Source organism: Chelon labrosus (assembly GCF_963514085.1).
Source record: "Chelon labrosus genome assembly, chromosome: 11".
In the NCBI taxonomy this organism is placed as follows: Eukaryota; Metazoa; Chordata; class Actinopteri; order Mugiliformes; family Mugilidae; genus Chelon; species Chelon labrosus.
In genome coordinates, this window is record NC_140344.1 from 10,585,494 (window position 1) to 10,729,672 (window position 144,179).

The window sequence follows — 144,179 nt, forward strand, 5'->3', positions numbered from 1 at the left end:
ATAAACTATAACGATCTATGAGTTGAATCTGTTCCCTACTCTTTTGCTGTTGTGCTTTCTTAATGCAATAGACACACGAACATTTCTCAAATGTCTGAAGATCACTTTTATCAGAGTCACACATAGACTTCTTCAACACGTGTATAAATCCGAGCCTATTGCAACAGTAGCTGTCAAACTATGAGAGTGGAGAGGTTTAGTCAATGAGGCAGAAATACTGTGTGTGATGTTATTCGTGTTGTGGAAAGCACGTCTCATCGGAATCACCTGGAGTTATGTCAGGACAGAGCGACGGATTCACACCACAAATTTTGCGAAGTGATTGATGTGCAACCCTAAACCTGGGATTGCTTAATAGCGCTTGTAAAGCTATATTCTCTCCATAAAGCGATGACAACAACAGAGTTCCTCGGGGATAAAGAAGACAAATTGAGGTGTTGCTGACAGATGCCAAAGTTAGCTAATGCAAGGAGAGATACCCAGCGGGGCTTTTATGGGTCATATATTTTAAGTGTGATGGAAGGAGCAGGTTAGCAAGTATGGTTGGAACCAATCTGGAGGCTGCTTGGTATGCAGGGAATAATGTCTGTGGGTAACAGAGCAGTGGCTCCTTGTGATGTTTGAAGTGGTGTCTTTGTGTCTAATGTCCTTAGAAGGACCAAGGTCAGTCACTACACTTCTCCTTCTGCAACATATTAAGGAGGCACAATAGTTTGTTAGATTACAAAGACTCAAACACACAAAAAAACCTGAAGAATATACTTTTTAAAAGAGCATAAAATAAGGATTTGAATCCCCCGTCTAATTTTTCATATTGTTAACATGACTTCTTTCCTGACTTTATCCAAAAACGCAATTCCAACTTTTTTGGAATATTCATTCCTATTCCACTATCAGGAGAAATAATCATTACCTAACACCTCCTGTTAGTCCTACATGGGTTATAATTTCAGTTAAAGGAGGTTTATGTTCAGGGAAATAATTTATTTAAATCAAGATTGTTTTGGATTTGTGATTTAGTTCTTTAGAAAAGCGTTTCAGTACAAGCAAATCACACAGAATGATAACTCGGTTAACTCGGATTTATTGTTTTGCCAAATTTCCACTTGTGATTTCCCACAAATTAAGAATTTACCTGTCGTGGTACCTGTCGTGGCACGACGTGATTTAGGAGACCCAGAGTGTAACCCAGACTGTTACCTCTGTATTCTTTTGTAAATGACTCACAGGCAACGGAAGATGGCTAGACGAGCGTCTGGCTGCTAGGCAGGCGACATAAATCAAACTAGAAAATGCAGCAGCATTTGGATGCCCTGCAGAAATAAAAGCATTTATAGAGTGCAATATTAGCAAATCAAAAATAAATTACAGAGCAGGGTCAGCAAAAACCCTCAATAACTGTTCTCAAAATGGAAAACCGTAAGATCTGGCTCCCTTCAAATAAATAAATAAATAACCTGGTCCCCCATTCTCATTTCTGCATTTAGGATGTTCTGTTTCAATTAATAGTGTTTGTATATTGTAGAAATTGAGTTCATTTCAAATGAAGTTGTACTTTAAGTCCAAATCAGCAGCAAGGTGAGCTAGTATTCATCTTTTTATTAAGTTGCATTTATCCAGTCTGTGCATCTGCAGGCTACAACCCAGAGACTGCTTTGTTGTCTCCACCTGCATATGGAAAAAATGGCCAGTTCCTGCCAGGCCTTGATTACATGCTACATTTTGCTGCAACATTTCTAATTAGAGAACACACACATGCAGAGGATGTGGAACAAGTTGGATCCTGGTTGGTTTGGTGTCGGGAGTATTTCACAGCCACACATTCGTTTACTTACAATACATTAGTTTACAGGATCATCTTTTCCTTGCTGCAGTAAAAATCCTTGCGCCCCCTTTCTGACCCTGCAGGGAGGCTACAAGGCTGCACCAACATGCATTTTTCCATTGTCCCATGTGTTATTACATCCATGATGTAATGGGTGCTGCACCCACCCCGAGGCTACAGTGAGGCTTCTGCTGTTGGAATAATTTGCAATCTCCTGTTTTGTTTGTTTTACCTCACATCGGATGGAATTCCCCTCTTATCTAAATCCAATAATTACTTAAACCTGGATGTCAAAACACTTTCCATTATTATCAGAGCTCCCCATTCCCCTGTTTCCTTTGATGCCAGTTGTTACCGTGCAGGAACACAGTCCTTGGGCCTTTTTTTAGCTCAACTGAGTTGTCAGGATCCATAAGCAGAAGAGTTAAGTCTGTGCCAGGGGACAAAACGACTGTGTCTGATCTCAGGATGTACTGCTGACTTGTCAGGATTAAGACAACACAATAAAGTGTAACTTTCATTCATAACCTGTCTCAAGATGTCGGGCCTGCTCACTGAAACCAGATCCCAGTTTTGTGCTGCATTTGGCTTTTTCGCACAAGTAAAATGCGTTTTTACTGCTAAGCACTTTGAGTAAATATAAATTGGAAAAAGGATACAGAGGATGGAATAAACAAGTGAAAGCCACTTTATATGTCCCCAATGTTTGTTTTGTTTAAATTTTCTTTGTAAAGCAAAGACTGTAATGTAGAGTAATATGTCACTGTATAACTGTCATTGTAGATGCTGGAAACGGGAATGAGACTTTGTACTTGTGCCCTCGTGTCCCGTAAATGTAGTCTCAGATGCACAGGGATTAAGTAGTATCGTTTACAAATGGGACACATAAACACTAAGGAATGCATTTTTTCCGCTTAATTTGGCGGCCTGTCTTGCACTTGCAGCTTAATCCCTCTTAGTCACCAGCGTCAAGATGCTTTGTTGAAGTTTTGGGTGTGTTTTAGGTTTCTGTTTTTGGACTGTTCCTTCACTGCACTTCTGAGCATGCACTTCTGAACCTGTGCATTCTTCTGTCCCCTCAGTAACCTTGTTGATGGAGGGGGGGTATGAGTGTTTTGGGGTAATTAAAAGTGGGTTTAGGTGTGGCTAAAAGCCCCAGTGAAAACTCAAAGAAAGGGTCAAAGGGCATCAGTGGGCCGCTCCAAGAAGCTTTGCAGATTCCACAGGTTCTGCTGAGAGGAGCATTTCGGTGTGTGAAATGGTTGTTCAATTTGTAAGAGGCCGGGAATTGTTGGTTTTGGTTTGAGTCTTATCTGAGTAACTGGAGATGCTGATGAGCTATTAACAGCAATTTGCCTCTTTTGTCAAACACAAAATGACGAGGAGACAGCGGGGCAAGAAAAACAGTCCCACAGTCCAAGAAGTCAACATTTATGTTATCTTATCTAATCAATGTGAAGGCAAAACTTCAATGAAGTCAATTTTTTTCACTGAAAAAGGTAGGAAGTCTTCACTAAGGCATTTCAAGTAATAGTTTTTCCTTCTTTTTTTGCATGTTTGATCTGAGACTAATATATTTACTTCGTCAATCAGATGTCTCACTACATTACTTTTTCTCAGCTCTAAAGATGGACCAGATGGGAATGAAACAAAGAAGAGAAAAGGAAGGGGGATACAGAAAAAAGCCAAACAAGAAACTCATTACCTCCTTCAGGGCTTTCCCTGCATGTCTCCAGCCTTTTGTGCCGTAAATAGCTTCACTAAAGTCATTACTTTCCTAATTGGACCAGTTGAACATGTTTCCCAAAGTCTTAAATAGTTTATGATTCAGAGACACAAACACTGCTTCCCCCTGGCCTCGGGCCGACAGCGCTGCGTGCCATGTGGGGAAGCGGGATGACACCTGTGTCACATTTCTCATTATCTCTTTCTCCAGCGGCGTGTCTGCTCTGCTCTGATGGCCAAATTGTGGTGAGCTATATTGTCTCATAGGGGGCCAATTTCAGATGAAAGCCTGATGGCCTGCCAGGTCCTTTTCCAACTTCTCCAAAGACGCCACGAGGTTTAGCAAGGAGACGGGGCTGATAATTGGAAGGTGCACCAGTAGGACACCATGTTCACTCACAATCTCCTAAAAGAGAGTTCATTCCTCCTCACTGATTCCTACAGCATTCCTGTGAATTGAAATTACATTTGAATGAACAGGCTGATCTGCAAACAGCTGGAGCTTTCCATGCTTCAATGGCCCCATGCATGATATTGCTGTACATTGTAATGCAGTGTTTTGGACCGGTTGAACAGAGTTTGAGGCGATCCAGTATGAGGTCTCTGCTGGGGTTCCATTCTTTTGATTTACTGGGGAAAAGAAGATGTTAGCAGAATGAAAAACATTCACTCACATAAATGGAGTTCAACCCCCTCACTTGTCTTGACAAAGATGAATGGTTGGCTTTAGAAGACTTTTAATCAAGGCCTGAGAATACAGAATGTAGCGCAGTGTGTGCCAGCAGACCACTTTTGAATATCAACACCAGGTTTGGATCTTTTAGTTAATTGCACTGCATCCCTTCATATTTTTTTTTTTTTTATGTTCCTTGAAGTTTTGCCCTTCACAGCAACTTTTCTGACGTCACCCTGATGCAGCAAAACAAGCTCAGATTTCATTCTGTCATCGCAGCTAAAATCACAAAGACACCACATCACATGTACCACATCCAACAGACTGTGATACCTCCTTTGAGCTGCTGAATGTCTTAAGCTCATTTTTACCACAATGAGGGGAGTTTTCTTGAGCTTTAGTCCTCAGGTGGAATCCCTCTGCTAGACTTGGTTTTGTCACCTGCACAAGGACAAGAAAGCGGCAGGGGACACGTGGAAAGTGTGATGAGTTTGTGGCTGTGGCATGACCCTTTTTATGCCTCTCTCTTTTTCTTTGGCAGGACCAGGAGCCCCTGCGTGGGGGCCACCCCCTCTGACATCAGCGAGGCCCCGCAGCCCTGGGAAGTTGAGCATGTGAGCTTCCCCAGGTCATTAGGGAGAGGCTTGAAAAGACTGTCACCAGGAAGGAGATAAGCCGCGAGGGGCGCAGTAATAAGGCCCTGAATAATAGCCCCTCTGTAGAGAGCCACTGAGGACACAGACCCAGGGATTAAAGGGAGACTGAAAAGGAGAAAGTCAATGGACCTCCACAAAAATATGAACCGGAGCGCTGGTGAATAGTGGGGGGAGTTATCAGCATTCTGGGGGCTCCTTCTCTGGGCCTCATCAAGCTCAAGGAGAAGGGAGGTGTTCTGTGTTGGGAGTCTCTTCTGGGATGAGCCTGTCAATTTGAAAATAAGGTATTTCTGCTGCGTTGGCATGCAGCGTTGAAGACGCCACACAGAACCTAATTCACACGCACTTGCTGACCCTGTGGTTCAGTGAAGTCACGCTCAAATCTCTGACTTGCTGTGCAGCATATTTGCTCCTGTAATTTGCATGTATTGTATTACTACTGTGGAAGAACATTAACGCTCGGTCTGAATTCTGCATGGTACAGACTGTCTGCCTGTTTGTACATCTACTGTACTGCTGGCCTCTGACTATTTGTTGTTGTTTAATCTAACTGCTCTCTTGTCTTGATAAAATCTCTGTCACACTTGCTTTTCGCAGCCTGCTCATGTCCTATGAACGGAGAATCTTTTCTTTCTGCGACAGGACATTTGAAAAATCTGTTCAATTTAACAGTAACAGTCCAGGGAGCAGTCACTGTACCTGCATGTTTATAGTCAAAATATATGCTATTGTCTTGTCATGAAAATATCTAAAAGGAAATAAAAGTTTATAAGAATGTAAAAAGGGATAGCTCTATGGCTGTGAGTATCTGGCTGTATGTTAAGAACAAGGCCACTGATAAGACTTTGAAGAGCGGTTTTGAAATTCATTGTGGTAACTTCGACTGTCAGGATCTTGAAAAGTGGGTTGACTGAAAGGTGGGCAAAGAGGTTGAGCTGAGGCGGCTGGGTGACACCTCGACAGACAGCTAGCGCCCCGTGAGAGCACCCACCTGTCAATCAGAGTTGCCATGCTCTTAATTATTTGAGCCTCAAAATAACTCATAGTCACAGTTAAAGAATGGAGTAAATTAGCTAAAGAGACAAAAAGTCTTTCTTTCTTTGTTTTTTTCATACCAGGCTGTAAAAAAAAGTCTTTGTTTCTGCTATAAAATGGAACATTTTAACATGGAGGTCTACGGGACTTCGCTCTATGAATCAAGCCTCAATTTGAGGAGCTGGAAATTTTGGCACTTCTCTGTTGGCTTTATTTTCAGCACCATAGGCTGACACTTTGTCCAAACTCGGGTTTTTGGCCCTCAGTCAAAAGTTTCAAAGCTTTTCTTCTATCGCTCCCAAGACTTTCCATGACGTGACAGTTGTTGTTGCAGGTAGAGGTCAATATAAATTTTCTACCATATGTCCTTTTTAAGATGAAGACTTGACACGCCGTTTGGACCTCTGCACTCTTAGCTGCATGAACAGTAACACAAACCTAACGTGTAATTGGGCTTCATGCCAGGTGTTGAAGGCAGGGAAACCTTACAAAGCTCACTAATCTGCCAAAGGAAACTCAATTTTTTAGGACACCCAATAAAATTTACCAGCAACTGTTGGGGGTCTGTTAGAGAGTTGCTCTCGGAGATTCTGGCGCACTTAATGAATTGCCACGTAATTAGGTCATACCCTTCAATGCACATAATCTGAATTAATTTCCGATCTCACCGCGGTGCTGTGCAGCTTCCCATAATGTGAGCCACGTTGTCAGGCGCAGGGAGCACTAACATGAAGCAGACACGCGAGGTTGAACTCAGGTGTGCTCAGTTGCAGGTTTGCTGGGGCCGTGAGGGCTCTGTTAAACCTCTCCTTCAACCTCACAGCACACGGACAATGAAACAAATACATCCTATTTTAATTGACTAATACCCAAGCAGCAGACCGTTTTGCCCAAGAAAATCCACCCTTTATAATTTCTGCAGTCCCACATTCTATCAACATGTACAAACACAGACGTAGCTTGAAGCCCACAAATTCCCCTGAATTTCAGCACTCACATTCTATGATTACCTAGATCTTAGCTGCACAAGTGAAAGCTGGCCCACAAACAAAGTCTGTCCCTTTCACCCCAACACTTCAGTCCAAGAAGTCTGTTAGCAGAGCCCCTCAAAACTCAACCTCTCTCCTCACCCCACTGTCACCTCCCACACAGCTGCTTGCTGCCACATTGTCCCCCCATCATTGTCAATGTCACTGTCATCACCATGCACAACATGCGCCCACCCCACTGCTAACCTTTCCTCTCACCAGGCCCGGCCCCTGGGGTTTTGGCTGTTGATTGTTCTGGGACACGACTGTGGAGCCGAGTGTTGAATCAAAGCCCTGCTCTCCCGCAGCAGGAGAACCCCTCGACTCTGACTTGCTCTGGTCTCATTCTGCAGCCCACAGCAACCAGACTTCATTCCCCTGACCACTGCTTTAAGGAACACCGCCACTCCCCCAACTCCTCAGCTACAATCCCTGGCTAGGAGCAAGCCCAGAGAGATGGGCAGGTCTGTGAATAGACGCAGAGACTGAATGGGCAGTCAGACAAGGCTAATGGGTGGTCCCTTTACCTCGAGATTGGACTGCATGGAAGCAGCCCAGCTAAAAGAACTCTCATGCAATGTCACCTCGAACAATAATCTGCAAAATCGCTCCAGAGTTTGGACTTCCTGGAAAGACATTTACTTTGCCCCGTTTCTTTTTGTCAAAGGGATTTTCAAAGGCAGCTCCTGCTGACCAGGGAAGCAGTCTTGAACTCAACCCTGTCAGCTTTGGTCTCTTTCACCCTTCCTCTCTTTCGTTCTTTGTTTGCTCAAGAGGTGTCTAGGATAAAGGTGTCTTTAACTCACAGAGGTATTTGCAGGAGAATATGTCCATCTAGTTAGCCGAAGCCAAGTAAATATACCTTCCCCATCGCTGTGTTTTCAGTGTTTCTTTAAAATGTCAGCCTTTTTAAACCTATTTGAGAACATATGGTATCCTAAGCCCAGTGGGACAAGTCCATGTGAAGTATTGTATGAGCTTTGGTGCAGGTGAGCATGCTTTCGAAGGTCTGTGTTTTGTGCAAACAGAGGCTGTCAAAAAGCACAGGGCCTCTGAAGGAACCACACCAGACACATCTATGTCTGTCAGGTGCCTTTGATCAGAGTTTCTCTCAGATCTTCAGCAGCTTCCCTGCCATTTAGACCTGTTTACACAACGCCAGACTCTAGCAAGCAGAGGGGCAATACCTGGAACACCCATTTAAAGAGCCACAGAAAGTGTATAGTGGGGAACATAAAGGATGAGTCTGACCGGAGTTGTTGTTAGTTTGTTGATCAGTTCGAGTTCATCATTAACTCAGCAGTTGTTTTTATGATTGCTGTCATGTTCATCTTCTTCTTCTTCTCCTTCACCGACTGTTCCTCTTCCTTTTAGTTCTGTTTGACTTATTTTTTATTTTCTGTTTCTACATAACGCTCTTGTTAGCTTCGGGACCACTGAATGCTTTAGCGTCCAATGAAAGACGCCATGCCACCAACACAATGTCAAGGAACCATACAGTCCAGATCTCCATTTTGGTCTTGCTTTTTTACATTTTAAACCACAGCTGGAAAACATAGGCACCATGATGGAAGGTGCAATCCATGGACCCTATCGTGCTTAATATAGATTCAACAGTGTCCCAACGCTAAAGTGGACTGTACTGAAATGCATAAAACAAAATTGAGAGGAGATCAGAACCAGAGGGACGTTGTGATGACCATGTGCTGAGCTCTTACAGCAGCTCACAGCCCCTCTGATGGGTGTAGGGGGGCTAAATGAAGACCACCTGGACTGGGACTAATCCCCCAAACACTATACTCCTCCCAAGGACTGCTTCATGGACTCCTGCCACAGGATTTACACAGCTTTGGATTTAAAACAGGCCTATGACTTTTTTTTTTTGTTGTTGCTTGGTGTGTGGAAGGAGGTGGTGGAGAGGAAGGAAGTGCAGAACCTTTACTTGTGTGTTTCTAATGACACAAATCTGGCAAAGGTCATGGCTCATGCATACTGCAGAACAATGTGTTCTATGCTGCTATGAGAGATTTGCGGTCATAAAATGTTTTCATTTGGAAGTGTTCAATTTCCAGTATCTGTTTTGGATTAAGTAGTTCTGATCTGGAAATTTGGTCAATAAAATGGACAAACTGTTCTCATTAACCAACCTGCATCTACATTCTCTTGCACATTTGCGTAAGAATCGAGTTCATATCTGTTTGTTTTTTGCCAAATCTTTATTTTTAATCAAATCACGGGGCTTTCGACACAACTGTAACTATAAATGAATGCTCACAACGTTGTATATTTAGTCAAGATTAGATTCGCAGACTCCGAACCTTTTGAAGTTGTGTATACGATGGTGGCCTTAAACGATAACCTTTGACTTTACTGCACGCACAAAGACACGCACGCATACACAGGCAAACAAGCAAACGGGAATACAGATAACATGATTAAATAAGCTAAGGAGACTGGTTGTCTACACATGTCCAAAGATAAGGTCAAACCAGACGACTGATTTCCAGGTTGTGTCTCCTATTTTCTTTTGGCAACAGGTTGTTAAGTGTTGACGAGAGCAACTGACATGTTGTGGCACAGGTACCACCAAATGAAAAACCCTTGAGGGCGAAAAATGTCTAAAAATAACACCATCTGGCAGTGTTCCCTTAAACTCACAATCTTTTTCCATTTCAGTATCAAAAGATCTGCAGTGTGATCTATTGAAGCTCATCTGATTATCATGATTGCCCCGTGAGTGAATGGAAAAATGTTAACATGTTTACTTCAGCCATTGCTATCAGACATAGGCATTCATTCAGAGAATAAAACACCGTCCTACCTGGTCAAACATCCTATTCCATGTCTCATATGTACACTCAGACCACAGGACAAAGACTACCTAACAATTCTCAAAGTTAATAAGCACTACACAGGTGGAGAAGCCTTATCTTTGAAGGCTCTGTGGAATACTTCACCAGCGAGGCAAACATATTTATTTTTATTTTCACTTACATACAACTGCATAACTCAATCTTAATTGTAAAACCTGTTCATCCCTGGGATTGCTTTTCTTTTTGTATTTATATGACTAGCTGCTTCAGTTTCAGGCTCCTGGGAACTTGCACGTGTCTGTAGCAGCGGTCATAAGCTGATATTTGGGCATGATTTTCAGTGTGAATGAAGATTTAGCTACTGTATGTAGTATATCCGATGCATGGCTTTTCTTGTAAGTTTAAGTTTAAATTTCTACACAAACTCTTGTTCACTCACTTAGGACTTATATCTTATTCACACACTTACGTGTGACCTCAGAGACACCCACTCAAAATCTTGATCCGCTTTCAGTCAGTGTAGGCTAGTTCCTGTTATGTTTCACTACCTTACTCACTCACACTGTACTCAGAGAGAAGCAGCGGAAACCTGGACAAAGTGCCTACCAGCATGGGGTGTGAAATTTCAAGCTTTCTTATCATAAAGGGATTTTGAGGACACTAATTTTAGACATCCCAATATCTCTGGGGCCAGGTTATCTGTGGCTGGAAGGTCCCCGAGCCCCACACAGAGCTGCCATCTTTCCCACTGGGAGAAGCAGGTCTTCATCAAGGGACACCTTGGCACACTGAAAGCCTCCTTTGACAGAACTAACTCAAGCAGACATTGAACAGAGTGTGTGTTTGTGTGTGTGTGTATATATCTTTGCCAAGATCAGATACCCACAACAAAGCTAGGAGATATATCTAGTACTTAACAGTATGCTTCTAAACTTTGACATGGTAATGTGAGATTATTTTATGGAGATCACACATGTACAAATGTGGTCAGCTTGTTGAAAAACAAATGAAAGGTTCTGTCACTGTTGCACAGAGCCTTGCCATGGTTTCCTTTTGTTTCCAGTCTTTATGCTAAGCTAAACTAACTGGCTGGTGGCTTTAGTTCCCTGTTCAATCAATCTTTTCACCCAACTGCTGCTTTGAGGACTCAGGTTACAGAAACAATATGTGGCTCTCTCTAAAATAAAATAACAAATAAATGGTCTTAACCAAGACAGAAGTGTGCGTGTGTGTGTGTGCGTGCGTGCAACACATTTGCACTACAAAGCTCTAATCCTTCCACAAGGGAATGAAATGAGGCGAAGAGCGGAGTGATTCTTTGTGCAAGTGTGGAATACCAGTGAGCTCAGTGGGTGTGTAAAAGGATGAGCCCTACTTTAGACAGACCGGCACTGTCAAAGCTCACAAACGATCTGCCATGCCTCATGTGCAACCGGTGGCCTCCTTTAATCTTCAGTATCAACAATATAATTACTTTCTTTTTTTCCATTTTTTTTATTTATTTTTTTCATTTCTCATGTTGGCGAGAGATGTAATTTCTTGTAATTTCCACTCATGTTATTATTTTTTTCATCTTAGAAAAGTTGCTGAAGATTAATTAAGTTAATGTGCTTTCTGGAACGCCCTGCTTTGCGCACATTCTGGGTGCTATGCTTTTAGACAGGAAGTTAAGTCACTGTTAAATAATTTCACACACCTGAAACATTTTCACACCTCCTACACTAGCGTGTAGGCGTATCTTTACATAGCTGATGCCGGATGCCTGATTTTGACAAACCATGAGATGATTACTTAAAGTATATGCAATCTTGTTATAATAATCCATAGAATGGGGGACATAGCAATAGAATATAACCAGAGAAAAATAATCAGTGAAGCAGACATAAGACATAAGGAATTTATTAACAACAAAAAAGTAAAATAAAAACCCTCCAAATACAAGGTAAGCAAATACACAGCTGCCAAAATGGGCTCTAACTGCTGCTTCTTTCCCAGTATCAGTACTACTTTTCTCCTGATTAGCCAGTGGGATCAGGTTTAGTCAATCACCTGCAGCACAGTGGGGTAGGTGTGTTCACAGGAGAAAAAAAACAAACATACAAGACACAAGAAATGTGCCGATCACACGTTATGTAACATTTTCCAACTTAATCATAAATATCATATTTACGTGCTTATTCTTCACTTAATACATGTCTTACTTCAATAAAAAAGAACAAAAACGGCATGTGTTTAGTACTAAGCTGAATGTGTGGAGGCTGAACCCAGCTAAAAAAAATGAATGCAATGCATGGAATTGAACTCTAATAAAAATATCCTGCTGCAAACACCTCAGTGAGATGCATAGTCACATTTGACTTTGACAGTGGCTTTTAGAGGCTATAGATAAATGATGATGAAAGCAAAGCACGTGAGCTTACAAAGAACAAAAAAGCCTGTCAAGGAAGTCTCATTTCCTGTTTTATGGTCAATGTTTGCGCTAAACATGAATAGGTCAAAATAACGGATGTCTTCTTTTTTCACCTGCATGGTGACCTGACAGGACTGAGGAGCACCTTTAGTGACAGACTGCTTCACCCTCGATGAGTGAAGGAAAGATACAGAAGGTCTTTCCTTCCTGCTGCTGTCAGGCTCCACAACGAACACTCTTAATATGTGCAATATTACTACACCACAAGTGTAAAACCTTCTCGCATATGTGCAATAGTATTACACCATAAGGTGTAAAAACTCCAAACAACAGCTTGACACCAGTCTATGCATTATTTTACAATTCAACCCGTGCAACAATTCAATCTGTGCAATATTTCTATCCGATTCTATTTCATTGTATATCTTTTATAGCTACTCTTTTTGCTCTTGTTATTTTTTATTCTGCATTTTCTGTAAGCTGTTGTAAACTGCAATTTCCCCATTAATAAAGGTTTTTCTTATTCTTGTTATTTTTTAACCTAAAACCTCTTCTGCTTAAACAAAACCAGGCAGAATTTCTTATAATGTACACCAATCAGGCATAATACTATGACCACCTTCCTAATATTGTGTAGTATTGTCAAAACAAAACAGTTGTGACTCATCAGAGAATGGACATGGGTTTTCTGAGGGTGTCCTGTGGTGTCTGGCAACAGAATGTTGTCAGTGGGGGCCTAAAGGTCCTATGGGTTGAGGGGAGGGTCCTCTTTGGATCATCCCACAGATACTTGATCATTTTGGGATCTGGTGAATTAGGAAGCCATCTTGTGCTGTTTTTCAAGTTTTTTGAGTTGTTCCTAAACCGTTTTTGTGTGTGTGTCTGTGTCAGGCTGCATCCTGCTGGGGATGGCTATGGTGTCATTGCTATGGGGTGGGGGTGCCTGGTCTGGTCTAGGTGGGTGGTATGTGTCTATGTAACATCCACACTAATGCCAGGTCCAAAAGTTTCCCAGCAGAACATTGAATTGTCACAAGATGGTCAATGTTATTTACTTCTCCTGTCAGTGGTTTTAATGTTGTGGCTGATCGTGTATATCACTGAATAACGCGTTTGAACGAAAGCAATATACAATTTATTTGTATTTTAGCAAACATGAACAAAATAATAAAAGTGTAACCTGTGTTTTTTCATCTGTACTGAGGAGATATAAAACTGTACTCCAGCTCAACATCTGGCCCGTTCAGGGAAGCATATGTGTCTGTCTCGATACTCATCTTCTTCTGCTTGCCTCTGTAAATACAGAATTGAGAATCAATTTATTTTGTAAAAGAATAAGAAGGATAACATTCTTCAGATTACCAACTTGCTCAGATAATTCAATATATTGATGTTTCCATCTTTAGACTTTGTCGTACTTTCATTTTCTTACTTTTTGCAAATGCAAATGATCAGGCAGGGGAGGAGGACAAGGTTCAGACTGAAACTCAGAGCCGCTATCCAGGGAAGGGCTGCATTAAAACTTTGCCTCCAGTCTGAAGAATCTATGGAAATTAAAATTTTGAAACTTTTGATTCATTTGGGGATTTTGGGGACAGACATTGAGCTTCTGTAACCAAATACGTTACTCACAGTTCTGGCTTGAGTTCTGAAGAGGAATTTCAGTCTCAGCCCCGCCCAGTTCATTGTTGCTGACACATTTGACAGTAGTGTTGTGATAGTCAGCAGCAGGCACGGTGATGGTGCTGCTCACTGTCTGGATGCTGCTAGAGCTGGTGACTGAGTAATCTGTGAGAGGAGCCAGAGGCCAGGTGATCGGTGAAAGAGGATTCCCTCGACTGATGCACACACAGACCAGCAGCTTCCTTTTAAGAAAGCACTGGGAACCATGTAGGATTTTAGGAGGAACTAAAAGGAAGGTAAATGAAAGAAACAAGAAATTAATTCTATGCAGTTATTCAGCATATGACTAATCCATGACATAAAATATAATACAGTAGATAGTTATATACATAGAAACACTGCTGTTACTCACATTTCACCGTCATGGTGACAGTTGTCTCAACAGCGTCATAATCATATTCCACTACACATGTGATGTTGGTGTTGTGATGATCTGCAGTAGGAGAGACTTGTAATCCGTTTCCATGACTCAATCCGGAACCATAATCACTTCTCCCAGACTGATGATCGTTTCTATAAACGTTTTCATGAAGCACTTCAGATCGTCCATCAGTCTGCGTCCATTTCCAGTAGACACGTGTTATCTGAGAGCAGAATTCAGGAGGACGACATCCTAATCTGACGACATTTCCCTCCACCATGTGGGGGACAGAAACAACGGGTTTTTGGGTTGATGCTGGGAATGAAGAGGAAAAATAATATTATTGTCTGTTGTATCCTTTGGTACAAATCAGCTGTACTCATTCTCCATCACTTCTGAACAGGAGGATGCCATTGAGTTTTGAGGAACAATCAATACAATAAAATAAATACTAGATGGCCAGATTTAATACTCACCAGAAACTGAGATGTGAAGCGTCTGGGGGAAAACATATGTCTGATTACATCCCCATTCCAATTTGAAGCCATACTCATGCTCTCCACGTAGTAGACCTTGTATCGAGAAAAGGTCTTCTGAGTCAGACTCCACCTTGCTGACAAGTTTCTTATTTACAGTATTAAACCATATTTTTGTGTAGGGGGCTGTAACTTTGCTTGTTGGAAAAGTCAGTTCATAAGGGATCCTTATACAGTCCCCAGACTCCGCAGTAACGTGTTCAGTCACGTTTAGTGAAAAGTCCTTATCGTCAAGAGTTTCTGCCAAAACAAAGCTACGTTATTACAATTTCCAAAAATGTATTCAATGCAGATTATATGAACTGTAATTATAGGAATGCTCAAACCTTTGTCACACTGAGGCTGGCAGCGGCTGACCATCAAATGAAGGCAAAGAATCACTAAGTAGATTAAAGCCATCTTTCTTTGGACTAAGTAGAAATATAAGAAGCATACATACAATTAAATTCAATTAACAAGCATTTCATGTCAGAATATCTTCTTCTACAAGTTCAAGTTCCAAATTTATAATTTAACAGTGAACGTCTGGGAACTCACCCACCCGTCTTCTGTCCCTGCTGTATTTTCCTTTAATGTCAGGGTCATCAGTGTTCAGGTTTGGTGAACGTCTTATCAGCAAGGGATCATTTTTAGCTTACAGCGTCAAGCTGAACATACAGTTACAGGAATATTTTAAACCTGCACTACGCGGGGGTTGAGACTATTTGAGAATGAGGAAGTGGTCACTCGCATGAAACCCAGAAAAAAAGGAGGGTTTTGTAATGCTGAGACACTCCAAAAGGCTGATGTTTAAATGCTCAACTTTGCAGAAGATATAAACTTGTTTACAGTCTGGCAATAAAAGTGGCATATTCATTCATGACAGCTGTACAAGTGGCAACTTTTTTTAATATACTAACTCACCTGTTTAAATTGTATTCAAACCCAAGAAAAAGGAAGGGTGTGGCTGCTTTGAGTGACAGGTGGGTGCAGTCAAAGGTTGACAGCTGTATTCTTATGTGTCACCCGCTCACCTTAGCTCCCCTCTTGCTATACACCTCTTTGACCATTTTGGGATTAACCAGGAGTCAGGCAGGAGTTAGGCACTGCCAAGATGAGAATGACCACAGCCGGACACCACACGAGCCATTCTCAAACCGTAGGAACCTTTAGTTTCTATAACTCCTGGATAAACATTATCTATTTTCTGTGTGTCTGTAGAGCATGAACTAAGAAATATCGTAGTTTTTAGACCAAGCTTCATGGTACTTTCCAAGTATGTGCAACCTTCAGTGACGTAATGGTAACATGGTCGGCCCAGACATGAGTGGCTGATATTTGTTCCTAAAACAAGAGAGCAGATGACAACATTTAATTTCTCTGCAGCTCTGCTACTGCGTCCCTTCCAACTCCGAAAACCCTCCTGTGGTGTGTTGGTTGCATATCTACGTTATTTGCACGACTGCAGTGTGTAAGAATGTGCTCATGCTGCATATCTCTGGAAAGCTATATTCGCATCGTTCAAATGACCATAAACCACTACAAGATACAACCGTGACTATACTCGATGACTCTCAAACCAACAACAAACAAAGTTGATGGAACCCTCATATGAAGCCTTATAGCACTACACCGCTCAGTAAGAAAACAGTCTTGTTATTTGTCAAAGGTCTGGTCTATCCAGTAAAGCATTAAGTCCAAAACAGATTATTACACAAACAAACATATTACACAAGTAAATATAAACAGACTGCTGTTGCATTATTTTAAATTAGCCAGTATACTGTATGTGCCCACATTTCCAAGTATTCTGCTTTATAACTTGAATTAGCATGTAAATATTAACCATATTTCTGAAGCACAAGGGTGTCCGCCTTTTTGATTGACACCTCTCTTGACTCCATGTCCTTTCCGGAGCCAATCCTTCTTTTGTGTTAAAGATGGACAGTTGAAAGCAGCCTGCATGACGACTGGTGCATTATTAACAGCAGATGAAAGTTTAGCAGAGTGTCACTTTTCATTAGAGCTGAAAATTATAATTGAAGCACCAAAAATTCAAGTGAAATAAAACCCTTTGGTTTCAAACTTGTTCAAACTCTTTCTGTTAAATCTTTCATAATTCGATGACAGGGATACAGACTGAGTCCAAAAGCATCAGCTCAAATGTCATTTTTATTTCAGTAAGTTTAAGCATTTACACAAAAAATAGTATTGAAAACAATACATGATCCCAGCACTAAAATCATCATCATTTGAATAAGCAATGAGTCTCAATGGACCAAAGGAGAACTCAAGGTCATTTATTCTGTGAAGAAATAACACTGTACAGTTCCCCAACATCAGCCATATTCAGGGTAGCATAGGTGTTATTTTCTTCACAAGGTTTCTCCTGTTGACTCTTTCTCCTACAAGTTTGAAAGAAAAAAAAATAATCATTTTCAAAATCAGTTCATTAAACAATTACTTCTATTTTTTATATTTGTTGTAACATTCTTACCCTTTGTAAATGTAGATGATAAAGGCAGCAAGAAGGACCAGGTTCAGGCTTAAAGATAAACCGACAATTATCCAAGGAGACTTGGATTTCATCTCATCAGCGCTAACTGCTGCAAAACATGATGAACTGTTAAAACTCTTGCAGAGGAGAATCTCATAATTACATCTGAACTGTTTGCTAAACTGATATTACAAACTACTCACAGTTTTGCCCTGAGTTCTCTGTGTAGTTCTGAAGAGGAATTTCAATCTCAGCCCCGCCCAGTTCATTGCTGCTGATACATTTGACAGTGGTGTTGTGATAGTCAGCAGCAGGCATGGTGACGGTGCTGTTCACTGTCTGGATGCTGCTAGAGCTGGTGACTGAGTAATCTGTGAGATCAACCATAGGCCAGGTGATCGGTGAAAGAGGATTCCCTCGACTGATGCACACACAGACCAGCAGCTTCCCTTTAATAACGCACTGGGAACCATGTAGGATTTTAGGAGGAACTAAAAGGAAGGTAAATGAAAGAAACAAGAAATGAATACTATGCAGTTATTCAGCATATGACTAATCCATGACATGAAATATAATATAGTAGATAGTTATACACATAGAAACACTGCTGCTACTCACATTTCACCGTCATGGTGACAGTTGTCTCAACAGTGTCATAATCATATTCCACTACACATGTGATGGTGGTGTTGTGATGATCTGCGGTAGGAGAGACTTTTATAATGTTTCCACGGCTCAATATGTAACGATCAAATCTCCTTGAGTTATAATCATCAGAGAAATGGTCAAATGAGTAATCATGAAGCTCTTCAGATCGTCCATCAGGCTGAGTCCATATCCAGTAGACACGTGTCATCTCAGAGCAGAAACGAGGAGGAAAACATCTTAACCTGACATAGTTTCCCTCCACCATGGGAGGAACAAAAACATCAGGTTTTAGGGTTGATGCTGAGAATGAAGAGGAAAAATAATATTATTGTCTGTTGTATCCTTTGGTACAAATCAGCTGTACTGATTCTCCATCACTTATGAACAGGATGATGCCATTGAGCTTTGAGGCACAATCAATTTCAATGGCAGACAATAAAATAAATACGAGATGGCCAGATTTAATACTCACCAGAAACTGAGATGTGAACCGTCTGGGGGAAAACATATGTCTGATTACATCCCCATTCCAGTCTGAAGCCATACTCATGCTCTCCACGTGGTAGTCCTTGCATCGAGAAAAGGTCTTCTGAGTCAGACTCCACCTTGGTGACAAGTTTCTCATTTACAGTATTTGAATTATCTCGCTTAAACCATATTTTTGTGTAGGGGGCTGTAACTTTGCTTGTTGGAAAAGTCAGTTTATAAGGGATCCTTATACAGTCCCCACACTCCGCAGTAACGTGTTCAGTCACATTTAGTGAAAAGTCCTCATCGTCAAGAGTTTCTGCCAAAACAAAGCTACGTTATTACAATTTCCATAACTGTATTCAATGTAGATTGTATGAACTGTAATTGTATGAATGCTCAAACCTTTGTCACACTGAGGCTGGCAGCGGCTGACCATCAAATGAAGGCAAAGAATCACTAAGTAGATTAAAGTCATCTTTCTTTGGACTAAGTAAAAATATAAGAAGCATACATACAATTAAATTCAATTAACAAGCATTTCATGTCAGAATATCTTCTTCTACAAGTTCAGGTTCCAAATTTGTAATTTAACAGTGAACATCTGTGAACTCACCCACCCGTCTTCTGTCCCTGCTGTTTTTTCCTTTTATGTCAGGGTCATCAGTGTTCAGGTTTGACAGCGAACGTCTTATCAGCAAGGGATCATTTCAGCTTACAGCGTCAATCTGAACGTACAATTACAGAAATATTTAAAACCGGAACTAACCGGGGGTTGAGACTATTTGAGAATGAGGAAGTGGTCACTTGCATGAAACCCAGAAAAAAGGAGGGTTTTGTAATGCTGAGACACTCCAAAAGGCTGAAGTTTAAATGCTCAACTTTACAGAAGATATAAATTTGTTTACAGTCTGGTAATAAAAGTGGTGTATTCATTCATGACAGCTTTTTTTTAATATACTAACTCACCTGTTTAAATTGTATTCAGACCCAAGAAAAAGGAAGGGTGTGGCTGCTTTGAGTGACAGGTGGGTGCAGTCAAAGATTGATAACTGTATTCTTATGTGTCACCCACTGACCTTAGCTCCTCTCTTGTTATTCACCTCTTTGACCATTTTTGGATTAACCAGGCCAAGATGAGAATGACCACAGTCGCACACCACATTAGCCATTCTCAAACTTTATGAACCTTTAGTTTCTATAACTCCTGGATAAAAAATATCCATTTTCTATGTGTCTGTAGAGCATGAACTAAGAAATACTGTAGTTTTTAGACCAAGCTTCATGGTACTTTCCAAATATGTGCAACCTTCAGTGACATAATGGTAACATGGTCGGCCCAGACATGAGTGCCTGATATTTGTTCCTAAAACAAGAGAGCAGATGACAACATCTAATTTCTCTGCAGCTCTGCTACTGCGTCCCTTCCAACTCCGAAAACCCTCCTGTGGTGTGTTGGTTGCATATCTACGTTATATGCACGACTGCAGTGTGTAAGAATGTGCTCATGCTGCATATCTCTGGAAAGCTAAGATTCTCATTGTTCAAATGACCATAAACCACTACAAGATACAACCGTGACTATACTCGATGCCTCTCTCAAACCAACAACAAACAAAGTTGATGGAACCCTCATATGAAGCCTTATAGCACTACACCGCTCAGTAAGAAAACAGTCTTGTTATTTGTCAAAGGTCTGGTCTATCCAGTAAAGCATTATGTCCAAAACATATTATTACACAAACAAACATATTACACAAGTAAATATAAACAGACTGCTGCTGCATTATTTTAAATTAGCCAGTATACTGTATGTGCATTTCCAAGTATTCTGCTTTATAACTTGAATTAGCATGTAAATATTAACCATATCTCTGAAGCACAAGGGTGTCCGCCTTTTTGATTGACACCGCTCTTGACTCTATGACCTTCCTCGCTAATGAAATTGAAAACTGCTGAAAGTTTAGCAGAGTGTCACAGAGCTGAAAATTATAATTGAAGCACCAAAAATTCAAGTAGAAATAAAACCCTTCGGTTTCAAACTTGTTCAAACTCTTTCTATTAAATCTTTGATAACTCGATGACTGTCGCAATTACAGGGATTCAGACCATCCAAAATTCATTTTTATTTCAGTAAGTTTAAGCATTTACACAAAAAATAGTATTGAAAACAATACATGATCCCAGCAGTGAAATCATCATCATTTGAATAAGCAATGAGTCTCAATGGACCAAAGGAGAACTCAAGGTCATTTATTCTGTGAAGAAATAACACTGTACAGTTCCCCAACATCGGCCATATTCAGGGTATTATAGGTGTTATTTTCTTCACAAGGTTTCTCCTGTTGACTCTTTCTCCTACAAGTTTGAAAGAAAAAAATAAATAATCATTTTCAAAATCAATTCATTAAGCAGTTACTTCTATTTTTTATATTCGCTGTAACATTCTTACCCTTTGTAAATGTAGATGATAAAGGCAGCAAGAAGGATCAGGTTCAGGCTTAAAGATACACCAACAATTATCCAAGGACCGACGGCAGCAGACTTGGATTTCATCTCATCAGCGCTAACTGCTGCATAACATGATGAACTGTTAAATCTCTTGCAGAGGAGAATCTCAAAATTACATCTGAACCGTTTGCTACACTGATATTACAAACTACTCACAGTTTTGCCCTGAGTTCTCTGTGTAGTTCTGAAGAGGAATTTCAATCTCAGCCCCGCCCAGTTCATTGCTGCTGACACATTTGACAGTGGTGTTGTGATAGTCAGCAGCAGGCATGGTGACGGTGCTGTTCACTGTCTGGATGCTGCTAGAGCTGGTGACTGAGTAATCTGTGAGATCAACCATAGGCCAGGTGATCGGTGAAAGAGGATTCCCCCGACTGATGCACACACAGACTAGCAGCTTCCCTTTAACAATGCACTGGGAACCATGTAGGATTTTAGGCGGAACTAAAAGCGAGGAAGAAAGAAGACCTTAAAACTATCCAGTGATTCAGCACATGCACAGTTGGTGAAATGCAAACATATTGTACGTAGTTCATTAGTTGTATTTCAACATTGCTGCTACTCACATTTCACAGTCATGCTGACAGTTGTCTCAGTAACGCCGTAAATATGTTCTACCACACATGTGATGTTGGTGTTGTGATGATCAGCAGTAGGATAGATGAATATTGTGTTGCTAACACGATGGGAGGAATCTGGGGAATCGTATCGACCATAAAGCTCTTTAGATTGCCCATCAGTCTTTGTCCATCTCCAGTGGATATGTGGTGTGGGAAAGCACCATGGAGGGGTAAGACAAGTCAATTTGTCAACTTTTCCCACCTTCATGGGATTAAGCTGCACAAAAGGTTTTTTGGTCGATGCTGAAAATGAAGAGAACCGAGATTATCTTCCGTCGTATCCTTTGGTATTTCTTTGCAACAAATGACAAACAGTTTTTCACTGGAACTTCTAAACATTTGCTTTTTTACTCTGTCTTTGAGGGTACACGTGAGCTTAGTGGCAACTAGTGTTGCCATCTGGTTTGTTATATTAATATTAGATCACCAGGAAATATATTACTCACCAGAAACTGTGATGTGAACCTTCCTGGGGAAAATATATGTCTTATTATTCCCCCATTCCAATTTGAAGCCATATTCATACTCTCCAGGTGGTAGACCATCTATAAAGAGAGCGTTGTCTAACTCAGGCGACGCCACACTGATAACTGTTTCACTAATAGTTTTGGATGGATCTCCCTTAAACCAGTACTTTTTGTAGGGGATTGTAACCTTGCTCGCTGGAAAGGTCAGAACATACGGGATGGTCAAGCACTCCCCATACTCCGCTGTAATGTGTTCAGTCATGTTTATTGAAAACTCAGAGTCATCAAGAGTTCCTGTCAAAGAAAAAGAAATTTAGCAAACGTCCGAAGTTATATCAGGTTATTCTTTTATGAGTTATTGCATTTATACATCTATAATAAAACATCTAACCTGCAGCATAGCGGCGCTGGCAGCTGCTGGCCTTAAAAAAGAACCAGAAAATCACTGAGTGGAACAAAATCATCCTCCCTTTATTTCTGAAGAACTGTGGCAAAATGATTTAAAACAAATTACAAGTAAGTAAAAGGTAGAAATGTAGCATTAACATAGCATATCTCATTTGATATACTTTACAAAGTTAAATTTTAGATATACATACAGTAGATCCAACAATACATACTGCACATATAAGAAAACATAAGTGTATATATTTGTCACTCACCTCTCGGCCCTGTGTCATTGCTCTTTGATACTGTATCTGTGAAACTGAGCATTATTGGGAGAGATCCTTTTTAGGAAACACGGCTGCAACTTGTGCTTTTCTAAAAAGAGGAAGATGAGCAAGGTTGGTAAGGTTTCAACAGGAATGCTTGTGTATAACGCTAGTTTATTCCCCTTTTGCAAGCCAGACGAAGATTTACACAATAAAAAACACAGGATTTACATTATATGCCAGCCCAATTCAGAACTTAATATGAATGTAGAGTCGCACCATACAGCAGTTTCCTGTTTTTACCCCAAGCGAGTCTTTTTGGCAATAAATGAAAAAAACAAAACCTGTTACACAAACCCATCCAGGAAGTCGTCTTTGGAAACTTCCAAATGTCAACACTTCCTAACTAAATAAATAAATAAATGACAACTCATATCACAGGCTGACCACAACTACTGGACATAAAATTCCACAAAAAAACTAATGACCATCGTCCCACTTTAAACCTTGTTGTCAGCAGTGTCTATAATGTCAGTGTCTCTGGCGAAACTACCCCACGTGCTGCATAGATGGTAAGAGTGTAGAATTGCTGTGTAGTTGGTTGCACCTACAGTCAATCCACAAAAAACGTTGATCTCTAATGAGCCTTTGTCCACTGAAGTTGGAAGTCCAGTGTCTGTTGGCAGCTGTGTGCCACACAAAACAGTGTGTGAAACAAGTAATGCATGGTACAAGGACAGTGGTAGTGAGACTGTGGCACATCTACTTTGCTGTCATAGCAGTTGCATAAAAAATCTTAGACTCCTGTATATAAATAATCTGCTGTAGTGTGGCCCAGGTCCTTTGCAGGCTATAAACGCTTACTGACTGGGGCTTAGACTGCCTGGATTAAAATAAAGGCTATACGTTAGGTTAGTTGTCAGAGCGCACTTCCATTGCTAACTAGCCTAGCGGGTTCTTGCGCTAGGTAGATGCTAGGAGACTGATGGGACATGACTGGAAATGGATCAAATAAAGCTTATTTCTTACAATATATTTCCTTAACATAATGTTTTTTGTTAGTTGATTAACTAATTTAAGTCTGGTGGTTTTATTTTGTACTGCTATTTTACAATTAAGTTTGTTTTCCCCCAAAGCAGGGCGCTGACGTGTTGTCAGACAAAGTTCCCAGATGTCCCTTAGGTATAGCTTTAAACGTTCCATGTTAAGTTGTTGTGTAGTCATGTGAGTCCTGCATGAGCCTCTCATGTTCAGAAAAAAATCTTTGAGAAAAAAACACCAGATTCTGAGGCAAAGCCGACTTCACACAACGGAAAAGAGATAGAATTAAATCTGTACAGAAGTGATTTCTGAGCTACCAGAGTGAGGTGTTCAGTTGCTCGAATGGTGTGCGTGTAGTGGCGCAGCATTACGATCATGTTACCCAGAAAGCACTCGAAGATTTTCTCTCTGGGCAAGCTCAGCTTTTGGGCATCCATAATGGAAGCAGAGAATCCTCACGCCAGGCTCTCATTGGGTGGTGTTGTCTATTTTCACTCCATGTGTCCTCACTGTTATTTTGGTTGTGGGTCACAAATAGACAGCAGTTGTCCTGCCCGAGGCTCTTGGGGATTTATTACTTTATCCCTTAATTTCTCCTCTTGTAACACGTGGAAGCTACAGGGCAATTATTAAACCGAACTAAACTCAGTAACGACGTGTCTGATACTCACACAGAAAAATGCATAGCTTGGTTACACTCAAAAAAAGTGGACATTCATTAAAACCTAATGTGTTTCTGAGATGCTGGTGTGAAAACTGACCCTGGCCATAGCTGACACCAAACCTCATGTGCTAATGAGGCAGGAAATATAATGATGTGTGCAAGTGTGCATAGGTTTTTTTTTCTTTCGTGTATATAAGCAGAATGGATGTAATCTCGAGGCATGAAGCCATTAAGGAGAAAGCAGATGGAGTAAAGCAATTTCCTCCAAGCTCCGGGATATCTGAACATCACCTGTTAACCCTGACCTCTGCCAACTGCTGGAAATTAGAGGTTGTTTGCGTGAAGCAGAGAAGTAGCGTGTTCATGTATGTATGCTTGAGAGGTGAAAAATAAGGATAAGAGAAAGCAAAGGCAAGGGAGGCGAGCATTTTGTTATGTGGTGATCAGCACCAGTTTTGTCTTTTTGTGTCAAGCACAGAACGAGTGCAATGAACTGATTTATGTTGAAATCAGAGGGAAACAGTTTGTTGAAACACGCTGTGTCTCAGCATCACCAGCAGAGCTATGTGCTGTAACTGCTATGTCTAAATGCTGGATGGTGGACAAATATTCAGCTGCTCATGAAAAAATAGGACTTACAACTGTGTGTTTTGTTCATTCCGGCACAGATTAATCAAATGCTTTAATTATCAGACTGTCTGTCAGAACTTCTAGACTTTGTGCTTGTGCTTTTAGCTTGTGCTGACCCTGAGAAAATAAACAAATCTGACTACACCTCAAATGTTCCTCAGTAAATGTGTCAGTGTGATAAGCAGTAAGAGGTGTGATGAATAAACTACAGACATCTGAGAACTGGACAATCCCTGCACTGCTTTTCTGCCAGTCAGTTCACCTGACTACTGATGCCCACTTACCTCACTAACTACCCTGTATATACTCTGATCAGTCACAACATTAAAACACACAAAAAACCGTTTAGGAACAACTCAAACAACATGATAACAGCACAAGGTGTTGACCTGGCCTCCAAATTCACTAGATCCCAAACTGATCAAGTATCTGAGGGATGATCCACAGAGGACCCTCCCCTCAACCCACAGGAGCCAAAGGCCCCCCACTAACAACATTATGTTACCAGACACCACAGGACACCCTCAGAAGGACCGTGTCCGTTATCTGACGAGTCACAACTGATTTAGAGGCACAAGGGTGACCTACACAGTATTAGGAAGGTGGTCATAATGTTATGCCTGAATGGTGTATACCAGCAGTTCAAATCCATTCTGTTGTCTTGTCTTTTGTCTGAAGACGTGAAGTATTGTTTCCTACATGTTTGATTACTTGTTGAGATCACTGTTGCCTGGTTTTTAATCTCTGTCTTGGAACAGCCAGTTCATGTGTCATGCTTTTAGCTTTTTGCTGAGCTGTGATAGTAGTACATGACATAGGACTTGGGACAGCCCTCTCAGATTTGAAATAATGGTTTGACCCCTGAATGCATTAAGATAAAGCCAAATATTAAAAAGCGTACTGCTGGTAACTTTTTCAGAGCCCATTTACAACAAAATATTCAACAACAAAATCAGTGCAGACTGATAGCATCAGATACATAGAATATTTGGTGTATATAGTGTCTTATCTAGCACATAGCATTTTATGAACCAAACCCAGATTAGTCAGCACAGCGATCAGTCGTGGACGAGTCAAGCATAGACGGACTGATGTGACATCTCACGCACTGTTATGTTCGTCTTTTCCAGTTCTGAACAAACTGAAGATTGACTTTAACTTTCTAAACTCATGTGCACAGCAGTTGCATGTCGGTATTTTACAGAAGGGGGCGAGTTTCTGAAATCTCCTGGCTTCCATTTGCCATGAAAATGGATCCAAAACTGAACATATTTAAATCATTCTTCCACTTACTTTAGGAGCATTTTCCATCAAGGCAGAACTTACATTTTTTGCCTGTGTGTTGTCCAGTGGAACAAAAACTGAACTGAATAGGTAAGGCAGTATCAGAGCGCTGTCATAAACAATCATAAAAATAAAAGCTCAGACTAAGGCTGTCTTTACTGTTGTTGTTACAAAAATGGTCATCCCTGGGATTTCTCTTTAAAGTGTATTAAAAAAAGATCCCAGGACCCAATACTGGACTGACATCAAATCTCAAGAGTCACTGCCTGCAAAAAGTTCACAGCTGTCAATATCCCAAATACTACGCAGCTGTCTCTGGCATCTCCTGTGCCAGTTATCACTTCTGGATTAGTCCACTGTGTGACAGTAGAAAATGCTCTGTAATTGAACTGGTCAGCATTTAGCCTTCTGGTCATACTTTCAGTAAAACATGATTGCTAGTGTGAGTTGTGAGGCTTTCAGTCATGGTATGGAGACATATCAGATGACAGATTAATGCCTGTCATGCAAGTACGTGCTAGAAATGTTTCCTCTTGTCATCTGGCCTCACATTAAGGGCCAAGCAAACCGAAGCGTTTAAGTCCGCTTTCAGCAGCTGTATTATATGTCCGCTTCCATGCTGGTTTATGTCACTATTTCCACATGCCAGAAGAGACAAAAACATTTTTCACGGAAAGGGACAAATCAGCGCCTACTATTTCTATCATGGGGATGGCTGCACGATTGCCTGCAGACAACTGTAGACAAGGAACACATTTCTCAGTGAAACCTAATCACTTAGAGCCAGTCACATGACTTGTGTAGCAGGCGTCATGTTGTGAGTGGAGCCACGGTGGATACAACCTGGGTGTGAAACACTCGCATACCTTCTGTTTAGATCATCGTCCACTCCATCTAACGTTTATGAGTGTGATGTCTTATTACGGTTTATGAGCCCCCCCCCCTATTCCTTCTTGGTGTCTGATCTTTTTAGAGTCACTTTCAACATATAACATGAGCTCACTTCACTTGGCTGCATCATTTGCCCCCTCATTTTAGAGTAATTGATACAATCATGTGAGGAATTAAATTTGGTCTTTACGACACCAGAACGTTCTCCTTCACATCCTTCCCGAAGCACACATGAAAAAAATATCATGAGCCCTGGTTTTCCCCCTCACCTCTTTCCCCACGGCCCATTATAGCAGTGGAAATGTATAGCTACAGTTCCTGGTATGGAAAACAGAGCCAAATAAGTTTGGGCCCTTTGAGAGCATCAGCTGAGAAGTCAAAAACTAGAGATGAGGGAGTTTGTAACAGTACATATTTGGAAACAGGCTGCTGGGTCCAAGGTTAAACTTATTTATCCAGTGATTGAGTTCACATGTGGTGTAAACCTGGGCCGGGAAAAGACAGAACAGAGGACAAAAAGCAGACAATTTAACACCACCATGGGTGTGAAATGCTATTTTCAAACACTTGAAAGCACATTAACTGATATGAACAAAATGCTGAGTTGTTCACTAGCTAATCATTCACTAATTCCTAAGATACTCTCAGAAGAACAAAACACAATAAAGTCTTTGTGAGTTGACTTTAAAATGCCCACATAACTCACAAAATAATCATATTGAACTATTTAAACTGGCATTATACTTTGTGATTACTTTAATATTACTTAAAGTCTGAATTGATTTAATAAGTGTTTAATGTCTGCAGTTTCCTTTAGACCTATAACATTTTATAGCATCTTTTGGATTATTTTTGCTAGTTTATTCAGCACGCAGACACATTTCTGTTTCTATTTCTACTTCTACTTTTAATGCTTCTTATTTTTATACCTGCCGTATGCATCTGTTGATGCAACTTTGCTCTGAAAAATACAGTGCATTCTACCTGCTCATCACCAAACACCAAGAGAGACAAACCTGGCACCTTAAAATAGTGGCGAATTTATATGCAACACATTTAGGTATTTTACTAAGTAGTAGGGGGAGACCAGAATATGGCTAAAAGAAGGGTGAATACTGGACTTACATTGCCCTGGGGCCAAGAAACCTGACTCCAAATTAATGCTAATATTACCATGTGCTGTATCATCTAGTATCACTTCTATAATGCAATGTGTAACTGATCATTGCCTTGTACAGTACTCTACAAGGCTTCCTTGTTAGGTCCCTCCGCAGGCTTTTGCTTGTATGTAATGAGCTCAGGAGTGCAATAATAAACACACGGACTGTGCCATGAACAGAGGATGTCAAAATACAGGATCTGTGCTGAGCAGAATGACTTCACCATTTATTTACACAACTGTCCTTACAACAGTCACCACAAAGTCAAATCACCAGCGTCACTGATTTCTTTCAGCCAACTGAAAACTTTTTGTTTTGGCGTAATATGATGATTCGTCAATGAGACGGTGCTCGGGAGAGTGGCGAGAGAGTGCCGCTTTGGCATTGTTTTACAGCTGTCTGTGGGGCTAAGTCGGACAATGGCCCACTCAATGGGAGCAGGAAGGAGGTTGACAGACCACTGTGTTTAAAGGGCAGTAGGAATTCAGCAGCTTATGAAGCCTCGTTGTGGCAACGGGGGGCGGAAGCCTCTTTAAGGAAGGGGGGGACCTTAATCTGCAGTGCAAGCCAACACAAGTCTCAGGTGGACGAGCTCCTTGATCACTGCACCATGAGAACCACCTGAACAGCCAGAGATGGGGGATGGAGGCTGGAGAGGAGGTGTGGTCAGTGTGTTATGGTAACTCTTTCAGTGACACACTGACCTGCAGTCTACGCACCGCTGACCCTTTTTAAATTTTATTTTATTCTCAGATATTTCATTGTCATTGCACCATACAAAGTTAAAAACAAGTGTGTAATGCAACCCAATGCCTGGCCCAGTGTGTAATACTAAAGACTGTTTCCTGAATCTCTGTGGTTTGTCATGGCAAACTTGTTGTCAAATACAACTAGAACGAAATGCTGTGATGCATTGCAGTTATTGGATACCCTCCTGTTAGGAGCCCCTCTCTGTGGTCACGATACGATCTCTGCGCTTGAGACCTTTTACACGAGCAAATATGCGTCAAACAAGGCAGAGGTTGCAACACTGCAAGGAATGGATTGGTGAAGGCAGGGCCCTGATGTGTATCAGGAGGCATGGATCACTGTTATGACTGGGGAGTTCAAAACTAGTGAACCATGAGGCATGCTCACTCTGGAGCTTGAGCTTTCAAGTCTGAGATGTGCTCAAGTTTGGGGTGCCGCAGAAGGGAGGGATTCAAACTCTGGATGATAAATCACAATCAGACATGTTGGTGGATGAGCTTAACCTGTCGCATTTCACCTAATTATATTTCAGTTTCTGTTGTTCATGTGTGTGTCAAGTATCTTCTCTAAGTGTATGTCCTTACTTGTACTTCCCACTGAATTAAAAACATCAGAATAGGGTGCGTTTAAAGAAAAATGTGCTGCACTGCAATTAAGTCATAAATCAGTGTCAAAACAAAGTGTTCAGTAGGGTAAATGACTGACCTAGGAGAGAAACATGGGGCAAGGGAAGAAAAAGGGAAACTAACTAAAATGATTCAATGATTTCAATACGAACGTTTGGAAAAGAAGAGAAAATACCTGAGAGCTACAGAGTGTATTAAAGAAAATTAATAATAAAGCCTGAATGTATTCCCTTTTATTATGTATTCCCTCTGCAGGGAATAATATTATGCTCTCATTAAATCTTTTGTAGCACACACAACCATCAATCACCATAAAATTAAATATACCACACTCCAGCGAATGATTTCTACTGATGCCTGGTCCACCACATTGATTATTTCCATATGGGGACACGTCATTTTTTTTACCGGTACTTTATTTTTCCTTCATCCTGTTGTCAGTATAATAATCTGTCAGTGTGTAGAGGTAAAATGGACATGCACAGACATCTGTTGCCACCTCTCACTGATTAAAAACCTACTATATAGTGTATATAAGTACCTCATTGTATGTATAATGATATACTTGTATATATATATATATATATATTCATACTCTGTACTGGTCCTGGTACTCTTGTGCAGTGAATCTGAAATTCACCAAATCTAATTTAGTTGTATGCCTACATTGACAAAAAGTGTGTAATTCTGAGGAAGAGCCACCTCCAGGTCATAAGTTCTCCTTTCACCAAACCTCAGCCTCCTTTTTCCCTTGAACCTAGATGAGCCAAAACAGAATAGAGCCCGTCCAGAGCATGTCATCAGATTTAGATCTGAAACAATAAGATGGTTAACATGTGGAAGCTGACAAGCCGCTGAGCAGCACTTTGTTACGTTACAAGCGATTACCTCAATATGTGCACAGTCAGGGTCTTCTGAGATCCAAATTCCGGCGTGTTACAACCCAGCTCATGGGCCGCAATATAACGAGGGGACCAGACATCAGAGTTTTGTGAAATGTGTTTATGTAAATGAGAAGAAATGGCAAAAAGAACTTCAGCATCAAAAGAGTTGTTACTTCTCCAGACTTCTCCAGGTATGCCTTTTTATTCACTCCTTCTCAGATGAGGACAGCCAGAACCATGTCGATGTCGATGTCAGTTTAGTTATGAAGCACATTAAAAAACATGAAAATTAAACATTTTGAAGAATGTCTCTTCTGCCCTACAATAACACTCTGTGGTTGAAATTTAGAATCATTTCAATTTTCTATCACTTGCGTATTCTTGATAAAAGATGAGCTGCAGCAACAACTGCAAGGGTCAGAGAGAGTACTAACATAAAGGGGATTACAGTAGTCAAGATGGAACAAAATGAAAACATGTATGACCTTTTCAAAATGTTTAAAAGACAATTGACTTCAGTTACGAGCCTCAACTGGAAGAAACTAGACTTGACCACTAATTATATCTGTCTGTCCAATTTAAAATCTAACAGGGAGTGATACGTAGGTATCGTAGGTGCCTGCAGCAAATGCCGACTTGTGTGCTCTCCACATCTGGCAGAAATTGGGGATGTTGCATCCATTAACCATGGCATCTGTGGAGAGTTAATGAGTATACGAGTAGCTACACTAACTCTAAATAAGCTAGCCAATGCAGTCATATGGATAGCGTTAAAATGTCCTTCAGATTATGAAAGCTAGTTAGTGGATGGGTGGGAGAAGAGATGCTAAAATGATAGCTAGGGGCACTGGCACCTGTGTGCCATGCAGCTCCAATAGACAACCTCCTGCAGTGGTTGGTACAGTCTGAGAAAGCTGCACATCTGGGGCTTATCATTATTTTCACTCAAAAAAAGTAAAAAATGTTTACTGAGGCTTTTCATAGTCCTTTTACTCTGTCTTGTAAAAAGCAAAAATATACTTTAACATCAACATTTTAAGTAAAAGAGCAGATCATATTTTGGAAATACGACTAGAGATTTTGTACTTAAAGCAGTCATTAGTAAAGTGTAGAAACTGCTCCAGCACTGAACAAACATTTTAGGACTGGATTTACTTATCTTATCACTGTCATACTAGTACAATACATAGTATGTTAATGTACAGTGGACTTTTTATCCGACCGGCTTGTGTTTGTCGAAGTTAGCTCTTTTTGCTCGTTGTCTCTTGGCTCCAGATAGTGAAAGAACAGTGACAGTGGTTTAGAGGAGTGAATAGCCTCACGGGATGCTTGGAGACTGAATGAATGACACATCAGGGAGGCATCCGAGGCGTTACACTGGAGAGACTTTCCCTTGGATAACAATCACTTCATCTCAGGAGCTCTTACATTCAGATGCAGCTTAGAGAGGCTGACTACAACACAGAGCCTCCAGTGTATCCATTCTTTCAGAAATGTGAACTCCAGTAAAATGGAACGTGTGAATCTTGTTGTTTTATTAGGAAGTTTGAACTGTTTCCAGATGTTTACATGTTTAAAAAAAAAAACTGGATGAGAGACAATACAGAGGAACCCACATCTCTGTGCATAAGAACTGAGGTGACGTGATAAAACACTGAATGTTATGACAGGAGCATCAGAAAAACAGAGTAGAATATTCAGTGCAGAAAGCGAGTGTCCCAACGCTGACCAACACTTGTTGTTTCAGAGAGAGAGGGAGAGAAAGAGAGATACTTTTAAAGAGTAATAGCCATGACTCGGAGACTAGATGTTTTGTGTCAAAGAAAGAGCTTGCAGGATCCAAAAGTGCTTCCGGTGAGCCCACTGAGTCTAATTACCCACAATGCTGTGACATCAGTCTTCAAAGGACGTGAATAACAAGATTCCTTTCACACGTCCATCAACTTTGCGTAAGACTTTACGTGCCCAAATGATTAACGAGAGGCTGACCACATCACAGCCAAGGAAGTCTACTTCCTCCAACACATGACAGTGAAGGATGGCTCATAATGTCCCGTGTCCTAATGATTTTGTGCTCTGATTGTCTAATATTTTCCCACAAGATCGGATTGATTACTACTGGATGCATTTATAGTAGCCAGAATAATACATTTAATGTCAGTACAGTCAACTTGGCCTGCAAAAGAAGGTACTGTTTGTCTACATTACATTACACTGCACTATAAACACTATTAAATCCAGGCCTACAATCACAAAATGATGATATAGCTGCAGCAAATTTTACATCCACTGCTTTCACACTCCATCCTAATATTAGGGTTAGGGTTAGGGAGTTAGTTAGTCTGTATTGGGAATATTGAAACTCTAATGGAAACCAGTTCAAATAAGGGTGAAGGAGGCTACCACAGACTGAATTCTGTGTTTATTAAGCCATCACACAGTGAAGTCACGCAGCCCACACCATTCATTTTATTTGCAGTCAACACACTTAATCGCGAGTCATTTAACACAACAGCTTGTTTAATTTGCTTGTTAACCACATGTTGCACACATTAACATCATTATTGGCAGGTTTGGTTTCTTGTATTTATTTCTTCATGTTCCTGGAGTAACGTGGTTATCCTGGTCCTTCCTGGTGAGAAGAAGGTGCATCCGAGTACAGATCAAGCCAATATTCAAATCCCTTTGTGTAATTGGCTTGGGTCAGTTTGTTTGGTTTACCTGTAATTTTGATGATGTAAAGTATATTTACATCAACTAATATTTATTATATTTCATTGACCTCTTTTATATGCCCATTTAAGTTGGTGATTTGGTTGTTTTTTTTTTGCATTTGATGCATAAATAAATACCACTTTTTCAATCAAAATCACCAGTGTCATTGTTGCCTCACTGCTTAGTCCCTAACATCAAGTCTGTGGAGTTGTATATTATACCATTCAATGCATTAACCCTCTGATAAAACTTTCTTTTATGAAGCTCATTGTGTCATAAGGGTTGATTCAAGGCCATTTGATTTCTTTCACTACATACACAGTACCAACAATAACGCAGTGACTCATGCTCTTATAGGAAATCTGTTTGAATAGTTATATTTATCCACACTGGGTGGAGACATTTCTGTTACAAGGTGATTTCATCCAGAGTCTTTCATCCACCCAAAGGCTAAAATAACTATCCCTTTAAATAAATACTTCACTGCCAGTTTCAGCAAGCGCTGATAATGTTTAAGATGTAAGCTCTGTAAAAAAAGAAAGTTCATATACATTCTATTATAGCACAATGATAATAAATATTTGAGGCTGATACAATGCTGAGAGTTAAGAATATCTCACATCAGTCGGTGAGTATTAACATAAATATTTCAGCAACAGTGTTGGATAAGTTTGTAACTAAAAATGTGATCAGTAACTCCATACATACATTTGAAGTCTGGAAATGTAGTCGAGTTACTTTACTAATTAAAACTTCACTAATGACTCTTGTAACTCAGTCCAAGTCTGTCAAAGAACATTCCCACATCAGATTTGTTGCATCTAACACAAGCTGACATTTAAACAGTTTTAGATATAAAAGATATATCACCTCCCAGCTCTGAACAAAAAATTCCACTTATACCACAAGAGGGAGCCGTTCATGTGGACGACTTTTCTCGTGAACACAATAAGCACGACTCGATTTAAAGGCGGCATGTCTCACCAGAAATTGATGTTGGCAAGCCTGCACAGAAAGTGCACGGTTTATAAATATGGCAGAATTGTAGCCACAAGGAGTTATATTTCTTTTGTTTTAGCAGAGGCAAATTATTATCCTCCACCTCCAAGCCAACATAAACGCTGCCTTCATATGGAACCCGTTAGCACGTAGTCATGATATGGGAAGTCGTGTCCTGTAGGTTTAGCAAGCTAACAGCCAGATAACTTAATGCAACCTTAACCCTAACCCTAATGCAAATGCGAAGATAGAACTTGTGAACTCTGACCTTAAAGAAAACGTCCACTTACGAGGTTGTGAATACCACAAGTGGGGGCTCTTCACATAGACTCATGTCGTGGGCACAGTAAACGTGGTCCCAATGGAAGGTAGCGGAACTGCCATTTGGAAGCAAAGAGACCAAACTGAGGCCAACCTACTCATCATCAAACTCCCAATAAGACAGAGATGGATGTCACTGGTACATGAATACAACATAATTACTGAAATTAAAACTGTAATCCCTTTCAGTAGCCTGCCAGCTGGGGCTCAGTAGGTAGGTTGTCCGCCAACCGGAGGGTTAGCAGTTCCATCCAGGGACATGCCACATGCTGAAATGTCCTTGAGAAAGACACTGATTCCCCCAGTTGTGTGAATGTGTGTGTGCTTGTGTGAGTGAATGGGTAGACGTTTCCTGTGACAGTGAAGCGCTTTGATTACCAGTAGGTAGTATCACATATTCTGTGACACAATTGGTTTTACATTTCTGTTTTACTTAAATGAAGTAATCAGATCACATTAATAAATTACTGAATGATGCATTAATGCAAACTGCCTGTCGGTGCTCTTTAAACTGTAAACTGTACACATTATCTTTTAAGTTAATTACAGGAACATTTTAACCCATATATTGATACTGACACCTAATATTGGTGAATACAGCCTACTGAATTGACCTGGCTAAAATACCAGTCTAGATCAGTATATTATGTATTCTGTAAACTAGATATGAACTCATTATTTACAATTTCAGGAAAACCACATTTTTCTTTATTAATAGCCTAACATGTCAATAGAGCTGAGGTCATTTTAGTTACGCAAGACAACATGTGTCATAGTATACTCAATGGTTCATGTGTGACTCACATTTTGCATCAGCAGAAATCACAGCTGAGGGCAAAACTGAAGCCCTGACTCCCAGACGATTTTATTGTTTTGGTGGATTTTCTCTCCAGCTCCGCAGCACTCAACCCCTGTCCCATGTGTGGTGCTCGCCATTGGCTCTGCCGGCCTGTAGGGGCGTTGCTTTGCAGTTTGGTGAGTGCTTAGGGTGCACGGGGTGTTCCAGGGATGGGAAAGCGTACTTGGCACTGATCCCTCCTTTCAGTATAGACTGCAGTTTGCATCAGGCAATTTCTGCGTCAGGGGGATGAATGTGTCATAAATAGTTCGCCTTTATAGAGGGCAGCGGATGCATGTGTAGCAATGCGATGAGGCCGATGCACTTTGCAAGACTTGCGCCGCAGAGAGCCTCCGCGGATCCCACGACCTGTTGCTGACAAGCCGGGGGAAAGGAGAGGGAGAGGGGGAGCCGCTCGGGAGAGACAGAGGGTACTGCCTTGGAGACCACAGTCCTGGTTTCTTCGCGGAGGAAATCATGCAGTTTGCAATCTGGCTGGTTGGACTAATGTGTCATCTGTCAGCGCTTGTCCGGGACACTCTGCAATACCAGTTGCATCCGAAACAAGGTTTGTTTTGATTTATGAGTGCGATTAAGTGATAGACTGCTGTAAGTGTGTTTAACAGAGTTTGAGAATGATGCCCGGTCACCAGCAGGCTTGTCTGTCTGCAGCTGGATTAATCACACCACCTTTAATGCTGCTACTTTGTCTTTGAATCAGAACATTCTCTGACTTCTTATTTTCTTTTCTTTTTTTTTGCAGAAAGCTTCATCAAGCAGCTGTCATCGTATGAAATCATCACCCCGCTCCGCGTGAATGACTTCGGAGAATCATTCCCCCACAAATTGCACTACAGGCGGAGACGCAGAAGTTTGAATGACGACCGGTCGGGCTTACGGGTTCACTACAGGATTGATGCATTCGGGGAACGCTTTCATCTCAATCTGACAGCAGACTCCGGCTTCATCGCCCCCACTTACACGGTGACACACTTGGGAGCGGAGCAGGGCAACGACACGGACTCCCGCTTCCACGACCCGAGCGATATGCGCCACTGCTTTTTCCGCGGACACGTCAACGCCAAGAGCGAGCACCCTGCAGTCTTCAGCCTGTGCACTGGACTCGTGAGTATTGGCTTTGCTCTGCCGTCAGACTGTATCCAGACACTTTAACCAAGCGATTTCTCCACTTTCAACAAATTCCTTTCATGCACATCCCCCGTAACCTGCAGCCAAAATGAAAGAGCGTCTCTGGACTGAAGTCATTGGGGAGCCCTGCACCTTAGCTCTTGTGGGGTGATGTTGCTGCTGCACAGTGCAGTCAGGCCGGTGTAATCATTCAGACTGGGTTTGATGTGACAACAAAGCCTCCACTCTGTTGAAGTGCTCTTGAGCAAGACGCACTAAAAGCCCTAGGGTGGCTGACTGTGCTGTGTGATCAGGAGGAGAGAGTAAGCAAAAAGACAGATGTTCCCTGCAATAAAGTACCAGTAGAAGACAGAGTGAGACTGATTAGTGGGGTTGCTGGATGTCATGTCAGAGCCTTTAGACTTCCCATTTTACTGCTAAATCTTAATAAAAAAGTAGCAGCAATACGAAGAGGAATGAGTTAGATAATCCATTTCATTTGTTTAATCTTCATCATCAAAATGCCAAATATTGACTGATTCCAGCTTCTTAATACTTGTCAGGGGGAGGCTTGTCTATGAACACATTTGCAACTGTTGGAAATAAGCTGTTTGGAGATGTCACTGTTGATTTGTTTGAGCTTGTGATGGCAGTATTTTCTACAGAGATTAAAGAAGTAATTGATTCAAATGGAAAATAAGCAAATGGTTCAGCCCCAAACACAAAAGAATATCACTGAGCCTGGAAAGCAGCTGTTCTTCTTCTCTTTTTTTTTATTGCCCTTTGGCCTATCGTTTAGATCTTATTGACGTCCAATGGAGTTATTGGGTAATAATGAGTTTATGGACCCAGTATAGGCCCATCACATGGGGATCCTGGTGCCCAGGTCTTTTAGTTTGCTGACTCCTGTGTGAAAGAATCTGATAACTGTTGAAGGGGATGACTTCATGGGTCATATAAGGTTACTGGTCCAGAGGCAGGGGGTTGACCTCAGTCGCGCCAGCCGGATTCTGGTGTGGGGAGGAGAGGGGTGGTGGTGGCGGTGACAGTGTTTGGCTGGCCACAGCAGCACAGACAGAGTGACCGTAGCCTTGGAGTCTCCCTGTCAGTGACATAATTATTTTAAATAGGTGCAGTGTGTACAGCACCAGGATAGCGTGTCACAGGATAGGTATCAGCTGCACTTGGAGGCTTTTGGAACTAGTACTTTCACGATGTGTGTGGTGATTGTACTTCAAAGATCATCGGGTATTATCACTTGGCAAGAAGTGAGTAATGTTCAGTGTTGTTTAGAAGAAAGAAACAATCCATTAAAGATAAACTGACTTGTTAATTTAATTTTTTTTTTTTAAGGTATTAGGTGTGCTGCAATTATCAGGGTAATAAGCTTTTAATTGCCTCTTTGCCCAAGTTTGATGTATGACTGACTTATCCAAACGTGTTTGCATCCTCTTTTCAGCAATCTTTGTTGTTTTACCGCATCATCACTCACTGACAATGACAGGACAATGGATACAGCACCAGAGGCTGTTGGGTCATAAATGTGTCCGTATCTGATCCCTGAGGCTTAATGGCCGGGCACATTTTGTTAGGATGAGGTCATTAAGGAATAATTAAGTCCTAAAACAAAGGGGTCATTCTAGAAAAAAAAAAGCAGGTTCCCCTCTCGTCCAGAGTTGCTCAAAGCTATCCCCGGGGGGCAATTGAGGAGAATGTGTGTGTGTGTGGGTGGGGGGGTTGACGAGCGTTTGGCCTTTTCAAAGTGAGCTGTGACAAGCAGAAAAGGGGAGAAATGCTCTGAAGAGGAGACAACTGCCAACGAAGGTTGTGGGTAACTTAAGGATTGCTCACACCGTGGGAAATGGTAGTTCCTGAAGGAGCTCGCATAATAGAAGTGTGTGGCGAGTTAGGCCGTCCCGAACAATGAATCTATCTTCAGTCCAGCAACAAGTAGTGCACCTCTGTGTAAAGATCAGGCTCATGACACCTTTATGTCCTATTTAACTTTAGAGATTGACTGCATTACTTTTGGGTGACTCAGCACCCGCAGGTTTCATAGTCTCTTTCTGGGATGTAATGAAACAGATGTGTGCCAACAGTCATTCCACCCATGTCATGAATGCGATCTCTCTTCAAATAGGAGTCCCTCAGTTATAAGGTCCAGTTCAGCACCCGCTAGTGAACAGCAACTATTGTGTCTGTCCAAACTTTTGCCAGATTTGCTGCTGAGCTAATGCTGGGAAAGCCAGAAACTCTGCCCCCTCCATTGACTAAACAGAGCATTTATCTGTTCAGGCCTCTGTTAACACCGCATGAGAACTTCACAAAGACCTCATCTGTAATTATCTAATTAAGTCGGTGTTGGCAGTGATTTGCAAGACACAGGTAAACATCTACCAGTTGTTACGCTGCATAAATCATTCATAACATTTTGATTACGACAGCAGCAGTTGTGCAAAAAGTCTGCAGCGGAAACCTTTGTACGTCAGGCTGCAGCTGTAATTATCACAAACAGATGAGACCACGCTGTTTTCAGTCAGCTGTGAACGAGACATCTGCGTTTTAAAGTGACAATATCCTTCTGTCCATTTGACATGGCTGAAAAGAATCAGAAGTCGTAACCATGTGGTGAGAATATTTTGTCTGCTGCTTCCGTGGTCAAGCAGCGTTCGAATCAATGCTGTTTTTTTTCATATGACATAATTGACTGTATTCATTAATTAGTCAGCAAATTCTTTAAAGTACATTAAATTTTTACTTCATTAAGTTCAAATGAGAGAGTTAAATGTGCACAATTACCTCCGAGCTTCTGGCTGACTAGTTTGTACATTTTTATTTTGACTGCAGAGATAATTTAGCGAACACTTCCTTTTCAGTATCAGCTGCAAGGCATTCGTCACAGCACGCTTTGTGTCTGAACTGATAGTCCAGTGTGTGAGATGTGGGACATACAGTAAAACACTGATGCGGTATCTCACGCTGCATTTGTTTTGGGCTGGTGTAAACCATCAGCACATGCAGCCTGTACTCATAGTGCGTAACTGGATTCCATCATCACTTAGAAGAAATAGTTCAGTTCATCCACAGCGTTTTCGCAGAAGTGGATGTTACTGGATGGGGCGGCATTAAAGAGGAAAATATGGGATTTTGAGGCCGGTGATGTTGTTCCAGTCCTGTGCATTGTTTTCATAAACTACGCCGAGGCATGTTTCATTCACACTTTTGAGCAAGTATGTTGTATATGTGCAAGGAAACTAATCCTTCTTTCCTTGGAAGGTGGAAAGGAAAAGTACACATACAGTTTGAGCTTGTTTTCCATATCCGATTTTGTATGTTTTCCATTGTCAAATGTCCATCACCTGTGGGGGCGGTTATGGAGTAACGCCGACTTAAAGATAACATTCCAGTGTCCAATATCCTGTTTAAGTGTGCGCATGAAATTACCATGCAAACACTATTGTGCCTCATGGCTGAGTGAGCTAAGAAGCTTTGTGAGGGACTGAGCTGCCAAATCAATATTAGCATTCCTCTGTCAGCAGCTCTGTCCTCGTATGATGATGTCACTCTTCCCAGTGTCAGGGTACGAGGGAAAGAGCGTTTTTACAGTTCTAACAAGCACCGACTTAACAGCCTGTGCATAAAGGTGAGAAAAGGTTTAGTGAATTACAACCGCTTAGTTGACCGTTGATAAATTAGTCTTGAATGTCATAAAGTGTGTCTCAATTCATTCTCATGGTTAAAATGTCAACAGTCACTGACAGTGAAGTGTTACACATGCTCTCTGACCTTTTCTGAGTCAGCATGTTCTTTCCATGTGCACCTGACAAAAAACAGAACTTGTTCAAAAGCATGGAAATTATGTGAAAAGTGGTGCCCGAAGCAAAGAACAGATTGACTTCAAACTCTGTAAACTAAACCTACAGACGTACAGCACAGCATGCGCGCGTGCACGCTTCATACCAGAGCCGTCAATAACATTAACTCCTTTTTTTTTTCTCCTCCAGATTGGAACTTTTACGACACAACATGGTGAATACTTCTTGGAGCCTCTTATAAATGCTGTGGGGGACGAATATGATGAAGAGCACAATAAACCTCATCTTGTCTATCGACATGAGAGGAAAAGGAACACCTCAAACACTGACAACAGCACAAAGCCCTGTGGTGCCTCAGGTAACAGACTGCCTAACTATACTCCTGGTAACTACTGTCTGTCTGACTTTCACCCACAAACATTCACCTCCTCATCATCTGCGTTCACTTTCTGAAGCATGGCAATAAGCACGCTGAAATGGAAATTATACTCTGTCACAATCTCTGGCTTGCAGGATACCCAAAAGATTTCAGCCTTGATTAAGGGGCGTTACTGAAAACTCCTCAGCTTAATTAAGCAAAACGTTCTCCAGCACGGCCTGGTGTTTTCGCTTCTCGTCTGCTGGAGCGTTCAGTCCCAGCTCTGTTGCAGGAGCTCAGAGGGTAGGAATAATTACTTTTTAGTTCATGATGAAAAGACCAAGAGAAGTTTTACGCTTGGTAGGCTGCTTGAAAGTTCCCCCAATTTCATTTGAATTTTTATGGTTGAGGCCTTTGGGTGGTAGAGAGGCCCTCGAGAGAAAGCAGGGTGACTGAGTGGAGTTCACCTCGATGGAAGACCTTAAAGTCGTCCTCACAGAGAGCGGCCTTTGTTGCATGACGCAATAAATCTTTTATGTGCAGACCGCCTGATTTGCTTGTTGTCTGAACTCTGCTATTGTCGCCCGGTGGTGGCCATTGTATGTGGCGGCGGTTTTAAAAACTTGGTCTGACCTGATGGGCCAGCCCAATACCGCTTTAATATGTTTTGTCCTTTCACTCTCTCAGTCTGTGTGTGGTAAACAGAGACGGCGAAATCAGGAGGGTCCCTCAGCCCCCACTCTGAGACACGTTTAAATATACTCCCTCCTAAGAACTGGGTGGTGAAAGCTTCGTGAATGGCCCCTGACTTCTGTTGTCCCAGGAACATCCATCGCCATCATTTAGTTATCATTTATGTGTAAGCCATTTGCTCAAGCTTAAATGACATACATCCTGGGTTCTACTGTAATAAACTAAAAATAAAATGAAATCATTGTCAAAATTATATTCAGTGTTCAGCAGAGGACAGAAGGGAGGATGTGTGAGACACCTGTGGGGGCTTCATGAAAGGGCAGCAGATAAACAATGAGCAGGAGGATTAAAAGAACCAGTGGGCCTGGTTTAGGACTGTGAGGTGTCCCGGGCTGCAGCTCCTCAGCTTTATCAGATAGGCTCCTCTCCAGATGCAGCGATAAATGGGTTCTTTGAAGGCCACACTGAGCCAAGACTAACAAGCTTGTCCTGTCTTTTTATGGGAAGGAGTGCAGTGCACGCTGCTACTAGCAGGTTAGATATAAACACTGACTTGGTGCGTGCCGCTCTGCTTGCAAAGCACTTGTAGTTGCTGCTCCTGGTCCAGGAATTGGGCATTTTCCACTTGCCTTTACCCGTGTAGTTTTTTCCTTACTCCCCTCTATAGCATCTCTGTATGGTGTGTCTGTCTCTACTTGCCGTTTCTCTTCTCTATTGTTGTCATTAAACTACATCAGCGTCTATAACAGTCGAGACACACATGACAAATTGTTTGCTGGGGGCCTATGGTGGGTCTCTCTAAGCAGCAATAAGGACTATTCTGTTGAACATGAAAATACTACTGTTTTCTATGTTAGAGTAACAATGACAAAACAACACCACAAACTCCTTTGGGAACTGATTATTCTCTAACAAAGATCTACCAGGCCAATCATAGATTGTGCAGACTTCATGCGGTGACAGAAGAGCAACAGCGATGTAGTCATACACGTAGTCTGAGCACAGTGGAGTTCAACTGGTTTACAGCAAAATGACTTGGATTGGTTGTAGGACTATCATTGCATGTAGAAGTATTTTTTTTTAACTTAAAAAACTTATTCGGTTACTTTCACAGACTCTGATTCATAGCAAGTTAAGAAACTCAATTGTCTAGCTTATCTAATCACACAAATGACAGACCCAGCACGCTGTGATGCTAGCGGGGAGAAGATTTCTGTAGCTTCTGTTTTTGAGTTTTGAACGATAAAAGCACTCTTTGTCAGGGTGAGTCATCTTGTGACTCCCTCATTTTCTCTTCATCTGTTTCTTTCTCCACTTTATGTCTCTGTGAGGAGGGATTGTCTTAAATAAAAATTCGGCACTGAAGCTGCCATAAATATTCCTGTTTTATTTTTGCCGTGCTCTGGAAGAACGCATACTTCGGAAAATGATAAAGATGAAACAAGCTGCGTTCTATCTAGCACCACCTCCAAGAAACAAAATGTGTATCAGCAAAAAAAGATACCTCTGGTAAGATAAGTGGTTGACACAGATATGATGTCTCAGAGTACTGCCTTAGTGCACTACAGACTGTGCCAGAACAACAACGGGTACTTCTGTATCTTAAGGCTGTAAGAGTTTCCAAAGTTTGTACAGTCTCCGCAGAAACGTGTTGAAAGGAGAGGAAGGCCATGTTTTTCCATAGATGTACATGACAAAGATGGAAGTTTTGTTTTCAGCTTTGAGCTTGCCATCTCTGACACATAACGGAAGCTTAACATGCGCCATGACTGCCTGCAAGATGTCAGAAGTAGAAGTGGACTGATAAGGGCTTTTAAAGTGTTACCTTGATGGAAATTATATTTTGTTATTTCAGCAGTGAGGGCATAAGAATATACCTGTCTTCAGCTGCTTTTCTTCACTGTGTGTGTTCTGGCACTGTTAATAAAGCACCACGGCGTCGTGTATGTGCTGCTGAATGGATGGGAGTTTAAAATCAAAAACTATCATTGGCCTCATGAAATAAGGTCTCATTGACTGACAGCCCTAGCAGCTGTATCAGTTTTCGTCCTCTGTCAGCCGACCTGGGTGGCTTCCCTGCTGTTTAGAATACCTCGGGAGTAGATAGCTGTTGAGTGGGTGATTAATGTTTTAAAGTCACAGAGTGCCTTGTTGTGCCTGGTTCTGGACTTTAAAAGCGTCTGGAAAAAGCTCAGCGGGCTCAGATCACAACACATCTCCGACCTTTAATGACACGTTCTACAGGGTATGTCTCTGAGCTTGCATGTGAATCCCTGCGCCGTCCTTCGATAGCGGTAACCACAAAGATGAGGGTGGCAGCAGATAGGGGCAGATTCTTCTCTCCTTCTCATCCCTTTGCTTTCTTAAATCCATGTGAAGACAAGCAAGAGACGGAGGGAAGTGCAACTGTGCAGTATCTTTTTCTCACAGTCACTGGTGTCTGAAGCTGTGGGGTGTCATATTTTGTCCGAATTAGAAACAGTGTATTGAATATAGAGACAGCTTGACAGCAAACTGAAACCCAAACACGCAAAACCCCGGTCCAGTGTTGGCTGTCAACTGTTTCAGCTGATTTCTTGGTGGCTAAGTGAGGGCAGCTGGGACAGCGAGGAGACCGCCTTTGATGCAGCAATACTTGGCACACATGGCATCTTTGCACCCTGACCCTCAACACAATCATTGTATAGGATTCCCCCCTTGGTGCCCACTGTGTATACATGATAGTTGAAATGCTAGCGTCAAGTTTTTGGTCAATGGGTTCATTTACATGGAAAAAATGCCGCCCCCGCCTGCAGTTTGAACTAGCCGACTTGAATCAGTGCCCTCTCTCCCTTTGCGCTTTCATGTATGTGAATGGAAGCACTTGTTGATTGTGACCTCACTTCCCTCTTTGTTTGGAGTCACTCACTGGACGGGTAGAGGTGACCTTGAATTTTTCCCTCCTAGAGGTGCTTGTGTGGATTCTGGGGCTTGCTGACTTGTTTGCAGGGACTCACTTGGAGCTATGTTTGTCTTAAGCTCTTTGTTTTCCTCTTGGGTTTGGCTCTTGACAGGGGTCAGGAAAGGTGGTCAGCCAGGGCATGATGGGTGAGCGCTGATCACTCAGACAACCTCTCTCACCTTTAGGGTCTGGCTTTAGATGGTGTGGAGCTTCTGAGCGTCACATGGCTCCAAAAGGCTTAGGGTTGCTCTGTGGCCCCATGCCCTCTGGACTGATTGAACCTCCCCCACTCCAGGAAGTACTATTGTTGCTAGGCACAAGTCATTTTTGGGAGCTTTTGTGCGCATGCATGGATGTGGTTTGCTTGCAAATGTGTGTTTGGTAAAGATCATGCATCCGTTAGGACTGCAAGTTATCTCCCTGACCTGACAGTGGATGAAGTGTCCCGCAGAGTTCTAGGAATTGCTGAGCAAGCAGGAAGTTCTTTCTTCGTGTGTTTGAGCAGCTCTGCTCTGCACTGTGTGCGCCTGTTGGCTTTGCTCCACAGCTTGGCAGTGGTTTCCCAAACTCCCGCTGCCTGCTTTTCTTTCTTTACACCTGCTTCTACAAAGTAGCCTTTTCACTGATTGCTGATGAGCTGATCCATCACGGCCTCAAATTGCATAACACTGCATAACAGATAGTGCAAGCAGCTAATAATATGGTTCATTGCATTCATTGTCATCTGATGTTCAGATAGCAGACACTCTGGACAGGGCCGAACAGGGCTGGACAGCTACACACAATCCATAACTTTAATAGCTGCCATGTGTCAGCCTGCCCTCAGGCCTCAGCCCTATTGAACCCAACGTGTTGTGTTGTCTCGGGAGTTCCCGTGACAGATTCCAGCTGGGGCTATTTTCTGTCACTGTCTACTGTCTGGGCATTCTTAACAGATGGGGTCTGATTGGAATGGTTAGAGCAACTTGAGTGACAGCCACTGACTGCATGGTGGCATGGATGACAAGTCAGAGGTGAGAGGGGGTGACAGGTGAGAGACAGTTTCCCACTGAGGTGGACTGGGGAAAGGCAGTAGTGAGAGTTGGCCAGTGAAACATCAGTGTCATCGCCCATGGCTCTGGCTTTTTCTCATCTAAGAGGCCAGACATCACTCAAAGCCCAAGCTTTGTTTATGTCAAGGCCAAAAATAGTTCAGGATCTTAAATAGGTATGTGGTAGGTTTGAAAATATGGGAGATGTGATGGCTGCTTTGGAGAAGCATTACACCTACTAACTAACAATCCAAGCTGTCACAAACCGGATCTATCATTTAACTCTTGATGTTTTCACTAGAAACCAAAGTTAGATGCTTAGTTGTTGGTTACTTTTGTGATGCTTCCACTAACCTCAACTTTACACTGTAAACCATCATCTCCTTTTTTGGAGAGGAGAGCTAAAGATTTGTAAACAGACATACAGAGCTGGCTCTTTTCTTGTGCTATATCTCAGTTAATATTCTTGCAGAAATACATCTTTGTTTTAAAGAAGTTTTGTTCATGTATCCTATTTGTATAGTATATATTTCATTACAACTTTGCACAAAGGGCAGTATTTAGGTTTGATTAGAAGACTAAAATAGTAAAATGCTCAGAATAAGCAAGCAGCTGTTCTTTAAAATGTTATTTTGCCACTTACCTCTATCAAGAAAGGATCTTACTGGGCCAAATGTTAAGCATGTTTCATTACACAAAAAAAATAAACTTCTCGTAAAATTACTCGAACGAACGTGGTGAAACGGGGTCCAGTGGACCAAAAACTGATTAGTTTGTGAGATAATTGCGCGATTGCGAGCCAAAGAGATTTTCTGCTAGTGTTTCCTTCTTCACTCTCCTCTCTCTAGTTCACCCAGTCTTTGCCAAGTTTGCTGCATATTTAGACAAGGCTGTAAAACGTGGTTTAGTTTATGACAGTCTTACGAACACTCACTTCTTTTACATAAATTACAGCACTTGATTGAATTGTGAAGACGGAACCAAACTGCTGATAATTTAAAGGCATGTTGTTGTTTGATAGCTGGTGTTTCACAGCTGTCGTCGGGTAATGGGAATGTCTGGTGGTGATCCATGTGTCGACTTTTAAACATTTTCTATTATTCAAACAAGAAATTAAAAATCCTTGGATCCTTTTCAGACTTTCAGGCTTTCTAGTTCTAATAACTTAAGACGTCCACTTGTTCTTTAATCAGCAGCATGTTTGAACGAACTCTCTTTAAAACAAAATGTCAGAAGCATGTTAGTTTGATCCTGACTAAAGCAAACACTCCAGGCCCCTGCCCGTCATTAGGAGCCCAGATCCTCAAGTTGTGTTATGCCTCTCGAGAGGAGGTCTGCTACTCCAAACACATTCTTCGGCTGACCACCATGCTGTCTTGAGCATGTCTCTGAACTGAAAATAACAACAGAGAGCACTGTAAGTGTACAAAGCCCGCCGTCTTCCAGTGAGGTCAAAAGCCACGTCACTTCACTTTTAAAAGCCTTCTTCAGCAGAAACAATTAGCTGCCTTTGCATCTCTCTGTCTAGCCACAGAATTGCACTTAATTGTGCTTCTGTCTGCACAAGTTCAAACATTTATCTCCTCTTGAGTTGTACTATCAGTTGAATTTCAGTAACCAGAGTGTCTGGCTTTGTATAGAAGCGAGGCAGTACCTATACTCAGTGTAAGGTATACTGTCTATTTAATTGCTACCCAGGGAACCCAGTGCTTTAACTCTCAGCAGGCCTCCGTAAAAGAATGTTAATTAGCTCAACAATGAAATGCTGGTCCTCCATTGTTGGGCTTTTGGCACTGATACCTTTGACAGTGAACTGATGGAGAGTCAAAGAGTAGCTCTTTGATCTTGGTCAAAATCTCAGCGAGATCATTTTAGACATGCTGGAGTAAGTAAATGGGCTCAGACTGCATAGTTATATTAAAAATGCCCCATACTACCTCCATGTTTATGAATTAATAAATATCAAGGCATTAAACTGAATTTTTTATTTTTACGACTCAAAACCAGTAGCTTACAAAGCAAGAAGTATCAGTTCCTGTTAATGTAATGTAAGCTGGAGCTATAGCTAAATGTCAAATGTCATATTTCACACTGAAAAAGCATAACAGAAACATTTTGGTATGTTCAGTATGCAGGGCTGTAGTTCTGAGGAGAGGTGTTGCTGAGTTTAACACTAACCGTATTAGAAAGCATTTGAAGATTCACATGAAAGAGGATGATGAGTTCATCAAGGCAAAAAAAGAAAGAAAAAGGCATGAACTCGGCGGCTGAACTCACACACGAAAAATATACTGTGCTGAATTTAAATGTCTTATTATTTACTCAACTGTGGACCCAGTTTTGGAAGGAATTCGCTTTTAAATGCACATGTAATCTCAGGCATCAGTTTTGGGAAAAAGGAAAATGGTGTGGGTCTGTGTGTGTGCGTGTGTGTGTGCAGTCAAACATGTTATTGAGTGAATAAGTAAGTAAATAAGTAAACAGTGTTTGTAATATTCATTGCTTTTGATTATCTTTTGGCACAATGATGAATAGAGTTACACATTTACAAGTAGGCGTTGGAGCAGAAATGTGTGGGTCTGTTTTTGTTACGTGCACACTCGAGCCAACTAAATTACATCATTTATAAATGCTCACACTCATGCCGTGCAGGGCTTCGTTTGTTCTCTGTTATGAGGAATGGCCTGAGCTTGCTTTTATGGACTTACGTTTGTGACATTTTTCTGAAAAGAAATTAAATCTAACACTTTTTGCTCTTGGGTAATGAGAAGTCCAGAGATGTAGATGTGCAACTGGTGCTGATTTTGGTGCCCAGTGCCCACTGGGTGATGTCATGCCTCTGTGTGTCCTCCAGGTCAGAGCAGTCACCCCTGTCTTCTCATGGTGTAAGTAGCAGCTCACTACCCAGAGAGAGGGGGATTTCAATAAGGCGATTTGGGAAAGGTTGTGTGTGGCTAATCTGCACTGATTCAAAGGCTATTATAACATAGACCATGTTTCACCTCCTCCTCTTTTCTTTTTTCGTCTCACACTTGCTTACTCCGAGTTTTAATACCAAATTCTGAGGATGCAGATACTCTTCTGTGCCTCCATAATCCCTTTGATGTCAGACTGTCAGCAGTGATGAGTCTGTTTAAGGGGTTTAGCGTAGTGGGTTTGGCCCAGGAGAGATTTTTCCTGGAAAACACAAAGCTCTGTTCTGGCCCAGCCGCCCGGGCTGTGTGCACGAGCACAGAGGAGCTTGGACGCTGACTTGGACGCTGGTGTTGGCATGGGGCTGGTCCTCCTCACGGCGGCAAGAGCTGTGCGCCATTGTGCCAGGGAGTCACGCTCCGCCTCGCGTGCCCACTGGGGGCATCGCATGAATACTCTCTCAATGAGTTTTCTTTCCTCTTTTTATGGCCTTTTTTCTGACCTGACAGTTACACACAATCTGTCTCTGTGTGACTGTCTGGAAAGATTGAGTTTACAGAAGACAAAGAAACTCTTCACCATAATCGGGTTATCCAAAGTTGAGGAGGTTGTTTAGGATGACGGACTCCAAACTATACATGGCTCTTAAACACTTGATCTTGCTTTGTTTATTTACTCAATGTAGTGTATTTAGCAACTTTTACTTATCTGCTCATTCCTATCTGTGCGATTGTTTCCTTGAAGGCAGCAAGCGAAATTACCTCTATTTCTTTTCAAATACTGGAGCAATTTGAATTGTCTCAGAAATCTCTTATTCTTCTGTGTGTTTGCATCATTAAGCAGTCGTCCCTGCTTCATTTCTCTGGAGCTTTGTCTGGTAGCAGCTTAAATCAATCTTCCCCTAGCTAAGAGACGACTGCAGCTACTGTATGCAGTCATTCTTACACAGTATCACATGTGGCAATGCATCACTGCAAATCTGGACTGCACAGTGGTCTGTATGCAATACTTAGTCCTCAAATGTCTTCTTTCAGCACAAAAACCCAGTAGAAACCAATCCCATGCTTCTAAATCATTGAGCCTGGCTGAAACATTTGGACATTCAGATTGTATATTTCGATATGGAGGATGATTTTTGGCTAATAACAGACATACGTTGCAGCTATGCATGCAAAAAAACAAAACAAAAAAACAACACCACATTTTTTTTTTGCATGATTTCCTATGTGGAAACATGCACACTTCTTTTTGTTCTCTACACTGTGGTTGTTCCACACTGCCTATCTGAACTTTGTCAGCTTTATTAGTATGTAATCTGTAAATCTGCTTCACCCACAAGTTCTGCAAGGCTTTCATTTCTCTTCCTCCAATGAAAAAAGCTGCTCGCACTTACGGTTTGTGCGTCTGCCTCTGTCTACCTCTTTTAACTCGACTTTGTCATGGCCAAGGAATCTATCGCTCGTAGCCAGCTCAACACGTGCAGTTCAGCTGAGAGAAGCGAGCCAGTTTAGTATGGGCGGTATATGGCTGTCATTCCGGTTCGGAGACTGCTGCAGACGGCATTCATCTAGAGCCTGTAAATGGAATTGCTTCAGTCTGGCCCTAGATATGCAGCCTGGTTGTCGCCAATCACCATAATTTTCGGATAATATACTGGCTGGGGTCACAGAAGTGGTATAGCTTCATTTTTATATCCCCCGGTGGAGTGCATACTGAGGCTAGTCCACATGTGAGTCGGTAAAATGCCGTCAGGGATTTTCTCTGTTTGTGTGGCTTGCATTGCAGCAGAGGGAGTGTAGACTGCTTGACCTAAAACGCTTAGTTTCAAAGTCCACCGGTGACCTTGTGTCTCTTGGTACAACTGTTTTCCTGAACACTGGAATGACACAATAATTTATGGCAGGTTCCTGCCAGGGAAGTCCAGTGTGCTCCTGTTATGAAATTGGAATTCAGCTCAGAAAACTCCCGGATTCTTTGATGTGTATGTCCAAACTCTCTTATGAAATCAAGTGGTCAGTGTCCATTATTGAGTGATTGTTTCCTACATGAGGCGTATATTAATCCCACACTGTTCTTTTCTTTTCTTTTTTTTTCTTTCCTAAAACAGAAAACTCCAAGAGGCCGTTCTCTTTTGGGAGCAGAGGGAATATGGGAGAGGAGCTAGACTCTCTCAGAGCCTCAATAGACGATCAAGGTATCCATGAAAACAGCTCCAACGGCACGCACAACAAATCCCCACGCAGACGAAAGCGTTTCCTCTCCTACCCTCGCTACGTTGAGCTAATGGTGACGGCGGACGTTAAAATGGCGCGGCACCATGGACGCAACCTGGAGCACTACATCCTAACAATCATGTCAGTAGTAAGTAAAATAATGTTTCTAAAAACAATCTTATCAGCTATTTCTTAACTGTTGTTTAGTATTATTTTAGTATCATGTATTTGGGTTTTGGTACATTGTTGTCCTTTTGTATGAGCATGCACACGCTTGTGCTACTGTTATAGATTCTGTGTTCTATGTTTGTTGTGTGGTAGTCCAGGTTTTGAGATTAATAGTCAGTAATGTGTTTATGGAACATGGGCATCATGCATTGGTTTATATTTTGGTCAGTGGGCTAACCACTGCTTAACAGTTTTTCAAACCCCTAAATTGACCAGAATCTTACTCTTTGTTTATCTATCTGGATGAAGAAATATTTTGTTCAGTTAATTTAGCCTCTGTGTCTTAAACAAAATAAGATTGTGGTCTGCTGCAACCTCAGTTAAAATCTGTGGTAAAAACATTTTTTTTGTTTGTTTGTTTTTTTGCAGCAGACAAAATCTGAATGGTTAGATGAGCATTTAAGAAGAGGCAAACCAGTTTCAAAATAGTGCCCGGTGGTTTTAAACAATCGTCTGAAGTTCTGCCAGGTTATCAGTTAGAACTTAAATCAAGACAAATGAAATTAACTTGAATCAAACACAGACTAGTTCTAAGTTGAAGCAGGCTAGCTGAGTTGCTAACAAAGAAATGAATACATATACTTTATCCAAAAAAGGTTTAAGTCTTTGTAAACTGTAACTTATGTTGTAAGGAGTTCCTCAGCAGAGGAGAGTTAAATACTAAAAGATGGTACAACACACTAATAAGCTCCTCTCCTTTCTAACTCAATGGGAGAAGTCTTTGCCATTGTTGGTAAAACTTATTTAATGATGGAGACGTCCATATTAATTTTTTTATTTGGCAGTTTTAGTTGTGAAGGAAGTTCGGTGGTTCACACGATGTTGAAAGAAAAAAGTTTCGTCTTGACAGTTTGAAAGTTCACACTACCGACTAACTCTGTTGGAAATAGTTTTAATTGGACCCACTGGTCCCTGATCTGTTTATCCACAGAACAGGGACACATGTGTCTCTAGAAAGACAAGTTTCTGCTTTACTTCCTTTAACAAAATTCCCTTTGTCTTGAATGTACTATATGTGTAGAAGGAGACAGACATACCCTGTGGTGAACAGAAAGCTTTCCACATGGCAAGATTTTGTAAAAGGAGGAAAAGAAAATGTTGATCTTTGTCCATTTTTTGTCCAGTGTAGTCTGGCCTCAGATTTTACTATTTGACATTCTGGTTGTAAACCCTGATGTGACCTCAGCGTGCTGCTGCGTCAACCTAAGTAGCCCTGTTAATTTGTACAATACTCACCCAGCAGACTACTTTCTGAGTCCCGAATCTGACTGGGAGACCGGACTGGTAATCAATCCAGTGTGTGTACATGATCCTGTTTCTCTCCAGTTTGGCAGACTGAATGTTCAAAACACTCATTAACTTATAAAAGAGAATGATTGTCAGTGCTGTGTTGTCCTTAAGTGATGCTGTAACAGTACAGTCAGTGTTAAATGTGTCAGTGTTCGCTGCCAGGTTTAGTTCTGACACGCTTATGTGTGCAGACCAGTGGTGCAGGCTCGCACAGACACACACTTTTTCTTCCTCTCTTCTTTCACTGGCTCTGAGGCAGTTACTTTTGCCACGATTTAACCAAAAGTAGCAAAAACCAAACAGAGAATTTTAAGCAGAACAGAGTCGGATAGTGTTTGATCTACCAGTACTGTGGGTTTTGTAAATGAATAGTAATCCATCAGTTACTGCTATTTCTGACATAGGAACCCCAACCCCCTCTTGAAGAACCTCACCACTTACCCCTAACCCTAACCAAATCTATATTTGGATTTATTAGGGGTTTTCCCAAAAGTCACCAAACTTTTGGCTGTAAGAAATATCAGGAATATGCAATATATGTATAAAAGAGTAATTTAAACACATCATCTTTTAACCCTTGTGTTTCCCATAGTTTGATGCTAGCTACAGCCCTGCTGACATTTTTGAGCTTGTGTTTACTTTACTGTCTGCGTGAGATCTTGTAGGGATGGCCCAGTGTAGGTTGTAGTCCTCCTCACATCTCATATAATAACATATACTGGGGTGAGCGCACACAGAACAAGATCCTCCGTCACAGCTGGACTAATGCGTAGACAGGCTCTTTTTGCCCAGTCTGCACAGGCCGGAGCTACGTTTGCCTCCCCCTTAGGCTAGGACAAGTTAAATGTTTATGGTGGACTAATGAGTTCCTGTCACGAGGCCGCACACGGCCCCGGGAGACCGCTGGCCGACCGTGTCAGGGGTGCACAGAAGAAGTGGAGGGGAAAAGGGAGTGTGTTGCCGTCCTCACAGCTGGACTTGGAGTTTCACATTTGTAGCTGGCTTGAGGTTTTGTGTTTTATTTTTTTCTTGAAAGGTCTGTGGGGGAATAGTAATTGGTTTTAATACTCTGTTTTAATAATCCTGTTGATTAAAGTTACCCTGAAGGAGACATTTTTTCCTTTCCTTTGACTTCAGTGAACTGTTGCTATGTTGATTAAACCAAACAGAGCTCAACCCAAAAAAGTGTTTTCTCATTCCAAGGATCAAGTTAAGAGACGTATTAGCTTTTAGCCTTTAATCTGTGCTCTGGCTCAGATTAGTGGAGGTTTGCATTTTTTGTCTGTGTGTTTTGTCTTTGTTACAGGTAGCAGCAGTGTACAGGGACCCCAGCGTAGGAAACCTCATCAACATCATGGTTGTCAAGCTAGTCGTCATCCACAATGAACAGGTGAGTATGGGGTTTTCAATGTTGCCTGTATGCAGGTCTTCATGTATGGCTGACGTCATTGCAGGTGTCTCTGGGATTTTTTTTTTTTTCTGTGGGGCCTGTTTGAAAAGACACTGCCTTTCTTGTCAAATCTCAAGTCTCAAGTCTCATGAGAGTTCTCCTTGGAAAACAAATGATACTGTAGTAAGGCAGCCAGCCACCTGCAAAAGAGATGTCAAGAGGGGAAATCTAGTTAGTTTAGTCTCTGCAGACTTAAAAAGTAAGCCATAGCTGCTATTAACATTTAATGCTATTTACACTAAGAATGTATTCACGTAATTATTAATAGAAAAGTCAAGGTGCGTGGAGTAAGTTTGCTCCAGTTGACCAAGAAAGTCTCCAGTCTCTCCAAATGTGGCTTGATGGCCAACAAAGTCACCTACATTTGAATATCAGGGAGTGCTAATTAGTTTGACTGAAAGGAGATGACTACTTGGTTGGATCAGAAATGTCCCTGAAAAGTGGGATCTACAGCTGCTCCTGGAAGCTGGTAACCAGTGAAAGACAGATTCTCCAAGGGTTTACACTTGGATTTCTGCTTTCTAATGGAGCTCATGATCATGCGGTTACACCACTGCCAGGCAACTGTTGGTTAGTCAGATAATGACTTGGTAACTTAATGTAGGAAATGCAAAAGCATAATGAAAGGATGAGGCTGTTGGGAATATCAGCATCTTCCTCAGACATGTTATAACTTTTTACATTTAAATTACAATATATTAATTAAGCATCCATCTCCGCCATTTCTGGTCCAGAATACTACAAGCGTTCATATTGACATTCCTTGTGAACATGTCAAACATGACCCCATTTGAAGGCAGAGTATTTTCTGGATGTACTTGAAGTCCAAGTCGAAGGCGTGATTCAAGCATTTGATGTGAATTTTTTGTTGTTGTTTGTTTGGAAAGCTGTGGATGTTTCCCAGACTTTGCCCTGATCTATGCCATTCATTGCAAAGGCGGCGGTTCTCAAATCTGTCCTACAGAATGACAGTATTCAAAGTGGACAAACATCATAGGATATGGCAGGTCGACACGTGTTAATTGTGATGTATTTTAAATATGCGTATTGGTCACAACCCCATTTGTGTTTCGCCCCAAACAGGAAGGGCCCACGGTGAGCTTCAACGCTGCCACCACTCTCCACAACTTCTGTGTCTGGCAGCAGAGCCAAAACGTCCAGGACGACAGCCATCCTTCTCACCACGACACCGCACTCCTCATTACCAGGTACTAACTCCGTCCCCTCTTTGAAAGTAAAGTTTCGCACCGTGTTGTTCACAATGTTATAGCATTGTGTTTTTTGTTTTTTTTTTCCCAGGGAAGACATCTGCCGCGCGAAGGATAAATGCGACACGTTAGGTAACTTTTTTTTTGCGGTGTCTTTTTGCAAAAATATCTCCACCTCAAGTTCCTCATGGTTAACTTTCCACTTGGTTGAGCAGAGCACGTAAACTGTGCTGTAATGAGTTTATGGCAAGCTGTCAGCTAATAATGTTATAGTGACAGAACAGAGTGGTAGAAAGGGGAGGAGGGTGGAAGACTGCTAATCTCTCAGAGTACAGAAGTTTTGATAGTTTAATCGCCTTTAACACTCAAGGAACTTTGAACAGCTCCTTTTTTTTCAAATAGCTGTGTGTTTATATGTATTTATGTGCATTTGTGTGTTTGTGTACGTGACTGTGCAGGGCTTGCGGAGCTGGGGACCATGTGCGACCAGTACCGAAGCTGCTCCATCAGTGAGGAAAATGGAATTAGCGCCTCGTTCACCATCGCTCATGAGCTGGGCCATGTGTAAGTTGCAGCTCAGAAACTGCAGTAACACCCCCCCTCCCCTCAAGCCCTCACCCAGCATACACTCACACGGCCTGTCTCACCCCTCACAGCTAGCCTTGACAACAAAAGCCCTCTTATCAAGAGACGCAGGGTGCAGCAGACACAGGTGCAAAACATAATAAAGTAAAAAACTTTTAATAACATGCCAGCCTATAATACCTTATTATAAAGCTCCAGAAGTATGTGTCCGAGCTTTACCTTGACAAGCTCTGACAGAATGTATCATGGAGTCGGTAGAAAAAAAAAATCGTTGTCATTTTGGAAGATCTCTGTTTTTTAAATACAAAAAAATAGATCCTGTGATGTCTTAACTCACACGGACCTTTATCAGACAGTACAAGGCTGGATGTTGTGTTTTGGCGATCGTTCGCTCCCAGTGCGAAAAGACAGATAAAAACAACGAGAAGACGTCACAGTGCCAGCGTGTGTAACTCGTCTTTTAGCTGGTGATGGCAGAGTTATCACAACACACCAGAGCGGCCTGCCAGACAGTGTTTTCACAACAAGCAAAAACTGCCACATGTGTGAAGTGGAAAATCCTGGATGTGTAACCTTTTTCCAAAGGAGTCTGATTTTATCTCCCGATGATGTGCTGTTAATCCAAACATCCATCTCAGACACGTTATTGTAAATCACTTGTCGCCTCCTCATTCTAGTAAACCGCTTGAGGTGATTATGGAATAAAATATGGTGAAATAAGGTGTAATTTTAGAAACATTGTTATGTATTACAGCCTTAGAGCTGATGTTTAATACATGCAGATATTTCCATCTCAGCAAGCCCACTTTTGGACAAATTGTTTGATTTGCGAGGCATCTATCTTTTCTTTGTTCATCCATCCTGTGCACCTCCTTCGCAGAGTGCAGTTGTGAAGTTGACTGAGACTCTCTTTCTGGTCTGGCTGTGTAGATAGTAAAAAGGACCAGTGTCAGTGTGGGCCTGTGAGCCACTGGTTAAGAATGAGAGATATTCTTCTACCTCCTCTGTCACGCTCACACATTCTTCCAGTGGAGAGATCGGACCAGAGCCGCAGCAGATGGACGGGTCTGCTCCCCCTCCCCTTCCCCCTCGCATCCCATGTGGATCTGTTTATGCTAAAGTTCAAGCAGCTGGAGGCCCAGTTGGCTCTTTCCTCTTGGCATGGTTGATCGCCGCGTTCGCAGCTCCACTGTGTTTAGCGCTCTGGGAAAGCCAGTGTCAGGTATTGGGAGCCACTCAAGAGCAATGCAGATTAAAGAAAGATTTAGGCTAATGGACAGGAGGCCTTTCTCAGATGACTTTTCTCAGACGTGTGATTGCTAATAGCAATCATGGGGATTTCCAGGCGACGCGGCGTCACCTGATAGCTGTTCAAAGGTGACACATACGAGGATTTATCACGTTTGCCAGGCTTTAATGCCTTAGATCACAAATAAATCTTCCTGATCTTTTGCTGTGTCATCAGAATAAATAGCTGCAGGAAGGCTGTCTTTTTTTAACAACTTAAGAAATCTGAAAGGTGACACTGCAAACACAACCCTCTTCAGCTAACTGGACTGATACATTCGGAGTAGCTAAGACATGCAATTCATGCTGGTGTCACTTAGTCCTTTCTTTGGTGAAGTTCTGTTCATTTACATTTCATCAAAGATGTTTTTTTGCAGCATGAAAGCAGGGATGTGCCGTCATTTAGTTAAGAGCTTTGACTAAAACTGATTGGACTGTAAAATCCCTACATTCCTCGTGCTAATAATTCACTAGAATCAACTCCTCTATTGATCCGCCCACAAAACTGCCTGATTTACAGGCCAATTATACTAAAAGGCACTCATTCCAGGGTTTCGAGCTAATGTCCTCATTTGTACCCTTCAGACACGAGTCAAATAAATCATCATAACACTCAAAAAATCCCTTGATCACTCATCATGATAACAACAAAATATGTTTGGCCGCAGCAAAACATCCAGTTCTGAATTTCTCAGATTTTCTTGTCACCGTTGGCAAATACCATTCGAGTCAGATTTGATGTTGTGAGTATTATCCAACAGCTTGGTGTGCGTGTGTGCGTGTGTGTGTGGAGCTTATTATTGTGCCAGAGGCTTAATTATTTCCTGGGTGTTTGCCCCGAGGCGCGAGGCCCCTGTAGGGTGGGCTCCGTGCCAGCCATGCTAGGTCTTGTTTGTGTGGCGGTACGGATTGACCCTCGGCTACAGCTCAGAGCCCAACGCATCCTGTTGTAAACATCTCAGACATCATACAGCTGGATGGGTTCCTGTGTGTATAAATATGGCGCTCTCGTGTGCGCATGCATTACATTTTTTTATGGGTTTTACGCCAAACCGCAACAGATCACAGGACATCCGTATTGGAGCACACTGTTCTGGACACGATCAAGAAAACTTCCTTTACGAGACTGCCAACTACACACAGCCTGGATGGATTCATTAATACACAGATGACATGCTGGGCACGGCACTTTATACAGCTGTGTGAAGACAGTTTGATGACTAATGACAAACTCCGAAACACTAAGTTGTTTAATTGACTTGTGGAAGCAGAAATGTCACCTCTGTTGATGAGAGCAGCATACATGTGCACACAGATGTGCCCCTAACGTTTAGTCTACCCTCTGACAATGTGTCACAGTGAGCTATGACCTCTAAGCAGTGAGCTGGAGGGGGTGCGCTGATAGTGGAGGGTATAGCAACAGATAGGTGGAGAGTGATATTTTCCATAAAATGTTGCACCACCTACTGGCCAGCTGGAGTTTAATTGAAGCCGTTGCAGGATTTCACTCAATAAATGTTTGGGAGATAGCACAAACAGGGACGTGTATGTATTTAGGAGTGAAAAAGAAACAGACACATGAAGGAGAAGTTGCATCTGTGTGTGTGAGAGCCCAGTGGAACATTGTAGGGAGATCCCCGCGCTTCAATGTGACATTTATTGCTCTTATTGCGACATAATCACTTTCTGAGTGCTTTTTATGTTCCTCTCACACTCGCTGACCCCATTTTCTCACTATTCACCAGGTTCAACATGCCTCATGATGACAGCCCTAAGTGCCGGGAGGCTGGCATGAAGCACCAGTATCATGTCATGGCTCCTACCCTCAACTATGATAGCAGTCCCTGGTCGTGGTCCAAGTGCAGTCGCAAGTACATCACAGAGTTTCTAGAGTATGTACCTCTACCTCTCCTTTACAATTCTAAAGTGATTTTAAAAAAAACTGCTAATGACTGATTATGGGGCATTTTTATGGAAGAGAAAGTGATGACTTCCAACTGAATAATATCTCATGCATATTTTCGGTGCACTTTTTCTTCTTGCGTCGTACCTAGCCAAACAAATGGCTTCCACGTCTCCCACAGACCTCTGTAGATGGGTCATCACAATGTAAACTGTGTGGAGTTGTTATTGCCTGGTGTTGAAAGAGTATTTCCTGTTTGAATCGGGGGGTCTTCCTTGGCTGACCTCAGCGATGGATCTTTTGCAGTCCTTCAGCTGTCTCCACGCTCAGACGCAACCCTGCTCTGGAGAGGCTTGGCAAACAGTGATCTAGTCACCGGCCTCCTTTCCTCATCAGAACCTGTAACAGCTCATTCAGCAACTCCTAAACCGCACCATGGTCAGTGATCCTGCTGAAGGACTTCCCTTTAAAATGGGAAATGTCAGATATAATTAGATCTTGCCTGGACCATGACCCTTTAATCTTTGCCTCCTATCCTCTGTTAATTGTGGTGGCCTTCACAAAGGACGGCCTTGTTGATCAGATGCATCTGGAGAGCACAGTGGTGGGCGACTCCTCATACGGAGTTTTAAGGTTGTGCTTTGCATAGTTTCCAGCTAATAATGACTTCAGCATCGAGCAGTCGGAACATTCGGCCAAAGATGAGGACAATCTCCATCAATCCCTCTTTTATTTGGATGGGTCCATGTCAGCTGTGTTGGGATTCTGTTTGTAGCTCATTGCTACGCAAAACCCAGGAAGGATATGATGTAAATGTCAAATGCATGGGATAAGTGACAAACGCCTCAGGTATGAAGAGATTAAAGCAGCATTTGGTTCAGTGTGGGAGCCACAACGGTGGGAAAGGCCCTCGAGAGTGCAGCCCAAGTGCTTTTGAAGTCTGTCTCCAGCCAACAATGAGGAGCATTGATTCAATCTAGCTCTTCAACGGCACCACTCCTGCTCAGTAGACTGACCTGGTCAAGTACGTCACTGTTTTGCCTGCCCATTCTCCCTGAAGAGCAAATTCAATCTGCAACACTCTCCTGTTAGTTCAAGTTCAAAAAGGCCGCGCTACCTCTCAAACATCCCTTTACAAATGGCAAAAGACTCCCCCCCCCCGACGCCCCCTTATCTCACTGTTGCTGTAATAATGTGCATTGAACTCCCGCACCTGAAAGCTGATGAAAAGTGTCCCGCTGTAGTGCAGTGTGATTATGTGTCAACCGCTACATAAAGAAACTATTCATTCTCTCTGTGGCACTGTACCGCTGGAGTTAAGCCACAAAATCCAAATATAAAAGCAAAATTTAAATCTTTGGCTGTTACCACCCCCTAGTTGTTGATGCTGGTTGTTGAAACCACATAACCATTAGCAGTGAAAAGGCCTTATCATTTTCCTGTACATACTTCAGAAACTTTCCAAGCAGCAGTCTCTCTTAAAAGAATCAATGTATAGTTATTTTATACATTTTTTCCTCTTTTTTTCTTGATATAATTGCAGTGTTACTTCATGTAGTATATGTTCCTCCAAATTCCGCTAAACCTCCATCATTATCCTGTTTTATATCTCCAATTGGTGCGTGCTGCCAGAAACAAAACTCTCAGGATTGCCGCAGTTGGCTTAGCACTGTTTGATCAAACAATGCACAGTGAGGCTCTCTGTCATCCAGGCCTCTTCAGAAATCTTCAGTCTGTCATATGAGTAGACTTCTTGCACGGTCTATGGTATGTACATGGAAACTATTATTGTTTAATACGTGAAGCATACAACTGCCAACTTTAAGTCATCTTGTAAATAAACTCACAAGTCTCTCAATGGCTGCCAGGTGTGGAATCTCCTTTGGTGCCAGAGAGGAATCGCCTCACTGTCTCAAACGCGCACACCAGATATTCTTTAACGAAAAAATGTTTCATTGACGAAACGACCACACTGACCCCTTCCTCCTGTGTGTGTGTGTCTGTCTGTCTTGGTCTTAATAATCATTCCATTATTTTCCAGGACACTGATTAGACAGATGACCAACTGCTGAAAGACACTGCAATATGCGACTGTCTGTATGATTACATGACAGGCTGCTCCATAGATTCCATTCACAGTATCTTCCACTTGTGCATTCATTCCCCTGCCATCAGGCAGCATTTGCTACAGTTTCTTCCCTTACTCCTGGAAATGAAAGGGTAAAGAAACAAAGTGATGGTAAAGCAGGATAATCCTGTATAATTATTGGCCTGTCACATCAGCTGGTTCTTTGTCGAGCAGGTGTTTCAGTAGCTCAATCCAGGAGGAAATTTGTCAGAGCGGTGCAGACATGTCATGTAATTACACATCTATAGGTGTCTCATCTGAAAGTTTCCTTTTTCCAAAGCAAACATAAAAAAAGACAAAGAAGAACAGATCCTTTGTGGCTGGGCTGACTCTGCTAACATGTTTGACTAGTTCCTTTTCACAGTCATAAAAGCTGGTGATTTTATATGCCGGCTGCTGGTGTATACATACTGTATATTCAGTCCAGCTGTGCTTTTGTTTCCTCTGTTACTGTGTCGTGGCGCAGGGTGTGGCTGATACACAGCCTGATCTGTCATTATACCACGATGCTGGTGCTGGCACTGGCACTGATTTACGTAATCAGGGTCCTTTATGAATCTAAATTCTTTAGTTTGACTTCCTCTTTAAAAAATACACTTTGGATCAAAATGTGGTTCCCGTACAGAGCCTTTCCAGAATGCATCAAAATGTCTGTGCACCTACCTCTAGTTCCTTGATGACAGCACTTAGTTTTTTAAGAGGAAATGGTATCAGTCTATCTGTTTTCAGTAACTTTACGGACCACCCACAGGGAAGGCGCATCTGAAGATGATCACGGACACGACATGTTTGCTTTGCTTTTATGGAAAAGATGAGACATCTTGATACTTTTCAGGGTCGGAAAATAACATCATAGTTTGTCTCATGAAATTGTGTTCATTCTCTATTTTTCTGTTTGTGCACACACTGTTTGTACTTTCCTTTTCATTGGCTGAACATACATTCTTACTTTTTAAAGCACTGGATATGGAGAATGCCTCCTTGATGAACCATCAGGCAGGATATATGAGCTGCCTACCTTACTTCCTGGTCAGCTCTACAATGCCAACAGACAGTGTGAACTGATGTTCGGTCCAGGATCTCTAATTTGTCCTTACATGGTAAGTTCAAGCCATACTGAAAAAGTGAAAAAAGACAGGTGGAAGAAGATCTAAGATGTTTCTCTCCTAGATGCCTTTTATTAATAAACCCTCACAGATCTCAGCAGATCAGTTATCCGCATATCCATATAGATAAACTGTTATCAGTTAACTGTGAAACATGCATTTTAACAAGATTCAGAGAGAGAGAGTAACCTAACTTGGCTTCTCGTGGATTCTTACAATTATTGTGTACATGTCTGGAAAGTATTGAAGCATGGGAGAATGTGTCACTTCACCAACTGCTTCAGTTGAAAAACTGAACAAACATGTTTTATTTTAACATATTACAATTACACTCCCACAAGAAGTAAGACGATATGGCTGGAAGTAGCTCTTCAGAAGTCACTGAATAAATCAAATATTCCTACTCGTGTCACATGTGTTGGAAGCCGATAAAATGTTGTCACATCATAGACAAAATTATTTATTGGCCGTGCCCTCCCCCCACAGAAACAGTGCAAGAGGCTGTGGTGTACGAGTGCAGAGGGGGACCATAAAGGCTGTCGCACGCAGCACATGCCGCTGGCTGATGGGACCGACTGTGGACATGGAATGGTGAGTCAGTCAGTCAGTCAGTCCACGTGTAGACCTGTGCTGATGGCAGACACCAAAATCCATAGAGCTTTTACTGACCCATATGTTCTAGTCAGTAGGGAGACATTTATTGTGCTCCAGACGGTGGTCATGGTTTGCCAGTTTGGGGGTGAAGTTGTGTTTATACAGCTGCAATCAAGTTTTCTGAACCTGAACTGTAAATGGGTAGTGCAGCACAAATAGAGCTAGATCTATTGTATGTTGTATTTAGTTCAATCACTTACTCAGGAGGGAGGTTCTGTGCCTGAGTTGTCCCGATACAGTAAAGTCCATTTGAGTCAGTGTTAGAAAAACACAATGAATCATGTGCAGCTACCATGAAACCAGTGTTAAACCCAAATACGGGTTAGACTTAAATACCTGTTTTTGGATCACCATATCGTAACGGCCAATGTATTTCCTTCTCCATTAATCATCATTGTTGTTAAATGCCTCATTGCATTTTAGACAAAATACATTACTGAACCAAGCCAAACCTCCCATGCATCCTTGCTTTGAATCCTGATGCCATTTCCTTCCAGTTCACTTCCTCTACCCAGAAAAGGGAATAATTTATCATGCATTACTGTGCTGCCTGTGTTCTGGATGCAGAAACCATGTAAATGTAGTCAGGTGATGGCCCTAGTTAGAAACTTGAAGCTTTACCCTCAGTGTTGTTATGGGGCCCCAACCCCCATTAGCCTTCATGTTCTCCTCGCTCTGGGATGCTATGCTAATTAGGGCTGAGACGGCGGGTCAGTCACTGAGGATACATGGACGTAAGGGTGGCAGGGAAAGGGGAGGGGGGTGAAAGAGAATGAGAGAAAAGGAAAGAAAAGACAGACAGAGGGGGAGATAAAGAGGGAGCGCGAGTCCTAAGAGGGAAAGGTGAAGACATGGGCCCTTTGAAAGAGGATGCCGCCCGCCGTTCACAGTTGAGTCACCTTGTTTTGAACCCATGACCCTAAAACCTCTTTAAAAAGCGGGTGAGTGGGTCAGTGGTCAGGCCGTAACGGAGCCCAGTCTGAGGCCAGCCAACGCTCTCACAAAAGACCTCACATCAGTGATTCTCCAGAGCAGGAGGTGGGAGGAGACGAGGGAGGAGGAGAGCAAGGAGGAGGTACAGGGGGAGGAGGATTTGATGGGCTGGTGTTTAGCATTCGAAACATGCATGAGGGGAAGAAAGGGAGGGAGCGAGAGAAGGAAAGTTCTCTTCTCTCCTTAACCTTCTGCCCTCTAGGAGTCTTGCAGTGTGGGCCCATGTAAGTCTCATATCCCTTATATCCTTTCATCTGGCTCCATCTCCCTCCTCGCCATGTTAGGTCCTGGATCAGCCCAGTCTAGCGAGGAGAGGTTAACAGGGGATAGCTAACATCTTAATCCAACTACAACAACCAGACTAAACAGTAATGGTCCTGAGATTGTAGCTCCCATACTGCTCTCAGCCTGTTTGTGGGAGAAACATGTTGTGTTTAGTCACACCAAGTGGTTTGTTTGTTAAGATGCAACCTCATAACCTCACTTGAGCTGATTTGGCAGTATCACCACAACTTTCTGGTCTTTATTGGAAACTGAAAGCAATGGCTTGGTAAATTTGTGCTCACCAAATATTTTGCACCCAACACTGATTAATGTCACCCAAAATCTCACTGTGGTGCTATATAAAGAAACAGGGGGGTCACCAAAGCAACCAGACCTTGTGGATATCTGTTCAAAATTAAATGTCCATTTAATAGTTGTTGTGACATGTCCGTCTGGACTGAAGTGGTGGACTAACCCACTGACTGACAATCCCTGGCTCCATCTGTAGAGCCATGGTTGGTTTCTTCATTGTGGTGATCAGGCAATGCGCCTCCAAAGTGCGAAGGAAGTGGGGGGTCTTTACCACATTCAACCACATTCAGTGTTTAGCTAGCCGTTCCACAGATTACTGCTGGCAGACCACTTTGGGAAATCTCAATATGGGTACAAACTACCCGTAGGGAACCCATTCAGATTTGGTAGGTCTTGCACTAATTTGCTTCTGACGTAAATACCTTTTTTTTTTTTTTTGTTATCGCTGGGGCAGCCTGTTAGTGAGTGATCAAAGTATTACAGAAAAATGTAATAGGCCGGTAATGTCTGAATACAGTCGAGATTCTTTCCATACTGAGGGAACTTGTCAGGAACATGCCAAACTGATATATCAATGGCAACAAACAGTTGTTCAATGCAACGTAACAACTTCTAGTTAGCCCATTGCTCATTTATTGATTTAATGGGTCACCTCAGCCATCACTTAAACCATTTTGTAATATTTTGCATTTTTGTGTGTTTTATTCATATGAGCATAATTGAGGACAGTTTTCTTTAAATTGCGTCAGCGTGTGCGTCAGTGGTGGCACCACTTTTGTTTGTGGCGCTGAGGCCCCAGTTCCATCTTCATGCAGGGTGCTTTTTGAAGTAGAGCAAGTTGAAAGAGAAGGGGACCCTGCACCGACACTCACCTGCCCACACAATTGCTCTTTTATGTGGTATTTCAGTGCGGTGTGTTTGTGTGCCCATGAGTGCGTTTGTAGTCATCCTTCTGCCTCTTGAGTCTGATAATCTGCAGGCCCAGGTCAGATGGTTCTCCTTGATTCTTTTGTTACATTGTTCATTCTTTACATCTCTTGATGCCTCTTTTTTCATTTGTGGCTTTCTTTTTTCTTGTGCGGTCTTAATGTAACACACCTGTTGCGTCTTCCCTTTTCATGTCCTGACCCCATTTTTGTAGCTGTTTATTCCTTATTAAGAAGTCATGACTTTGAGGCTTTGCAAGATTTTTGTCACCCTCCTGTCGCACTAGGTGTCAAATGTGGAGGACTACAAATATGGAATCTATGGGGAAAACTAGCAGTAGATTTGGTCTTACCAGTTAGCACAGTATCGGTTTTGTAGTTTCAGATAGACCTAAGCCTGCCATGTCATCAGACACGTCACCAAGTAAACTTTCTGAATGTCTGTCACCTCTTGTGCCCGCATTGTCTGGGTTGAGTTTTTTGTTCCATCGGGTTATGAAACAAAATTGTGACCGCATTGGGTAATTGAGGTCAATGCTCAAATAGTGGAGTGAGGCACGTCCACTAAATAAAGGCAGGAAAAAAGTTTGTTTGTACACTGCTTAGTTAAAATAGGGCAACGGCCCTCTGCAGGGTTTGTGGCTAGTTTCTCTCACTCTCTCTCTCTCTCTGTGTCCCTTTCTTCTCCGACTCTTTCCTTCTCCACTTCTGGCTTTTTCTCTCCCTCCCGCCCTCGCTCCCAGTCTATTGCTTTCACAGAGCACCGAAGTGAGTAATGCGGTCACATGACCTCTTGGCGGCGCGTCTGTCATCTGGCTCAGTGGGCCGTACACTAACGAGGGCATCCCATCACTTGTTGTCTATAAATACAGCCACCACCCTCCCTCCCCTTCATCTTCTCTTCTCTTGCTCTTTCTCCTTTACTCCTCCCCTTTTCAGTCCCTCTCACTCTTCAAAAGGATCCTGCCTGTGTGTCAGCGCGTGTCTGTTCGTGCGTGTGTTCTGATTGTGTGTGCATGCAGACACTGCAGAATTACCTACCCTTAACCGTAAGCACACATGCACACAGGCAGACGTGTGTGTGTGTATGTGTGTGTCCATGCAAATTAGGGGCCAGCCAGCATGGTCAATAAGCGGCTGTCAAGCCAAAGCCAGGGACCGCTTGGCCTTGTATCAGTAGCCCCACCCTTTGAAGTTCCCTACGCTGCTTCTCACCACGTCATTGCTTGGTGGGTGGCAGAGAGAAAAAAAACAGCAATGGAGCTAGAATAAACTGTCATGATTTGTTGTTAGAGTTTTTATTGACTTTTTACTGTCAACTTGAGAGTGGTTTTGACAGAGACCTCCCTTGAACCACATTTTGAGGGGAATTCACTGCAAAATGACAAATTTAGTATTCCAGTGTTTTTGATTTCATTCAAATAATGACGACCGCTGGCCGAGCTGTTCTTAAAATATAATTTCAAACGCTCTCAGATGCTTTTAATAGGGGCTTAATTGAGTGGTTAGTGTAAGTGAATAAACGGGAAGTTGTTTTTGATTTCCAGAACATTCCTCAGAAAAGAATGACAGCCTGCTCTGGTTTCAGCCAATTAGAGTGAGATAGTGAGGTCTTGAAAAGTGGAGCCAAGGCAGAATGGAGTCTGTTGGCGGAGGCCGTGAGTGTTGGCTGGAGCTCCACTGGCAGCCTGACAGGCTTGTGGTACGATGCTGGGCAGGGGTGTGTGTTTGTGTGTATTATTGTGTGTGTGCGCGTGTGCCTGCATGGGAGCTTGGGATTGTGAGACTGGTATCAGTGTCACTCGCAGCTAATCTCTGGATGTTTGCAGGATGTTACCACTTTGATTTGCCGTCGTCACAGACATATCTGTGGATTTGGGCTAACAAGAGGATTGCTGTTTTAGCATTCACGTAGTTTGCTGATGGAATTACTGTGTCCGGTAGCCACTGAGTGGAGCTTTCACTGCTTGGCTGTGTAGAAGTCGAGATATGTATTTGCATGACTGTAGTAGAGTGTAGTGGCATTGTGCCAAATACTTTGTGAAAAACTATGTATTCACTGGATTAATTACAAAATGACAGGAACTCCACAAAAATGTGAAAACACAACATCTGACACACACAGTGAAACCCTTATAAAAACCGTTATGATCATGTCACCTATAATGATTTGTATTAAAGCCCCACATTTCACAGCCCACAAAATCCTGAATGCTAGTCTTTTGCTTAGTGAACAGCTATCCAGGAATTGTGGGACTCATTCCAGCTGAACTATGTTTAAATATTTGAGTTTTAGATGGACAAACTAGTGATGTTTAGCAACCACAAATCAAAGATGTGTCTGCCGTTTTAATTGACCCAGTGATGGAGTGAAGCGGTGCATGTGTATATGTCAGCACTTTATTTTTAAACAGATGACAACAGAACACTTGAACACACTTTAAGAGCAACTCTGCCACAGTGTGTTTTTTAACTTTGTCAGAATATGAACATAGCAGAGCTCCTGACAAATCTAAAAATGGTCAGAGAGGTAGTGGACGAGTGGAGCGGAAGCAGGTGGGTGATATTTAGATTGGAAGCTAGCACCCCAACAAATACCTTAAACCAAAGCCTTAAAAAAAAAAAAAAAAAAAAAAATGTACTGTCGTCATGAATAGGTGAATCATATATAGGGATAAGGTCTGTTTTTCTTTTGTTACAAATCTTCAAATATGTTGGTGTATCTGCTATGATGGGGGTTGGCTTGTTATTAGAGAAAGCCTCAAGTGGCCATTCAAGGTACTACAGTTTTTGGCACTCCCACGTTGGCCCTATTTTTCAGTCCTGGAGTTGGGAACTTGGTTTAAATGATGGAAAGCAGACATATCTGAAAATTCCTAGTAAATAATAAGGGTTTTAGCAATTCATGTATTAATGTTCTTACTGTTAACATGGTGTGAGCTACACAACTCTCACAGAACAAATGGCTCCACTAGTACTGCTTTTGTTACATACTTGTGAACAGTAAATGGACAGCTAAACGAAACACAAAAAAATGTCTCTAAAGCTGAAGTATCTGATCGTGATTCTCTTTAGGTTTGTCATCCTTCACGTTACATTTTTTGGTCCAGTTTCAATTCAAAAGTATAAATGGCATGCCACTTTAAGGATTACAGAGGTATGTGCCTCAGCTGTTGTACAGGGGTGATGATAAGTGAAGAAGGCCAACGGTAAACGTGTCTCTGAAGTGCTGAGGTGCGCGTGAATGGAACAGCTGATGTGGCCAAACTACTCATTCACTATAATGACAACTCTTACACTTCTTGGAAAGATGTGGGGGTAGGAGAGATCACAGCGGAGTGGGGAAAAAAAAGGATAGGAAACAAAGCGAGGAGATAAAAAGAGAGAGGTTGGTTGGGGTCATGGTTGCATCATGTTGCTCTCTTTTGCTCACCTTCCCCAAGTCTTGTCATTTCTCTTCCTCATGTCTTCGCACCCTTTTAACACAAGGGAAAGAGGAAGTACTAACAGGGGGGAAAATGCATGCCTTGGCTGAAACATGAATGGTGTAAATCCACTCTATAATAACAGCTGTCATTTTACTTGTTTACAATCCTCCATTCACCCAAGGGAAACTACTGTGGCTTCATGCGCTCTATATCACGTCTCACCTCCAGATCAAGTTACAACACATGTAAAAGTCAGTAAAGCCATATTAAAAATCAACATCGGTGGTCCACATTCCTAAATTTTGGCAGGTGGCTCCAGATGTTTTAAGGATAAATTTTCAGATTGCAGCCTGTTCTAATTGTGCATTTTTGAGATGGGGGGTAGGGGGCTTGCTTCGGGGTGTCAGAGACGGAGACCAAGGCCAAAGTGAACTCCTAACCCAGACACATGAGAAAGACACCACAACATGAAAGGTCATGCTTTTTGGAAATGGCCGTGTTAAAATGAAAGAGCGGAATGCTTTTTAAATCAGTCCTCTGCCTTCTCATTCTTGCGTGATGTATGGCTTGGGTTCAGAAATGAGGTGCTCTCTGCAACAGTTTCCTGGCAATTACAGGGCGCTAACTTCCAAACCAGCCAGCCAAGGAGCTCAGAGCAGATGCTGCTGTCCTTACTGTTCCCACTGCAGGGGTTAGTCTGCTGGTGACTACTTGCTAGTGGCTGTATGGCTCAGCTTGTCAAAATGTATTCAGTCCATACTTTCAGAGCCAAGAAACAAAAGTATCATTGTTTGTTAAGTTACATAAAAGAAGCAAGCGTGTGTTATGTATACATATATGCACATCCTGATATAAGTTGATGAGTCAGCATGTGTCTTTGTTAAATTCCTTATTTGAAACACATGCTAGTCACAGCTGGACAGGTTTCTCTCACAAGACCTTCAAATGTCTCACCACATTCCCAACTGAGGGCATAATTTGACAATCTTTCTAGGAAAGAGTTTGCCTGTGTCCCTAATGCTTGTTTGAGACTTGCCAAGTCTGCCTTTCAACTCTAACCTGCATGATGATGTGTTTTCCAAGTGTGTTTGTGCACTTTGGGGAGAGGCTAATTGGAATTGAGCGTGGCCCCCAGATGCCTCCAGACCCTGGCCGATCCCTCTCACACTTACCACTCATTCACACATGTGCACACGAACGCATAGTCTTGCGCATGCTCACACCCACCCCAGCACACACACACACATCACCACACACAGATGTTCTTTTCCCCTTCCACCACTCCCCCCTTTCCTCCTTTCTTTTTTTCACCCACATCACCTTTTCAAGCCAAACAAAACGGTTGTAAACACAGGGTGCCAGCGGGAAGAGTGGAATGCCTCAGAGGCTTACACAGTCTTTGGTCCTCTGTGACAGACAGTCCGCCTTGTGTTTGACAGCTCCTTGGGTTTCGCTGCCTTGTTGCACTGTGGTGGTCTCTGCGTGGCCCTTGCAGTTTCCCATAAGGGGATAAGGGGGATGGGTGGCCGTGGCGGAGAGGAGGTATAGAGGAGATGCTCAGGTCCGGGTTGACAGTCCCTAAATTGAGCTGGGGGAAGGGGGTGTGAGGGCAGGGAAAACTTTTTGCTGTGACAACGGAAAGCTGTTGGATTTACTTCTTAAATGTGTTCCTTTGACAGCTTCTTGAACTCTGAATATTTGGCTCTATTTTTCTTGAGGCGGTTGCTCAGCCAGCAAGGACCAACACCTGTTTGCCTTTTCATGGTGTGAAAACCATTTTGACTCATGTGGTTGTTTTACTGCATTCTTTTCATTGCCTTTTATTGTATTTTGTCTCGTGCTAGTGCTCCATCAAAATGATCAGCACCTTCGTTTTGCAGTAACAGTGGAGTCGGAAGAGAGAGCCAGGGAATTTCTCAAACCACGTCTGGATTATGGAAATGTTTGCAGCTTGTTTAGTCTATACCCTGCAGCTGTTAACACCTGTCTGTCATTGTGCACAAACTTTACACTCCATCATTAGATCCACAAGTGTCCAGTATACACATGCAGATGAGGCCAGGATAGTAGAAACAGTGGTGCCAAACCGTGTATGTTTACATGGGATTGTTTACCTTTGCACTTTTGCAGGTGTTCACCTAAGATGATGTCTGCAAATTGTGTAGCACAAACTGGCCAGATTGGCCATTGTCCAGGAGATGACATTGATTGATATCCTCCCTGGTTTAATAGTGTAATTATAAAAATCCACTGAAGCGGATCTCACGCGATTTTCTTCTCAGATCTCAAGAGTCTTCAGAACAGGCGGTCTTAACTTTTTTTTAATCTGATGTAACGGATTAAATGTCTTGTCTTGAATGGTGGGAGTACGGCCTGTTGAAATGTTAGTAGTTTCATTTCTCATCTGGCCGGAGCTGGCAGTGAAAGTAACAACTGGCAAACCGTCCTCACAAACAGCAAAAAATGTAGTGAAAATGAACACACTGAGGAGTATCCTCCTTTTCTGCTCACAGGTTGAACACTGTGTACCTGAATAAATACACAGCTGAGCAGGAGAAAGGGAGTTCCTGATGTCAAGTCAGTAATGAACTTTGTTCCTCTTGTTATCACAACTCTAGAGTTTCCTTATCATGGTGCCATTTCTCCCCGTGCCTGTGTGCCCGGGCGGCGGGCTACGTACCCAGACAGACGCCGTCTTGTCCTGCATTCTTTCGGTTAAACAGGACCCTCCGATAACTCAGTCACTGAGAGGCGGATTTGGTTACACACAAAGGGAAATGTGCTTGCCGTGCTTTGCTTATGAAAGCAGTGTTAGCACTTCTTGGCAAAAGTTGCATAGTGGGTGCACAGTTTGATACAAGGCGCCTTATTTTCTGGGTTTAATGTATGAAAGCTATGTACTGTATTATGCAATGTTGCACGTACTATGCAAATTTAAGACAACAATTTGTGTAGATTCTCCATTGTATGTGCGGTAGCTAAATCTCAATCAGGCTTATACGAAACTCAGAGACCATTTAAACAATAAGTGTGTAATATTATTTTCTTAAGTCTCAAACTACCATTGCGTTTATTAAATTGCTTCTTCCATTCACCTTAGATTCCCATGTTCCGTTTTTCTCGTCATCACTAGATAGTTTTGAAATCAGTCAAAGAATAAAGATCTAAACGAAGACTAAGAAGGCAAAGAAGAACTTCACTCCCAAATGCTCTCAACACGGTCTGTTTGTCTTCAGTACTGTAGGAGTTGCAGTTATGGTTTAAACATGATCTATGTGTGTGTTTGTGTGTATTCACATACAGTACTGCAGACATGGAATGTGTGTAAACAAGGAGCTGGACCTGCAGCCAGTCCATGGAGAGTGGGGTCCCTGGGGTCCTTACAGTACGTGCTCCAGGTCCTGTGGTGGAGGAACAAGGAGCACCATGAGAGACTGCAACAAACCTGAGTAAGAAAGAAACTATCATCAAAGATTACAAATATATGTACAGGTCTGAAGCAAAATACTCACTAGTTAAAAAAAGAGCGGTCACATCTAGCGTGTTTTGGAAACAAGCAGCTTAAATGAGTTACAATCCGGAGTAACGGCCAGAGAAGGCCTTTATTCCTTAGTGTGAATTCAAATGAAATCAGAAAGCGCCCTCATGCGTGGTGCCTCTGTGGTCTGCCTTTACTCTAGGCCCAGGAATGGCGGTAAGTTCTGTGTAGGTCGCAGGATGAAGTTCCGCTCATGCAACACTGAGCCATGCCCGAGAGGAAGGAAAGATTTCCGTGAAGAGCAGTGCTCTCAGTTTGATGGCAAGCACTTCAACATCAACGGTCTACCTCCCACCGTCCGCTGGGTCCCCAAGTATAGCGGCAGTGAGTACACTCATTACACACACGCAATTTGAATGCCTTGTGGTAACCTAGATTGCAACATCAAAGACGTATACTATTTACATTTAACTACACAATGTGGTTGGAAGTCAATGATACAGAATATTTGGTACGTTTAACCTAAATACTGCATATATGCCTGCTCAGCGGTTACTGTTTATATGACCGAAGTTGTGTGTAGGAGGTTGTAAAGGACAAGATATACAACTATGTAATGTGATGTAATTTTAATGCATGAGGGGGAGAAGATAAAAAATGCTTGCTGAGGAATTCATGGTTGTGAAGGGTAGAGTGCAAATATGTGTGAGTCCTTTTTTGTCATGCTTTGTATACCCTTGAGGTGGCGTCCTTTTGTAAACCTTTAGTTGATACCAATCAACAGCAACATGAAAGCCGTATGCAGCCCTTCCATATGAACCTCCTGGCAACTTTCCCTTTTACAGCCGTATTTCAGTCCCTGCCAAGATAGCCTGCCCCCTGAGACTGCCATCTGGCAAAGTTACTGCAAGTGATTCATTCATTTAACTGATGCTATACAAGCAAACAAGCCAAGCCCCGGAGCAAACACTGTCAGATACAAAGTGATTATTTTTTCTCCAAACAACAGATACAAATTTGGCAGTTCTATTAAGAGTTGGTTGAGGTTTGCAAAACAATGTGAATAGGTTTAAGATCAAAAGTTTGAAGTGTTGCGTTGTTTTTATTTCATCAGCACGGGCAAATCATCTCTCTGTATTTCTTATTGTTATTGTTCCTGATTTTGATGTTTTTAATCCAATCAACTAAATGAGCCGTAGTCCGACTTTTTCCACAGTTTGTTTTGATTCTCCTTCCAGTACTAATGAAGGATCGGTGTAAGCTCTTTTGCCGGGTTGCTGGGACTACAGCGTACTATCAGCTGAAGGACCGCGTCATTGATGGCACGCCGTGCGGGCCAGACACATACGACATCTGTGTTCAAGGCCTTTGCAGGGTATGTCTGCATGTTTCCTCTTCTCCTCTTATAGATTTGTTAATACATGCAAAGAAGTGTGCACACACAAGGTTCACCATTGTAGCCATTGTCTTTAAAATAGTGGTGAGGCGCCAAAGCCACTTTCTTGATGATGTGCTTTGCTAGAATGCACTTATATGTATTTAAATACTGACTCAATGCGTACTTGAAACAGTTTTTTACATCATGGCCAGGGGACTACAGATGAAAACTAGCCTTCTGGATAATTCTGGCTTTTTTAACCATGTGTAATCATGTGTTCTATGAAATTGCACTGTCCCTTTTTTAAATAAACAGTATTTATACTTAGTGGAAACATGAACTGCGGATTCCATCCACTTCTGGCTCCATACACACTAACTTTACATAGATCACATATAAAAAAGCCAAGAAGCAAGTTGGCAATACGCAAAATTGGTGGCACGCCAACAGCGTGAGGTGCTATTCATGCTCAGCTTTAATGTCATGAGCACATGGGCATCGGTGCGATCAGTGTTCACGTCTACCCTCTCCAGACATCAGACAGATGATCCAGCAGACAACCTGAATGAAGCATCAGACATTATTGTGTTGAATGTTGTTCTTGTTTGTCCTTCACCATGATTGATAAGAGCTCTGAGTCACAGACTGTACAAAAGAAAAATACGCTGTCTTGGAAAAGCTGCTTCATTTCCCTCTGTGTTGGAATGAGGGCTAGCTGGTTAGCATGCTAACATCAGTAAATATCTCTGCAACACAATACACAGACACCTTTGGAATAACATTCTGTCACATTCTGTTGAAAGCTAAACTACATATTGCACCTTTAATTTTATCCCACGTTATCATGGTAACTATGTAATACCAGTTGTGTTTTTCAGTACACCCCGTACTGTTACATACTGTACATTACATTCAGAAAACCAAACCTAACTCTCAACCTGCAGAAATTTTTATGTGAGTGATGTTTTGGAACTAAAGGATGAAGCTTCGACGAGTCCAGTGAAGTGTTTGCACTTCTTTATCAGAAACACCTTTACTTTCCAAGTCTGTGGCGTCAAGGTGTCATAGCTGACAAATGTTTAGTTTAAAACACTCACATTTATCTTTGGTAAATGTCACATTTTTATTCTCGCCTCACCTCCGCCTTTTCAGCAAGCAGGCTGCGACCATGTGCTCAACTCCAAGGCCAGGAACGACAAGTGCGGAGTGTGTGGGGGAGACAACTCATCATGTAAAACTCTCGCGGGGACATTCAATGATGCTCAATATGGTAAGTCCTGCTGCTTAGAGTGCTTGTCCTGTCCAGTAATAGATGACTGCTCTCAAAAAAAGTGTTGCTATTAAACATGCAGTATGTCAGCGGCAAGCTATGATAAATGTGATACACAGTAAACACGCTGACATGCCATATGCTCATATTAGGCACTGATGTCATATCTGGTTATGTTTAAGCTTATTAAGCTTGATTTCCAGCAAAAATACATGCCTTGGACAAATTTGGAATAATGCAGAAAAGCAAACTAATTAACACAGCAACCTCACTCCGTCAGGTTTTCAATAGCAAACACAAACCTGACATCATCCCTTTGTACTGTCCTGCTTCAGTGTGGGCCAACTGCTGATTGCATGCAACCCTTTTTAAGTCTGGGCAGAAATGCAGCAGAGCATTAGCATAAAAAGCCCTGGGTGTGGTCTCTATCGTGTTAACTCTGTGTTAGTGTGGTGCTGCGCTTTAGCATCTCTATCCATCTGTTTTCTTTCTGCACTCTTTTGGCTTATGGACTGCGTTGAACCAAACCAGGCACTAACATCAACTCTGAAAATCTGGCTTAACCTTAAGAAAGAGAAAACAAGTGGGAGTGCAGCCCAGGCAGGATATCCCTCTACTCCTGGGTCTGGGCCTGTTTTGTTTACTGTTCACCCTTTTTTTTCCCTGAATGTGTCTTTGTTTCTTGTTTGTTTCAGTGTTATTTTTTTCCCTCCCACTTTTAGGTCCATTCCAAGTCAAGTCCTAGGAAAATTTGTAAAAGCTGAAATGAATCTTCTTTTAAAATTTGTGTTTTTAAACCAAGGCCCGTCATAGATCTCCATTCTTGTGCAAAATCTGTTCAACACCTCACCTAGTCACGGCAGTTACTCTTCAAATATGATGAGCATAGACTCTAACTTATCCTGAATCAATCACCCACAGACTTTCCTGCTGACTAAGATACCTCCCAGTGCACCAACTCCATTGTCCTAACAAAATCACCATTTACTTCCTTAATAGCATTTCCTTGACATGACGATTTTTGAATTTTTCCAAGTGTGACATTTTAAATCCCCACTGGTGGGAACCGTCCCTGGCTGAGGTTTGGCGTAGCATAGTGTAGCTATTATGAAAGTCAAAGACTGCTTTGTTCGCTGATGTTATTGCTGCTACTTTAGTCCCGCACCAGCTCCATACTTCCACTGGAGTTTTCTGCAATCTTTCATAGGTTTTGTGTCTTCAAATCCAACCAATGTGTCAACTAAATGCCAACAAGAGAAGAGGAGTGGTTGTAAAAGTAAAAAAAAAAAAAAATCTTTCCTCTGCAGGCCAAAAATCTACATTGTCTTTTGCTTTGCTTTTGGCAGAGAAAAGCATGTCTGAGGTAAACCTCAGCATTCCCTGAATGCAGCATGGTTGAATTTGTTTCCTCGTGGTGGTGTGTTTGCTATTCATTCCTCGGTCACTCTGTGGTGGCCAGGTTTTGTGTGTGCGGTCAGTTGCTAGGCTTGGGGATATCAGAGGCCTCTAACAGCTTGTGAATACCATGTTGTCTCAAAGGGGGGGCCATGTTGGTGGTTCCTAAAGCTGCACAAGTCTGCGTTTTTATTAGCTCATCCTTTTGGTTGGGGAGAGAATTTGACTTGATGCTATAAACAGTACACTGCAAGGACTGTATGAACATTTGGTTTTTGTTGTGAAGAAATAAGCAAAGCTGTTGTTTTCATCTTAGTCTTCATGAATAGTAAGGGAAATTTCTCTGCAACAAGGCTCGATCAAAAGGTAGACAACTGTAACGCTAACGGCCAGAAACAGCCAAATTAAAGTAGCATCCTTTACAGTGTGGCAGGTAGCAAAGATCTGTGTTTATCTGGATGTGTGGTTTTGTGTAAGGAGCTACATGGCTGACGTGAGGGAGGTATGTAAACCAACTGCTGCCCCCGAGTGGCTCTAGATGTCATGCTAATCGTTGAATCACATAAATCGATTATATTTATCTACCTATCCTTATTTTCAACTAACACATCAAACACGTCAAATTTATCAAATGGGACAGCTTTTAATGAGAGCTTAGCATTTCCAACACTCGCTGCTAATAACACATATTTAGGTATTCAATCCTGTTTTCTTTATATTGTGCTTATTTCATCCCTCCTGATGCCTGTTCAGTCTCCATACCTACATTTTTGTTGTCACCTCTCGGCTTTCACAGACTCTTTCTCTCTCTCATTCTCCCCATTCAATTTTTTTCTGTGTTAGTTTATCATGGGACAACAGGCCCGGTGTAGTAATTACAGGCCAAAGGTAGGTCGAGGAAATAATTACATATCATTTCACGGTCAGACTTCTGAGACTAAACCAAGGCCTCCTGCAGGTTATTTGAGATGACGAGACCTTTTTTTTTTCCCCTTTCTTTTTTGTATTTTTCTAAGTGTGACATTTTAAATCCCTAATTCTTGGACTTCCCTGGCTGAGGTTTGGTGTAGCATAGTGAAGCTATTATGAAACTCAAGGACCGTCCACTGCTGTTATTGTTGCTACTTTAGTCCCTATTGAGACCTTGTAAAAATTGTTTAAATTTCCACGCTTTTCGTCTCACTGTCTTGCTCCATGTGTCTCCTCTGTGCATTTTCTTCTTCAGGTTACAACATAGTAGTGCGCATCCCAGCCGGAGCCACCAACATCGATATCAAGCAGGTCAGCTACTCTGGGAAGCCAGAAGATGACAACTACCTCGGTGAGTGTGCTGTGCGTACGTCAGTACAAGGATGAGGTTTGACGCAAAGCCTTATCATATTTCAGGATTTCTTCAGAAACTCAGCAGTCCAGCCTAATAAGACATATACATTACATCCTTTCAGTTCTCAACTCATAGGTCAATACCATTAGTTCTAACATGATCATAAACTGGTGACCCAAAGCCGTAGGGGTGTGCGCCAATTAAAGAGGACAGGGAGACGTGGGCCAAAGTGTTGTCAAACCGTTTTCATAAATGAAAGGAAATTATCATTTGTATTGAGTATGTAAGGAGGAAACGTGAGGGGCGTTGGTCCATCTGGGTTGGCTGGGAAAGCAAATGGAGTGTCAGCAACTAAGAAAGATAAATGAGGGCGCAATACGTACTAATTAGAGGCATGTGGAGCCCAGGCTGCTTGAAAGTAGATATAGGGGTATAGGGTTAGATGGACCCAGCATGCGTATGTGTGTGTGCTTCTGTCTGTATGTGCTTCCATATGACAGAACCAGACAAAAAAAAAAAAAGAGAAAAGCTTGTGTTGTCAAAACGGTCAGGTGGTTCAAGTCAGGTTCAACATGGTTTCAGTCAAATTGTCAGAAAACACATCTGGCAGAGCCTCATTGCCTCACTTCTGCGAGAAGGTCGGCCCCTGCTGCTCCCAAGGGCCACGACTCCGCTTTGACCAAACCGACTCCGTATTAAATGTGGTTGATATTTGCAACGCGCTGCCAGTTTTGTCACTCCAGCCCATACAGTATGTAGACATTTTTTGTGGAGAGGATCAGCACAGCCATGACATGAAAAAGAGACTATAGCTTTGAAGTTGGAGCTCCTGGAGTTTGAAGCTCACCTTTAGGGAGCAGCACAAAGTCCACATGTTTGGACTTGACTTTGCTGTACTCATTTATTATTACTTGTAAATTGTGTTTTTATTCCACGTCTTTGTTGTCTTTTGTCATGAAATCATTCACTGTATGAATAAAAGAAGGTGATATTTATCCACTATTTAATGTTATGGAAAGAGGCCAAAAAAGAGAGCTCAAGAACACACAAGCAATGCAGTTAACAATATAGAAAATATGACAATAAATCTATACTGATACAACCATAAAAACTCCCCAGAGACAGCCTCTCAGACTGTGGAGAGGCTGTCTCTGGGGTGTCTCTCACTAGTACCCTGAAGCTATTTTTAATTCAGTAAATATACATAATTGCTTTCTCATTTGGCAACTCTCATGTGTGCCGTTGTTCTTTCTGTCTTTTTTCTTCCCGCTCATGTAATGGAAAACTTTCATCTTTTCGCCTGATGCAATGTGAAGTTTGCTCCTTTTTTCCACTGTTCATGCGTTAACGTGAACTTGTTTCTGGAAAACAGACTCCAGAAGAAGTCTGTTCTGCACCAGGCGCAGTTTTAAGATGTTCATATAGGTTCCTTATGTGTGTGAGTGCTTGTCTGTTTATTTTCCTAAGGCATTGGGATTTTTGTCCCCATTTCTGCAAAGTGTCAGCAATGACAGTCAGAGTCTGTGGCTCATATTCGATTGCCTTTGACTCGCTGGCATCCGACAATAGGCAGAGTTCAGTGTAAACACAGTACTGTCCAGAGACTTAATCATATACATTGTTTTGGCATGTACTCGCAGATAGTAATTAACTGCGTGTTTCCTAGAACCGTGATGTCGGAAGTAGAGAAGGAGGTGGATGGTGATGATTTAGGGTTTATGTTTATGTATTTGTTTGTATTTGTGGTCAGTGGAGATGGCGCAGAGTCACGCAGTGTAACTGCAAATAACTGCAATTTAGTGCCACAAGTGTTTCAGCATACCTCCCCTGCAACGGTGCCTTTTCAAAACAATGGGTTTGCAACTCAAAGACTGTTTACTTACTATTTAGTCTGTAATAACAAATGCTGTTTCATAAACAATTCCCAAACCTCCATTCATTAGAGGCCAACTTGTTAAGGAAGCAAGCATTCCTTCTGTAAAGCTTCTTCTAGATTTGTGGTTCTTATCTGTCCGTTTCTTGTTCCAGCCTTATCTGATAGCCAGTCCAACTTCCTCCTAAACGGCAACTTTGTGGTGGCCATGTTCAAAAGGGAAATCAACTTCAAGGGAACAGTCATTGATTACAGCGGCTCAGACACGAAAGTTGAGCGCATCAACTGCACTGAACGCATCGAGGAGGAGCTCGTCCTACAGGTATTAAGAGCACGTTTCTGTGGCACTTTCGTCTTTGTATCCTCTTCTGCAAAAGTTTGCTTTGCTTCTCATTTGGCAACACACTGAGCTAAACTGTGTCTAAATGGGTGATTCTGTGGACAACATAATGAACGGGTAAGTCCTTTGACCTTACTTTCCCACTGTTTGTTCCACAGGTCCTGTGTGTGGGAAACCTCTACAACCCAGATGTGCGCTACTCCTTCAACATACCCATCGAGGAACACAGGGAGCAGTTTGTGTGGGATCCCTCAGGCTCCTGGCTCGAGTGCAACCGCATCTGTCAGGGTAAGACCTCAGCTTGGCTTCCAGATCCCTGCACATGACGAATGGGATCATTTGTCTTTGGCTTCAGAGGGTCTGAATCTGTCCTTACTGAAGAGGCATTAAGACAAACTTCTCAATCCATGTTACCATAAAGTTTAATATTCAACACCAAAACCCTGTAGATGTGTGAAATTTATGGGAACCATAATGCGTCTTACAGCACTTATTACACGGCATCCTATTACATGGATCTAAGTGTCACTGCACATTAGGATCAGGACTTCTCTTGAATCCATTACACACACCCCTTGATTTAAAACCGTACTCCCTCATACTCCAGGACCATAAATCCCCCACCTGGCAACCGCAGTTTGACCCTGACCAATCACGTTGCTCGACACCTTCACCTTAGCCAGTCTTTAACCCAACTAAGCCCCTCAAATTTCCCCTTTTTGGAAGCAAGCTAGTCAGGCTCCCAGTGGGTCAGAGTGCACAAGGGGATCCAGCAAAGAGATGTGTTTGTGGGGTCGGAGACCAACATGGACCCCTAAGGCTGTGTGATGAGGGATTGAATGTCAGAGAGGCGGTCGGACTGTTAAAGGTGAGGAAATGTGATATTTTGACAAGTGAAGTGTCTGCCAGATGTCTGATTCGAACCTTGCTTTTCTTCATGTGTGCGTAGGTGAGCGAAGACGAAAGGCAGTATGTGTGCGTAAGAGCGATCACCTTGAGGTTTCGGACCAACGCTGTGAACATTTACCTCGACCTGTTGCTGTTGCTGAGCCCTGCAACACAGAGTGTGAAATCAGGTGTGCATTATTGCGCAAAGGCACGCGCATACACCCGCCAAACACGACTCCTTTTTTAACATCTCCTCCCTCACAGGTGGCATGTTGCCGGAAAGAGCGAGTGTTCAGCCAAATGCGGCCCTGGCTACCGCAGCCTGGATGTTCAGTGTATGAAGTACAGTCTGATGAAGAGACAGAGTGAGCGGACGGACACTAGCGCCTGTGGAGACATTGCCAAGCCTCAGACCAGAGAGCCCTGCCATGGAGACTGTCTGCTCAAGAGCTGGCAGTACAGCGCCTGGTCTCAGGTACAGTCAGGGGCAAAATGACACTATATGTAGTACACTGCACAAACAGAATGAATGGAATAAAAAAGAAAACACATTGATGTTGATCTTTTCAAGACCAAATTGTGCTCACATTCATAGTATATCATGGCAGTTGACCTTTTTGAAGACATCATAATGCCACATATGCAACAATAAAATATATAACGAACAAAGTTGGCTTCAAAATTTAGCCTTTGAATAGACTGATATTATGAAATTCCTTGAATATTATAGTGCCAGTATATTTGTCTTGTGGTCATGGCTGTACAAAATGCATTCAGACACCATTGTGTATTCCGATATACAGTGCTCTAAGACGTGTGGACGTGGAAGCCGTAGCAGAGAGTCCTACTGTATGAACAATCTTGGCCGGCGGCTGGTGGACAGGGAGTGCAATGAATTCCAGAGAGCTGTCACTGAAACCTGCAACGATCAGCCGTGCCCGAAGTGGACTGTCAGTGAGTGGAGCGAGGTGGGCCTTTACACGCAACTACACATGCAGATATGACTACACACAGACCTTAAATGACTGAATAGTAATGCTTTAATCCAGCGACTATATGTAAAGATGGAAAATGCCAATAGAAATTACGAAGGGATGAGACCAGATTCCCACTAAATATAGTTCAGCTATAGGGATAATCCTAGCCAAGTGTTATACAGGAAGCAATAAATCCTTCCTTTGTAAAAATCTTATTCAGCTCCTGTTGACACAATTTAAAAGATGTATAGATGTTCGCTATTATCATTTTAGAGGCTTCAGTGAAAGGACATAAACTGTGGGTGTTCCATCTTCTAAACAATATAAAGAAACACTTAAAACCCCTCTCCACTATAATTCTCACCCTACCTCACCCATCTCTCCCACCAGTGTCTTGTGACTTGTGGGAAAGGGATGAGGCACCGGCAAGTGTCCTGCAGCGTGGGAGCCGGGGAGGAAAAGCTGAGCGAGCACTTCTGTGACCCGTCCAGTAAACCCTCTGCCGTGGGGAGCTGCGAGCTGCCTGAGTGTGCATCTTGGCAAGTCGGCGTCTGGGGGGCGGTGAGTCCTGCCGACGCACACATGTGCACACACACAGATAAGACGTAGACACGCGGGGGCGAGGTGACTGAGGAAATGGGTTTCATGTGTGGCTGTCTTGGAGCTGTGTCTGTTACCGGGTGTGTGTCTGTGCATGTGTGTGTGGTCAAAGAGAATGTGGTGTGTAGGAGTGATGGTGTATATTTCTAGTTTAAATGTGTGTGTGTGTGTGTAAACTGATATACTGGCGAGTTACAGAGGAGTGTGTGCTCTGTGAGTCCAGCTGCCATTTCCTCCGTGGTACTTTCACTTTGCCCTCATATCCTGCCAGACTAAACCTGAACCACAGTGCACACACACAAACACACACACAAACACACGCACACACACATTCCTCTGCATTCAGATATCCAAATATCTAACAGTTTCTGAATATATTTAGCACTGTTAAGGTAAAAGAGAAACTGAATGAAACATGTATGAATGGATGCCATTCATACTCTAGTTTTTACATAAGGACCTAATGCCCTCCCACACTGGTTTGTGTGAACTTAGATAGTGGTATTTAGAGAGCTGGAATATATTGGGCCATTATTGCCAGTGCAATTATAATTTGCTTCTAAAATAAACTGATCCTGTGGCACTTCCTCTGCTCTCGTGTTGTACCTAATCGTGGGTAGATGGCCTCGTATGCGAGTTAAGAATTGGGTAAAGGGTCAAGTCAAGACCGAGTGTGTGAATGCGAATGCATGTGTCTGTGTGCGTGTGCATGTCAGGGTCTTAGCCAGGCTCTGCTGAGCTGGACCTTGAATGAGGCCCCGTCTAAGATATCAACCTTGACATACTCAGATAGAGTTTGAGATAGCTGGCGGTTGACTGGGCATCTCTCTCCTTGTGTTTGTGAATATATGTGTGTGTGTAATTTTGTCTTTTAGTGTGCAGTGACCTGTGGCCATGGCTACCAGATGAGAGCTGTCAGGTGTGTGTCGGGGAACTATGGTGAGACGGTAGATGACAGAGAGTGCAACGCTGCGGCAAGGCCCAGGGACAGTCAGGTAAAAGAAAAGAAAGAGAAGAAAAGAAAAGCGAGCTGCGGAAATAACTAAGTGATTACCCTAATTTCTCACTGAGTCAGTGTGTTTTGCTCTTAGCATAGACAAATGATGTATGTCATAAAAGACTGGCAGCTTTACTGCAAACAGTATTTATTGCAGATATCATATGCTCCATCGTCAGGAAGCATTATTAAAGAGGCTTCATTAAGGAGTATTGCCCATAAAAATGACCATACATTTGAATATAACATTTAATATTTATAATTTATATTTACATATTCAGTATATGCAAGCTCTATATTGTTTCAAAGTGTTGTTTTTTTCCCCATCTTTCATTTTGAAAAATGATGATTGAGGAATTAAAATGTCCTTAGTCAAGTGCCAAAGTAACACGTTTGGGGGTCAGCAGAACAAGACTAGTAGAGCAACATTAGCATGCCTTAAGAGTCATGTCTCAGGCAAACTGAATGTCATTGTATTAGCTGTGAGTTCAGCATTCACTTTCCTGTTTTCTGTTGTTTGTTCTCCACCATCTCCCAAGTACTACATCTAGCACTCAAGCTGCAGCATGTTTGGTTACGTCTGCCAGCCACTTCTGGTCCAGTATCACTAATGCATCGTAGCTTTTTGAGTGTAAACAGCTACCTGCTGTGACTCAAAAGGAGAGCAGTGGAAGCGATCCAAACAGTACAGCTGTGGGTCTTAAAACCAAAACAATAAGCTGAAAGTCGTTAAAATGCTCAGTGGAGCTCAGGCAAACTGATAAACACTGATGAATGCAGCTTTAAATCTTATCCACTTGAACCCGAAGACCCCAACAAAGGCTTCGCAACTCCTGTTGTGAGCAACTATTAAACCTATTCACTGAAAATATAAAACTGACCGTGATTCAACATATGACCTGTTTGTTTTTTCAGTGTCACTAATGTGGATGTTTTAAATTAGCATCCCCTGTCGGATAACGGCTTATCTTATCTTATCTTATCTTATCTTATCTTATCTTATCTTATCTTATCTCTGGTTAGTTGTAAGCCTATCCAATTGCCTGAAGAGGTATTTTTGTAGTCTTTTTTGGTTAAAACACGCCACACAATGAACTCAAGAATAGAGTGTCGCCAAACCAGGCTTGGTAATATTATCAGTCTCTGTTAAATTTAACTGCTTTGGTTTAGTTTGACCCAAATTTTAATTCAGTGTCACAGACCATAAGGCTTTACCTTGGTGGTTTAATTGTTTTTCTCAAAGATCCCCTCCAGACATGTTTGAAGTTTTGAGTGTAACTTTTGCCTCTTATCTCTGAGAAATATACATATAGATATGCGATTATATGTACTACTGGATTCTCCTGAAATTGTCAGGAGCGTGACATGAAACATTACAAAAAACTATCCAGGACAAGAATTTAGGGACAGTCTTCTAGTGTCAATCTCTAAATGCATTCATCACTCTGCACAGTGACGGGTCAAACACCCAAGAGAAGTAACACTGACTAAAACACATTTTTGAGTTCAGCTGGCCTTTAAGTGTTCTTAGACAGCGTTGAACTGATGACCTTTAAGTCTCCAGATAGGTGATCTGTGACGTCTGTAGGAGTTCAGGTCATCTTGATATGAACAGACACTTTGATATATGGGTCTACAAACTTTAAAATAAATCACAAAGAAGATACTTTAAGCTGGAAGAGTGCAAAATGAATGCAATTGAGAGCATTTCTGTTTGACGTTAATATAACATAACAGTACTCCTTTAAGGTAGAGTAGGTTGTCATTAAAGCATCATACAGACTGGATCTCTGCATTCAAGGAAGATATTTCTGTTGCATATTCACTCCCACTGATCCACTCTGTATTGCACCTAAGAGCTCATTACGCGATACCTTGTTGCGTGTTTGTATCTGCAGGACTGTGAGATGCCGCCGTGTCCGTGGGCCTCTCCTGCACAAAGCACGCCTCGCCCTGACAACTCTGCACAGCTCCTGACCCAGTGGAGATATGGCTCCTGGACCTCGGTGAGAAAACAAATACTGTTCACTGAGTCCATCAGAGCAGATTACATCCTGTAGAATAGACAAAAGCAATGTGTGTTTCTGTTAAATTATATACAAATTGTCGTACTGTTTTGGTCATCATTCTGTGGGTGTAGCTTGAGGGAAAGTTATTACGCATTTTACCTCTGCCGTTGATAGAGAAGAAGACATAACAATATTAATGGAGCAGTTTGTATACAGGGCGTGTTTATGTGTGTTTATTAGAAGGAAGCCGTGCTCCAGTAATGATGGGACTCCTGCATGTGTGTTTACAAATATTAACTTCAACCTCACTGTATATCCCAGCATTCTTTCTGACAGTACACACTGTACACTGCTATGATCCTCTTTGGCATTGTCTCTTCTACCCCCTGCCGCATCTGCACACACACATCCAGACACACGTAGGCCCCAGTGTCTGGGCTGAGAGGCCCCTCTGTCTCCCTGATACTTTGCATTGTTACTCGTGGCAAATGAAAACCAGATTCCATCTAAACATGAGTCTACGGTTTCTCAGATTGAACCCCGTCTGTCAATCTGAGAGTTGGTGAGCTCACATGTCAAAGAGTCCTGCGCGAGTGTGGTCTTACACACAGACACGCGCGCACACACGCGCATGCACGCACGGCACATGCACACGATCCCCATGCAGCGGAACCGCCATTCCCTTTGAGAGTCATTGATACCATCAGGATATTAACGTGCCTATTTGAGCCAGAGCCATTTGATTGCATTAAGCATTCATCCCTTCGGAAATGTGTACTGTGATGTCCTCTTGAGACGGCGAAAATATACCTGGAACAGAGTCTAAGTAGGTGAAAACTGATAAGGGAGTTACTTCAGGACACCGCAGTGGTAGACGTCCTGAACACATTTATTTATGACACCAGGCGAGGAAGCACAATATATATTGTTTTCATGAAAAAATGTTGCCAGATCTTGGAAAAATAAGTATAAAAATGTTTGAAATTCTTTGTACAGATGGTGCCATCTGGTATTATGGAACTGTAAAAGTCCTCCCCTGCGAGAAAAACGTTATGTAGTCAAGCATCAAACAGACAGATTTCAACTCAGGTTTATTTGCTCTGGCTGAAGACTAGAAGACGGACAGACAGTTCAAAACAAGCTTAACAATGTGAAACAGAAGGTGTCTCACAAAATGTCCCAGCTTGGACATCAGAACTAAATCGCTCTAAAACAATACATTACTACTTCTGTTTCACTTTTGTGATTAAAAATTCATCTTAGCAATCAAAGAAAGTATACTGTACATGCATATGCATTATTCAAAAATATGTTTAGATCCATAGATACATTATACCTGTATTGTTTACTGTGTATAGTTTATAACATGCTCCAATTATTACTTGAGGCGATACTAATCAGTTTACATTTTTTTCACACCCCTCAGTGCTCGGTGTCCTGTGGCAAGGGGAAGCGTGCGCGTTATGTCAGCTGCAGAGATGCCCAGGGAGGAGTGGCCGACGAATCACACTGCGCCCACCTGCCCCGCCCCCCAGAGTTCTCTGCCTGCTTCAGCCCCTGTGGCCAGTGGCACGCCGGAGAGTGGTCTCCTGTGAGTAAAACGTTCAACTGTGTCCAATCGGTGCAGATGTTTCCCGCCGATGGTAACTCGCTGTAATCACCCCGTTGATCCGTTCCAAAGATGTCAAGAATAACCCTGAGCCTAAATGTGCCGTCGTGCCGCTGATGTCGGACAGCTCGGTCTTAAACTTCAAATATCATCTAAAACTCTCAGTGATGTCATTTTGAAAAAGACAAAGGCAGGGTGGAGCCAACATGAGTTACAGTGAGTTTTTAATCTTGTGAAACAAAGACCTTTTAAAACGTTATAAGTTTATTAAATTTATGTTATGTTGATTTGATTTCTGCTCATGTTATGGTCACAGTTACAGGCTCATGGGACTCATGGGGCTTGACATCATGAAGCAATATGTGGGAGCAATCAATAAAAACAACACTTCCCAAACTTGATGTAGAAGCTGATTAAGAACCTGGAAAATCTTGGGAAAGAAGTCCAAGTGAAACAGGTCAAATAAAGTCAGCCAGGTTGCATTAAAAGAAGATAAACAAGAACTGAATGCCAATATGTGTTAGATTTAGAGTATAGAATCAAATGGTTGTATCTTAAGGAAGCCAATCTGCATCAGTCTGTCACATGAGATTTTGATTTTCTCTGAAGATCCTGCATTTTAAATGAATTATTAGGATAAGAAATCTATTTTTTTAATCACCCTCTTTTCTCTGTTTATATTGCCTTGTTTGTCTCTGCCTCGCCCCAGTGTTCAGCGACGTGCGGCATGGGAAGAACCACCAGACACGTGGTCTGCTCTAACTACCACCAGCCAGTGGACCAGTCCTTCTGTGACCCAGATGAGAGGCCTGTGGCGGAGCAGGAGTGCACTGCTCCGCCCTGCGCTTCCGTCCACCACCGTCAGCGCATCAATGACCAGCCCTATGGATATCCCCAAGATCCAGGTCGTCACCCTGGCCACAGCAGCTGGAATGTGCCATCAGCAGACAACCAGTGGAGGACCGGACCCTGGGGAGCAGTATGTCCATCATGAGATCTCTGATTATATAGCAGTGTGCCAGATATGTGTAATTTTGTGGATCACTGGATCCGGATTAATTATTGACAAGAAAAGATCTTCATGGTTCTAAAAGATCTTCATGGTTCATACAGCATTTTCTATAGAATGCTGTATGAACCATGTATGTGTATCAGGTGTTGTTGAGAAGGCCCATGTGCCTGTCTGTAAACACATTCTTGTGAACACATTAACTTGGAGGGTGAGGAGGCAGATGTTTCCATTTCCCAGGGCAGAAGGCCATACATGGTAAAGGGCTGTCCAGACGGCACCAAGGGACATATTGGAAAGCATACTGTAGACTGCACAGTGTATACACAGTATATGTTGTGTCAGTGTATGTACTGACGTTCAGCTCTCTGTGGCTGTGTAATCAAGAAAAAAAAAACTAGGTTACCACCATGTGACGCCATAATTCTCTGGCTGAAGGTTGGCCATGAAGTCTGAGCCTGTGATGTTTTTCGCCTTGAGTGAGGTTGGCTCGAATATTTTAGAGCTATGTCTTGTTCTTTCCAGGAAAACTTTTGTAATTTGCATGGTCCTCTAACTTCATCACGAATAGTCTGTGTCTGTGTCTTTGTCTGATGTTGCCCAAGTTGCCAGACTGTGTATGAAACCCAATCTACAAACAATAGAATATACACAGTGCCACATGTGCAGCTACTCTCTCTAGAGACATGTCAGATGAATGTTGACTGAATTAGCTTGCTAGGTTAGCTGTCAGAATAACAGGGCAGCTCAGCGTTCCACCCAACGCTGGACTGAACAGTTACCATGTATATTTCAGTCACCAGGATGTTGGCCGTGACTGTATGGATGATTTTAATCTATGGTACAGTGGGAAAAATGGCCTCCTCACACATAGACAGCACCAAATGTAGTTACTTCCATTGCCAGTGTCATTTTAATTGCATCCATGGCTCTGGTGCAGACTGTTATGTTCCGTGGACTTGTTTTCCGTCTTTGCAACATCATTTTGAACGTCAGAGATGTGTTAGGTATTGGTTAGACTCACATAAATTGAGCAACAGATTGATTATTTGCAAGTTGGCATGTGTTCACTTGCTCTGATTGTGCTTTCTAAACAGTGAGAAAAATATTTCCAACAGTGGATGGAAAATCCTTGACCACTCCAGAATGTTAATTATATCAGACATGTGGAAACCAGCAGAACCAATAACCTAGAGTATGTTTTCGTCATAAAATCAACCTGCAGTGAAGCTTAGCTTTTTACAGACTTGTCTGCTGGTACCATGTGACTGTGAATGCAGTTTTATTATATCTCTAGCCAAGGGTGCATTAAAATGGTGTTACATTTAGTTCAGATAAATAATGAACATATATAACCATACTATGTGTGCTCTCCAGTGTTCCAGTACCTGCGCAGGAGGTTTCCAGAGGCGAGTGGTGGTCTGTCAGGATGCTGACGGGCGCAGCAACAGCTTCTGTGATGAGAGAGTCAAACCTGCCGAGTCTAAGAGCTGCAACTCTGGACCCTGCCCTCTGTGGAACTATGGCGTCTGGGGAGAGGTAAGGTTATTTCTATAACTGACTTTTTTCTCTGCATGTCTGTCTTTCTGCTTTCACCTATTACACAAGAAAGCTGTCCAAACTTGGTCTAAAAGACTGGCACTCATGCCCCTTTAGGTCAGAGCACGGAGCTCTGGTACAGTCGATGTGTATTCAGTTCAAAGACATCGCACAGAAATATCATTTTTGTTCCCCTCAGTGTACCCAGACCTGTGGTGGAGGGAGGAGGACTCGCCTGGTGGTTTGTCAAAGGCCCAACGGACAGAGACTCAACGACTACAACTGTGACGTCCTGGACAAGCCGCCTGACATGGAGCAGTGCAGCCTGCAGCCCTGCCCAGGCTCTGCCTCCTGGCACCGCCGACCATGGAAGCCGGTACGATAGTATTAACAAATTCTCCCTCGACACTTCTCTTCCTCACTGAGGGTGCGCCACTGTGAGTAGACAAGGTGTGTGCTGACATGACTTCAGACCTGTGTACTGGGTGTGTTATAAACCCGAAACTGTAGGAGATCCCAAACAAAGTGCTGGGTATCCACTGTTAACGAGCCAGCTCCAGCCCACCCACACGGGCCCAGCAGTGGCATGGTGCTGATTAGAATGAAAAAAGGAAAAAAATACACAAAAACAATGCTGCTCCACTTAGTGGATCATTAAAAACACATGGATCCCATTCTGAGCCAAGGCTCCAAATTAAGGCCCATAAATCAGGACAGTGTCGTCCAACAATGCCATATATTTGTAGGGGCATAACTCTCGAAAATATTTATTTCCTATATAAGGCGTGAAGTAAATGTTCTTTGTTGTTATTGCTGTCTTCACCCTGTATCCGAAGTACACAAGTGTATATTTGTGTATAAGAGTTAATATTATGACCTTTATTGAACAGCAGTGTATTTTGTATATGTATCTTTGTACAGTATGATTTTATTTTTCAAGTAGCTAGTTCTCGTGATTGAATATTTAATATTTTGCTGGTGCTCTCGGTCAGACCTCTCGTATCTCTCTATGAGTAAATACACTTTGTACAGAGGAAAATATTTTCAAAACCTGTTTCATTCTTATTTTTTGATAATGTGTTTTTGCTTAAGTTGAATGGCTTCATCTCCATTATACATAGGTTCAGCTATCGGAAAATATCTACTCTGTCACAGTTGAAAAGAACTATGCAAAAACTATGCAACAAAAGAAAAATACAAAACAATCTCAAACACAAAATTCAAGAAAAAAAAGTGCCTTCAAATGCAAAATGATTTAAGAAAAAAAACATTATAGGAAAGATTTTTCTTAAAATACTGGGAATTAAAATGACATTGTCTGAAATATGATGTGGTCTGTATCACATAGGAGAATGATTGCAGTCATCGGTGTGTTCCAGTTCAAACCTAACGCCTGCTTCTTCCCTTATATACGGTATATGGACACAACCATTTTTTACGGAAGGCGTCATAAACAATATGTCTTGGCAAAATAAGTCGGGGTTTGCACGAACTGTATCTGGGAAAGGCGAGTCAGTCTCAGATTTGACCCAGATGTTCTGCAAACCAAAACAGCAACTTTAAAATGCATTTCTGGTGTTTTTGTGATTTGTGATATATGGCCAACTGGTGCTATTGTGAAGATAGAGTTTCATCATATATCCAGGCTTAGAATTAATTTATTTATTCTGTTATTGGTAAGCAGCATCAGTGCAGCTCATTAAACGTGAAACAGTCAGTGCAGTAAATCATGCTTTTCCAGCTTTTATCGTTGTCCAGAAAGCAACCCGAAGCACACAGATACCTCCTCTCTGTAACTCAGTTGTTGCTGTTTCGCTCTCAGCGCTTGGCCAGGTTTTTTCCGTTTCTCTTTTTAATGCTGAAGGATTTTTTTTTTTTCAAGTGGAACTTATTTATTTGTTTGTTTACAATAGTTTAGTTATTGTTGCAGCTTTAATATGTTGTTCCGGTTTAGACTCATGTAACACTTTACTTGAATTATTTGTCATCTGAACAGTTCTGGTTTCACAGCTTTGGTCAGTCCCGTGACTTCACCAGTTGCTGCAACATATACAGTACAACTCTGAGGGCAACAAAACCCAATGAGAAGCTCTGTCACTGTTTATTTGACTGACCAGAACTTAATGAATGAGTCACATGCATTATCATAATCTGCCTAAAACAATAAAAAAAAAACATTTATTCTCTGGTAGTATTGAGCATGGCGAGAAGGTTGCAGCTAAACAGCATGTTTCAGTGAAGCTCATTGTTTTTCTTTAAAGAGGAACTAAACATCAGCTGAAACTAGCATTGACCCTTCACCTTGCTGCAGTGTCACCTAACCCCTAACCCTAACCCTAGGTGTATTTCAGGACATGTCCAGGCACACGAGTCTACTTTTAAGTATGGCTACATGCGCAACTAACCTAACTTCACCTGATGACATGCAAAACACTTGAAATGTTTACGTAGAGTAGGCAGTGAAATACTGCGGTCCAGTCTGGTATTAAGTTAAACTGTGACGGCTTAGCAACTCACACAGGTAAACAAAGTCCTTTTGCCATATACAGTCCGAGTATGTGTTGGACTCCCGAGTCAGGCACTTAGACGCTGTGCAGCGGCTGAGCTGCTTTGCTGACTAAGGTTCCTGAAAACAATTAATGACCCGTTTTAAGCACTCAGAATTACTTTTGGATTAAGGCAACAAAATCATCATGACACATATTTCAGGTGAAGTGTTGCAGCTGGGTCTGTGTTTATGTTGGGATCCTCCCCAGCGAGGGTGTCTTCAGTCTCCCTCTTTGTGTTTGTGCTTCTCTCCCTGTGTGTGTGAAGACTTCCACTACAACCAAGACTCCTCAGCCATGGCAGTTTCACTCCCTCTTTTATTTTTTTATTTTTTAACTCTGCGGTGCAAAGTTGCACAAACTCAAGGGTGCAACTCTACTTTATTTTGCATATTTTGGTTCGTTGTTGTTTTATTTTTTTTGCTATTTATTTCATTCACATGCAAAAATATATAAATATGTTAAATTAGCTTTTTTCTCCAACTGTAAAGACTATTAAAGAAACATAACTGTGAAATTTGTGTTGTTTGTCAATGCAATATTTTAGTGACAAAGAAAATCCAGGACTGTACCTTTAACAACGTAAGCTGCTTTGCACTTTAAAGGAAGGGCATGAACATATAAAAAGCGTATGAATGCCTCGCTAGGAAGAACATTGCCAGATGGAAAAGGCAAAATAAGACACAGCACACTGAAAAACATTAAAATAGAAATTTAAACTTTATTACTTAAACAGAAAAACAGTTTTTATGTAGCCATAGCACTCATTCTCTCAGTCCCTTTGCAGTACACTAACGTGCTAGGTCGAAACATGTGCAAGCAATACACATACAGCACAAGTATGTAGGTGAGGCACTGTAAACACCTCATAGAAAAGACTTGATTTGCAGGTCATTATGGGGTATTTTGGCATTTGACCCTCAATTGACTTCGCCAGTCTTTCTCAGTAACCCTAACAATAATTCAGTCTTTGGGGGCACATTCCAAATCTGCCTCTATAGTATGTACAGTGCTCCACATACCTTGGCATAATGCAGTGTAAAAACGCCGCCGGCCCTTTCCCTTTTATGTGTTTTAACATTTTCTTTTGTAATCTCCCTGGAGAAACACATACACCGTCCAAATCAAACTTTGGCGCTGGGTGGCACATCTGTTTACCATTGTGTTAATGGAGCTCACCATAATGCATTTGGCAGGAGACCGACAGAGTATTACTTTTACTACAGCAGTAATTTATATAAATTCACACTGGCAAGGGTTGTTTAGTTGAGGAGATCCAAAAGCAAGCGTTAACAAACCCATCATTTACAGAATGCATGGATTTATTACGCCAACCCTAACCCTAACCCTAAGGAGGAATATCAAACCGTATTTTCAAAGTTCAGGCTTCAAACTACTCAGAATCGACTATAATAAGAGATTCTACAAAAGGACAACTGTGTGTCCACACGTAACAGTGTAGTTTTACATCAGAATTGTTAGACTTAAGTCTGAGGCTGTCACTTGCCATCACATTACCTTTTATCTGTGTGAAGTCTTTAATGCATTACACTAAGCCATGATGACATATTTTTTTTTAATATTCATTCACGTCATAGTCCCACAGTGTAACTGTTGCCATGGTGAACGGGCAGATGTTTAGGAGCTGATGGTCTTTTAGAGGTCAGAGATGCACCTACTGGTCTCGCGGGCTTTTGTATTACGTAACAAATATTTCCCATGGCTTCAAAACGCGTCTTACCTTATGTAATGGTCTCTTCCAGTTGTAGTATCCACCAAACTGTTTTCTTTTTCTGTGCTGTCCTTTTGCACCCTCAGTATATATCCTATCAGTTTGCAGGAGTTGCTCATGAATTAACAAAATCCTCATTATAGTTATGTCATAATGTACAGCAGATAAATTCTTATGGAAATATACCCCACACATGATTTATTGTCTCCCAAATAAACTCCATATTGTTGTATATTGTCTCAGATACCACTGATTGTGATTACTGATTGATTACACAAACCCTTTCTTTAATATAACATATTTATCATATTTCAGAGTATGGCCACATACTTAGAGACTAAAGACATGTTAATACCATCTTGAAAGTATTCACAAATGGGCTCTCTGATACGTAAGCATTTATTTTCATATGGACAGTTTAACACATTTACCAATTCGATCTTTTCTTCAGTTTGTTCTCAATATCTTCTTCGCCCTATATACGCAAAGCAATCTTTTTAATCTCTGATAGTCTGATGAATAACTGTCAGCGTTATTCCCTTTCCTTATAGATGCCGTCAAAACACATTTGTCACTTGAAAAAAAAGAAAAGACACAAAACAATTATCACATTTATTGCACAATTTAAGGACACAGAGTTCAGGACAAACGATCAGGAAGGTAAATATCATTAACTAATGGTAATTACCTTGAAAGCGATGTCTATGTCAGCGGTGTGCAAGGTCCGACAATGCGGCTGTGTTTGATAAATTGCCAACCGAGGTACCGTTTTAGTAATTTATGCCTGTTTGTTGCTAACAAAAACACACCATTTCCTGTCAAGTGCGGGTTTCCCATGGAGAGGGATCGTAGTAGAGCGTCTGCAAACTAATCATGCTGCTTCAAATGAAATCCACATGCACAACACTCACATACTTGACTTTGGCCCAAGGGCACCGGGCAGGAACATTCTCCAAACCTGTCACCCTGGGGTCAGTTGGCTGTGACATCATTGGGCTTGTGTTTCCTGATCCTGCCCATAAGCCATGTCGAGTGTGAGCAATTGAAGCGGCGGCTGAAAGGTCCCCTCACGAGCATGGTTCTTGTCGTGGCTTTAATTTAAATCTGAGTCGGTAGATAGTGTTTCATTCTGGCCTTTGAGAGAAAGCAAAACAGTTCAGTAGATGGTCTTCTGGTTAAAAGTCATGCACTATGGCCTACAGATTTTGGCAAACCATTAAGACTTGGGAGGCTGAAAACCAGATGTTGTGAGATGTTATCTGAAGAGTCAAAATGTATGGAACCCACCATGGCTTTTACATCGTGAATGAAAGCCTCTTTTAGGTCAGATGGTTGGATGACATTAAGAAAAGTTGGAAAACATAAATAAAAGTTAAACATTTAGATTTTCACTTGCATAAAAAAATCTTTTCTATTTCTTATGGTTTGCAGAGCAGTGAACAGATGTTGTTAATGCCGACCCTGTTGGAGTAAAGCCAATCCTGGAGGAATAAGGCACTAGGTTTGTGCATGGAATTGAAAGAAATTAAGAGAGGAACTCATTTAGTAGATGATGGGCAGGGTAAATGTTGTTTTGTGGGTGATCTGAGTTGGGAGCAGATGCAGTGAGGTGAAATAAGAGGAGACAAGGCATGAAAGTCTGGAAGCGTTTAGGTTGGTGTAGCCCAGGCCCATCGAATGACAGGGAACATAGGCTCACTTTGACACAGGTAAAGAGTGTCTGCTTTTGCTCAACTCTTGAGGAAAGCACTGTAAAAGGCTTTTGAGCCTCTAGGAGTCGCTTCTTTGACTGTGCTTAGACTCATAGTCCTCTCACATGAGGCTGCCACCTCAGACTTGATGGGGCCTGGTCCTGTTCGGGCCTGTCGATGCTATTAAGTTGATGGAGTGAAATGGAGTTTTCCCCCCTCTTACAGCAGAGACAGTGACAGATTGGGTGTTTTAGCTTATTTCCGCTAACAGGGGACCGAAAGTCATTTATCTCTATTCTGGTTCTTCTTAAGAGGCTGATGCGTGATGTTTTAACTTCTCAAGATGTCAGTGTATTTTCGGTTTGACTGGATGCGCTGTACTTTCCATGTGACTTAGCTACGTGCCACGTCTTTTTCACTCGTTCATCATATGCGTCAGCAGGGCCACTAGCCTGCGGATGTGACAAAATTATGAACAGTATGTCAAACAGTGCCTACTGCACTCCTTATCGAAGTTATTTCTTCAGACTCTGAGATGTTTTGTAGTTTTAAAAGTCGACTCAAAGCTTTGGTTGGATGGATTAGTTTGGACCTTGCTAACACGAGGGCTGTAAAATAAGGTGTGCAAAAGCTTTTTATTGCAGTTGGTAAAATGAGCCAAATGCTGTTGGGAACATGTTGTACAGTACCTCCATCTGTTGTTGTTTACTGTAGCTTTCTCTATTGGTTCTATTGTTTTTTTGGTGGGTTTTTTTATCTGATGGATGCATTTTCTTTTGTCAAGATTTGGTGCCATCCATAGACTTGGCTGACACCATGCACATGGATAGCAGAGCTACAGAAAAAGACACCGTAGAAGAAGCGGTTTGTGCGGAAAAAGCATAAAGGGGATGATAAACATGGCAATCTGCACACAAATAACAAAAAAAGTTCAATGTCCTTATCTTCTCCTTCTCTTACATCAGTTACTTGTGTTTTTTTCCCCACGTAAACACCAATGCAAGGTCAAGCTCTTCCACTTCTCTGAGCTTTTCCATACTTCCCTCTGTGCAAGCCGTGGCAGGCTGGTTGCTATGACAGATTAGAAAAGCAGCTGTGTAACATTTGGCAGGAAGAACGAGTAAGACGTTAATGCCCTGGTGTCAAAGGTCACTACTTTATAACTTCTCAACTGATCTGCTGTTTGTATTTTTCAACTTCTGTAGTCAAGAATTTCCTTTATTCTGCTATTTCTACGCCTGTCCTTCATTTTCCCAGACGTTTAGTCTTGCACTCATTTGGAGGACGTTTGAGTGCAACATAGTCGCAGAAAAACGTCTCAGCGGAATGTTTAGACAGACGGGAAAGCTCGGCTGCTTTGTCATTTAATTTTTACTTATGGTTGCTTGTTGTGGCTTTTCTGAGTGGTGTTGACTTAAAAAGGAAACCGCGTAGGAGACATTGTATATGCCTGCTCAACCAGCTGTTTATTTAACTCTTTTAAAGATGGCAAACTCTTACTTAGGGGTGGAGTGCAGAAGGTGCTGTTTAGTTTTAGCCAATCAGACGTTCGCTGCAGCTCTAGCTGACAATCTGTCAAAACCTGCAGACAGGGACAGGAAATTATTTCCACATCATACAATCAGCTGCATCCTGGGAGGAATAATATGGACAAAAAAAAACTGGCACATCTGCAATCCGTAAATCAGTGTTTGAGTATGTTTAAAGTTTAATTCATCTTATAATTTCCCTATTTCAGCGACTCACACAAGATTTGTGAATAAAGTTCGCTATAGATAGAGCTGGACATTTAAATGTTAGATTTTCCCAGTGTTCCTGTGCTTGGTTTAAGTCTGGGTGGGTATTTTGACCTGATCGATAAAAGATCTATGACTCTTGACATTCCTCTGCCCCATGACGCCACTCTTACCGGCTGCTCCCATGTTGATAACATGTGTTGTTGTGACTCCTGTCTTTGAAACCTTCCTGCAAAACAAGACCATGGACAGAAAAGCCTGAATGTTCCGTGACTCTTAATCATCCTCCCTCTTTTTCCTCATCTGAACACAGTGGTACTGATAAAACATTATCACAAGACATGACGCTATCTTAAATTTCCTCTCGCTCGATTTACTGTACAGAAAAATGGAGCTCGTGTCTCGTCGAGCGTACCGAGCAGACGCCTTTAGCTTTTTCTTTCCAAGTACACTCATACAACCTTGACAACATGTCGCCTAGGGTTTAATTCTACACTCCCCTCCCACAGTCTGCACTTGCAAGTTTGCTCTTGCTCCGGGTCAGCGCCGAGCTCCTTTGAAGACTCTATGTAACTACAGTTACCATATGCTTGGTATTACCAACCTCTTGCATTGTGAGCGTGCTGCAATGTGATTGGAATTTGACCTTGGCGCTCACATATTAAAGATGTGGTCTCACTTAGAACTACTAAATGTATTCAAAATACAACATCATACTAAGTAATTGATTATTTATTATCGGATTATTAAAAAAATCTTACAAGGTATGTTTAGTAGTATTTACTGTATGTCATTATATCACTGTATATCATCATAAGAAATAAGCTCTAACTGAGGAATTAACCCGCAAGTGTGTTAAATACAAAAGACGCTCATTGCTGATCTGGAAATATCTGGCATTTAACTCACATCGTGATTTTTAAGGTGATTTTTTGAGCCCCCGTCCAAATGCTGCTTTTTATTACCAAAAAAACTCACTTTATGGTGTAATTATAGTTCTAGCAAGAATAAAAGTTCTTATGCGTTGCTTGAGGCTAGAGTGATCAAATAGAAAGTTTAAATAGAGTTTAAACCCAGAGTGGTTGATCTGCACCAGGTCATTAGTTGGTTTTGTGGATTTTGCGTTTTGCTTGCGAGTTACTGTACAGTATTAGCTATTAGAGTGAAATACTATATTTTAAGTACAGTCTAGTTTCTGTTGGATGCCTTTCCATGTGTCCTATTGGCTTACCTGTTGAGAGCAGTGGGTGGGGTCATCTTGACCAGTCCTAGGCAAAGACACGGACACACAAGAAAAGTTTTGGATATCAATCACGTAAGAAATCTTTCTGTGTGAAATCATATTTGGTTAATTGAATCATACTCAGACATCTGTTCTCCAAACTCCCATGGGCTGTTTTTGCTGTGTTGTAGCACGCAGAAAAGTCATGAATTAGTTGGGTTTGGTTTAGCACTCAATTATGTGATTTGTTCCAGAGCTGCGAAACTCTATCAAATCAAGACGACAGCTATACAGCCACTAAGCAGAATAATTAAGAGCTGCCTGTTCGTTACATGTGGTTTTGAAATTCAATTATGTCGTTTCTCTTTACAAGTCTTGATCTGTGTGGAAAAAAAAGAAAGAAAAAAAACTTTCACAAAAGCTGTTTTGCTTGGCTGATTTTCAGCTGCCAAGTCCAAGTCATTCCACTTCATAGTAATCCACATTATGCCTAGATGAACCTCAGCGGATTATACTCGATTTAACCCACCTCATCATGTGAAATTAATTGCTGGGACAATGTGGGAGGGCAAATCTGTCCTGGGAGCATTTCGTTTTCCCGTGTGAACCATTGATTTATGTGTTTTTCTCAAGCAGTGGTTCTTCTCTTTCATGTTAACGTGACCCCTGAAAACTTTCCTCACATGCATAAAACTCTCACACATCAGTGGAACACATCTGAATAATAGCATAGCGCTAACATAGCATGTAGAAGTTCTGACAAAGCAGTGGAAATGTCATCAAAAAACAAGCTCCTTTCTGAATTTTTAACAACTGTCTTTAAATTTGACGTCATAAAAAAGTGACTTTTTTTTTGTAGGTAAGAGAGATAATTAGGACAGTATGTCACAGTTGTAATGGCTGAGTGATAAGTAGAGTAGTCCTACCTGAGTGGGTGCTGGTGAGTGAAGCGACCCAGCTGTAGATCGGTGAAGCAGAGGTCCCTGAGTCCTTGCCCTCGTCTCGCTCTCAGAGGTGAAGCTGTCCTCTTGTCCCACGCGCTGTGCCAGCTCTCTGTGCTCTGCGTTACCAGCCCTGATTAACTAATGGCTGACAGATGAGGCTGGCAGGAGGAGCTCATCGTCGCCATATAGCGTCTTTTCTCCCACTGTTAAAATGCACATACAGTTCAGCTGGGGGAGCACAGCCCGTATGGCTGCGATTTCCTTTCTTCCTCCCTTTTTTTTTTCTTCCTCCTTTTTTCTCTCCCCCCTCCTGCTTTTTTTTTTACAGCGGCGAGGAGGGGCCAGCCCCACTCCTCGTTTCTCCCCCCCTTCCCAGCATGTTTGCCTGTCTCTGCTCTTGTCTTGTCTGAGGCGGAGGGGAGTTCTGTTATCATTTTTGAGTGAGTGTGCAGCGGGTATGTGGATCTGCCATGCTCAGGAGGATTCACTCAAGCTCTGGCCTCGGCTTTGATGTCCTCTGTCAGCTGAGCCTGCCCTGTGTTTAAAATGCCTCAGTAATTACGATGTGGATGATGCATGTGTACGCGGTGTCAACCACTGCCCGCAACACACTTTTGGAAGAAAAGGCCCGGGGTGGCTTTGTTTCGTAGGCTTTAAACGGATACTTGATCAGTGGATTTTTAAACGCGCTTTTAGCCTCTAGAAACATGAGAAAAGACAAAATCCTCATTTGCAAATTCCATAGGATTCCGTAGGTCATCTATCTGTGGTATGACCAGCAGCATCGCGAGCACACAGAAAGAAAAAAATAACCATGTGTTTGCTGTTATGCAATATTCTGAGATCATAATTAGAGGACAATGCAATATTATGTTCATTATCTGGACTGGAAAATATGCTAAGACAAAATGCAACTCTCCTCGTCTTGTGTATTTGATTCCAGCACCCCATTTTTGGAGTGGCTTTGTATGGGGGCGCTCACTCGTCAAGCAGAAATAGGCACCCTAATTGCTGTCTGGCCTCATACGGACAGAAGTCTCCAGAATATTTTCATCTACCATTTCGGCAAAGGGCCCTTTTCAGAGCTTTCATCGGGGTGTCTGGTTTTTATTCATTAGTTGTTTTTTTTTCTCCCCTCCTCTTTCTTCGTTGTCTAGCTCTCCTGAAGTATTCCTAGGTTCCTTATTGATACCAGATGATTGTCTCGCCGTGCATCTAAGTTTTGCTCCGCGTCCTTCCTTCTTCTCAAGGCCCCTGCCGTTCACAGCAGCTCTAGAAGTGATTCCTCTGTTTACAGGTTAAATAGCTGGCTGCATTCCACCAGCGTGTGAGTGTTTCACAAAAGGTTTCGGTGAAATCCATTCAGGTTGTTGAGCTAAATTAGTTTGCGGTGGGTTCAGTTGGCCATGAAATGGTCCAAGAAGCTGCTGGGTGCTTTTCCTGTATATAATGGACTCAAAGAGACACTTAGTGTTTGCACCTTCTGGTCCCTGTGGTCTCATTTTTAAAGGTTAAGTTCACCCAACATACAAAAACAAGAAGGTATACTGTATATGGAGGAGATTCCCTTGCCAGAAACAGTGGCCTGGTTTCAACAGCGACTGGTTTTCAGTGGAATAGGTTTATAATATACCAAACCCTTTTTTCTCAGTTCACTTAATGTGTCGAAGGTTTCCATACAGAAATCCAAACAAGAAAAATGAAAATGTAATATTAGCTCAAACTTCTGTAAGTGTGTGATTTTACTGCATTTACACTTCTGCGACAATTAGTTCCGTTTAGATTTATGACCTAAATCTTCCTTTCTCTTCCTCTCCACCCATCCCCCCTTCCCTTCTCCTCCCTCTCCAGTGTTCAGTGAGCTGTGGTCGGGGGACCAAGCAGCGGGAGATAGCCTGTGTTTATCAGAACCAAACCAAAATAGACGAGGACCACTGCAGTCATCTGCCCCGGCCGAGGACACAGAAGGCCTGCCGGGCTCAAGGATGCCCCAGTTGGAAAGCCAACAGGTGGAGGGAGGTATGTTTGCTCTTCTCACTGTCTCCTCTGGCTCGGATAATAACCCTCTGAGCCCCTAAAGAGACCGTGCTATCAGTAACCGCAGCTAGCAGCCGAGACGCGAGCACAAACACAGCCGAATGCTTCCCAGAGGGTGCAGATGTAGGACATGTACACACACAGCACCTGTCCAATCACCGCTCAGTTTATTCTTATTCAAGTGTAATGTGTCATTTCCCAAAGAGTAAACTAAACATCACGGGCTGGATTTGCAAAAGTGTTTACGTGGCCCACATTACATTTATATTTCGGTTTTAAAATATTCAGATTAAATGTTCAAAATGCTTGTCAAGAATAATCTACAGCTTTATGCAAAACCAGCGCTTCTTTCAAAGATTACCATGCAGGCTATCTGAGTGATAAACATGAGGGGGTGCAGCTGATGCAACCTAGCATGGCCTTACGTATGAAAACAAGATGTTAAGAATGACACAAAATCACACACAGCTGGTTTCTGTGATGGTTAACTTGGACACTGGCTGTTCATTTAAGTGCATGCTCAAAAACAAAATAATCAATACGTCCACATCTCAAGGCATGTGTCACCTGCAAAGGCTTGCACAACGTATGCATTTTCAGGATGCACTCTTCCCCTCTTCAGTATGAAAGCCTTTAAGTGCAAGTTTAAACTCAGGTCTGCTTCGTTCCACAAGACTCATGCCACTCCCTGCTCCGAGGGTGTCCTCCTCCCCTCGCACTTTTTCCCTCGTGCGCGTCTGGAAGCAATCATCTTCCTCCACATACCACCAGCAACCATGAAATCCTCAACTAGAGCATAAAGACATGTTTTATATCTTAATATCCACGCATGTGACAAGTCTGAAACCTCAGCGCCCGATGTTTTAGTTATTCCACAGCTACCCAGCCTTCTCACCTCTGGCTGGGGGAGTAATGGGCAACATGTTAGAAGAGCACGGGGAAGGGGGATGCCCATTGGGAATTTTACTGGTTTCCGAGAACAGACAAATTATTCTCCTCTTACTATTTGCAAGGGTGTGCACCTATACATTTAGTGTCAACTTTTAAATTGCAGTTAAAATGTTGGTTACACCATATTACAATAAAACCGCACTTTTGTTGGACGTCACATCATGGATCAGAAGTCCATTACTTTGTGGACTACCATTGTGAAGCTGAGAATTTAACTTTGTTACTGTTATTGTAACTTTGTTGTTTTTTAACCCAATTGACCATATTTGGATGAGAAGGCGGAGCTGGGGAGGAGCAAGTGATCATGCTTGTCAGTCACTCCAAACCAGGGGTGTTAGGTCAGGCTAGGCATGAACCCCAAACATACCTCTCTTTAAGGAGTAATATGTACAATTAGCACACTAAGAAGAAGATGTTAATTTAAACACTGACATAATAATGACTTGAGGAAAGAATGCATGGACTTTTATGAATGAAAATGGTTCTTTTTTGAATGAGACTCTCTTAGAGCCTGATATTTTTTGGAGCCAGCACCTAGTAACCAATAGTAGTACTGCACACTGGTGTATTTCTGCATTGGCTTCATTTTTTAAAAACATTAATGAAGGTGTTTTGGTGGCGTGAACACAGGCGTGAGCAATCAACCTCTGTCCCAGAACACAAGAACTGAGCTGAGCCCAGTCAGAGAGAGTAGTCTCAGCGTGATTGCAGTCGGCCCCTGTAGGTTGATTTGCAGTGTGAAAACATACGACTACCTTGTAATTATATAACCAAACAGTTTACCCGATGTGTGTATGGAACTGCTGCAGACCGGACAGAGGTGTCCGACCGCGCTCTGCTGCTCCCTGGGAGATGTGTGGCAGCAGGAGTGTGCCTTCTCATCGTATACTGCACACTTAAACACTGTTTTCTACACATGATCAAATGTTCATATACACAAATACTGGTACATGAACCACAAAACCTGTGCCTATGCTCTGCGTTCGATTTGAAGTATTTCCTGATTTCCTGAAATCCAGCTTTTCTGTTATGACCAACCACAAAACTGTTTGCAAGCACATAGTTTTGAGGGCGTGTCTTGATTGATTTGTCTCAATTGTGAACATCAAGGTTAAATGTAACAACACTGTATCAATTACTACCTGTAATGAAATGAAATGTATTGTAGATGTGAAAGCACCCTGAATTACAACAATTATCTGCAAGGGGAGATATCTCTAAAATGAAGTAAGACACCTATGTTATGATTTAGTAACATCTAAAGTCTACAGCTGCTGACTCAACACTATTATGAAATCACGAAAGAGCCTCCTCCTGTTTCATCCACAGTATAGTTTCATGTCGTCCCCGCTATCTCTAACGAAAGAACTACAGGGCTTTTGAATCAGGTCTCTTTAGCTGTATAGCTGTATAAATTCACAATGACTGGCATCACTTTTAACAGCAGGTTTTTTTTTTTCATGCTTACAATACGCACAGTTTTGGAAAAAAAAAAGCCATTTTAGATTTTAATGTCAGATTTCTTGCAGTGCTTTTTGTTCTCTCTCCAAACTCAAGGACTTGACCCTTCACATCCAACCACTGCAACGATAACTCTCAACTGCACAGAGAAAACAATAACACACAAATAGCTCTGGACGTTTCTGGAAATGCGATACTCGGTGTGTAATGCACAGATTAGATTATCTGACCGCGTGAAATAGATGGAGCCTGACACTGTTCTTTGAGGTCTAGATTAGGGGTTACAAAGAAATCAGCAAAGTGATCAGCTCAAGTCGTACAGAGTGCTTCCTCAGCATGCAGGTATGCTCCTCAAAGTACATCAAAGAGATGTCTGAGATAGACCTTTGTGTGATTCCTGATATACGGCTCACAGAGAAGCAACAAGCCAGCTTTGGATTTATTAAGTGCATTGAACCTAGAGCTTCAAAGCAGCAGATCTTGATGCGTCAGACCAAACAAATATTCTCTATGGAACTTTTGAAAGAAATAACCCACTCTTATTCTGCAAATGACAACTTGAGTTTATAAGCAATGAAAAGCACCGTCACTCTGTCTTGGTGAGTAACTTTTGCAGAATAATGTTCAAACAAAGGTTTTCTTTCCATCTATGTTATTTGCAACTGAGCTGCATCCACAAAATATATGGTAGGCAACGAAGATTTTTATCCCATTTGAATTGTGCCATAAATTACACACATGTTTTGCGTGTAAAACATCTCTCATCTTGCACGATATACATCAACATCAACCTTGGAATAAGAAGTATCACTACAAGCACACTGTCTAATTAGATTCAGAGGCAAAATTCATTCTTTCAACTTCAGTGTCACCCACAGTGTGGGATATTTGAGCCTTGACTTTCACGCATAGTTTTTCTACTCTTCATATACACATACAGTATGTTCACAAGAGCACTTTTACACACACAATACTCAATGCAGATATATTTTACAGGTTAAACTGCAACAATTTTTTTTCTTCCAACAATACCTTTTAAATTGGTAAATGTCATACTGTTGAATTGAAAACAGGATCAAAAACTGATTTGTCTCTCACCACCATACACATTGCCTCTTTGCCTTTTTATAAATACCCACTACCCTTCAGTGTGTTCCAGTATCAAGTCTCCAAGCTTAAGTCAAAAATAACCCTAATGACATTAGCAGTAGAACTCCTCCTGAAAAGTGCGTTGAAGTTCTTGTGTGAAATATGTGGACTGTCCTTTAAAGGTCAGCTCTGTGACAGAACTGAGCCATGAAAATAAGTTCTTTATTGATAATATACTTGGTGCTATGTATTGCAAAGTTTGAACAAATGCGCCAAAGCCATGAAGTTTCCCTCTATCGCCTCTTTTCTCAATCAGACGTCCTCTTTGTCTTTTCTTAGTGCTCTGTCACCTGTGGAGTTGGAGGTCAGAAACGAGATGTTTACTGCAGGCTAAAAGGTACCGGACGAGTCAGAGAAGATCTGTGTGATGCTCACACACGCCCTCCTGTTGTCCGACCATGCCAGACTGCAGAGTGCACGCATTACGCTTGGGTTGCTGGCGAATGGGAGGAAGTAAGTAGAGCCTCTGGTTCATTCTCTTCCTTCCTGTCCTCGACTCCAGATTCCCCTTTCTTGGTCTCCCAGTGTGAAAACACATGTACAGATGTTTAACCATCTTATTAACGTTTTTATTGGCTGAGATCTCCGCTTTATCTCTCTCTCTCTCTCTCTGCGCCATAAAGTGGACGACCCGCAGGTACCCTTGATCCGTTGCGTCTGTTGTGTGGGCTCAGTGATAACCATCAGTTCAGTATATCACACTGTATCAAACCTCAAAGCGCCGACGGCCATCAGTCCTTTTGTCCCGCTGAATGTCACTGTTCTGTGTCACGCTAGCTTTTTTTTCCTGGCTCATCTTTCTTTAATGTCACAGGCTTTGTCCTCAAAAGCGAGGCATAAAAGAGGGGCACCATGTAGGGACATAGCACGGTGTCCTCCTGCTGGAATGTTTGCAGTATTCAGATTCCTGTCTGTGTTGCCTCGAGAACTTACAGCCTCCTTTCTTTCACAGTTTGTTCCTGGAATCGTTTCTGTTCTCACGAAACACAAAGAAAACGTCATAAAATCCACACTCAGCAGACTTCTTTACACAAATTAATTTTAAGATTCTGGTGCGTTTCATTAAATGCTCTTATAAACCCTCGCTGGGGGAAACCGGCTTAACGTTTTTATATGGTAACGCTGAGCTCCCCAGAGCACATGTTTGGGATTGTGTTTATGTTGCCACTGTCACACAACGCTAAATTCTCTCAATTTATGTAAACCTTTACATAATAAGGTGGAGTGTGCATCCGTTGCCATCTGGAGAAGCACAGAGACACGCAGGAGTCTGAGAAGTTAATGATGTTGTTACTGAAAGTACAACACTGCCCCCCCTCTGCGAGCTCTTCTCCACCCTTTGTTTGATTTTCCTTGTAGTGCAACGCAACATGTGGAGAAGGCATGAGAAGCAGGAAGGTGGGGTGCATGGGGCCAGGGGTGACACCCGCCCAGGATGATTACTGCAAGCCATCGTCCCGACCTCCATCGCTCCAGTCCTGCACAGAAGATCCCTGTCGCTACATGTGGATAACAGGGGAATGGTCACAGGTAGGAATAGAAGAAGAAATGAGCATTGTCGTTATGCTGGGACAGAAACTACAAGGGATATTTGTCCATTAATCAAGTACGGATTTAGTCTGTAAAAATGGAAAGAAACCGCGGTGCTCATCCGGAGATAAATCCAAAAAACAAGGCTGGGGCAAGTGGACCTGACGGGTTTCTTGAAGACGTTTCACCACTCATCCAAGTAGCTTCTTCAGTTTTGATGACTGGTGGGACGTTTAGGTTTTTATTAGAAATACTGGATATACCATTGACCTGGATGACAGAGAACCTTCACAAACATGTCCCAGAGATAAAGTCGACATTGTCAGATTAATTTGTTTTATGCAAAATTCACATTTTTGTATCTGAAAACCATTTATCAGGCCTCTGTGGATTTCTCCTCATCTCTGCCCAAAGCCAGGGGCTGGAGACATCCGCCTCTTGTAGCATAATTTAAGTATGTACGGGATAGAGAAGACTCCATTTCTGGTGCTCCTGCATTAATTTGGATCATTTTTAACTTTTCATCAAGAACAACTGAAGACGACTGCAGTGCTTGATCAGTGGATATTCTTTTAAGTCTTACATTGTGGGTTGAATTAAATAGACCCTTTTAGGCTAAATAAACTATTTGGATGAACTAAAAATGCCACAATAGCAGAAATCAGGGCTGTTTGTCTTAGCTCATGAAAAGAACAGTATTTTGGAAAAACTGTTTCCACAATGATTCATTTTTGATGTTCTGATGCTAATTTAGTAATTTACTGTATTTATTCAGGTAATTGTTTCAGTACATTTCAGTAGAAACAGGCCTAATCAAGTCAGTAAGTGAGTTACGATGAGTCAGATGATACATCCCAGACAATCTATCTGATATCCCTGTTGCCCTATGCAAACATTTTCTCACGCCAGTGTTTGTGTGTCTGTGTGTGTGTGTGTCTCAGTGCTCTGCCAGCTGCGGTGTTGGCTACCAGCAGCGTATTGTGTCCTGCTCCGTGGCGCCCTCCTCCCATGCACAGCACTCGTACGCTCAGACCTCCTTTGCCAGCACAAACTGCCCTGGGCCCCACCCTCCTGGCACCCAGCCTTGCCTCCTCGCTGACTGCCCGCACACAACCTACTGGAAGGTTGGCCCATGGAGCAAGGTGAAAGAGAAAAGACTTGTTAGGCGGACGGAAATCCTCTCCAGTCCATCTTCATGTTCACGTTCTGATGACTAGCGCACTTTACGGTTCAGCTAATAGATCTCATTTGTGGATTTGTGAATGTGTGTTTGTATACCAGTGCTCGCAGACGTGTGGGGCCGGAGTGATGGAGCGCAGAGTGGAGTGTGTGACCTCCAAAGGCCAACCGTCCAAACACTGCCGTCCATCAGAAAGACCCGAGTCTCAGGCTGCATGCCAAGACAGAGAATGTGAGTTTTCTCTTATCTTCTCTCCAGTATAACGCAGAAATTCTAACATCTTGTCCAACTTTTCTAAGCCCTGTAGTGCTTGCTGCCAACATGAAATGAGTAGAGTAATGGCATTAAATTGACTGTGCTGGATATGGCAGCCCATGGCGTATCTGATTGTGTTTATAGTAACTCAGCTTTTTGCTTTGTTTTAACACATTAGGCAGAAAAGCGACCTCCACTTACAGCCTCTTGGAGTGATTACTTAGTGGAACAATAAATAGACAGTCAGCGGCTTTCTACAAATTGTGATGTGGACAGTCTGTCAGAATGCCTCAGGCGTCTGTGCTGCGGCTAAGGCAGCTTTCATTGTGGACTTGGAAGTGTTGCACAAAAGGAGGCCAAAGTTTGCAGGTTAGCTCCCCTGCATTTCATTTTAATTTCGCCTTGGCAGAATTTCGACTTGGCAGAAGCCAAGTCATGCACTGGTGAAATTAAAATGATATGCTCGGTTGACAGCCAGTTCAGCGGTCAAGTATTCATTTTAATCAGCTAATCGGCATGATATGAGCTCTGCAGCACTTTGGGAATACAAGGAGGCAGCACACTTAACATTTACAGCAGCTCTTGTTGAAGAAGAAAACAGCCAGGTCACGGTCCTTTCCCTCAGAGTGCTTAGTTTATTAGCTTTTGCAAACTTTCTGGGTTTTGCCAACAGAAGATTTATGCTCGCACAAGTAGAACGGCTAAACATCACGGCTCTTGGAAGTTGTTGACCTCAGTGTCTCCTGTTATCTAACTGTTGCACTAAAATATCTTGTTCATATTTCTCCCCCTAGGCCAGCTGTTCACTTCCTGTCGAGAGGTCCAGATGAGACAGGGTGTGAGGATAGATGGGGAATACTATCTCAAAGTCAAGTCCCGGATCCTGCAGGTGTGCCCGATCTGTCAGAATTCCTCCTACACACATCATGACTCAACCAGCAGCTTTCCCGTGGGATCTCATCTGTTGTCTCAATGTGTTTGGCCCTTAGATTTACTGTGCTGAGATGCAGACTGATTTCCCCAAAGAGTACGTGACCCTGCGCAGCGGTCAGACAGACAACTACTCTGAGGTGTACGGGCACAGGTGTGTATGATGCAGCGATGATCACTGGAGCAGTGATCATACACCTGTGTATAAAACACTGTTGATAGGAGTGTTCTGAAAACTTAAAACCTTTCCTGCTTACTACACAGGTTGCTGAACCCCTTTGAATGCCCGTATGATGGCAGCCGAAGGCAAGACTGCGCCTGTAGGAACGATTACTCAGCAGCAGGATACACTGTCTTCCACAAAGTTCGTCTGGACCTGAGCTCCCTGAGGATAATGAGTGCGTAATCACAGTGTGATTAGCCTAACATTGTCTACTGTAATGAGACCACACACGGGCGTTGTTTTAACCCTCACACGCCTCATCCCATTGCGCTAATAATGCCTCGTCCAAATGCAGTAAGCGCTGTTTTCGCCTCACACTCTGAGGCGAAATTGAAGTAATCACCTTTCAGCACTCTGGTTCACGATAGGCGAGGGCTTGAAACCAGGCGGTCGGTACAAACACGTGAGCAGGAGAATAAAGGAAGGCATGCGTGCGTGCACGGACGTGTGTGCTGATTCAGAAACACACCCGTGCATCCAATTGTATCAATATCAAACACTTACTTATACTTGCACACAAGGGATCGCAGATTTACAATGTCAACGCACACATCTTTAGCCCATATTCCTCCGTTCATTAGCTTCACCTGCTCTTGTGTCCAAGTATGCCTTTGATTAGGGAATGAGGATTAGTGGACAGTGTGTGTGATTCCGTTTGTGTGTGTGTGTGTATGCGTGTGCACTGAGAGGAAGTTGGATTAGTACCTACACTACCATCCTCCCATCCAATTTGTCTCATCTGGGTCCTGACAGCACATGTTCCCACCCTCCCTCTGCATGGTACCCATCTGGTTTTCAGGTGCCTCGCTGAGGAGAGATAATGAGTTCAAGATGAGAGGAAGTCTATGAAGAGGCGCTAATTCTGTGTGCCTCGCACATCTCCTAAACTTTATCGTCATACAGGCGATAAGAAGGGAGCGCAAGAGAAGCCAGTGGTCACAGTTGAGGTGTAGTAAAGGAGGATGAATGGAAAATGACTCATCAGAATAGAAGAATCAGGGCTTAGACTGATTCGCCGAGTTCAAAGTGTAAGAGAAGGGTTTAGTTATCTCACAGATATCATGCACTGTCAGGAGGGCTGGGTTCTCATGATCTGTTCAGATACCTCTAAGCGTCACACTTGAATTCATAAAAATAAATCTCACCTCATACATGCAAGTGGTCATTAAAGAAACACACAGCATTTCAACAATAAACCCAAATAGACTCAACAGAAGATTTAAGCTGGTTTTGATATTAGATTTTGTTACTGGCTATAAGCACGTTTTAGTGGGAAAAATCTTTCAAAGAGAGCCACAACATCTGGCAAAGTCACAATAACGTGACATCAACCATGCAATGAAATCTGACTGCATTAACTTTCCGCGGCTATCTTTGCGGTGACTTTCCTTCGAGCAGATGTTTTCAGTCAGTGTTACACATTGTGAGTCTAGATTTGTATCTTTTGCTGATTGCCAGTTACAGACCTCCAGTTTTCCCAGACTCTTCTTGGTCGACCTGTGCCCTTTGCTACAGCGGGAGATTGTTACAGTGCAGCCAAGTGTCCACAGGTTTGTGAAATCGTCTCATGGAAATATTTAACATGTATCAACATCAGCTCATTCAGATTTGTGTCTTCAGGGCCAGTTCAGCATTAATCTGATTGGCACTGGCCTCAAAGTGGCTCAGGCCACCAAATGGACATCACAGGGCAACTATGTTTCCGTTAAAGTCCACAGATCTGAGGTAAGATGTTGCAACTTCTATAACGTTTGCCTTTAGTGTGGCATTATGTAAATCTTAAGTAATGGTTTTTGCCTTTACCATGTTACTGGGACACTATTGTTCTTCATGTTGGGGTGTTGAAATTAATTGTTGGAATTTTTGTGATATTTCACCTGAATTGCCATGTTGTAATTCCTCTAGTCTGATTCACTGAACAGGAATCCTCACTGACATTTACGAAGCTCTCGCTCTCTGCATGAATGGTTGCCCTTCACCCACTTTTTCCTCTCTCATTTGTCTCCGTCTGTAGGACGGGACAAGAATCTACGGCCGCTGTGGTGGTTTCTGTGGGAAGTGCATTCCCCAGGCTCACAACGGCCTACTCCTTCAAGTCCACTGAGGGCAACCCGGAGACCAAACCCCTAAATCTGTCCTGAAGACAGAAGCACGGCAACATACGATACGTTTTGTTGGATCCTGTAATCATCTGTGAGTGTGGTGGAGGAAAATTGCAACAGTTGTCATCCCGCAGTAGCGTCCCCAGTTCCCAAACGGCAGCTAAAACTGACAAGACACTACACACTGTGCAGTGCTACATGGCCACCGTCAGGTCCTCCATCCAAACTGCTACGCCTCAAGAGCAGATAACTATAGTTGCTCGCCAACAGTTTTGCAGAGGCCATCAAGCACATCTGCGCTTTGGAACCTTTTTTTTTTTCTCTGACACTGTCATGCATGTTTATGTAGTAATACAGGACTTTAAAACACTGGGAAAGCAAGTACACAAATAGTAGGAAACCACATTTTTTTCTTATGGTAGTCTGTGAAATGAAGCGGTGAGGAAAAAAAATCAGAATCTCATTGTATTGTGCCTGGAACTAATCCTGTTACTTGTACTTTCCACAGTATATAGATATTTATATAACTACACTGTAAGCAATTCTTTGCCACTTATCAAACTGACTTGTAATCAGAGAGACAGCATATTATGGCAGTTCTCCAGACAGACACTGGAATTGTATTTAAGGGATAGTTCTGTTATTTTTTACAGTTTGTTTTGGCTGATTTTTAGAAAAGGCTAAGCTAACTGGCTGCTTTTTGTAGATATCAATGTTCTCATCTAACTCTCAGCAAGAAAGCAAGTATGTTTCTCTCAAGGAGACTCAAGACGTTCAACCAGAGTAAGATCGCAGCTATGATACCCCTCCAGACACGGCTCATGTCAGAGGTCAGACTTTAAGAGCCTCTAGACCCAACTACAGATCACTTTTGTTTTTGTGCATTTCTAGAGTCTGTTTGCTGTCATCTGTTGTCAGGTATTCAACAAAACTACTGAAACGCACGTAGGCAGTGCACTGACGGATGCCGACCTACAGTGGTCGGAATAAACTCTAGTGCTGGGATGAAAAAGCTGAAACGTTTTCAAGTGTTGAAGTATGTAGTATTATTAGTGTTATTCTTTAATTACATCATAAGTTCTCATCTGTCGCACCGTGACACAGTATGAGGTGTGATGTCTCACCTCACACCCTCCATTGGGCCTACTGTAGGTACCTGCAACCCCCTACCTCTCACAAACACCCATACTCTGTTGAGATATGTGTTGTAATATATTTAAGTTCGACCATATTTATTCATCTATTGACTTGTAGATATGTTTGATTTGTTACAATGACTACTAGCGACGGAGGAGCCATTGTCTGGTATGTTTTGTCCGTTGTCTGCTTTGCTAAAGTAGGTATTTGTAGCGTATAACCACTAACTTTAAATTAGGATGTTTCGAATGGTGCTTTTGAACTACTGGAATTACCTCTAATCTCGAGAAGGAAAAGACTGACTTTGGGAATAACACTATCTGTGACAGAGCCGACTCTCTTTAGCAGATATGGGATCTGTCATACTGTATGTATCAGATAAACCACTGCATGAAGAAATCTTCACTTGAGCAGCGCTTAACTCCTCATAAAAGACTTTCACCGTGACCACTACCGCCATTGCAACTATCAAGCAACCTAACATGCTGGTACGCTGATGTTAAGCTTTAACCAAAGTGAGCAGATAGATTCAGATGTTGTTGTTTTTTTTTCTTATCTCTGACAATGCAGCTTGTTTCAATTTAAAGAATGGCCGGAAACTAATAAAAGTCAGTGAGCAGCTAGAAAACCTTTGGCCGTCGTCAGTTTTTATGATGGCCAACTGTGCTATGAGGTCTGTATCAGAAATCTAAAGAATACTTGATGCACTATGTGCCATAAATTTTGTAGAAATGTAATCCTGTTTGTTTGTTTGTTGTTGTTGTTTTTTGTAATAACCGTTAAGATTTGTAACTTATGATATATGTGTATTTTTTAATATTCATACTTGAACTATAAACGGCGTGCTAAATATTGAATGGGCATTGGTACTGGACGGAGAAACAGTGTGCTTGTTTGCCATGCTTTATCCAAAGATGTTTTTAAGAATCATATGTACATACAGTATGTGTGTAGCCTGTATAAGAGAAACAAATGATTCTGGTGCTATGGTTACTAATCATACGATTACTGTATGTCTTGCTACTATACTAATGCTGTTAAAAATAAGTAAGAATAAAACATGCTTTTCAGCAGACTCACAAGTTTAGTTTTTATTTATTTATTTTACATTTTTAATTTTTGCACTAGAACCTGAACTTTTTACAACATTACACACGTCCAGACGGTGGGCGTTGAATGTTCGGAAGCATGCCATTACAATTAAAACATCCAGAATCTATTAATGTGCAAACACAGTTGATTTAATGAGTCAAACAGCATGTCCACTACATACCTGTAAGGTCAATTTTCACGATGTATACGTACTGGAGACACGTTGCACTGCATCTGGCTTCCGAAATAGCTGTCATGCCTCAAAATCATGCTCATACGCACATCTGAACACCCCTGAAAGTCACATTTAAGGTGAGCATAGGGAAACGCTTCCTCTTTCACAGATGTCTGCCACATGTCAGACTTTACATACATATACACATACTGTACGCTGAAGGTCACGCATCCAAGTTGAAGTAACAACAAGAACGACGCATTTTTGAATGAATAACAGAGGCTTAAAGATCCATTTTGTGAGTAAAAATAAAGTCTTTCTTATCAACACATCAGATTTCTCCTCCACCACAGTGTCATTGTGGACAATCGTAGCTGCATGTGGATTCACTTAGTGGTGCAGGCTGTGTTTCCACAACATGAATTTCTGGAGTTCGGTTCCACTTGAGAGACACGTAAACAGAGCAAATACCTTTAAACCCATTTGTCACTAATGCATTCTTGAGATGTGGATAGGGCTGAGGCTGTTGACCACCCGATGACTCATCAAATAGTTATGTCAAATCAAAGTGTGAGGTGAGTACCCTGTTTCATTTGCAAACCTCACAAAGAGGGGGAAGGTGCCATTTTCGAGGAATTATGTCACCAAAATGACTCTGTCATGGAGGTGCAGGTACTTCAGGAAAGGCAAACTGTTTATATACAAGCCACTTCTCCTGGGCTCATTGCACTAGCTAGATAGCTTTGTGCATTAAATGAAAACAGATACTGCGGTCCCTCAAGAGCTGCTTTGATTTCCTGCCAGACGCCTGCCTTGGTTTCTAAAATCTAATCTCAGGATTTGGAAGAGTCCTAAAGCACGACAGCAACTCCCCTCCAGAGCAGTTTCCCAGTGAAACCAAGCTGTGATGAGGTCCTTCCAGACTCTGCAGGCTATTGACAAGTACAAAAAAAAACTGCTTTCTTGGACTGTTTGTTGTGAGCATAAACCAGACATCTTTAATGGCTGGGCTGAAAAACACAAACCTGCAGGAGAATCCTCATAAAAGACACTAATGATTGATGTTTACCATGAAGCACAGTCTGCTTTGAGGTAAAAGCGCAGACATTCCAGTGTAATCTGCAGCTGCAACCTGCTCTAAAGGGCACATATGCACACAACAATGGTGTGCACGGACACACTAAAACAACACACCGCAAACTGAATCTGATATGTATGAAGCCTTCAATGCATACCTCCGTATTATGAAGTTTACATGAAGTACGCAAGAGCAACCTTTCTTTTTGAAGTTTGCACTGATATTAAATCTTGCATTAAAATAAACAATAAATAACAACTGCTGCAGTAAAAGAACAGTCCAACCTGCAACTAAAGCACATCTATGAAACTTTGATTGTACAGACAGGCTGCCAGTGTCAATCTAGTGACCTAAAGAAACACATTTTTTCCCTAAAAAAGGGTAAACAGTGACCCCTACTGTCTAAAGAAATGCACCACATCAACTGACTAAATATTTCCACAGTCGCCAGGACTAAACAGCTTTATTGGTCATGCACACTTACAATCCATCCATTTGTACACACAGAGAGTACACTATAAGTAGTGTGAAGTCATACAAGAGATGCACGTGGAGCAGTTTCGGGGGTTGGGTGCTGAAGCAGTGGGGATTCAAACAAGTGATCTTCTAATCTGCTTTTCTAACAACAGCTACCCATACAGTGTGGCCTTTTATGTCAGGTTATGTGATGTTCTTTTAGGGTTAGAGTCTAGTGAAAGGAAAGGAAGGTGAGGTTTAAGCACAACACAGATTTTTAGGAACTAAAATCTAATTCCTAGGGCTTCTAGAATATCCAGAGCCATCATCAGGATTTCTGCTTCAAAGGAAAAAAAAAATGGACTGAAAGAAACTGCAAAAATACTGTCTCCTCTTTCCTCTGCATAACTGTTCTGTTCACAGTGCTTTATGCTGCACGGCTAAAAAAAAAAATGTCGCCACCTGGATATAAGTGAGCAAATAGGTACAACACTCCTATTGGATAATTACTGAATGGGTGATTATCTTTCAGCTGGCAACAAGTTATTTAACCCCAACTGATGCAATGAGCAGCTTCTCATTTCTTAAACAACCATGTTAAAAGACACATCCCGTGGTTTTGGAGTAGATCCTGTGGTTTTGGAGTAGTCTGATTGAGAAGGGTCCAATCATTGGTATGCATCAAGCAGAAAAAACATCTAAGGAGATTGAAGAAACTACTAAAATTGGGTTAAGAACTGTCCAACGCATTATTAAAAACTGGAAGGATAGTGGGGAACCATTGTCTTCCAGGAAGAAATGTGGTCGGGGAAAAAATCCTGACTGATTGTGATCAGTGTTCACTTAAACGTTTGGTGAAATTAAATCAAAGAAAAACAACAGTACTCAGGGCTATAGTGAAAGTAAGAGCATTTCCACACGTACAATGTGGAGGGAACTCAAGGGACTGGTACTGAACAGCTGAGTAGCCTTAAGATAACCACTAATCAGGGAGCCTAACCAGAAAAAAAAGGCTTCAATTTGCTAGGGAGCATAAAGATTGGACTCTGGAGCAATGGAAGAAGGTCATGTGGTCTGATGAGTCCAGATTTACCCTGTTCCACAGTGATGGGGTCATGCCTAGTGCCTACTGTACAAGCCTGTGGAGGCAGTGCTATGATCTGGGTTTGCTGCAGTTGGTCAGGTCTAGGTTCAGCAACATTATGTGTCCAAAGAATGAGGTCTACCTGAATATACCCTTGTATATTGTACGTCTCATCAAATTACGTCTCATCAAATTACCCTTGAAGGTGATCCAACAGAATAGAGTGTGTGACCTCATTTTTTGGCCAGGCAGTGTTTTATCTCTAGGTGTACTGAGGACATCTTTCTGTACGTGTGCTGGTGGTTTTGGACATCAGCCTAAAAGACCTGTTGCTGTAGCTAAAGACAAGCAGCTGCTGGTAATTAACAATGACCCAATTTGAGTGAGTCATTAGTGCATGAACCAGGATCAGTCTCTTGGTGTCTTGGTGGTTTTAAACTTGGATCAGTTTAAAATCTGTGAAAATCTTCCACAAAAAGGCTACAATGAGTACTCATCTATAAAACACTGATTTGCACAAAGAAGACACATTATCTTTGAGTAAATGTCTTTTTGTGTTGTAAAAATACATATCATAATTTAGTTGATTATAGTACAGTTTTGCACAGTTGTACTCAATGGAGCTGAACTGGTGTGGCATTGGTTTACTGTGAAATCTTTAAAGCACCGTCACTGCTTACCAGTAGGTGGCGGTAAAGGATTAGAAAACCCCGAACCCCCAAAAAAGACTCAATAAAGAGCAAACGACAGACTTATAAATGATAAAGTTTACCATCTGGAATGTATTCTACACGCTGTGCATCGTGTGTCATCAGTGCTGACGCTTGTGTTACTTGTGAGAATGAACTACCAAGTTTTCATTGCATGATCGCTGTTTTGTGTATGCATGCGTGTGTTGTAAGTGTTGTTTCTCTATGCAGCAGGACTGTAAGCATGTACTTCTGTATAAACAGCAGTGAGTACAAACTTCCAGTCTCCTGGCTCAGCAGTCCTTGGAAAAAGTGAAAGTTGTTGCAGTCGGAGGAGGCTGTTTAAGCTAGCTCAAATCCTTGTATACCTCACACATACACACTGACCTCCCTCCCACCCCTCCTGCTCACACACACACACACACACACATATTTATCCTATAGTGGAAAAGTTGGCCTTGAACAATATCAGTTTCATCTTTTGATGCGCCGTGTCTGCTTCAAAATCCGTGGAAACCACACACGATTAAGCAGTTATCTCTACTGCCAACTGGTCTATCAGTAGTTTGGGGGTAGGTGCTGTTGGCGCTTTGCCTTGCGGGCATTACAGACTGTGCTGTCAGAATGGCTGCCAGCGCTTTTGAAGGAAATCATATCAGCTTTGACTTTAACTGGCTGAGACTGAATGAGGTCATTTTGGGGTATTGTGTTACATGTCTAGAGTGTCCATTTTGTAACAGCTGCATGCGATGTGTGGGGGACTGCAGCCTTGGTCCAAAGCTGACCACCTATTCAGCACTCAAGGCCGGGTGGTATGCTGTCAGAAACGGGCATAGTCCAACTGGCGGAGGTATGGCGGCGGTTGGGGGGGTTGGTGTCGGACCTCTGGGGTCTGCAAGTATGTGCCAATAGTCCATGTGAACATGTGGTGTGGTGAAAAAATGGACTTGCATTGTTTGATCCGTGAACGTGGGACTCCGGCGTGAATCACACATTAAGGCCAGCAGTGAACAGAACACACACTCACTGAAGAATTTCCACGACAGGCCGCACTTTGTGGCCATCGTTGTAGTTAATGCACAACACTTGTTGCAAACACAAAGCTGCAGTTCTCAGAGTGGAGCAGCCATAAAAGCCTGCTGACAGTCATTTAGGAAATGCACACATTATGACCAGTGGCAGTGTTTTTGTTGTCGAAAATACTTTCCCATTGTAAAACTTTAGGCCGTTAAGCAGCCTGGAAAATGTTGCCCCATGTCAGCATAGTTAGAATGAATGAGGCAAAGGCCAGACACGGCTAGAGCTGTGAGTTGAGGTCGGCCTTTTGTGTGTGAAGCTAGCAAGACTCTCGATAACAGCAGAGAGCTGGGGGGTGGGGGGCTAATTATTTTTAACAGCTTAACACTCCAATCAAATGAGCTTTCTGGAGATTTTTACACACTGTTGTGGCTCACGTCACCAGGGTATAATAAACCTCTTAACAGAATGTCCCCTTTGTTCTCATGCATCTCATACAGTACAGCCCAGTATCTCACACCCGTCCTGTCATGTGATGGCACAGAAAACAGACCATGCAAGCACAAACCTAATATTTAACATTGCTTTATCACATGAATACTCATCATTTTGAGCTAATTATATGTTCCACATGTCCAACTGAAAACGGTGCATTACTTCTCTTTTGGGTGTCAGCAAAACCAGATGTAAAACTAGTTTTGTGAGCTCTGTCTGTGATTGATGATGACAGACGACGTGTACAGTGCTACCCCATGACCCAAATTAGTCTCTCTGAATTCCTGTTATTGTTATTTATGGTTTGTTTAGCAGAGATCCAGCAAACGGTTTGTCTGAACGCAAATAACAAATCTATACGTGACCCCATTTCTGGCCTGTAGAACAAATAATTATTTGTGTACCTGACAATATTGCATGAAAGAATAATGTAACCATTCCAATACAATTCAGTATTTTACTATCTTCATGTCTGGGAGGTGTTTGGAGTGTGTCTGGAATATTAATTAGAGGATGTTAGTTGAAAACGTACAAAGTGGCTTTGCTTAATACGAGCCAATGAAGGCACTGTTGGCCTCAAGTGTGCACTAACCTGCAATTTTACTGCATGTGTTCAAATACCTAAAGCGGTTAACTGGAGAAGAAAAGGCAGAGGGAAACGAAGAGTGTATCAGTGTGATCTAACAGTGGTAGGTAAGAGCATTTGGAAGTGATTTATGTCCTGTTTTGCACTGATCCATAACCCCGCATGTGACAGGGTTAACTCACATCAATCACTTCTCTGAAGGTCCACTGCGCTCAGAACTCACTTTTCTCTGCGCTTCGCTAAATGATAGGTTCTGGTTTCTTGCACCCAAGAGAAATGCAGACAAGGCCTCCGCTATCAAGGGAAGATACAATCTCGGGACAAGAGGAAAGTGGGAATTTCCTAGACACGTAATAGTCTCGATGCGCGCTCTGTCAATAGCATTTAATGGGGGGGGGGGGGGGGGAATCTCTTCTGCTGTGATTATTAATCATCCCATCTTCACATGAGGGTGAGATCAAGCTTGACCCACAAGAAAGCCCTTGTTTGGTCCAGCTATTCATCCTTCAAAAGGCCCCTAAACCTTCAACAATGTCCTTCCTCCCAAAATATCTCCACCCCTGCGTCTACCTGTTCTAATTAAGAGCCAGTCCAAGTGTGGGGCATGTTTTCCTGTCTGGATTACAGACAGTCTGTGTGTGTTTGGGTGGATATTGTCTGTGTGTAAGCCTTTGTGTTTGATTAGGGTATGCCCTTCAAACACACTCAAATGTGCCCACAATCTCAGCCCCCCCCCCCCCACACACACACTTACGACTAGTCTATGAGCGTGGCAAGAAGGTCTCTCATTCCGGTCTGAATCGTTGTGATAGGGCTACTCAAACACACACAAAGCCACTTCACTAGACCAGTACAATGGTCAGTGACAAGCTTTTAAGCTCTTCAGATTCCATTTTCTTTCTCTACATTTTATAATAGAGAATACTTACATTTAAATGTATTCATATCACTGTGAAGTAGCAGTCAGTGATTTGAGGAGAGGGAACAAAGATAGTGATTAACCACGAAGGCAATGGAGGGCTCCTACAGTGTCTGGATTTGCCGCCTGTGTCTGGACTATTTAAGACTAGTCTATCATTTGATGTATTTTATTGTTTTCCTCCCACGATCTAACCTCTTGCAGTCAAAGCAATTTGGAAACCGTCAAGAGTTCTGAGTGCGAATGACCTGACTGTGTATATGTCACCCATGTAGCTGAGCCATCTGGGTGGCACTCATTCATTGGTTTCAACCCGCTTCTTGACACTGCAAACGATAACGATAATCTGGAAGACTGAAAAACTTGCACCATAGAAAAAGTGGGTAAATAAAAGCAGCACTTAAACTGATCCAAGATTTTCATGACACCTTAAAAAAAGAAAGGAGGCTTTCGAACCAATCATTTCAGGCATGGATGATTAAATTCATGTCTGGATACGAGTTAAAACTGTAGATGTGTAAACAGTCACAGATTAAAAAAGAAAGGAGGTGTGGAGCATGGATCCCTGGCTTTTTTTTTTTTTTTTTTTAATCACCGCAATTGCCTTGAAAAGTCCTCAGCTAACCGAGAGAGATCTGGTAACTCTCTGTCGTGACAAAGTGTTTGTCTTTCACCAATAATTGCGTTTTCAGTAAATGAGGAGCAAACCAAAGTGGTGGCTCCATCATGTATTCCTCTTTCATTCATTTCATAATAGTTCTGATCAGTCTTCCTGCTGCACTGAACCGTCTCCGTACTGTTTTCAAAGGAACTGATAATTCAAGTCTTGACTAGAGCATTTGACATTGTTCGCATTTTAAACATAGACAGTTTGGGATGAACTGTAATGTGTCATTTAAGAAAGATTCGGGAGCTTTTCACACGTTAGAATGACAGCAGGATCTATTCGGTCCTAACACTCCATATGGTAGCTCAGCTCAACGACATACTCTACCCAGCTGCTTGCGACACGTTTATTGGCACAGAGTGCGCCATCAGTGGCCACTTTAACCAGGCAGTCTGTCAGTCGCCATAAGGACGAGACGACTCAGATTAATTGGCCCAGAAGACTTGTTAGACACATGATTTGGTGTCTTCCTAATTAGACGGTCACGCTTCAGTGTTAAACTTTGAATACTCATTCATGGCTTTGTTCACCAATTACAGTGATTCTGGTAAAGAACCATAATAGGCCTGCGCATATTTTCTATTTCCATCTCTTGAGTAAAGGTAAATACACTTTTAGGCTTATTGTGATTCTCTTGTTTTACCCTGTGTTTTTCCGCAATTCTCTCAACCAAATGGTCTCCATGGCTGCAATAAATAACCTGCACACACACCACAGAACTTTTTTTTTTCCAAAGCTCTTATCTATTTTGATGATAAAATACTTTTCGAGGCAGTTTTCCAGTATGAGGCCACAGCAAACGGCGAGAGAGCCTTTCAAACGCGTTTGAAGGAACCGAGGCCACACAGAGAGGCCGCTGGAGTGTTGCTCCGATGTTTTGTTAGATAGGCACGCCATAGCCAAAGCAAAACCTTGTGTTGTTAGCCCTCTGTCGCACCTTTACACCTCTCTCATCTTGAACTATTGTTGCATGGCCCTTCACTGATGTGCCGTTATCCCTGCGTGAATCCACACACACACAATACAGCTTAAGGGATCCTTTTCTCTGGGAGGAGATAGGCCCATACACCAAGACAAAGGCTTCAAATTATCCATGTTATCTCTTCTGGGTGTTCCTCTACAGGTATTACAGCTATCTGGCAGAATCATCTTAAATGCTTATGGTCTACATGTCAAAGCAAAAAATCTTATTGTGCAAAATGTACATCACAAGCAGCTGGGTGTTGATTTTTTTCTTCTCCTCCTTTTGCCAGGTTGTAATTTCATGTTGGCACTCACACATTATATCTCCAAGAATGTTACAGAAATGTTTGATCTTTGCATGAATGTTGAGTCTGTGCACACAAGATGCTTATTAGAGCAGAAGGTGGAATTTTTTCTTCCATCTGATTTATATCAGGTGCAAGACCATGGACGGGCAATTTGGCTGATAGAAGCATTTTTATTATAGAGTCCTGGTTTTAGTGGAAATGATAGGTGTGTTTCGCAGCATTTGCGGCCTGGAGTTTACCCTCTTTCTTTTGTCTACAGCTGATTATCCTGGAATGTTTGTTTAGACTCATCCCCTGTGTGGGAGCATCACCTGGAATCTGTAGCAGCGCCTAAGATGAAGAGCTCTGAGATTACACCTGGTGAGGGACAACAAACAAGACAAGATTCCTGTAAGGGATCCTTCAACCACTGCTGACATCTCTCACATGATCCAAACACAATAGAGATGGCACTTGAGGAAAAAGCAACTCTAAATGTAAGCAGAAACACACACTTTATCTTGATAAAAAAAAAATCCAATCCTGATTGTAAATACTCAGACAACCAGGAGCATTGTGATTTCTGCACCACTGGTTGCATGAACCCATTTTACATTTGTAGAGGATGGACAAAACGCACTTAATGATCATTTCGGTGCATGCTCATGCTACTACTTAATCCACTTTAAAACTATAAATATGATCTGAAAAGTCTCACGCAGAGATGTCTGAGTTAGGGATGATGTCAGTTGCAGCACTAATGTGCTTGGGAATGATTGTGAAAATAACACAGCTGGGATTTAGATAGGCTTAAGACAATTCTAACTTAACAGTTTTAGGGATTTCTACGTAATTTTACCTGACAGTGCACATGAGGTTTCTAACTGCGCTGTAAGCCGTTTATTTTTATCCCTAACTGCCACCAAAAATATAACATTATGTGCTTCTCCGTGTTAAAAGGATGGACTTGGGAAAAAAAGGTAGGTTTAAGGGGGATAATGTTGCAGATCCAAGGTTTTAGTAAGACCAGAAACGAGAAAATAAAGGACAAACATTACGCCTGTGCTGTATCTACTGTTGTATTGTATTGTGTATTTTCTTTGCCAAAGAATGCAGGCAGGTAATAAATTAGCTTTTAATATTAGAAACTACCACAGGTAGTACCAGGTGTATAGACCCGAATGAGCTAGCCGATTTGTAGGCTAGTGCTTCTCTAGCTACCTGTGTTGTTGTTTTAATGCACAACCCAGTCTACTTTCATCCAACATTTTTTAAACGCTTTTTTGATATAGCTGGTGGGAAGCCAGTGAAGGATCTGATTCTTCCGGAGCTCACATCTTCTGCACAAATCTGTAACGTCACCAGGAACTCAATATTTCAGGCAGGTCGGTACTGGTACTCAGATACATCATTCTTAACCAGCAAATACACCATATGCCGCTTTTAATGTCTGTGTAATAGCAAGCTATTTTTAAAACGTCTTCTGACAGCGGTGGTGTTCTGTATCGTGTCTGTTGACCATGGTGCTGTCACACTGCTGCCCCGGCTACAGCAGTGCCCCGGTCTAAAGGGCCGTTGCTTTCCCAGCCTTTTTTCTTTTCACACGCCAGCCTCCACGGCTCAGAGCAGCTGCTGAGGCGCTGGAATGAAATTATATTTGTTCTACTCACTGTTGATATGGTCTGAACATTAATTCTGTCCATCTCTCCTTCCCGTATGACCTCCACGTCTCATTTCCTGAAAGCATAATGTGGTATCAAAATGATTCCTACATGCATTCCTATCCAGAGCAGATTCCAAATTTGAGATTCAGCCACCAATTTCTCGTAAGGCTTCTGCAAACTTGGTTTTAAGGTAATAATGGGGAATCTATCAAGCAATCACTTGAGCATATCAGGTCACATAAACCTCTCCAGCAAAAATTTTCAAACAATTTAATGACTCCCATTTCTCAAAACATCTGTAATCAAGAGTTTTAACACATTCTCTCTATTTACAAAGACAAAATATTACTGAAACTAGTGAGATGTGTGGACCTCTCTGTCACTGTGCACTTTCTCAAGTCTTGGCCTTATTGACAGGATAATGTAATTTTCCACATGCTTATGAGTGCTTAGTCTTTATTGCAGTCAGTGTGGAGAATGATGACTAACACAGATGTAAGGAAGGGAAGAAATATTTTCATATCCTAACAAGTGAGTTCAAGATATTAACGTGAAAGGGCTGCTAAAAACTTGGCCACTTGAAACTGTTGCAGGGTCACATATGATAAATAATGTTCAAATCAGGGCGGTATAAGCAAAGGTGCTGCAAATACAGAGCTGTTAGTTGAGAGATGTTCCCTCATACATCCACTTACAGATCATTCATATGAAGAAAACGTAGCAGCTTTCTATGTTCCTGACTTCCATCTTTACAATCTTCATCTCTGTAACTTATGTTTTACATAAATATAGCACCAACTTCCAGGATGGATTTGTAAACTAAATCTTTTATGAAACTGTGGCATGATTAACCATGACGTTTTCTCTCTTGGTTCAGGTGTTGCGTTGTTGGAGGGGCTTTAGCTTGGCTGGCTTAATGGCTCCATTTGCGAAGGTCAAGTGGAGGCCCTCCTAAAACTGCAGTTCCTCAAATGGCCACTTGAGGCTTGCTACTAAAGTGAGCCATTCCTCACAGAACCTCATGTATTTATGTTTATTGCCTAGTACAAAAATAAATTAAATAATAAATTAAATGTAATTATATCAAGACTTAAAGTCATACATAAGTAGGGACACATGAGTTTTGCGTGACAGGTGGTTGCCATATCAGGTTGCCAGTGTCATACACCTGCCTCAGCTCCACTCATGCCTCACCACTTAGCCAATTTTTTTAATTAGTTTGAGAGTTATGAGGAGTTGAGCACTGTCAAGAAGACGACAGGCGCAGCCACACTGAGCTTCAAAATCACTCCTCTGAAATATCAAGGGTGATGTCACAGAGGGTTAGTCCAGTCCAGTCTTATTATATACAGTACAATACAGCTGAATGTCCTTCAGTTAAACAGTCCTACATACAAATGATTAATTTTACATAATTCTTTCATAATTTTATGGTTAAGTAATAAACAGACGTACAAGTGGACACTTCGTAAATGTTGCTTTGGCCCCAGATATCAGTGTTTGTAAAGAGTTAACAAAAACGATTCTGCTATCATTAAAAATCAGTGCAGCCTGATTCCTCAGCAAACTGGTGAAACGCCCACAGACTGTACAGAGCCAGTCCACACATTGCAAGCGCCATGTGGGAAAAAGAAAAAAAAGTGTGAGGCGTACAGATGGCGCAGAAAAAATAAAAAGATGTGTTGACAGATACTGTGAAATTGATGTTTATTATGACATTTGAAAAAGCGTTTAACACCGTTTTAATGCAGTCCTCTGAAGCGTTCCGGCGAGAACACAAACTGAGCCTTCTCATGGAGTTCCACGCTGAACGACTTTTACAAGCTGTTACTGTAAACAACATGGAATTCTGTGACATTATATCACCGTTTGACTTTCAAGAGTAATAGGCCACGGTGCTTTTTCAATAAATTGGAGGCTGATTGGAAGATCGTGGCTTCAGCTAACTCAGTGCGCTGTACATCAGGAAAGGGCTGAGGTCAGAGAGGGCTAAGTTGGCTAAAGAATGCTAATGGGTCATAATCATCTCTGTATTTTCAGACAAATCTGATGGAAAAATGCCCACTGCACTGGCTGACCGCTGATGTCCTGATTTGTACTTTCCCCAGACTTGGCAGCCCCACACAACAAGAGAACTTTAATAAGAATGATCTGACATGAGTATAAATACTTTCCATGGGTAATTGACCCTTTTCCTGGACACACACACACCAAGATCAAAAGGGTATATCCTCCAGACTCCAAGAGCCACTGATTAAACACATTTCAGAAGTATTTCCCTTCCATTTCCAGGGTAGATCAGGCATAGGCACATGTGATGTGTTTCATTAAACTGTTTCATTAAATATTGTCCCGAGTGTGTACTGTAATTGAGGGTGCAGTATGTATGCACATTGTGTATGCCTGTTGCTTTATCTCTGCCTGTGAATATGCTACAGAAGTTTTGCTGGTGAGGGGAAGTGACGTGGGCGGCTGCCAGTCATGTCTTTTCTTGAGAAACATTGAGGCTGAGATGAAGAAAAGCAGAAAAAAGGGGGGCATTGTTCTAGCAGCAGATACCAGCTTTGCTGCCAAATCCCTGCCGGCTGGACTGAAGATTTCAGCCATGTAAAGAGAGCAGGAGCTGAGCAGGACCTGACAAAAGATGACATTGGCTTGTAAGTTTTAGGCAATGACGCTCAGGGGGATTCCATTATGTGGCTGTCACACAGCATTAGGCGAGACAGCAAACACTTTCATGTGTGGATTACCATTTACCCGTTGGAGATAATAGATATTTGCCTTGGCTAATCCATTTCTCTATTGATTTTTTTCCCCCTTCAATAACTTCTCGCAAGCAAGCAAATTTTAATAAGTGCAAGAATGCTGACATGTAAGAAGCTGGGACAATGGCCCGTGTTTGACACAGATAAGCTGCTTTTCCATGCAAATATGGGACACAAGATCATTTCTGACAAGTTTATTTATCCCAAAAACCAGATACAGTAAGCATACAATGGAGCAGCTTAAAATATTCATTCAACAATATGAGTATAAAAGTAGGTCAGATGGCTATATTTGTTGTCTTAGAAGAGGTCAAGACACTTTAGCTGTTTTGTCCATTACTAATATGAGACATAGTAGTTCCATACAAGTGAATATTTACAGAAATGCATTTTTTTCTATATATTATTTTCTTTTTTAAAGAAATAGTCATGCAAAGATGAAAACTAATAAATGAAGCTATGCTAACAAATACTGCATGTGTATCAAATGCCTCATACAGTTTGTGTACACTACTTATACACTGCAAATCTATATATATGAAAACATATATAATATACATACATATACGTATATGTCCTACTGCCCAAAGTGTATTATTCTGAAGTTGGAACTACACAATTTCCTTTTGCTTGAGAAAGAAGCTGTCTTTAAAATTATTAGCCTTTACAACAACAAACACGATTCGGTACATACGTGTGCAGTACATTTCCATGTTTCTCCATTCTTTACATGTATTTTTAGGCTGAAGCCAGTGAACTTGAGCCTTGTCCTTTAATACATTAAATCAACTATTTTACACAAAAATCTCTTATTCAGCCTGGAAAAGTCATCATACATGTTAGAGATAAATCTGCCCTACAGCTACAGAATAGTTTAACATTAACAGCAAAGCAACATAAAATAGAGCATAATGCCATTAATCAAATCAAAGAAAAAATTTTGTTTCTTCAAATCCTACCTCCCAGATGCACTGCACCAAAACATGAATATACTGTATCTATATCACGTAAGTGACCAATTAAAAGCGCAGACGAGACATTTTCAAAAGTTTTGTCCTTCATGTTATCAAGCTAACTTGGTAAGCTTTTGATAAGAGATGACGGCATGTTCACATGTTTGGCGTCAGGGCGTTCTTGCTCCTCGGCTTTGGAACCGGTGACGGTTGTTGTCTTTCAGCTGCTACCGATAGCTCGTGTTCACGCTGAACTCTTGGTGAAGGCTGAGGACTCGGGGGTGTAGATTTCTCGGTGAGGTGCATCGTCTCGTAGTCTGGGCTGGTAGAGTCAGGCACTCGCTTGCTTGCAGAAACCATCCTTAGCTCCTCTTTATTCCTGAGTTTCATTTGGGCTTTATTGCGTCTGTGTCTGCAGCTTAATACAATGATAATGATGAGCAAAGCCAGAATCAGACCTGCTACTCCCGCTAGCACTGTCACAACTGTTTCCTGTGACAAACAGAGCAGTTGTGGGTTTTTACAGGCCGGAAGAACAGCGTCGCTACTCTCCGAGCTGACTTTGCTTGCCACACTACACGTGAAGTGGCTGCCAACTTGCAGGGGCAGAGATAAACTCAGCGTTTGTCTTTTCTCTCCAGTTAAAGTCTTCTTATTCAGTGCCCATGAGAACTCCAAACCCTGCGGTTTGTCCACGTAGCAGTTAAGATTAACACTCCTTAGCGTGGAGTCACAGACATAAGTGAGTTGAGGTTTTGATACCTTGTTCATCACAAAGAGATGCCCAGTCCATGTTTTAGCTACAGTACCATTGGCATGCAGTACTTTTGCTTCGTACAACCCTGCACTCGAAAATGCCAAGTTTCTTAACAAAAAAGCTCCAGTTGTAGAGATGTCCATTGATTTGCCAACAGATACTCTCCCCTGCTGTCTGTAGAAAATGATCGTGTTGTTATGAGTCCATCTCAGCACATGTGAGTTTGTCAGTTCTTTGTAGACAAAAGGCAAAGAGAGACTCTGCTGCCCAACGACAGCGTAGAATTCGTAGGTGTCCTTGTCTGCAGCTGAGAGGTCGATGAATCCCAACAGAGCAATAACACCAAGGGTGGCAGTAAAACGCACCATGATGTGTAGAAGAATGTCCTCTGGGTAGTCCAAGAGATCCTCGCTAACTTTTGTCAAAAAGCGTTGTGTAGACAATTTCTAACCCCTTAGATATGCAGCCTTGTCAGAAAGAGTTGTAACATTTGCAATCAGGAACAAAACTGTCACATAAACAACAAACTACCAGCCCTATAAGAGAATTCAGTCTTGCGGAGACAGGAAAATATTAGGCAAGCGTCTACTTTCAGTTCTCCAAAGATGACTTAAGTGTCAAAGTCATGTGGCATTTAACATTTCCCCATTACGTGGTTTCAGTACATAATTCAGCGTAGTATTTCCAAGCATGACTTGATGACGGAACAACTGTAGTCAAACCATCGTTCAGAACTTTGTCTCAAGAGGCTTCCCAAAGTCTAGATAGCGTACAACTCTGTCTGTCCTTATGTCCCTAGTAATGGAAACTGGAAAAATAAAACATTTACGATACAGATGATGTAGTTGACTAAATCAATTCTTAATACTTTTATGTATGATTTTTATCATATAAAAGCTTATGACAACCTGTCAATATCTAAGATATTACATGAACAACTCATTCAGGGTATAACCAGCTTGATGTGTGTTCTGTAAAGAGAACGCAGCTGGCTATACACAGCGTACTATTTCATAAACTTAATAAACACCGTATATTAAGTTAGTGAAACAATATGACAGAAGTCCCAAGATTTATCGCCAGCCGGATATTTCCCTCCTGGCTTTTGCATTATTTATCCTGGTTATTGATTTTTTTTTTCCTGTCAGAGAATACAGATGACTTTTATTTGTCTTGTCTAAATTGGTTTAGTCACGGCTGTCCTTTCTAATAAAGCAGCTGAATAATGAGAGGCCGCAGCGTCATGTAAATATGGAATGCTTTTGTTTCGGTGGCTTCAGTTGAAAAGCTCAGCTATACATTTTGTAATTGGAGACAGTGCCTGTGCTGTCAAATAGAAAGTAAGTTGAATATTGTCAGTAAATCTTTTTGAGACAGGATTTTACATTTAACGAACACCGAGGCAGAGCCCCCAGCCAAACCCAGTAATCTCCTGACCTCATTTGGCTCCGTGGTTTTTAATCAAACGAGTCTCCGAGTGGCACAGATCTTTAGCTAATTTCACTTTCCTTTGGCTTTCAATTTGGTACGTCTGAAAATGTGCTGGCTTTTTTACTTGTCATTAAATAAACAATTGGCCCTAGAGACGCAGCCTGATCATAATAATCATGTCAGCTTTCTGTAAATCCCCTGCAGCAATTCCAGTAAACCAGAGACATTGTTCAGTTAACGTTCAGAAATACCCGTCATTCCTTATTTCGTGCCATCTACAACGCTCCCACTTCAACTGTGTTGGCTCGAGCCGTACTGGGATGAGTTCATTTTGCACCCTTCAACTATAATTTTGCACAATTAGCAGTGATTCACCATCTTTCTGTAACTCTCAGCACCTTCAAAGATACCCACAGTGAGAAGAACACCTGTTTCTTTTAGTTTCACCGTCATTACACTTTTTCCTACCCTGAGGGAATCGATTGATGTAAAATGTTAGCTATTCGAAGGGGGCGTACTGCGTGCTGAATGCAATGAATTCCTTTTTGAAAATGTTGTAAAGATTATATCTCTAAGAATTTTCCTGCCAGCCCAGCTTGCAAATAGGAACATATGTGCACGTGCACATGTGTGTGTGCTGAATTGGAAGTAGCAGGTTCAAAGACGCAAGCTAAAAAAAGGCAAGCGGACACATGGTACCCTTGTGTTTTATATCATAGCTGACATGAAGCAAAGAAGGTGCCTGTTCCACCCCTTTCTGATCACTGCCTGCAGTAGTTTACCTGCCAACCAAAACTTTGGGGGGAAAAAACTGTAATGCAGTGAAGGTTTTCATCTGGAAGAGTTTCATGACCCAGCTTTTTACATTAGCACCCACTGCAGTTTTGTCAGCAGCACCAGAAAAGGATCAGTGATCAAGTGCACAAACACAACTGTGAGAAAACGTTTCACCTGCGATGTCTGTCTTGGGCTGCTGTTAATAAAACATGCTAGAAACTGTGGATCTTTTTGTATGTCTGTCCCAAAGAGCCATACTGTTTGTCACGTATCATTGTGAACACTCTTAAAACCGAAAGTCAGCACCTTGACCTCACAACATATGTTCCCTTTCAAATTTAATGTGCTGGAGTAAAGCCAAAACAATGAAAAACATATCACTGGCCTAATACTTACAGACTGCACTGTATGAAGATAAATCCTGGACATATTATTTGTGGACGTTCGTGGCACGGCTCCATAAAAGCTAAATCAAACTCTGTCTGTATCCAGTTACACAGCAAATGTTTTTCCCAGTCACAATCTAACAAAGCTGGTGTTCTCAAAGCTGCATCTCAGAGCTCCTCTGTAAAAGTCTTAGAAGTCATTAACAGGAGACTTAGGTATTGTGATTATTTTTCCTGACAGATAAATAAGTAACGAGACTACTTTAATGGCATGATTTGCAAGGTTAAGCTAGGTTGGACCAGAAGCTTGTGTCTGGGACTGTGATCATATCCATCTGTTACAGTTGTCGAAGAAGCTAACTGTGCTGATTAATTTCACTTCTGCTCTGCACAATTGCTGTTTCCTGACCTTGTCCCATCTGCAGAGGTGTTTCCTCATACTATGAATGTCAGAGGAAGTGAGCTGCAGCGAAGACACACTAGTGTCTGATGACATAATGACCTAATGTGACACATCTCGAGGCAAGAGTTCAGGGGTTCAGCAAACAAAAAATTTGTTATTTTCAAATTATTGAAGTAAACTGTGCTCTTGAAATCTGAAACAGACTCTGTTATTATTAATGAATATCCTGGGCATTCCTAATGTGTTTACTGCCATTCTGACAACTGCAATCATTGCCAAGGACAAAGTGTTCCCCTTCAGTACCTATGATTTTATGCAAACAGTACCCACTGTGCTTGATGTCAGATCAAACCCAACTGTTTCATCTTTTGACATGCCCTCTTAATTGGCAACACAGTGAGGTCTGAGTAGACCAGGCGTGGGTTAATTGGCCTCAGTTGCTGGTCCCTCAAGCTCCGGGACAGGGAGCCCGTCTGCCTAGCTGATGTTTAATTCAGGGGCCCAGATGGAGGTGTAACAGCCTGGCTGTGAGATTCTTGACTCACACTCTCACCAGACTTTGCTTGAGGCTCTATAAGGCCACGGGGGGTGGGGGGTGAAGGGGTCTGGATGGCCCCTCCTACTCTCAAAGGCAATGTAATCTGGGGGACAGTGGTGTCACTCTGAGCCAAGTGTTAGAACACTGAACGAAGGACCTGGTCACGCCAACATTTATACTGGATGAATCACTTAGCAAGGAAGCTGGAAACGTTTAGCATACTTGTATCTAACAAAAGCTGAGCTTGACAACAAGGCTTTAGTAAAAACCGCAAAGCAGAGAACACCTTGTGTCCCTCTCTCCTGTGATCTTTGTCCACCCTCAATATCGGGGCTTGCACCACAGGTTGGGGTTTATATACAGTCTATGGTTGGGACTGATTCATAATAAATGAGCAAAAAAAATGTATGTATGAGGAGCTTTGGCATAACATGGAGCTTTCATAATGATACGTTTGTGCTTGAAAATGCTCTTGGCAGTGGGGACATTTGAGAGAATGGTGCAATTGGAAGCCATTAAGTCTTTAAAGTCATCTTTAAAATTGTTGTGAATGTTGTTACTCTTCTACAGAAACTATTTAGCTGGGAGTTGTTTTCTAGTTCCAGTTGGTGCACGTCTTTGTAGTTGTTGTGATCGCTCCCCGGCTCTGGTGTGGACTTATAAGAGGTCTTCTGCCCTGGAGTTAGAGCATTCCACACATCTTTAACAATAAAGGCAGATAAAGGATGTTCCTTGTCCAGAGTCATCCTTCCTCCTGCACATTGACATCTAAAATGTTGTCTGGTTAGATACTGAGCTAACCAACTGGCTTCTATGAAACCTGACCATCAGTCCCTTAGATAACACACAGTTAAAAATGCCCTAAACGTAATCAATGTGTCACCAAGATTCCAGCAGCTATTTCAGGAGACTGAGCAGGTCCTCCATTATTCATGGGATGCAGGCATCGTTGAGAAAGACACTGATGCCTAAAAATGGCACCTTGCGGAGGTTTCTCCCTGGCGCCGGTGTGTGAATGTGTGACTGAGAGGTAGATTGTAATGTGCTTTAGATAATAATACTGTATAGCTACAGTCCATTTATAATTCCCCCAGTTTCATGCCTTTACCAATACTAGTTTTCAACTCCACACACTGTCGGTAAATGTCGATCTTGATCTGATCAAACAGAGTGGGATCCAGTGGGATGGGAAGGGATTGTAAAAATTAATTAGTAAGAAGTTGCACTTCCAGAATGCAGAATAACTGAGCCACGTACATTCATTTACATAAGAAAATCACCACTTATTCACCATTCAGATCCAAACATAATCTCATTAGGCTACAGTTTGTGAACACAATAATCTTATTAGCCCCCTAATTTGCATAATGCTGCATAATCCCTTGCACAAATCTATCCCATTAACCTTGTCATTTTGTTTGGATTAAATGAGAAGCTCAGTGTTAATGAGCAAGAAATGAATCGTGGTTCCTGTGACTGCAGGTATAGACAAGGTAACTAATATGGCTGTTCAGAAAGATCTCATGCGTGCAAAGCCTCCGAAGATGGATCCTCGCTTGTGTGTCATGCATGCCTGGAGCACCGTCAGCTAAATCCTGCCGGAAATTGTGCATCCTTTGTTTACCTCCACCTTGGCTACCGTACAGATTTGATTTGATTTTTTTTTTCTGTCCCTATGCAAGGACAGAATGGACAGTTTGTCTTGTTTTTCTTAGCATGAGTCATTTGACTTGCACTTTTACTCTGCTGTCAGAACAAGTACTGCAATGAGAAGAAATCTTTCACTTTAAAAATGTCAGCTTTTCTAATTTAATGTGTGTAGATATGTTGAAGTGAAAAATGTTGAAAGGAGGAAGTACAGGAGTGATGCAGTGCACTGTGTTTGTCATTCCCCTAGGAAAATGTGCTCTTTGCATCTCATGCAATACCAAACAAGGAAAACATAAGTCACACTCTAAACTAAAGCAAGGCATCCCTTCGCATGTACATCATGTTCATGTCCAATCAAATGCAGATTATACTTCTCCTCTGCTGACATTAAGGGATGTTTGAGTGCTTTCACAGATCACAGTCCTTGTAAGCTGAAGTCACTCAGTACTTCCCTAAAATGGCTTTAGAGACAAAAGCCAGACTTTTTTCTTTTGACAGGGTTCAAGAGATCACAGTTTATATTTCCTCTTGCATTACATAGGGCTCTAAATTGTCTGGGTTTTGGTAGTGCTGGTTGCAGTGGAGGTGAGGGGGTTTGGGCGGGTTGTGGGGAGGCGTTACCCTTAAAACACAATATAGACTGGGCTTATCATTGTTGTGTGGAGGAAGCCGCTTATATCATCTTTGTTTTGCTCGAGCCCAGCTGTTTTTGCTCAGCGCGCTGACCAGCTATCTGCTGATGCTCAGAATCTTTGATGTGCACAATATGGGACCGAATAGGGGGGAAGCACTTTGGCACCAGTGACCCTAAAGATGACCTCACATTACTCTGCCGGAGTTCAAGTTTAAACAAATGGGAAGGATTGTTTTTGTTCCCCTTCGCTTCAGTGTGACTGCGGGGTATCTGCTGTCTGTTGTCTTCCCTCACTAGCCAAAGAAAACAGCTTAACTTTGATGCTTCATGGCTCTCCATGAGGTCCAGAAAGGAACAGTTCTCCATTTAGTTATTGTAGTTCTCATGGTTAGGTCCAGTCAGAAATGTAAGCTTATACCATCTTTAACAACTACTTCCGTTTTTTTGTCCAAACAAGATTTTCAGGCCCGTCTAAACCAACTTGAAGGTTCTGCGAGTTTGTTGGACAGCTGGGACGAATGAACAGACACTTGTTTTTTGAGATTTTGCCACAGATTATGTCATTTGTACTCGCCTCAAGGTTATCCTCCCTGCACTTTGCTTTCATGACTAATGAACAGTTAATACTCCGCAGATGAAGCATCTCACTTGTTCCTTTTTGTTTTCTGTGAGCCAACATGCTGCCAGTCCTAAACGTTTTAATAAAGAACATTGTGCTGCAGGGTGATATTGAATTTAAGTCTTCTAAAAAAATATTCTTGCTTTGAGCTTTGTTGTACGAATGCAGTTTTAACCCAACCACTTTCAAGCTCCTTGTTGTCCACTTGAACGTATGTTGGAACAACCTTTTTCTGCTTTCTCTGCAATTGTAATGGCCACCACTACCACTTTTTAATTTAATACAAAAGTCCAAAATACAACAACCATCTAAATCTTTAATTTCCATAATAAAATCAATGGATTAATCTTTTGAAGCTGGGGATTTTTTTTATTTTATTTTTTTTCCCCCCACAACAGCAGCACTGTCAGTCGTGCAGCAAAAAGGTTTGGGGTGAGTCGGGAAGCCTGCGATTAAATACTTGTTAGTCTGCTTAAGTGACTCTGTTGAACAAGCTTAAACACAGTGTGCAAGAAACTGGTCAAAGTAGGCACGGTACTGGGCTGTAAATCACCGCACAGCTGGAGGTGAGAAATAGCAGCCTGACTAAGTGCAATGAAAAATGGACAGTTTCATCCTGCTGACAACCCACAGGAAGACAGCGTCACTTTTATTTATTGTTATGGTCTTTTGCACTAAATGAGTCTGGTTGTCAGCCAGACTGCTCAATAGCAAGCTGAAAGAAAGAAAAAAAAAATGCAATCAAAATTTGGCAGTGTTTTTTTATACAGTTTACATTATCATGTTTCAGGTTTGAAATATGATTTGTTCAGAAGTGCCACATCTTTTGGGAAGGAAAGGCATATACACGCTCATTTGATTTAATCACTGGTGTGAATCTTGAGATTTTCCTTGTGTCCCTGGCAGCTACGGCTCTCTGACTTTCCATTTATTTATTCATTTATTTAGTTAGTTAGTTAGTTAGTTATTTTCAACAGAGCTTGCCAGTAATGCTTTGCCAGGCTGTTAGCTGTTTCATTCATAAATGGAATGAGTCTCACCTGGTGCCTTGGTTTCAAACACCTGCCTGCTGATTAGGACTGGAGTCTATAAAGGAAGGTAGTCTGGTGACGTCTGCTCTTTGAAGTTGAGGGAGTGTTTGCCTCAGATTTGAAAGAAAAGAAGCTTGTGTGGAAGGTTTTTGGGGGTCTTAAGTTATTAATGGTTTGAAAAGCACTCATTTTGCTTGTTGCTTTGGTAGGAGAGCTCCCAGCGGAGCACACGCTTGCAGTTAGAAGTGCAGACCCCAACCAGGATCTGATGCAGTGTTCGGACCTGTGCCATGTGTTGCGATTAAAACGTGCGTCGAACAGCTTAAAAAAATGTCCTTCTTTTACATTCCTTCTGTCTGTGTGTATATTTACATATCCAGAAAATTGAGCTAAACGTGGCAAAGCAGCCATGCAGGGTAAACACAGTTGTAAATGATCCAGATGAAGTATGACCCCGATTCATTTAGGTTGAAAATGTTGACCGACTGGTTAGCACTGATGCCTCACAGCAAGAAGGTTTTGGGTTCTAATCCATCTGAGGCCTTTCTGTGTGGAGTTTACATGTTCTCCCTGTGTCTCCGTGGGTTCTCTCCGGGTGCTCACGCTTCCTCCCACTGTCCAAAGACATGCTTGTTAGGTTAATTGGTGATTCTAAATTGTCTGTAGGTGTGAGTGTGAATGGTTGTCTGTCGCTCTGTGTTAGCCCTGCGATAGACTGGCGACCTGTCCAGGGTGTACCTCGTCTCTTGCCCGATGACAGCTGGGATAGGCTCCAGCCCCCCCACGATCCTCCAGAGGACAAGCAGTTACAGAAAATGAATGAATGAAAGCTGTCCCACCGAAATCATTCTGACACTCTAAATGGAATGTGAACATAATTAACGGTCCACCTAAAAATCTCATTTATTTTGTCTATTATGTGCCTGTCTCTCCTAACACATACAATCGATGGATAAGTTATGCTCAGTTTATGTTCCGTGCCAATCTTTTGTGGAAGGAATGAATCTCTTAATTAAAGAACTACCCTGGAGTTGCAGTGAGGCTGTCAGGGTGGATGGCTGGCATAAAAGGCACATAACTAAGACCAAAGAGAAGATTTTTAAGAGTAAACATCATTGAGTTTATAACTATAAGTAAACTCAGGATGTTTAGGTTATGTATTTTTGTGAATGTAGACATCTGAAAGCTCTTTATGGTGGGGTAAAAAAAAAATTATTGACATGAACATGGCTGTAATATAGCTATATAATAATTATTTAAACAGAGTCTAAATGCTGTGTTGGAGCATTCAGGATTCACAGTATTGCAGGTCTGGCAGTGCCGCTGGCTACAGCACATCTGTACGGCGGGCCATCCATCAGTCTTCATTCCTCCCTCCTTCGTCCACCTGCCTTGGATTAGCTCACAAGAAGACAGGATGCCATATTCTTCACCTTCTTTGAATTGCTTAAAGCCTTTTGATGTGGCTTCAAATGTGAGAAAAGATCAAGAGATCAAAAACCTACTTGCATCCAAGAGATAACGCTGCCGGTCATGTCTGTCAGTCGAATCTGATAGAGTAATAGGAAGGCTATACTCTTGGTTTGGCGATAAGGCTGCAGTGACGTTGAAGGGTGAGACCAGACAGTTTGGCTTGAGCGATGCTTGGGTGGGGTCCCAACTGATCAAATCCGCAAACAGCAATTTACATGCAAGAAATTCCTCAGAAAAGAGGATAAGCCAAAAGGAAACCAGTAATTCTGGAAGCGATTGTTCTCCTCCCAGTCCTTTGAAGTGCTCAGCCAGCGTCAGCTCTTCAATGTGAGGATGACGAAGATGCCCCAGAGTCTGGATCCGATTCACTGTCATTATATCCTCTCATTCATGAAGACATACAGACTTTCTTGGTTTTTATTTTGATAAGGCCAGATTTAATAATATGATTACTATCATAATCTAATATGAAGAGAATTCATTTAAATAACATAATTGTATAGTTTTAGGTTCTATCAAGCTTTTACCTGAGATATTTTTCTTCTGGGTATACCAAATACCAAAAAATGTAAACCTCAATGAGCTATTTTAAATTCTTGGGGACATTAAAATTTTTATCACTGATTATATGAAAATTATGAAATATTCCCAGAATTTTGAACCACACAGATTTTCACAGAGGTTTCACAGTTTCTCTAACCTTGGCAACAGCTTTTTTCCCTCATGTATCTCTGCCAAGGTGAATACACAAACAAAAACTGGTGTCTATTCTCTGAAAAGCTAATCTAGCTTTAAATAATTATATTCCATTAAGTCTTTATCATCAAAACCACAAAGGGAAGAGGCCTTCAAAAGGCTTCCTGTTGAGTGTGTCTTATCTGTGCAGACCAGAGATTCATCTAACACAGAGCTTGACTTCAAATGATTTTTGAGAAGGATATTGCGACCAAGAAGGAGAGGTCAGCCTTTTTATTCCACAGTCACACTTTCATGTAGGTCAGACAGCTTACAGCTCTCTGGTTCCCTGGCCCTAGCAGCATAGACGCGGCTGTCTGTGGACAGAGAAGAGAGACAGACAGAGATTTAACTGAAGGCAAGAAACCATTCTGTCAGTTCATGTAATGCTCCTCAACTTATTGGTTGTAATCACGCCACAGCATCAATATCGTCAAGAATTCCTTGAATGCTGACGCTTCTGTGTTTTAGTACTGAGTCAAGTTAACGACAGGAGGAGCCATCTGGATTCATAAATGGCTTGACGGACAATATTTTGTTGGTACCAGGCCCAGCAGAAAAAAAATAAAAATCAGCAAGGCTTCCCATTTGCCTCTTAGTGTTAGGGTTGTGGCCTGATGCAAAAGCATAAGGAAACACTAAGGTGGCAGCTGGCAGGCCTTTTGTTCTTATCAAGAACAACCCAGCATAGTGCCCCTGAAGATATTACTTTCTCAACCCTACATTTAAAATATACACAAATGTTAATTTCAAAACTTGAATTTATCAGGAAACAAACACTTATCCATTATATACATTTCGACAAGATGAATACTAATATTACAGCTTCCTTCAAATGGAACTTGTGAACCGGAGAATGAACATCCATGGCCTCCATTTCTGAAAATCTCAGCAAACATGTCGCAATCAAGTGGTAATCTCTGGGTCTTTTTTTAAATGACAACATGAGATCAGCTCCAAAACTGAGTCAATGCCATAGATTTCCACGTTACAAAGCCTCGGTTATATCAGGGCTTGAATTTAGCAGAATAAAAATAAGAATATGGCCGTTTTAAGTGAGAAGTGTGAGCGTCACTTGTCACTAGCAGCTTTGGCATCACACATCCGCCTCACTGACCTCCTTTCCAGTCCAGAGGCTGACACAAAGATACCAACAGCTAGAGCCATCCACACTGATCTTCAATATCGCTCTTCAGGAAATCTAGGGTTGATGTCTGTCTGTACATCTTCCAGTCCATGGTCACAACTCAATGACTCCAAGCTTTCATGAAATTGCTACTTTCAAGGTCCAAAAAACACAAAATGTAGATATTAATATGGATTTATCTCTTGAACATAGTGAACACAACCACCGTTTGAAGGAACTGTGTAGCAAGACCAGTCTGTGATCCTTGAGACTAATGAAGAATCAAAACATCCAAAGATAAGAATCCAGCTCTGACAACTGACTGAGTTATGCTTACTTCAATATCAGACCTTAAGGCAGCGCTGATATTTATTTGACTCTTATTGCAATTAAAGTGCAGCCTTAAGGCCTACTCACACCAGAAAGTGGCTCAGTGTAATTCATTCACGTGTCATGGTGAAATATTTGGTTCAATACACTTGGAGACATATTACTACTCACAGGGTGCATTGGTTTTGTAAGCAAGCTAGCTGCAGACACGTTAGCTAGCCCAGCACATGATATTAGTGGCTTATTAGCTCAGTCTCTAATGGCAATATGATCACATTTTATCTAGATGACATTTGTGCATCAGTTCCTGTCTCACTATTGTCTGCAAGCCATGCCTCTTTTGTGGAGCGATGTATAGCATGACAGAATCAGTGGATGGTGCTACAGTATGTTAAAGTGTTTCCCTCCAGTTTGGACTCCATCCCTGTAGAGATTAGCAATGTCAAGACTCTTTTTTTTGTTTGTTTTTTTATGGTGAACCACTTAAAGTCAAATCCAATCAAATCAATCAAATAAGAGATTATTTAACCACTCTAAAACATGAAACTATTCCTGCACCTCTACAAAGACAGCACCGATTCTCTCAGTGTTCTTTACAACTGTCCCAATGACGAAAAAACTGGGTCTGTGTCAGCGCCCCCATTCTGCAAATTGAAGGAAATACTGTAGAAGTAACTTGGTTGAAATTGTTAAAATTTTGTAATTGGGAAACGGTTTAAATTTAGTGCCTGCAGTCTGATGTTTAACACTTAAAGTTGAAATATTAAGTAATTGAAAGACTTTTACAAATCCATTAATAATATAAAGAATTTAACCTGTATTTAAAGGGAACTACTGTTTTTACAACTTGGACCTTATTGCTGGCATAAAATACCATCGTTTACTCACTAGTCAGTCGGGAGATATTTAGATCTGCGTATATTAATACAGTGGGAGTGACTGGGGCACCGAAACGCAGCCTCTAAATAACGCATTATCTGCCGCGAAACTCGTTCATTTCACCAATATTTTGTTATCGTACGCTATTGCTATTCCCCGTTAAGCCCGGAGTTACCTGTTATCATCATCCGGGGTCTGTAGATTGACCTACAGACCCCGGATGATGTCTTCTGACCTGGATGATGTCATCTCTGAGCGTCGCGAGCACCCGCGACGGTCGGCTTGTTTACCTGTAATTTGCTACTGCTATGGTTCGTCCACAACCTCAGAATTGGAAAAATATTCAGCCATGTTGTAAAAAACTAGCAGTAGCAAATTGTCCAGGTTTTAAAAAACAGTAGTTCCCCTTTAAGATATGTACTGGTGCATCTCTGCTTCTTCCTCAGTACAGTAGATTTTCTGTATATTACCTAGATGTCTTGTAAATTAGTCTTCCTGTTAATTAATCTAATGTCAAACAGAAAAGGCCCTTTGACGCAGACAGTTTAAAAGAGACTGACTAGTACAGAATGATTGCAAATGTGGAGACGCGACCATATTCGTCCCTATTTCAGCTTTGTGCAGCGCCGGAGGGAGCAGATCTAAATGGGATCATTTCAAAGTGGGTTGTAGCTACAAATCACAGAGATAGTGGGCGCAATAGTAAATCTTGCCGATGAATAGAAGAAAAATGTGACTCTGTCTGCCCTGCAGTGGAATGCAGCGTTGTCCCTGATAAGAGCAAGGCCTTGTAAAGCCTGAACATGCCATGGGGGCAGAGGCCTTACTGATCTAATGATATGCTGCACTTTTACTTTCCATGTCTGCCAAAAAGAGACAAAGAGAAAAAAGAGAAAGGGAGGGAAAGTGTGAAAGCAAAATCCCCTACTTAGAAAAGCATCATATAGAAATACAACAGCAAAAACATTCAGCTCTGATTTAAATATTTGTATAGGCAGCTGATTTTGTTGTTTTGCAGATTTTCGATTTGGGTCACGTGAGCACTGCCATGAATCTTTAATAAAAAGGGAGCTTTTCCTGACATTTATGGTCAAACTAATAAATTACAGAAATGAATCAAATCCATCTCTAATCTGGAAAAATAACGAAATAAAGGGCAGCTATGTGCGTCACATGACATCTCAACGTACAGCGGGCCAAGTATCACTTAGCAGCCACCTCTAACAGAGCTCAAGGATAATCTGGGGATAGCAAACGTCTTACAGACCCTCAGCTTGTTTTTGATAACGTTCCCCAAAGCCTTGTCAAAATATCATCCATGGTTCCAAAATCAGCCCGGAGCGATTGAAAATAAATTGGTGTTTTTCTTTGGACAGTGTGGAGGACCGCTCTCAGGATATTCAAAATGCAATCATATTTGGCATGTTTGTAAAAGCATTAGAGCTGCTCCAGATACAGTGCTCCAAGCTGAGGCCTCTGTATTCAATGTCTTTCCATGTACTGGGATCTGTGACAGACTGTGGAACTTGTGAGAGGTGGCAACGGGGAGTAAAGAAGCTGACATGCAGCAAACAGATCCACTGATGACCAAATGGTATTGGATGGCAGCAGATGTGGCACTTCCGATGACCAACCTACAGGCCAAAGTACAGGTGTGAACACACCCAAGATTAAGAGTGCATTTGAGATTCGATGACTCTGACTACATTTGGAGGTGGTCTGGTCAGCTTGTGACCACATTCCTTTAGTACTGTGGGCACATAAAGCGTCCTGGTTATATTGATGGACCGCCTACTCAACTGATGGAGTTTAGCCTCATTCAGTCAAAAAAATACGCACAACCACTATTCTGAGTGACATCTGTTCATTAGAAGGGAGAGACTTTTAAAAGTAGCTTGTCCTTGTGGCTGCTAATTAATTAAATAATAAATAAGACTGAACAAGAATTATCAAATGAAATTACTGATTATGAGTAGACTAGGTTAATTCTCTCATATAAGACTTATCACATGTAGCCATGTGTTCATGTTGATGCATGCCAAGTAGCTCTCCATTTGGAGTTAAGTTGTGTATTTTCACAATAGTGACCAGTGTCTTTATTTCTTTATTTATTTCCTGGAATCTTTCTTTCAAAATTCCAGAGTTTGAGTAAAAATTAACCTAAGCAAGATCTCAGAATAACTGACTAACTAGCACGGAGAAAGTTTAACAATTTCTTATCGCCACGTTGGGACACCCACAAACAGCACAAGTGGTGGTTCTGAAACAGCGGCTGTGATCCAACAGAAGTAGAAGTTATTTTTAGAATATTCAACTGCTCCCCAAATGATGTTGGTATTCATTTGTATGAAGAAACCTAGATTGAATCTCAAGTGGTGGCTCTCTTTCAGGCTGAACTTGCATGAAGTGGAGCAAAAAACACACAGAATTTTTAAGAACTAAGATGACGTTTCTGTCTGCAGGTTGGACAGAGAATGTGTATGTATGTGTGTAAATGTAACATGTATGTGCATTCACTTGTAAAGTGGGATCTGTTGTGTTATTTGGTTGAGTTACTTCCATCGCAGGCCTTGTTCAGTAGGCCGGCTTTCCATTGTTTTCTCGACTTAAAAAGTAATTCCTGTTAAATCATCTGCAAATGTCCAAACGAGGGAGAAGTTTAGAACAGATGTAAACAGAGCTGCCTCAATTGAGATGCAGACATGTGCCTTCAGACTTGAGGTTTCTAATTTCCTTTCAACAGAAAAATCAAGAAAATGTCTTTACCAGTCCAAATGCTGAGATGCTGCTTATAGCAAGGACTACAGTACAAATGTTTAAAGAGAGATGCTACAGTAAGTGAAACTCTCCAAAGCACCACACAATGCTGGCTTTCTTGATTAAGAAATGTGTGAGAGGAGTGTCACAAGCTATCTCATTTTGAATTCCCCTGACATGGCCACTATTTAAAGATGCTGTCTCATGCTGTTTCAGATGATCCTCTGTCACAAGACACTGTCTTTATTTACCTCCAAGTTTGTCAAATTGTCAGTCATTGTGGTTTCTGCGGCAGACCTGGGTAAAAATAGAGTTCTGACTGACACATTTCCTCCCAGTGATCTCACAGTCTTTTAGTGACTTTTACCAAAACACTGAGAGTTTATTCACTGCTGATTTCTTTCCTGTTAATATTCACAATATCAGAGCGCAGGATAGGATCAATGGAGCTTGGCCAGCTGAAGGCCATAACTTCAGAGTGAGTGGAAAACATTGTTGGAATTGAATAAGTCTGTGGCATAATTGAACCCAAAGCGAATGTTGCTGATCATGTCGGTGCTGTTTTTTTTTGTTTTTTTTCTCCTGACAAATACTGCTGAGTTGGAACTTTGGCGGGTGACTCAAAGATTTATGAGACATGAAGATCTTAGGCAAGCATATTTAGGAGAGTATGTAGTGAGCCGGTTGATTAGTCTTGTACTCTGCACAGCTGATGGCAGTTTAAGATACAGCTCAAAATAATACACATTTAAACAGATAGCGGGGCGCTCCACACTTCGGAAGAACAGCCCAGGTATGAAAGGACCCTGAGACTTAGAGCGAATGTAACAATGACCTGACCCTGGCCCCTCTTAAATGTTATCAGGCTCTGAGAAGAAGTTGGCCTCAGCAGAATCATCTCAGTTTTGCAGTTTTGCAAACCCTCATCTGCCCGCATTTGTTCAGTACTGCAAACATCTCCAAGTCAAATCCGAACCTGCCCAGACTTGTTAATATATGATTTTATTTTTATTTGCGCAATGGACGAACAGTCTTATGCAAAGCCACAAGATCCAGTTTAATAACTGAATAAATCTAGCCAGGATTTTCCTGGCTTCTTTCAACCTATTTTGCAATGAAAGTAGTAATAGAAATGTAGAAACGTTTTTCTTACCTGGTGCCTCCACGCATTTGGCAAAATTTTTTCCAGGACCTGTATCCATTAATTTATACAAATAATTGTTTTACATGTTACACAACTTTTCTGGGTTACCCTGAGGGTACCTGACCAGGTGCAGGGCTCTCCCTTCCACTTCCCCGTTTGCAGGTACCTTAACCCTGCTCTGACCTTGTGGACATTTGGCCAGTGACCTTAGTTTTCTCTGGAGTCAAGGGGGCAAATGAACAGATGGGTCAAAGGTCAGCCTGTTGATTTCATGCTCTAATTTAACCTCTGCACACAGGTTCCAGCAGGAGACAGCCTGAGAGTAAACTCATGGGACAGTTGTCGTCTTTTTCTTTGAGGCGTGTACAAATTAAAGAATTGTCTTTGACGCTTAGCAAAGTCATCTTGACTCATTATACACGCCATTAGAGTGCTATTCCAGCGAAGAACGGAAACACTGGCACTGGTGTAGTCTTCTTAAACACGAGTCATAGGAGATAAAATGAACACATTCACAACTGTCTGTGCTGTTTTCTGTTTACAGGAATAAGGCCATAACACAGTGAAGTTAAAGTTCATACTAAGGGGATGATGGCCACAGACATGCAATAGTGTTTTTAGAGTAAAACTTATCTTTGTTTTATTCTAGTAAAACTAGAGTAAAACAAGGATACATTACTCAATCTTTACCCATGTTTCTACCTGTTTTAGGTCATTTCACTTCCTCCTGGCTCAATCAATAGGAGAACAAAAATTAAGCAAACCACGTCAGAGAGATAGCATCGCATTTGAACCACATCTGAGCAGTTCTCCATGGACCTAACCACCCAGAGGCTTGCTGCCTCCCACTCTGGCCCACCCT

At 42.0% G+C, this 144,179-nt stretch overlaps 2 protein-coding genes and 1 long non-coding RNA gene across 3 annotated transcripts; 1 reads left to right on the top strand and 2 right to left on the bottom strand.

The window, feature by feature from the left end:
• Positions 1–35,742: 35,742 nt before the first annotated feature.
• LOC311495651 (A disintegrin and metalloproteinase with thrombospondin motifs 20) lies at positions 35,743–112,828 on the top strand. The gene is made up of 39 exons (XM_084555176.1): positions 35,743–35,959; positions 36,155–36,516; positions 40,524–40,692; positions 50,378–50,631; positions 53,308–53,391; positions 54,535–54,659; positions 54,751–54,791; positions 55,118–55,223; positions 58,277–58,423; positions 61,521–61,662; positions 62,155–62,259; positions 71,549–71,694; positions 71,926–72,107; positions 72,962–73,098; positions 74,254–74,371; positions 76,992–77,087; positions 79,119–79,285; positions 79,462–79,591; positions 80,253–80,379; positions 80,456–80,666; positions 80,995–81,159; positions 81,559–81,729; positions 82,644–82,763; positions 84,664–84,771; positions 86,201–86,365; positions 87,093–87,362; positions 88,770–88,931; positions 89,131–89,307; positions 100,654–100,821; positions 104,680–104,853; positions 105,760–105,930; positions 106,872–107,072; positions 107,212–107,341; positions 108,160–108,254; positions 108,355–108,449; positions 108,560–108,693; positions 109,977–110,068; positions 110,139–110,243; positions 110,533–112,828. The coding sequence occupies exons 1-39, from the start codon at positions 35,869–35,871 to the stop codon at positions 110,620–110,622; spliced, it is 5,733 nt and encodes a 1,910-aa protein (XP_084411302.1). The 5' UTR covers positions 35,743–35,868; the 3' UTR covers positions 110,623–112,828.
• On the bottom strand, positions 96,402–99,095 carry LOC311495652. Its single transcript, XR_014699332.1, has 4 exons — positions 98,785–99,095; positions 97,868–97,904; positions 96,810–96,865; positions 96,402–96,482 (listed from the first exon to the last, which is right to left on the bottom strand). It is a non-coding gene; the product is annotated as an uncharacterized lncRNA (long non-coding RNA).
• Positions 112,829–126,060: 13,232 nt separating the features above from the next.
• LOC311495333 (T-cell surface antigen CD2-like) lies at positions 126,061–128,200 on the bottom strand. The gene has a single exon (XM_084554745.1). It carries the CDS (start codon positions 127,770–127,772, stop codon positions 126,804–126,806), a length of 969 nt encoding a protein of 322 aa, XP_084410871.1. The 5' UTR covers positions 127,773–128,200; the 3' UTR covers positions 126,061–126,803.
• Positions 128,201–144,179: the final 15,979 nt, after the last annotated feature.

Bases quoted from the DNA above. Each gene is read 5' to 3' on its own strand.
- LOC311495651 (XM_084555176.1), top strand. From the start codon at position 35,869: ATGCAGTTTGCAATCTGGCTGGTTGGACTAATGTGTCATCTGTCAGCG. The intron at 71,695-71,925 runs GTAAGAAAGAAA...CCTTTACTCTAG, and splicing joins AGAGACTGCAACAAACCTGA to GCCCAGGAATGGCGGTAAGT. The intron at 81,730-82,643 runs GTGAGTCCTGCC...TTTGTCTTTTAG, and splicing joins AAGTCGGCGTCTGGGGGGCG to TGTGCAGTGACCTGTGGCCA.
- LOC311495333 (XM_084554745.1), bottom strand. From the start codon at position 127,772: ATGGTGCGTTTTACTGCCACCCTTGGTGTTATTGCTCTGTTGGGATTC.